Below are 144,179 nucleotides of genomic sequence, written 5' to 3' on the forward strand. Positions count from 1 at the left end.
TTACACTCCAGAATAATCTGGAAACCAGCTTAATAATGCTAATAACAGGATATTCATTACGCACCAAATTTTGTTTGATCTCAACACGAAACATTCGTCGTTTTCTCGGTGCAACTTTAGTTTCATGAATCAGGGGAGGCTCTGGTGTTGGTGGAAGATCTTGGGCTACTAATGCCTCAGCTGATCAGCTCATTTTGACTCGGTCCCTATATACCTAGGGAACATGGTGTTTCTTTGCATCGAACACCAATCTTACACTGATAATATTAATTGGCGCGACTTACCTGACATAAAATCCCATTTTTCATGCTCATACGAAGCATATATAAATAGATTACCATTTTGTTACAGACAAAGTTGCAGGTAAAGCATATTAGATGTGATTTCCTGTGTAGCAAGGATTAGCTTACTGACATTCGATATTCTCACTAAGCCTCTTCATATCCCAACTTTTTCATTCCTCAAAGCAAACCTCAACGTCCGATAATTGCAAACAGTCGAGTTTATAATTAAGGTCATACAATTACAATACAAGCACTGCTCTACACATTGGGTAGGCAGAATCATACACAAACACTGCCTAATTATTATAATACAAAATACACTACTTACATATTGAGAGAGCATGAAAATAAAAAGATTATTTCAGAATATTTATATGAGGGATTTGATATATATCATCAGCTATATTCTGTGCATCCGTGCTAGCTCCATAAAACCCTCTTCTTGATATAGTCCAACGCAGTATAACCCAATATTTCCAGTGGTTAGGTAACTTGGCTTTAGAAGCCCATAATCGTTCAAAACTTCAAAAGATAATCATCCCCTTGCTCCAAAACAATACAACAGTTAATTCAGGACTTCAACTTCTTTATAACATCTTTTTTTTTCAAAGATATATATACACACACACTTGCAGGACCAGTCATCAAGCATTCCATAAAAGGAAAGATCGAAGAGCTTCAAGAAAATATTAAATGGTACATCAAATGCACGTGCTAATGCTGCCACTATTGTTTTCCTAAATTTTACCTTGAAGACAACCACTTACATGTTTTGTCAGGATGCTGTCTGAATTTTACAAAAAATTAACAGACAATCTAAGATGAACGAAATTACGTACCCAAATAAATACATTAATTGAAGTAAAATCCTTTTTATTCCGCCATCAACAGCTTGGTCACCACTAGACTCATAGTCTATTTATAAATAGAAAGTTATGTACGTAATAGAGTCAAGATGTAGCTTATTACTGTCTCTCTACTTTCGCTCTCTCTAGCTTCTCCGTTTCTCTCCTCATATATTTATACAATTAAACTATTACCTGAATTTCTCTGGACTTGATCTTTTTAAATTGTAAAAGATGATGTAAAACGCGCCCAGATCCTGTTTGTAAGTGCATAACCAATATAGACGGTAATTGCACCTTGTAGTATTCATCAAAGGCGGGGTTTGTGTGGCGAAGGGCTGCCAATTGGGCTTGTCATTTTCGTTGTAGTTGTTGTTGTCGTCGGAGGAGGAAATTAAGGTCGGACTTGGGGCGCTTCCAAACGTTCTCTCTGCTCTGCTTGAAGTGCCTTCTCTGAGTGCGAGATCTTCCTCTACCTCCCATATTTCGGACTCTGTGTAACAACTGAGTTGTGGTCGTACACGGGGCACTGGGTTTTGGAGTAAGAGTCAGACCTTGTGCTTGCGGTTTGGGTTTTAGGTTAGGGTTGGATCAAGAACCCTAACCCAATTCATTTTAGTCCTTTGGGACTTTTTCCCTTAATTTATCTTCTTATATACATTAATTATATCGTCTCCATTTTATTTGAAACGGAGACGATTTGTTTCCCTTTCTTATACCCACTTCTTTACACATATAGATAACTTTTAAAATTAAATTTAAATGTTGGATCTTTATTAAATTTAAGGGAAAAATTATATTTAGTCCTTAAGTTTTTATCTAATTTAAATTTAACCCTTAAGTTTTCAATTTTAAGAAAAATGTCATTAAGTTTAAAATAGGGCACTATATGACTTTACCATTAAAATTAAGGGTTAAATATTATTCCAGTACATGTAGTTTGCACCAAAATCAAATAGTCTTCTAAATTTTCAAAAATATCGCAAATGGTACATGTGGTAAGTCAATAAACCCACTTAGTACTTTTATCAAGATTCCATTAAGTTTTTTAACGGAATGTCACGTCACCCTTACACGTCGATGCCACGTGACGTGGTATTTGAGTTTTTGGGTACCACGTCATATTTTATTATTTTAAAAAAAAAAATCCAAAAACAAAAAAACAAATTTGATTTAAAAAAAAAAAAAAAAAAACACTAGGGTGGCTGAACCACCCCATAGGGGGTGGCCAGCCACCCCGTTTAGCCTCGGGGTGGTTCGACCACCCCCAGGCCGGTCATCTAGTGGTGGCCGAACCACCCCCTTGGGCCAGACGACTGGTCTGGGGGTGGCCGAACCACCCCCAGGGCCCAAGGGGGTGGTTCAGCCACCCCCAGGCCAAACAAGGTGGCCGGCCAACCCAGCATTTTTCTTTTTTTCTTTTTTTTTTTTTTCTTTTGGATTTTTTTAAAAAAATAAAATATGTTTTTCTGGTTTTTTTTTAAAAATAAAATATGACGTGGCACCCAAAAACCCAGGTACCACGCCACGTGGCGCCCATGTGTAAGGGTGACGTGACATTCCGTTAAAAAATTTAACAAAATCTTGACAGAAGTACCAAGTGGATTTATTGACTTACCACATGTACTATTTGCGATATTTTTGAAAATGCAGGTGGCTATTTGATTTTGGTGCAAACCACAGGTATTGAAATAGTATTTAACCCTAAAATTATGGGTTGGATAAATAATGGGCTTGACAGATCGGGCTGAGGCATTGGATCTCAATCTTGTGTTTTTTTTTTTTTTTTTTTGTGTGAGCATTCAGGTTAGGTTTCTAAGTTTGTGCTGGATCAAGAACCCTAAGCCGAACCACTTTACGATGTAGCCCAGCATGTGCTGTTTTTTTTTTTTTTTTTTTTTTTTTTTTTTTTTTTTTTTAGAGTGAAAGATGTTCTGTTTATACGATATTAAACTATACTTGATAGGCTGATATTTAACATGTTTTTTTCGTTACCATTTACTAAACATTTAAAAAAAATGTTTGATGATATTAAAATTTGTACGGCCAATTATATGCTAAGGAAAACTTGAAATTTCTAGAAGAAATGACTGGGAGGCTGACACTGTCTAATCCTCTGACCACTTTGCATCTTCTACCAATAAGATGCAAGAACCAACCAAGGCTTTTCTTGGGGTTTTTTTCTTTTAATTTTTATGCATGAATAATCTTTACTAAGGTAAAATCAGTAGTGTTTACAGACACTCAAGATTAATCTGGAAACCAGCTGCATAACAGCAATTAACTAACCAACAGAAACCAAAAACACTCAGAAAGAACAACCTATTACCTATATCAATCACAGTATACAATTGACTATGTATATATTCTCAGATGCACAGACCGGAAAGAACTGCTAATCACCAAAAACTGTGTCCGACAAACCCCAACTACAGCATAGCTCTTCATTTTCTCTGCTTCTACTTAGTTTGTATAATGATTTGGAGGCACAAAAATTAATTTTAAAGATCTATTTAAAATATATATATATATATATATTAAAAATATTTTTTTTTTTTTTGGAATCACCAAACCCTTTCAAGCCATAAGATGGTTCTGACTCTGGCCCCATTGTTGCTCGTCAGCCTGAGTGCCTGTTGCATGGCGCTCTTTTTTTCTTTTTTCTTTTTTAGGAAAAAAATCAAGCGAATTTATATATGATAACACTTCAAAAACACCGCTCAATGAAAATAATACCGACATACAATTGAAAAATTCCTCTATAAGAACATAAGGCTAATGCTTCCCTAGCAAGCAAGTGAGACGGCATGGCCCTCATTTTAGACCTGTTCAGACTCTGACCAAACATTGCATTGGAGAGTGGTCTATGTACTCATTTGCGTAATTATTTTTATATAACTTTGAATTTTTTATATATCTGAATCCTAAATTTGTACAAAACGCAAAAGAACAAATTCATAATAATAAAAAAAAAAAAATTAAAAAAAAAAAAGCATGCATGCTCAAAGGCATATGACTTTTTTCTAACGGATTAATTATTAGAGCATGATAAGATAGAATAATTACCTAACAGGCTTTATTGCCTCGATCTCCTCCTTATTGAATAAATCTTCCAATAATGGTGGAATATGAAATTACTGAAATTTACCAGTTATCCCAAAAGCTTAAGCTTATAAAAAGATATAAATTTAATCACTTAATCAATACTTTAACAGAAACTTCATCAGCATATTAATAACACATAACGAAAATAATAAATACCCCTCCCCCTCTTATGCCGACATGTCAAAAATAATAATAATATATGTATATATATATATTAGTATGACCAAGTGACATTTCCTTACTTTTCTTTCCTGTCAAATTTTTCTTTTGGTCTTCTAATGCTGCCATCTAGTTCTTAAAATAATCTTGCTCTTGAAATCTCATATGCATATTAATAACATATAACAAAAATAATAAATAATAAAATATTAGTATGACTAAGCAGTGACAATGTGACCTTTCTTACTTTTCCTTCCTGTCGCAAATTTTTCTTTTGGCTTTCAGATGCTGCCATAAAATAATAGTCATTAGGTAGGGCCTTGCTAATTATAATCTTGCTCTTGAAATCTCGTACGCATAACAAAAATAATAAATAATAAAATATTAGTATGACCGTACGTGACCTTTTCTTACTCTACTTTACTGTCAAATTTTTCTTTTGTTTTTATCTTCTACTTTGCGTTGAGTGGGATATAAAGTTGAAAAACAGTCATTTGCCATAGACTGCCATAGACAGTTCTATGGCAAATGGGCTCCCTGCTGCTGCCATAAGATAAAATAGCCTAACTGGAAAATAGTCACTTTGTGGGCCATTATAAAGTTTTAGAATTAGGGAAGTTAGATCTTTTTCGACTTTATAAATTCCCTTTGGACAACATAAGCAGGACACTCGCAAATCGAAATCCCCAGAGGTCATACCTCACCGAGAAATGACTATTTTCGCACTTTTGTCCCAACTTATTCAGAAATTTCTTCCCCGGCCACCTCAAGACGTAGAAGCAGGCGCCCAACCACTAGATTTGGAAGTGGTGCATAACTATATGGTCACCTTTTGCTTGGCATCGGCAACTGCAATAGCTCTAACATATGCCCAAATTCACTCCAAATTCTCTCCAACCTTTCACGTGGTCTCTTTCAAATCCTTATTATGCTTTACTTCCTTCTTTGTCAGCAAATTCATGAAGCCTAAGTTTCTTGTTATAGTCCGAGTGCTCGACCTTGTTAGTCTCTTCTTTGCGGTGACAGCTTTCGTCACCGTCATTACAATTTCATTTCTTATGTGCCTCCAAATTATCATTTGGGTGGTCTATGCCATTTCCTTCCTCGCTATTTTAGTTTCCATTCTTTCCAAGGTAGAATAGTAGTAGTTTGCTGGTTATGGGAATCTCCCATGGATTTCGATCTGGGTGTTCTTTAGTTCTTCCCTTCTAACTGTGTTGATTCGCAGGTCTCATGGGTCATCAGGCTGGATCGAAAATGGGCTGGGGCAGATCGGGTTGAACCGCTGGATTTTGGGTTTTCATGTCTGGTCTTTCAATTTGTGAATAAGTGTGATGCTTTTTAGGCAAAACGATGTAACCATTATGTTTATGTTCAACAATTTGTTTTATATATGTTTCAACGAATAGAAGCCTGTTAAAGTGACCTTTCTTACTTTTCAACGAGTAGAAGCCTGTTAAAGATCGTTCTTTTTAAATTTAAAATTTTCATTTAAAAAAATAAATTTTTGTTAATTTTTTTTAATTTATAGGGGTATTTTTGTTTTATTAAGAAATATATTGGGGCATTTTTATCTTTTTGCTAACCTTTAGGTGATATTGACAATGTTTTTGTAGTTTGGGGGACATTGTCAATTTAGGAAAATGTTAGGTGTTCTTCTAGTCCTGATGTCCTCACAACTGTGATGTGACTTTTAAAATCACCAATAGATTAAAAGTCAATAATAATAATCTTAAATTCAACGATAATTTTAAAAGTCACATCACAATTGAAAGGACAGCAAAAGAAGACTAGAATAACACCTAACATTTCCCGTTAATAAAGCTCAAATGGATCTCAATTTGGGTAAATTACCCTTTTCTTTTTTTTCATAATAAAGCTCAAATGGATCTCAATTTGGGTGTTATTCCTTTCTAACCGGGTTTTCATTTGGGGTTTCATGGGCTATTGGGTTGGATCGAACCCAGGGGCGGGGCACCTTTTTATTTTTTGAATTAGATTTTACAATTTTTTTGTCTAAGCAAACGAGGGAAAAGGGAAGGGGCAAACAGGAGTTCAAAATAGAGCACAAATTACAAGTAGAAGGAACAAAGCCGAAAACTTTGTGACAAAAAAAAAGCACATTTAGTAGCCATATGGATATGGGCTCTTCTATTTAGCCTTCCTGTTAACATTTAAAGCCTTCCATAAGGGAATTAGATACTCTTCATTTCAAATAAAATAAATAATATCCAGTTGATTATCATGGATGGATATTTTTGTTCACTCAAAAAGTGAAAAGACAAAAATACTTATCCACTATAACGATGGAAAGGATCATGTTCCTCCATGAGGGGGACTGGTGGTGGATAAAGGGACGGAATTTGAAATGCTTGACAAAGGCGCGAGATAGAGTAATGATGTACTCTTATTTTTTGTTTTATATTTACATGTAATTTTTAAAATCATCACTAAATTTTGAATGAATGTTTATTAGATTTTAATTGAATGGTTATTTTAAAAGTAACCTATATTTTATGGGTATAAAGAAGTAATGCCTCGTTTGGTTTGCGGAATAGACCAGTGGAATTGAATGATTATTTCTATGGAATAATAATTTTTTTTGTTTAGGAAGAGTCTATTACTATGAATAGTTATTCTCGTGTGAATCACTAATTTTATATATTTATGAATAGAATACATTTTACACAAACACCTATATATATATATATATGGGTAAATTACACTTTACCCCCAAAGTTTGGAGCGATTTTCAACTCGACCTCTAATGTTTCAATTTTTGCAATGCATCCCCCTCCCAACTTCTAAATTTTTGCAATTCGACCATTCGGACTTTTTTTTTTTTTTTCCAAAATGTCATAATCCCAAGTTAAAAAAAATAAATAAATAATTAAGGGGTGACCGGCCACCACAACTGGGCTTGGGAGCCACCCCTTAATTTTTTAATTTTTTCTCTTTTTTTTTTTAAATTGGGATGGTGGCATTTTGGGAAGAAAAAAAAATTAGAATGGTCGAATTGCAAAAATTTGAAAATTTGGGGATGCATTGCAAAAATTGAAACATTGGGGGTCGAATCGAAAATTGCTCCAAACTTTGGGGGGTAAAATGTAGTTTTCCCTATATATATTAAAGTGGGTGGCCGACCACTCCACCCACCCACCCAAAGTCGACCACACCCTCAGAAGCCTCACTGGACTACCCTAAGGCGTCCACACCACCCCCATGGCATCTCGGGGCGGTCGTAAAAAACCTCAATGGGTGGTCGGCCACCCACAAAGGTGGTCGGGGGTGGTCACACCACCCTCGGAGCGCCTCGTGATGGACCCGCGAGGCATTCCGGGGGTGGTCATTGGGGTTTTTTTGGGTTTGGCCACTCACTATCTTTTAGGGTTTTTTTTTTTTAATTTTTAATTTTTTAATATGAATTGAAAAAAATAATAATAATAAAGGGAAGGTTTTTAGTAATTTTGATTCAATTTCGGTTAGATCATGTATATTAATTCCATACTAAATAATATGAATAACTATTTTATTCTACTATTTCTATTCTCGGTAATAGTTATTCTCTTTCATGAAAACAAAACAAATCTTAAGGGTAAAAAAATAAAAATATTACATATTACTGCTAGTAATTCCTTTCTCTAACATTACTCCCTCACTTATTGCGGTGTGCAAAGTTGTCATAGTTATGTGGAGTTGTTAGTTACATGAGGTGGGGGCTGGTAGGCCCACCTCATAGCATTTTAAATTGGAATACTTTCGAAGAGTTGCACTGAAATTGACATCACGTGCTTCTAGTGCAAGTCCGAAGAGGATTTTTGTCCCCGTGGCAACGTAGGAAAAAACGAAAAAGTTACGGAACTTTTGTTGTTCTGTAGCATTACTCTTAATTATTAGAGCATGATAAGATAAAGTAATTACCTGACAGGTTTTTTTTTTTTTTTTAATTGAAAATGGCTTTCAACAGGCTTCAATTCGTTAAAACATAAAACAAATTGTTGAACATAACATAATGGCTCACTTTGCTTCAAATTTTTATTTTCTAAAATAAAAATATTAACAATAACTCAATAACAAATTATTGAACATAATGGTTACATCGTTTTGCCTAAACAACATCTCTTATACACAAATTGAAAGACCCGGACATGAAAACCTAATGCCCAGTGGCTCAACCCGGTCTGCCCCCAGCCCATTTGAGATCCAACCCGATGACCAATGAAACTTGCGAGTCAACCCCGTTAGAAGGGAGGAACTAAAAAAACTCGAGAACGTTTTCACAAACACATAACCGGATAGGTTTTGAGATAACCTAAAACATTTTCAAACACAATGTTTGAAATAATTTTCTTATTAGCTTTTCATTATTTCATCACACTTATGTTCAATTTGTTTCACCGGAAAATGTTTTTCGTATTTTCGGGTGTTTGGTGCGATGTAAAATAATAGTCAACGGAAAATAATTTTCGTTTGGCCGAAAATTCTTCTTTAATTTTCAGAAAATGAATTCTATTTTTAAAAATCTTAAACCATTTTTTGAGTTTGAGCATCACATTCTCAAATCGACGAACCTCGCCTAGACCCACCCAAGACCCCTTGGGAGTTGACTGGGACCCGACCGGACCTACCAGGGACTCGACCAGACCTGCCTGGGACTTCGTTGGGACTCGCTTGGGACCCCATCGAGACTCGCCCAAGACCCGACATGACCTGCCTAGAACCCGACGTCAGAAAATATTTTCGACGAAAAACATTTTCCTGCATTTTTCGGTATTTGGTATATACAAAAAATCAGGCGGTGTCCTGATCGGGTCCTGGCAAGGACCCGATGTCGAAAAATGTTTTCGACCAAAAACATTTTCCTGAAAAATGATTTCCTTAAAAAACATTTTCTAAATTATGAAAATGTCCCTAGCTAATCCTTGAGGGATCCCAATAGGGTTTAGGCGAGACTTGATTAGGACACCTTTAAGACTTGGTCAGGATATTTTCGTTATTCAGAGTTATATATATATATATATATATATATATATATATATATATATATTTGTGATTTTCCGTACATGCCAAACACCATAAACATGTTTTCCAGGGAATTATTTTTCAAGAAAATATTTTATACTTAAAATACTTTCCGACGGAAAGCATTTTACATTGAAATAAACGGAGCTTAAATAGAAAATATTACAACCCTAGAAGTGGAAGTAAAAATAAGTATTGTAATCAAATTATAAGATTATTATATAACGTAAATATCCTATCTTAATATATATTCTAACATAAATAAAATATCATACCATAATATATATTCTAATATTAATGATTGTTCCGCATAAAACTCAATTCTTGTAAAATTTCTTTCTCCTTGAAAAGGACCTTGTCCTCAATATCCTAAAATCTTGTTCTTAAAATAATCTTGCTCTTGAAATTCCATTTGCATATTAATAACACATAACAAAAATCAATATATATATATATATATATATATATATATATATATATATATAGTGAACTAAATAATAAAATATTACTGTCAAATTTTTCTTTTGTTTTTATCTTCTACTTTGCGTTGAGTGGGATATAAAGTTGAAAAATAGTCATTTGCGATAGAACGGTGACAACTGTCTTTGGCAAATGGGCCACCTTCTGCTGCCATAAAACAATAGCCGAACTGGAAAATAGTCACTTTGTGGAAGTCGAAAATAGTCACTTTGTGGGCCTATAGTCACTTTGTGGAAGTCGAAAATAGTCACTTTGTGGGCCTATAGTCACTTTGTGGAAGATGTAGCTGAAAATAAAGTCGAAAATAGTCACTTTTTCGACTTTATAAATTCCCTTTGGACAACATAAGCAGGACACTCGCAAATCGAAATCCCCATAGGCCATAGCTCACCGAGAAATGACTATTTTCGCACTTTTGTCCCAACTTATTCAAAAATTTCTTCCCCGGCCACCTCAAGGCGTAGAAGCAGGCGCCCAACCACTAGATTTGGAAGTGGTGCATAACTATATGGTCACCTTTTGCTTGGCATCGGCAACTGCAATAGCTCTAACATATGCCCAAATTCACTCCAAATTCTCTCCAACCTTTCACGTGGTCTCTTTCGAATCCTTATTATGCTTTGCTTCTTTCCTTGTCAGCAAATTCATGAAGCCTAAGTTTCTTGTTATAGTCCGAGTGCTCGACCTTGTTAGTCTCTTCTTTGCGGTGACAGCTTTTGTCACCGTCATTACAATTTCATTTCCTATGTACCTCCAAATTATCACTTGGGTGATCTATGCCATTTCCTTCCTCGCTATTTTAGTTTCCATTCTTTCCAAGGTAGAATAGTAGTAGTTGACTGGTTGTGGGAATCTCCCATGGATTTCGATCTAGGTGTTCTTTAGTTCCTCCCTTGTAACTGGGTTGACTCGCAGGTCTCATGGGTCATCAGGCTGGATCGAAAATGGGCTGGGGCATATTGGGTTGAGCCACTGGGATTTGGGTTTTCATGTCTGGGCCTTTCAATTTATGAATAAGTGTGATGCTTTTTAGGCAAAACGATGTAACCATTATGTTATGTTCAACAATTTGTTTTATGTTTCAACGAATAGAAGTTTGTTAAAAGCCAGAGGAGTAATGCTACAATGCCACTTAAAAAATAATAATAATAATAATAATAATAATAATAATAAAACCTGTTTGGTAATTATTCTATCTTATCATGCTCTAATAATTAATCCGTTAGAAAAAAGTTACGGCAAATGGAAATATCCAAAATTTCCAAAAATTACGGCAAATCAGCATGTATGCTTTTTTTTTTTTTTTTTTTTTAGAATTTGGTTTTTTGTTTTTTTGTACAAATTCAGGATATATATATATATAAAATCAAAAAATCAAAAAATCAAAGTTATACAAAAATAATTACGCAACTGAGTACCTAGATAGACCATTCTCTAATGTCAATGTTTGGTCGGAGTCTAAACAGGTCTAACATGATGGCCATGCAACGGGCACTCGGGCAGCAATGTGTTGTGGGTTTAATGACAGGATTTAAAGATTAGAATAACTTAAAAGAGAATAAGTTAACATTACTGATAACATGAAGCTTATATTAGGATTTAAATATTAGAGATAATAGATAATGTGATTTATTTTTGGGTAGCAAGGATCAACTTACTGAATTCTCGATCACCAGGCCTCTTCGTATCCCAACTTTTTCATTCCCCAAAGCAAACATCAACGTCTGTTAATTCCTCACAGTCGTGTTTATAATTAAGGTTTCCTAAATTTTACCTTGAAGACAACCACTTATATGTTTTGTCAGGATGCTGTCTGACTTTTACAAAAAATTGACAGACAATCTAAGATTAACGTAATTAATTACCCAAATAGATAGCTAGATTGACGTAAAATCCTTTTTATTCAACCATCAACAGCTTGGTCACCAAACTTCACAGAACACTCGGATCGAAATCCATGGGAGATTCCCATAACCAGTAAACTAGTACTATTCTACTTTGGAAAGAATGGGAACTAAAATAGCAAGGAAGGAAATGGCATAGACCACCCAAGTGAAATGTTCCACGAATTTCGATCCGGGTGTTCTTTAGTTCCTCCCTTCTAACCGGGTTGACTTGCAGGTATCATGGGTCATCAGGTTGGATCGAAAATGGGCTGGGGCGATGGGGTTGAGCCACTGGGCTTTGGGTTTTCATGTCCGGGTCTTTCAATTTGTGAATAAGAGTTGCTGTTTAGGCTAGACAAAAATTAGCTAATTCATACAAATCAATTTAATAAAGTGACATGTGTCCATTAGCACGTGAGAACACATATTTTTTTGAAAGAAATGCTTGTGTCAATAATTTGCCCATATTCTTATACAAATTAAATAGATCAATCATTAAATTTTCAGGGTCTACCATGGACTTGTGTGAAGTTCACGTAAGTCCACAAATCTAATGGGTTTTAGTAATATGAGAAGGAAAAAATATTAGCACCAAGCATTTCTCATTTTTTAATAAATGTGTTTTCACATATTTTTTTAATAGCTATAGGACGCATGTCACTTTATTAGATTAATTTATATGAATTAGCTACAATTTTGTCAATTAGGCAATATGATGTAACCATATATATGTTTTCATAGACATATCTATGAAATGTTACTGTCACAATCAGTTTTCAAATTTACAGCAAATAGTTTGGGATGGCCGAACTACCCCTAAAGCTTTGGGGAAAGTTCGGCCACCCCCAATTGCCAAAATGGGGCCACCCCATAATTTTTCAATTTTTTTTAGGGTTTAGTTCTTTTAATTTATTTAATTATTTTTATTTTTTAAAGACACATGGCATTTGTATGTGATGACACGTGGCGTCCCAATAGTTTGAGCTAACAGAATGTGACGCAAGGCCGGCTCAACCCTTAGGCGGATTAGACCACCACCTCGGGCCCCAATTTAGTAAGGCACCCTACTTAATTATTTTTTTAAAAATGCATTAATATTATTTGATTCTCCAACATTCTAAAATAAATAGGACTTAAAAAATAGTTAAATAGCTTATTCACCATTGGGGTTTCATAACTTTATTTTTTGACCTCTAGGGTTTACTTTTGATCACAGGAGATCCCTGTGGTTTGCTTAAAGACCAAGATGGTCCTTCCATCCATCTGCCGTTAGTAGACTTAATGGAAATCCACATTACTGACTTGATGATCAATTACATTTCGACACGTGTCATAATTGCCAAATCATCAAATATAACTGGATTTACACCATTGCCACGTAATAAATTTTTTTTTTTTACAAGTAATACATTAAAATACTGGAATTTTTTTTTTGACAACTAAACCCTTCAAGCCTCCGCCACTCCTTCCTTCCTCAAAGGCGTTCCACCTCCTTCCCCAACCCACTATTCTTCCCCAATCCGACCAACCCACTCTCAGACCAACCCACCAATCTTCCCCAAGCCGAAGAACCGACGTCTCCACCTCCTTCTCCTTCATCAACGGCTGCCAATAATCTGTTGAGGGGAGTACAATAACAGTAATGAAGAATCTTCGTGTATGTGGCGACTGCCATTCTGCTGTTAAGCTTATAGCAAAGATTGTTGGGTGGGAGATCACTGTCAGAGATTCTAGCCACTTTCATCACTTCAGGGATAGCATTTATTTTTGTGGGGATTATTGGTAGTGCTACTTATGGGTTTGTGGGACAAACTATATGAAATTGTTTGGCTACTTATGGGTTTGTGGGACAAACTATGTGAAATTGTTTGGGGGGGGGGGGGGGGGGGGGGGTGGTGCATTCATGAATTGGTGTCCTTGGGGAACTGAAGCAATGGCTTGATGAGAGTCTCCGAGACCCGGGGGGCGAAACTCGGCGGCTGAGGGGGGAAACGACGTCGTGACGAGATTGATGAAGGAGAAGGAGGTGGAGACGTGGGTTCTTCGGCTTGGGGAATATCGATGGGTTGGCCGGAGAGTGGGTTGGTCGGATTGGGGAAGAACGGTGGGTTGGGGAAGAAGGAGGTGGAACGCTGTTGAGGAACGAGGGAGTACTGGTAGAGGCTTGAAGGGTTTAGTTATGTAAAAAAAAAAATTCCCAATATTTTAATCTATTACTTGTAAAAAAAAAATTATTATGTAGCAAGAGTGTAAATCTAGTCCTATTTGATGATTTGGTAATTAGGACACGTGTCAAAATGTAATTGGTCCCCAAGTCAGTGACGTGAATTTCCGTTAAGTCTACTAATGGCAGATGGATGGAAAGACCATCTCGGTCTTTAGGCAAACTACAAAGAGCTCCTCTTGTGATCAAAAGTAAACCTTAGTTAAATTCCTTTATGCAAAAATTTTGGTGGGGCCATCAAGCAAATGAGTCTCGAATTCACTGGATGCGATGGGAAAAATTGGGGTTATCAAAGATGCAAGGGGGAATGGGATTTTGGGATCTTCACTGTTTCAACCAAGCTCTACTTGCTAAACAGTGTTGGAGGTTATTACAGAATGGGGATAGCCTTGTTTCAAGAATTATGAAAGCAAAGTATTATCCGAGGAGTTCGGTTCTTGAGGCCAAAAGTGGGAATTGCCAATCCTATGCTTGGCGGAGTATACAACGGTCTTGTAGTCTTCTCAAAGAAGGATTAATATGGAGAATTGGCAATGGAAGAAGTGTTAAAATTTGGGGTGAGAAGTGGATCCCAAAACCAACCACCTATTCCGTACAATCTCATCCCCATACACTCGATCGAGATTCAATGATTAGCGCCCTCATTGATTCCAATACTCGATGGTGGAACCCAATTTTACTCCAAGAAAATTTCACACAAGAGGAGGTAAATTTAATTCAAACTATTCCAATTGGGGGTATTTCTCAACAAGATGTGTTAATTTGGAGGGGTACGACATCGGGAATTTTCTCAGTTAGGAGTGCCTACCACCTGGCAAAGGAGATTACTACGGGATCTAGGGCGGAGAGTTCTAGCCGGCATCGAGATAGTACCATTTGGCAAGGTATATGGGGTTCAAAACTTGCTAATGCGAGTAAGAATTTCATGTGGTGTGCCTGTCACGACCTATTGCCGACGCGAGACAATCTAGTTCGAAAAAAGATTGCTATTGACCCCATGTGTCCAATCTGTGGGCATGAAGCTGAAACTACTTTTCATATCCTATGGGCCTGTTCATCTGCAATGGATGTCTGGAGTGGGGGATTACGGATTTTTCAAAAATTTATTCCACAAGCGGATGATTTTATGCTATTGGCGGAAGGGATATATCATAAAAGTGAGCAAGAAGAATTTTCTATTTTTGTGGAAACCGCGAGGAAAATTTGGTTTCGCAGAAATAGGTGGATCCATGAAGGTCTTTTCACTCCCCCAAATGAAGTGGGCAAGATGGCAATGATTGCTGTGGAGGAGTTTACGTGGCATAATACAAAACAGCCTGCGGATGAAACCCACAGTGAAGTGGTGATTCAGAAGTGGACGAGGCCCCCCCAAGGATGGTACAAAATCAATTTTGATGCAGCCATTGATGCAAAAAATGGTATGAAGGGAGGAGGTTTAATCCTTCGAGATTTTGAGGGCAAGGCAATTGCAGCACAGAGCTTCACGCAAAAGGGACAATTAGACCCGACTACTACTGAGGCGATGGTCATGGTCCATACAACCCAATTCTGCAACGACCTTGAAGTTAGCAATGTCATTATAGAAGGCGATGCACAAACAATTATCATGGCGCTACACAATGAGGAGCGGAATGGGAGTAGGTATGGTCAACTTATTGAGGATGCTAAATTAATTTTGAATTCTCTATCCAATTGGAAGCCTAACCATGTACGACGGAATATAAATGGTGTAGCCCATATTTTAGCAAAGTTAGTTACTAGAAGTGTCATAGATTACATATGGAGAGATGAGATACCTGATTGTATCTGTGATATTGTTCGAGCTGAGCAAATTGCTTCAGCTTGATCGTGATTAATGAAGACAAGAGGTTTATTTAAAAAGTAAACCTTAGAGGTCAAAAAATAAAATTGTGAAACCCTAAGGGTGAATAAGGTATTTAACCCCTTAAATAATTGATAGCAATAAATAAGGAAATCAAATAATAAAAAAGGCATTATTAAATAAAATCTAATCTTAAACATTCCATTCTTCAAGGTTGTGGGTAGATATTTTTGTGGCCCTATGAGGAGTATTGAGTTGCCAAAATTTCGAATGACAATAAATTTTGTTTTTATGAAGATTGATTTTTAAATAAAAATATAATATTAGCGGCAGGGGAGGAGGGAACCTTCCTCCTCCCCCTCTCTTTCTTTCTCTTCCCCTCTCTTCTTTCTCCATTTGCTTAGATTTGCCCTCTAGACTCTCTACTGGCCTGTCATGTTCTGCTCACCACCATCCCACCGGATCTGATGGGGTTACTAAATCTATTTTCTTCATAATTAGATATGGCTTTCTCCATCAGTTCTGTGATCTGTCCATCCATGCAACCACTCATAATGCTCGTCGACCACCCTTTTTCGAATTATCATCCTTCATTTTGCAGGCCACATACAGGCGCGTGGGTCCCAAGTGCTGACATGTCAGCAATGTCGTCACTGAGATTGTCGTCAGTTAAATAAGATAAGTATCACAATTTTATTAGATCTAACGTTTCATGCTATTAGAATCTGTTCAGTTAGTGAACAAAATTGAACTGTAAGAACTAAATTGTTTTTGTGACATATATACCTCAAGGACTTTTGAGTTTATTTTAGTATAACATATAATTAATTGCAAATCAAGTAAATCATATGGACTAATTTTACATTTTTCCATAAAGTAAACTACATGGACTGATTTTACAATTTTTTTTTTTTTCCCTAAAAATAGGTTGTGGGTTAAGAAGGTCCAGACCTTAGAACAAAAAAAAGGAGGTCCAAACATTTGCAAAAAAATAAAAAGAAAAAAAAGGACCAAACCGGTTAACCCCTTTATAAGTACAAAATGAAAAGCGAAAGGCACTCAGAGAAGAACAAAGGATGGAGGTCCAAACGTTTGCGCAAAAAAATAAATAAAATAAAATAAAAGAAGAAGAATAAGAAGGGGTTACAAAAAAAAAAAAAAAATACCAAACCGGTTAATCCCTTTATAAGTACAAAAGAGAAGAAGAAAAAAAGGGCATACAAACATTTGCACAAAAAAACAAAAGAAAAGAGAAGAAGAAATAAATTATAATTTATTTATAATTTATAAATTATAAGTAAAAGAGAAGAAGAAATAAAGGAGGACCAAACCGGTTAATACCTTTATAAGTACACGAGATAAGAAGAAATAAAAGGAGGTCCAAACCTTTGCGCCAAAAAAAAAAAAAAAAAAAAAAAAAGAGGTACAAATATTTGCACAAAAAAAAAAGGAAAAATGTAAATTCAGTCCTTGTGGTTTACCTGATTTGCAATTAACTCCTTGTAGTATCAAAATGAATTCAAAGGTCCATGAAGTATGCGAAAAAACTAATTTAGTCCCTACAGTTAAATTCTGTTCACTGACTTAACAGATTCTAATAGCGTAAAACATTAGAGTCAATATAATTGTGATACTTGTCCTATTTAAGTAAGTGTCATACTAAGAGAATTTGTTAAATTAGTGGACGGAATTTAATTGTAGAGACTAAATTATATTTCTAGCATACCTCAGGGACCTTTAAGTTCATTTTGAGACCATAGGGAGTTGATTGTAAATCAGGTAAATCACAAGGACTAATTTTACATTTTTTCTAAAAAAACAAAAAAAAAAAGGTTTAAAAATAAAAAGAAAAAAGAAAACTTGGAAAAGAGGAGGACCAAACCGGTTAACCCCTTTATATATATATATATATATAACAATTTGTTCCATCAAAACATCCCAATGCCTTTGGGCCAAGAGCAACCAAGATTTGCTCTTGGTTGCTCTTGGCCCAAAGGCATGTAGAAGTTGATTGGAATGTTTTGCTCTTGGTTGCTCTTAGCCCGAAGGCATGTAGAAGTTGATTGGGATGTTTGATGGAACAAATTGTTTCCGTTTGAATTTTCTTCTCAATGAGAATTTATATATATAACAATTTGTTTTATCAAAACATCCCAATCAACTTCTACATGCCTTTTAGCCAAGAGCAGTTTGGTTGACTCAAAACATCCCAATCAACTTCTACATGCCTTTTGGTCAAGAGCAGTTTTTACTACATGCCTTTTGGCCAAGAGCAGCTTTTTAAAACTGCTCTTGGCCCAAAGGCATGTAGAAGTTGATTGGGATGTTTTGATAAAACAAATTGTTTACGTTTGAATTTTCTTCTCAATGAAAATTTATATATATATATATATATATATATATATATATATAACAATTTGTTCCATCAAAACATCCTAATCAACTTCTACATGCCTTTGGGCCAAATATATATATATATATAACAATTTGTTCCATCAAAACATTCCAATCAACTTTTACATGCCTTTGGGCCAAGAGCAGTTTGGTCTCATCTAAACTGCTCTTGGCCCAAAGGCATGTAGAAGTTGATTGGGATGTTTTGATAAAACAAATTGTTTCCGTTTGAATTTTCTTCTCAATGAAAATTTATATATATATATATATATATATATATATATATATATATATATATAACAATTTGTTCCATCAAAACATCCCAATCAACTTCTACATGCCTTTGGGCCAAAACTGCCCAAATGACTTCCCTGATTTCCAAAAAGAACGGCACTTTCTTTTTAACGTCGCTATCTTTAGATTAAAAAATACCTCGTCATCACGTCATCACTTCACCCCGGATGGGCGGATATAGTCCCTTTATAAGTACAAAGAGAAACAGCAAAAGGTGCTCAGAGAATTGGCGCAGTCTGTCACGAAAAATGACTATGAGCTTCACACATTGGGCTCAAAGTTTTTCAGAGACAGCCACCAACCGACCTAGAAGCACCCGCTGATGAACCACTTGGTTTGGAAGTGGATAACCATAATATAGATTGGGCTACTGTAATGGTAAGCTTTTGCTTAGCATCGGCACTCGCAATAGCTCTCACATACGCCCACGTTCACTCCAAATTCTCGCCAATCTTTTATCTGCTTGCTTTCGAATTCTTGTTATGCGTTGCTACATTCTTTGTTAGCAAATTCATGAAGAATTCCAAGTTTCCAGTGATATCTCGAGTGCTCGATCGAGTGGGTGTCTTCTTTGGAGTGACAGCTTTCTTCACCGCCATTACAATTCCGTTACCTTTGTGGCTCCAAATCATCGCTTGGGTGGTCTATGCCATTTCCTTCTTTGCAGTTTTGCTTTTCGTTCTCTTCCAGTAGTTGAATTTTTGTGTTTTGTAATAAAGCTCGTAAGGACCTCAATCCGGGTGGTGTCATTCTCTTCTAACCAGGTTGACCTGCGGGTCTCACAACTCATCTGGTTGGATCGAACACGGGCTGAGGCGAGGCGGGCCGAATCTGTTGATTATACTTGTTGGCCCAAATTCATTTTGGTCAACAATTTGTTTTATGTTTAACTATGAGCGTGTTTGATGTAATTTTTCTTCTTTTCCCTTTTTCATATTGAATAATAATAAAAACTGTGTGTGTTACTGTATTATAATTTTTATTATAAACTCCTTTAAATCAGTAGTTTTAATTATCAAGTCATTTACAAATTAAGGGATAAATTAATAATTAAGTAACAAATTTAATAATTAACTTATTAATCATACACTCTCTCAAACAAATATAAGCCTGTTAAAATCTGTTCTGTCGTATCATGCTCTAACGATAAATCGGTTTGAACAATTACGACAAACGGAAATTATCCAAAATTCCCAAAATAAGTATAGACAGGATCTAAAATCATTCTGACTAATTTCCATATTTCAACTTACATACGTCATAAATACAAGCACAGTACTACCATTGCTAAAGTAAGCAGGCCAATCAGAACCTTGGCTTGGCAGTCAAGCTTCCAGCCAACCAATAAGATTCAAGAACCAAGCAAAGTACGCCGACACACACAAGCAAACACAGTTTCTCCTGTCCCCAATAGGTAGTTTAATGCGCAATAGCTAGTTTAATCGGCTAAGATCACGCATAATAAAGTGAAGTTCCTCTTCCATATTAAAAAAAAAAAAAAAAAAAAAAAAAAAAATTACCAGTCTCTCCTTGCTCGCTCACATCTCGCACGAACGAACCCACCTCCCATTTCTCAAATTACATGCCATTTTCGCTCTCTCTTTCTCTCTCTTTCTACTCTGTGGTCTCCCTAGCTTCAGGTACGGTCTTTGGGGTTTCTCTCTTTGAATCATTTGTATTATTTGCTTTTGATTTCGATAGGCTTAGGGTGTTTGTTTTCATGTCTATTGTTTTCTCTAGGGATTTTGGTTTCTCCTGTTTGAGGTTAGTGTGTGATCTTCATCTTGCTTCGCATGCCACTATGCCAGGGTTTTCTTAGGTTTTCTCCTTTTCCTTTTTGTGTTTGGGCTGATTGTTTGTCATCTTATTTCTCATGCTAGAGTTGTCTTTGGATTTTGTTTTCTCCGTTTTGTTTTTAGTCTTTTTGGGTTTATGTGATTGAAAGTAAGGTGATTTTGATTGTTTTAAATCTGGGTTTGCTTCGTTTTGAACTGAAATTGGGAAGTGTTTTTTTATTTCTACTACTTGGTTTGGAGGTTTAATTATAGGCGATTTGGATTTTGGGCTGTTCCTGAGAAATTATCTGATTTATATGCCTCGTCCGTGTTAATAGTCAGTTAGTGAAATATGTATTGCTTCGTTCCTAATTTTACTGAATGATTGTTATTTAGGGGTATTAGGCGTTATTGTGAGAATCTACTATAGTTCTATGTCCCTTTGGTGTTAGCCCTATCAGGGGTTTCTTCGCTTGAAAAAAAGAAAAAGAAAAAAGAAAAAATCATATTTTGATTTGTTGGTTGGTTTTCGGTCATATTTAGTCCCTGGTGTCTGTTTTTGGGGGTCCTTTTGGGTTGCGTGCTTAATAATGCTGATAACAGGATATTTGCGCACCAAATGTCTTTGGATCTCTACAACAAAGATTTGTCTACTTTTCGGTGCAATTTTAGTTTCATGAATAGGGGGAGGCTCTGGTGTTGGTGGAAGGTCTTGTTTCGACATTGGAGATGACAGTTTGCTTTTCTTTTCTGGGAAGTATCATTTTAATTGCAGTCTAAAGTAGAGTTAGTTCATCGTTTCTGTGGAAGGGAGTTTGGTTACTTGTTGGTTAAGGTACAGGGTATTACGCATTGTTATCTCCACTGCTCTGAGGAATTTGTATACTTGGTTTCTGAAGTTATGGTATTGTGGGATGTTATTTTGAATTTCTTGATGGGGGAAAGATCCCTGCTGCCTCCTGGGATTCGATTTCATCCAACGGATATTGAGCTGGTTTTGTACTATCTAAAGAAGAAAGTCATGGGTAAAAGGCTCCGTTTTGAAGCGATGCCAGAGGTTGATATATACAAATTTCCCCCTTGGGTTCTTCCAGGTACATGGGAAGATTCTTATATATACTGTTTTGCTTACTTTATTAGAATAATGATAGTGAAAATCATGGAGTAATTCCTAGAAGGGCATGCATCAAGGAAGTGGGGGGTAGTAGCTTAGTGGGTAGTTATTATCCTTGTTTATGTTAGTGCTACATGGGTAGTTAGTATTCAGCTGTTATGTTATGTTAGTGGGTAGTTATGTGTTATGGGCTAGTGGGTATCATGGGTGGTTACTAAATGTGTTGTGAGTAGTGGGTTGTAAGCCTAGTATAAATCAAGAGTCTAGAGATTGGTTGGGGTATTGAACTGTAATCTGACTTGTGTCTTGTGGTTTGTCTCCAACCCTTAAGTGGAGTTCATTATCTATCACTTATCTACATATTTCTGTTCAATTTATCGTGGGTTCCTATCAACTTGGTATCAAAGCATGGCTACCAATAAGGATCGTATCGAGAAATTGGAGATGGAAATACAAGGGATGAAAGAAGGAGTGCAGAAGATGAGTGTGGAGTCGCAGTCTAATTTTCGCGAACTTAGAGAATTATTCTCAAAGTCTCTCGAGAAGTGTGAGTCTTCTCTAACAAAGGATAAGGGGTCATTTCAAATGGTCGGGGAAAATTCCTCCGGACATTCGAACGGATCCAAGGGGTCGGGTGGTTTTGCGAAGCTGGATTTTCCACGCTATTCGGGAGATGATCCAACAGTATGGTTGGATAGGGTAGTTCAATATTTTGACTACAAACAAACGCCGGAAGATCAAAGGGTGTCGTTGGCTGCCTTTCATTTAGAAAGTGAAGCCAATCAATGGTGGCAATGGATGAAAAAAGTGTATAAGGAGGAACGGTTGCCCATTATGTGGGAGGTGTTTGAAAGAGAGCTATTGATCCGATTCGGTCCTACCGAAGTCGAGGATTATGATGAGGCACTCTCAAGGATACAACAAGATGGGACGTTGCGAGAGTATCAACAAGAATTTGAGCGTTTGGCAAACCGAGTGGAGGGATGGCCTCAAAAGGCACTCGTGGGAACATTCCTTGGAGGGTTAAAACAAGAAATTGTGTCTGCCCTTAGAATGTTCAAGCCGAAGACCCTTCGTGATGCCATTGAGCTAGCACGGATGAGAGATGATAATCTCTCTAAAGACCGGAGGACTTTACGAGATGAAGGGACGAAGCAACAACAAGCTAACACCATGCAACAACCGACGTCCAACACACCTGCTGCACGGACGTATTCCTATGGGGATGCTAAGAAGCTCTCATGGGAAGAGATGCAGAAACGAAGAGAGAAAGGCTTGTGTTTCGGGTGTAATGAGAGGTTTACGCCGGGACACCGGTGCCAAAAACCCCAAGTGCTTTTCATTGAAGCTCGTACAAAGAACGAGATGCATGATGATTTCGAAGAAAGTGATGCAGAAATGGTGAGAGGCAAAAAATGGTATAAAGAGGAAGAGCCGCTCATCTCATTGAACTAACAACAACAGTTTTTCAACCAACAACCTTGCGGACAAGGTTCCTCTTCAAGGGGAGGCAAATGATAGTGAAAATCATGGAGTAATTCCTAGAAGGGCATGCATCAAGGAAGTGGGGGGTAGTAGCTTAGTGGGTAGTTATTATCCTTGTTTATGTTAGTGCTACATGGGTAGTTAGTATTCAGCTGTTATGTTATGTTAGTGGGTAGTTATGTGTTATGGGCTAGTGGGTATCATGGGTGGTTACTAAATGTGTTGTGAGTAGTGGGTTGTAAGCCTAGTATAAATCAAGAGTCTAGAGATTGGTTGGGGTATTGAACTGTAATCTGACTTGTGTCTTGTGGTTTGTCTCCAACCCTTAAGTGGAGTTCATTATCTATCACTTATCTACATATTTCTGTTCAATTTATCGTGGGTTCCTATCAAATAATATGCTTTTTCTGTGTGATTTTTACTAAAATGCACTTTTTTCCTTCATCAGAGAAATCTATTTTGGGAAATGGGGATTTGAAATGGTATTCTTTTGTCCATTGGAGAAAAAATATTCAAGGGGGGCTAGAATGAATCGCACTGCTTAAGGTGGGTTCTGGAAAGTCACCGGAAATGATAGACCTGTTCTTCACAATGAAGACTCGGTGGGGTCTATAAAAACGTTGATTTTCCATGAAGGAAAAGCACCAGGGGCACGAACGGATTGGATCATGCATAAGTAGAGACTTGAAGATAAGAATTTGGCCGAGAGAGAAGTTGTTCAGGTAATGTTTGTGTCTCATTTCTTTATGATCGGTAAAAGGCCGTTATATATGTTGACAGGATTCCGAGTATGGCATGTATCCGTGAGGCGTCTTTAAGAGCAGGATCGTAACCGCCCCGGTAATCTTGCTACGTGTGAGCTGTCTATGTAGCTGAGCCTTTTTCCTGATATGATAGATGTATTTGAATGTTAAGTACGGGAGGTTCATTGTGGCCCAATATTTGAACTTCTGGCCGTCCGAGAGTGTAGGGGACGACGTCGTATCCATTGCTTTGTGTCGAGCGCATTTGGTAAGCCCATTTGGAGGCACCGGGCTTTCTTGGGCCCACGAGCCTTTGACCCGGGTGATGGGTTTATGTGTAACAGTAACCACTAGGTAGTTTTTAGCAATTGATAGGGCAGATTTCTACAGATATGGAGGAAGAATGTGAAGCATTTCTGCCTCTTTTTTTTTTTTTCTCGTTTTTTACAGATATGGAGACCCACTAGCGATTTTTTTTTTTTTTTCTTTTAAACTTTTTTTCCGAAGAGGGTTTTTTTTTTTTTTTTTTTTCTCTTACCAAAGAGGCCTTTTTTGAGCTTAAACTTGTTTCCAACGAGGCTTAACAAATTGGCAAACCAATAGAAGCTCCGCATTTATCTGCAGAAAGAAAAAGAAGCTCTGCAAATGCAGAGCTTCTATTGGTTTCTCAATTTGTTAACCCAACTAAGCAAAGTCTTAGACCATCTACTTTGAGTCTCTGTAAGTTCAGTAGAATTGATTCCATCTTAACTTCTTTGCAAATAAGTGTGCTGGGCGGAAGCACGATGTTGATGACAAGAGATCCACATCTTCCTTGAAATCTGCCTTTTCCACCTTAAATTGTTCATTTGATGTGTATCATGGAAATTTCAGCTTTTTTATAAATTAATTTGTCAGATCAGCACTAAAAGAACCCAGCTTGGAGTTTGAGTTATTACATCATGTAGTTGCCAAACGAAGGGTGGTCCCTCATTTTTCAGCTGCAGGGAAGACTGCTGCAGCATTAGATGATCCCAGCTATGGGTGCCCTCCAAACTTATTAAGTTCGAACTCGAGCTGAAATTTGTAGACTTGAGAAATTGATGTAAACTAAACTTAGTTCATACATGGGTTTGTTCTACTCTTTCTCATGAATTGTTCCCCTTAATGACATTGAAGTTTGCTGCGGCATTCTCTTGAATTGTAATTTTTTTGGTTGTTTGTATTTTCTACCTTTGAGGATGACAGAAGAACAATTTATATACATTTTATGGTTGCATTATACAAGTTTGTTTTGCATTTTATTCACAAACCTCATAGACCTAATTGCAAAAAATATTTGCTTAAAGCTTTGTTCTTTCTATTGAAAGAATTTCATCCATATATAGAGTGAGATATGCTCTTGTTGAAATAAGAACCTAATTTCTTGATGTCTTTGCTCATTTAGGTTTTTTTCCATTTTGTGTATACGACATAAGAGAATCTGAAATTGTGCGATCATGTGGTCAGAATAGATGAAATACACCAACGACCCATAAGCTTTGAAACAAGACAAATTCTAGAATGAAAATGATTACAAAAAAAATGTGAAAATTGTCAGGTTTACAAAAATTTTCTCACTAACATCTAGCTAAACCAATCAATCACATCAACATGGCACCGAATTATCCCAGCTATTACATCTTTTTACTTCTTGATCTTGCTAACATCAAATCTTTGGTATGCTGGTGGTTGTGAGGAGCTTAGGGGCTGCATGTTGCCTTTGAAGAACCTGCATGTTCCACTATCCTACATCAACATCATGAAAAAAAAAAAAAAAAAAAAAAAAAATCTATATTTGAACCAAAATAGCATATCACCCATATGTTATATCTGTTTGTGTCATGAAGAATGCTCAAGATTTTTTGTTCATTCTATCCTTGAAACAATCGAATCGACACCAAAAACCAACCACCAAATAGAAAACACTTAAAAAAAAAAAAAAAACCCGAAAATAGAAACATCTCCACAAACTGATCTGGTAAAAAAAACCTCTTTGGAAACAAGTTTAAAATGAATATATATATATATATATATATATATATATATATATATATATATATATATATTCGCTAGTGGGTCTCTTTGAGAACAAGTTGAAGTAAAAAAAAAAAAAAAAAGGCAGAAATGCTTCACATTCTTTCTCCATATCTGTAGAACTCTGCCCTTTCAACTGTTGAAAAACAAAACCAAATTTTGTTTCAAACCAAATTTCGTCTCTCCGAAAACAAAACAAAACCAAATTTCGTTTCAAATTCATAACTTCAAAGCCCTAAAATTTTACCCATTTTGGAAATCAAACAAAACAACCACCACTATATCTTAAAAATACACAGATTAAATAGATCTCATCATCTAAGAAATTTGAGCACGCAATGGGCAAAAAATCAAAGATTGGAAAAAAGGGAAAATGCAAACCGTGTCGTTTAGCGAGTGTCGCCGAGAGAGAGAGAGAGGAGCGTAGGGAGAGCAGCACCAGATGGTGGACGGCGGCTCCGATCTGGTGCAGTGGGTGGGCATGGGCGTTGCCGGAAGCCAAAGGCGTGGGTGGGGGAGAAAGAGCAGAGGTGTTGGGGTTAGAGATTTTTTTCATTTGAGGCAGAAGGGATACTACAGCCACGTAGGCAACTCTGGATTTCCATCCGATCCTTCCTTGCGCCCCTCAGGCCTAGATTCACATCTTGAAGGTGAATTTGAGAAAAATTGAAAAAAAGGCCCACCACGGTTACCGGTTAACCCACCATGGTTACCGGTTAACCCAACCCCTTTATACTACAGCCACGTAGGCAACTCCCGATTTCCATCCGATCCTTCCGTGCGCCCCCCAGGCCTAGATTTGCGTCTTGAATGTGAATTCGCGAAAAATTGAAAAAGAGGCCCACCACAGTTACCGGTTAACCCAACCCCTTTATACTACAACCACGTAGGCAACTCCGGATTTCCATCCGATCCTTCCTTGCGCCCCCCAGGCCTAGATTCGCATCATGAATGTGAATTCACGAAAAATTGAAAAAGAGGCCCACCACAGTTACCGGTTAACCCACCACGGTTACCGGTTAACGGTTAACCCAACCCCTTTAGACTACAGCCACGTAGGCAACCCCGGATTTCCATACGATCCTTCCTTGCAACCCCCAAGCCTAGATTCGCATCTTGAAGTTGAATTCGCCTAACCTCACCGCTGGTTAACCCCTTTATAAGCACAACATGAAAAGCAAAAGGCACTCAGAGAATTGGCCCAGTCTAAGACATCCCCGTTTTAGCTGTCGCAAAAAAAGCCAATACCAACCTAGAAGCCACCGCTGAACCACTTGATTTGGAAGGGGATAACCATAATATAGATTGGGCTACTGTAATGCTAAGCTTTTGCTTATCATCAGCACTCGCAACGGCTCTCGCATACGCCAACGTTCACTCCAACTTCTCGTCAATCTTTCACCTGCTCTCTTTCGAAATCTTATTATGCTTTGTTACGTTCTTCGTCAGCAAATTCATGATGAATTCCAAGTTTTCGGTGATAGCCCGATTGCTCGATCATGCGGGTGTCTTCTTTGGAGTGACAGCTTTCTTCACCGCTATTACAACTCAATTTCCTTTGTGGCTCCAAATCATCGCTTGGTTGGTCTATGCCATGACCTTCGTTGCGGTTTTAGTTTCCGTTCTCTTCTGGTAGTTGAATTTTTGTGTTTTGTAATAAGGCTCGTAAGGATCTCAATCCGGGTGATGTTATTCCCTTCTACCCAGGTTGACCCACGGGTCTCATGGGTCATCTGGTTGGATTGAACATGGGCTGAGGCGAGTCGGGCTGAATCTGTTGATTAAACTCGTGTGTCCAAATTCATTTTGGTCAACAATTTGTTTTATGTTTAACCATGAGCGTGTTTGATGTAATTTTTCTTCTTTTTTCCCTTTTTCATATTGAATTAAAAAAAAAAAAAAAAAAAACTGTGTGTGTTACTGTATTATACTTTTTATTATAAACCCATTTAAATCAATAGTTTTAATTATCAAGTCATTTACAAATTAAGGTATTATTTAATAATTAAGTAACAAATTTAGTAATTAACTTATTGTTTAATCATACACTCTCACACAAATATAAGCCTGTTAAAATCTGTTCTGTCGTATCATGCTCTAACGATAAATCGGTTTGAACAATTACGGCAAATGGAAATTATCCAAAATTCCCAAAATAAGTGTAGACAGGATCTAAAATCCTCTGACTAATTTCCAGATTTCAACTTACATACGTCATAAATACAAGCACAGTAAGCATGCCAATCAGAACCTTGGCTTGGCATTCAAGCTTCCAGCCAACCAATAAGATTCAAGAACCAACCAAAGTACGCCAACACACACAAGCAAACACAGTCTCTCCTTGCTCGCTCGCAACTCGCACGAACGAACCCACCTCCCATTTCTCAAATTACATGCCATTTTCGCTCTCTCTCTTTCTCTCTCTTTCTACTCTGTGGTCTCCATAGCTTCAGGTACGGTCTTTGGGGTTTCTCTCTTTGAATCGTTTGTATTATTTGCTTTTGATTTCGATAGGCTTAGGGTTTTTGTTTTCATGTCTATTGTTTTCTCTAGGGATTTTGGTTTCTTCTGTTTGAGGTTAGCGTGTGATCTTCATCTTGCTTCGCATGCCACTATGCCAGGGTTTTCATAGGTTTTCTCCTTTTCCTTTTTGTGTTTGGGCTGATTGTTTGTCATCTTATTTCTCATGCTAGAGTTGTCTTTGGATTTTGCTTTCTCCGTTTTGTTTTTAGTCTTTTTGGGTTTATGTGATTGAAAGTAAGGTGATTTTGATTGTTTTAAATCTGGGTTTGCTTCGTTTTGAACTGAAATTGGGAAGTTTTTTTTTTTTTTTTTTTTTTTTTTTTTTCCTACTACTTGGTTTGGAGGTTTAATTATAGGCGATTTGTATTTTGGGCTGTTCCTGAGAAATTATCTGATTTATATGCCTCTTCCGTGTTAATAGTCAGGGTTTTCTTTCATTTAGTGAAATATGTATTGCTTCGTTCCTATTTTTACTGAATGATTGTTATTTAGGGGTATTAGGCGTTATTGTGAGAATCTACTATAGTTCTATGTCCCTTTGGTGTTAGCCCTGTCAGGGGTTTCTTCGCTTGAAAAAAAGAAAAAAAATCATATTTTGATTTGTCGGTTGGTTTTCGGTCATATTTAGTCCCTGGTGTCTGTTTTTGGGGGTCCTTTTGGGTTGCGTGCTTAATAATGCTGATAACAGGATATTTGCGCACCAAATGTCTTTGGATCTCTACAACAAAGATTTGTCTACTTTTCGGTGCAATTTTAGTTTCATGATTAGGGGGAGGCTCTGGTGTTGGCGGAAGGTCTTGTTTCGACATTGGAGATGACAGTTTGCTTTTCTTTTCTGGGAAGTATCATTTTAATTGCAGTCTAAAGTAGAGTTAGTTCATCGTTTCTGTGGAAGGGAGTTTGGTTACTTGTTGGTTAAGGTACAGGGTATTACGCATTGTTATCTCCACTGCTCTGAGGAATTTGTATACTTGGTTTCTGAAGTTATGGTATTGTGGGATATTATTTTGACTTCCTTGATGGGGGAGAGATCCCTGCTGCCTCCTGGGATTCGATTTCATCCAACGGATGTTGAGCTGGTTTTGTACTATCTAAAGAAGAAAGTCATGAGTAAAAGGCTCCGTTTTGAAGCGATTCCAGAGGTTGATATATACAAATTTCCCCCTTCGGTTCTTCCAGGTACATGGGAAGATTCTTATATATACTGTTTTGCTTACTTGATTAGCATAATATGCTTTTTCTGTGTTATTTTTACTAAAATGCACTTTTTTTCTTCATCAGAGAAATCTATTTTGGGAAATGGGGATTTGAAATGGTACTTCTTTTGTCCATTGGAGAAAAAATATTCAAGGGGGGCTAGAATGAATCGCATTGCTGAAGGTGGGTTCTGGAAAGTCACCGGAAATGATAGACCTGTTCTTCACAATGAAGACTCGGTGGGGTTTATAAAAACGTTGATTTTCCATGAAGGAAAAGCACCAGGGGCTCGAACGGATTGGGTCATGCATGAGTACAGACTTGAAGATAAGAATTTGGCCGAGAGAGAAGTTGTTCAGGTAATGCTTGGTTATTTATCATTCTATGAGGCTTGGGCGAGAGAGCAGGTTTATATAACCCTGTGAATTGACATATGCATTTCTGGCCATTCTATCCAAACTTCTTTCATTTATAAGCATCTATGTTTAGGCTTTGTTACACCTCAGAAGCATGTTGACAATCCAAAGTTGATTACATCCAACTTCAATGAGCAATTATTTAGTCATACTTACTGGATTTTTGTTATTCCTTGTTAAAATTGTTCTCAAGGGGCTCAAATTGCTTTTGAAAGTTTCTATCCTACTTATTAGTTTTTAGGCATGTTCAGAAGTTGTAGTTTTATCTTATTTTTGGTTAAGAGGGCTATTGCTTTTCAGTTCAACCCAAAAATTCTTGAATTATTTCATTTGAGTTGGATTTTTCTTTTGTCTTTGAATTTATCGGGAACAACCTCAAAATTGATTAAATACCACCTGAAAGTTTTTTTTTTTTTTTTAAATTAATTTAATTTTTTATTAGTGCGTCAGTAGTGTACTATAATGTGGTCCACATTTGTTTGGGCTGCTGCAAATATAGATAATAAAGTTTGTCTTTTTTCCTCTATATTAACAAATTGCAATAGTCTTTTACCTGCATCATCTGGCTAATACATTACGAATGGTTGAGGAATATAGGACAACTACTCAGCAACCATAACTACTTAATAGGGTTCTTGTTGATTAAAATTTATGTTCTGCCAGACTCAGCATAGGTTTGTTATGCAGTGATTCCCTCCGTCCCATATTATTTGTCAATCTATCCATTTTGTAGATGTTATTTTTTTCCCCTTCCTAAAATGAATGTATACAATTATATCACTTTCAAAATTTCACTTGAACGGTTGCGTTCTTCGAAATTTGGAAACTTCATTAGTGTAATCTTTAAAACTTTTTTTTTTTTTTGGGATTCAAGAGACCTAGCAATAATGTCTTACCCCTTCCCATTAAAAAAAAGGGAGAAAAAGATCAAAACAATTGCATCTCCTTAAAAGCTTGGGTTTACAAAGATGGAAGAATAAAATGGGACAGATGGGAGTAATATGTATTAGTTATGTTTTAAACTTCTTGATTTTCATTTTGGTTCCAATATATATATATATATATATATAATCGGGGTATCCGGGGCTTTGCTGTGACTAGATTCCCGGGACACTGTGGAAGTTCCTGCATATATAAAACTGGTTGATGTTATTCTGTTGGCTTACTTGAATTCTTTCTCATGATGTTTTTGTCTTGCAGAACGACAAATATGTGCTTTGTGTGATTTTCCAAAAGGAGGGCCGAGGCCCAAGAAATGGTGCCCAATACGGAAAACCATTTAAGGAGGAAGATTATAACGATGATGAGGAAGTTGGCGGTGTAGAATCTGGCCCTTCTGCTGGTTTGCCTACCCCAGCCTATATGCTGCCCAGTAACTATAACAGTTCAGTTGCTACTGGCACCTCGCAATTGGGGGGTACAGTTACCGTGTCATGTTTGTCTGAAACCATGCCATCCCACTGTGAGGGGCTCCCAGCAGTTGGCTGTGTAGAATCTGGCCCTTCTACTGGTTTGTCTACCCCAGCCTATCTGCTGTCTAGTCACTGTAAGAGTTCAGTTGCGACTGGCACCCCACAATTCGATGGCACAGTTTCCAAGTCCTGTTTGTCTGAAACCATGCCATCCCAATGTGAGGGGCTTCCATCAGTTCGTGCCAACAATGTTGTTTTAAAGGAATTGGGTGATGGTGATATCCTTTCAACGGTTCTCGGTAATAATGTTGTTTCAGAGGAGCTCCATCAAGATGATGATATTCGTTCAATGATGGATCGCTTTATAGAGGACAACCCTTTGGTTTCAAATGAAGATGACAAATATAAGGTGTGTAACCTTCTTTGCCATTTTTTTCTTACTAATATGTTCCTGATATAGTAGCAGCAGGAATTTTAAGTATGGCATATTTTCTAATATTCTTTGTTCGTCTCAGACTTACCGAGAGTTTTGCTCATTGTTGACTTATCTCAACTAGTACATTTATGTTTTTCAATGTGATAGTTACAATAAGTATCAGTCATTTCCCATTATAGAGTTTCTAAAATTCACTAGTGAATTGCGATTTGGGTAGCTAGATGTAACGAGTTACATTTGCGCTATCACTTCGAAATGACTAGTTTTAATAAGATTGGTTATATTACTTATAAAAATAAAATCAAAATCAAAAGGACTAGTCAAGTTATATTTGAATTTTTGTAGAATCGCTTATAATGCCCAATCTCACATAGTAAGGAACCAAAGTGGGACTTAGGATTCATGAGCTTCTTTAAGACTAACTTTCTGGAGTATCACAATCTCCCCCACTCAAATTCCTGACGTCCTCATCATGGCCCATGTCATAGTGCTTCAATGTCAAATGGTGTTATTACTAATCTGGCTTTGTTACCATTTGTAACGACCGAGGAAGAGTGTCTACATCTACACTTTCACTCTAAAAGGAATTGTGATACTCTAGAAAGTTAGTCTTAAAACAGTTCATAGGCGTTAAGTCCTACATTTATTCCTTATTAGGTGAAACTGAGCTTATGAGCAATTCTAGAGAGCTTCAAATGTAATTTGACTAGCCCTTTTAGAGTGATAGCGCATACGTGATTAGCGCTTTTTGGAACATTGTATGACGTGGCCCTTCAAGGATTCAAGGAGAGGAGATTGCAACACTCTAGTCCCACATTAGGAATATGAATAGCTCAACATAGAGTTAGTAGATTATAAAGACACTCATAGTCTCTAAGTTTAACATAGGTTCCTTACTAGGCGAGGCTAGGCTTTATAAGTTATTTTAAAAAACTCCCAATTGACTAGTCATTTAGGAGTGAGAGCGCAGATGTGGCTAGCGCTTTTCCTTAATTGTTACATTAGATCAAAAATGCTGCACACTATGTTATAATAAAGTAATTTTGGCCATCCAAATTTTTCCTTTTCATTCTTAGTCCTCTTTGAAAGGTGATTTGGAAAGTAATCTTGAAGCAAATCTTAAGTAGAGCACCAATTTTTTAGGTAACCTTAGCACAGCTAGCTTATAACAGCACAGTCTATATAATTAGTTACTTATATTTGCATTCTCCCTTCCATGTTTTAGGGTAAGAGCCATACCACCCCATTCAGCTTTTCACAATGATTTGTATTGTTGGTTTAACTTATAATCCCTCTGTCACAAATCACTTTTTTTTTCTTTTTTGGGAATATTTGTGGAAAAATATTGTTTAGTATCTTATTGGGGAATGTCCAGTGTACTTGCACTGATATTTGTTTTGGGAATGTGGTCCAACTAGGATCTGGATTCCCTAGAAATTCTAGGGTATTCTAGTTTGTAGATTTCTTCAAATTCCAACCATTGTTTTTAAATTAAATGATTGAGATTTCGCTATATCAGCGTGTATCACTTTATTATTTATCATTACAGCCTTTGTTCGCTGTTGGTGTTTGAATTTTGGTTTATGTTCATGTTCTATTTTCAGCATAAATTCAAATTTTAATATATTTGTTAATTTTGGAAAGTGAATGTTCTATGTACAAAAAGTATTCAATATCATTTTTGAAAGAAAATATTTTGAACTGGATGGCATAGCTTCTCAAGCTTTGGTTAAATATTAGGATTAATTACCTTTTTAGTATCTAGGTTTGCACATTTTTTTTTTTTTTTTTTTTTTTTTTTCGCCTGGGGTTCAAATCCTAGAACAAATGGTACTTGACTTACGGGAAAAGACCAACTTAGTACCTCCATCACATTCCGTCATACGTGTCATCACATACAAATGACACGTGTCCTAAGAAAATTAAAAATAATAATAATAAAAAACTAAACCCTAAAAAAAAAAAATTTGAAAAATTATGGGCCACCCCATTTTGAGGCCATCCCAAGGGTCTTGGGGGTGGTTTGGCCACCTCCAATGGCCAAAAAGGGGGTGGTTGAAGCCACCTTCAGCCACCCCCAAGAGCCACTCCATAATTTTCAAATTTTTTTTTTTTTAGGGTTTACTTTTTTAATTGTTTATTTTATTAATTATTATTTTATGATTTTTTATTTTTTTATGACACGTAGCATTCCATTAGTTTGGGCTAACGGATCCTAAGAGAGGTACTAAGTTGGTCTTTTCTTGTAAGTCATATACCATTTGTGATAGGATTTGAACCCTAAGTGGGAAAAAAATAAAAATGTGCAAGCGTAGGTACTAAAAGGGTAATTAACCCTAAATATTATAATGACACGTTGTTAGTATTACAAATATAACACTACTAAAACGACTCTGTTGTTAGTATTACCAATATAAGGCTACCAATATAAGTTTACTTTCTTTCTTTTTTTGTGATAAGAAAGAGATTATTGACAATGCTTACTTTTTAACATGCTTTATCAGATTTGTTATTTATCTTATAAGAACTGCTAGGTTTTTCAAGACTTTTCCCAGAAGTCTGTAGAAATCTAGCATTTCTCTTATCTGGCCTGCATGAATATTTCTAGAATAAACAGTAGTAATAACTTTTAATAATAAACATCTAGAAATACGAAACAGGAAAGAGCAAAATACAGTGAGATTCAACTAGTAATTCCTTTTTATTAATCCAAATAAACTCAATTTTTTTTTTTTATTAAGTTAAAACCACTAAAAGCAAGAAACGTACATAGCCTATATTTTTCCCATCTGAAAATTTGAATTTCTTCACCCGCTCTGTGTGTCATATCATAGACTTAAAAATTTCAGAGAGTTTTCTCTTGATTATTGTACTATTCGCTTTTGCCTGCAGATGTTCTTTGAAGTTCTAATCGATACTAATGCATCATTTGTTTACATTTTTGCAGAATCCCGGTCATGATGGAAATGATATTTTCGATGGCTTGGGAGATCTGCTTCATTCAGACTATTATCTTGATATGACTGATCTCGATGAGCCGCTGAATAATTCTGATGTTCTTCCACAATAAAATTCTGTTAGGAAGTGTTCTTGAAAACAATCGTATTGTGTGATGGATTTAATTTTCAAGCATTTGAAATCTGTTCATTTTCTATAAATCACATGTAAGAATCTATCAGATTTGCCTTGGCTTATTTGCTCTCTATTAATTTACCAGATTTTCTTATCTTATTTGTTTTCACACGAACTGTTCGTATTACACTGTAAATAGGTAAATTTTGTACAAAATTTCACTATGATTTTCTTCAGGTTTGTGCTTCTCTTATATTTATCTCTTTTAAGCCTTTTTGCTACATGGTCATCTGCATCACATGCATTTTGTTCAGATCTTGCCTTATTTGGTATGCATCACATGTTAGAATCCATCAAATCGTCTTATAGCTTATTTGCTCCATATTAATTTACCAAATTGTCTAGTTTGTTTTGTCCTATACGTTGCATTATCATATTGTATTGCACCGTAAATAGATGGTTCAATGGCCCAAAAAAGTTCCTAAGTAGTCAAGGCATGGGTTCGAATATCCGCAATAGAGAATTTTCACATAAGTCTGATTAGTATTAGCCACATTAGATTCCCATTGATGCCTTGGTTGAGCTATGTCAGGCTATGGCTAAGTCGGACTTGAGAGAGCGTCTACGGTTCTCACCATCTAGGCCCTTCCTGTGCGGCTCCCAATAGGTAGGTGTTACTATGATCACGCTCAAATAGGATAGTCACAATTAGTCTCCATGGCCTACCCTTTTGCTCAAAAGAAGAAGAAAAAAAAAAAAAGAAAAAAAAAGAAGGTCTTCTCACCATAGAAGTACAGTACATGTTTAGCAAACTTTTTAAAAATTATTTTCAATATTTAAACACCGAAAAACATTTTTTAGACAATATTTGTTCAATTCAAACAGATTTTCAAATGTGGTCCTTACGTAGGGCTGGGAGTCAGAAAATACAGTATCGAAAGAGGGGTTTTCACCTATTGCACGCCCATTGTCAGTAAGTCAATAATTTCACCGACTTTTTTCAACAATAGGTTATACCATTGCCGTCCGTCACTACCATGTTGGTAGAAGACTTCCTTTTTAGGGACATCGACGCAGGTGAAGTGCGAGGACTGAGGAGCCTTATTAGTCGTTGAGTTGTTGCCTCTCTTTCCTCTTCTTCAAAAGTATGCTTGAATTTTAAATATACATAAAATGATATCGTTTTGTGTAAGTGTATATTCTTATTTCCTTAACACTTCTCTCACTTTTTTCTCCTCTCTAGCTCTCAAAGTCGTAGCCCCAACCCAAATTCTCATTTTTCTCATTTTCTTCTTCTCCTCTTAAGATTTGTTCTAATATCTTCTTCAATATTCATACTTGGATCCATTTTTCGTCCATCTTCAGTTGAAGACGTTCATCTCAGCCTATAATCTCTATTTTCTCTACTTTTTCTTCTCTTAAATCTATTTGTAGGTCTTCAATCTTCATGCTTAGATATGTTTCGTTTGAAGACAAATAGAAGATCTGTTTATTTGTGAACAACATATATGTTGTGTTCTTGCTTGCCTAGGAGGCAATTTTCAACTCTTCCACCTGAATCTGACGTCAAAATTGTTCTTCCCTTTTTTTCTTTTTCTTTTTTTTTGTTTAATCTGGGGTAAAATTATAATTTTACAATAGATTGAGTCGTCATCTATGCCACATATTAATTAACGATTAGTTGTGACGTAAATTTATGTGTGCATTAAATAATTAACAAGATTAATCATTTTGTACAAGTAGATTACACCAAGAAAATATTTTTATTACTCAAAAAATCAATTCGGTACAGCTAGAAACCACATGTAAAAATTTCTATAATAATAATAATAATAGCATATTGTATTCTAGTGTGGGCAAACTGACTATAGAAAGTCCTCCAACTACTTGGACACCATTGTGACGGTAAGAGAAGTGTTTTTGTGGTCGTGAAACGTGGGCTTTCTCTTTTGGGTTTTAGGTTCGGGTTAGGGTATGGGCTGGATCAAGAACCCTTAGCCAATCCAATTTAGTAAATTGCACGCTGCTCTCAAGAGGATATATAGTCTTGGGCCATCTTAATGCCACTATCGAAGTCCAACAACTACTTTTGGTAGGACGTTAAACAATGGAATGCAATAATACACAAGTGAAGCTTAGATAGAGAAGTTGTGCTTGTACTAATTTACTTTTGATTAGGTTTTATAATTTTTGATACAATTCTCGAATTCTCTAACATGCAAAAATTAGCATATTAGAGCATTCCTTGACATATCCGCACAAGAAGGGAGAGGGAGATTCGAACTAGTAATCTCCGCTTTATTAGGCGTGGTCCCAGCTGATTGAGCTAGCTCTTGGGGACACAAAAATAGTCATTTAACAAGCTCTCTATTCTATTTCAAATTTAACTTTGATCAAGAAGGCTCTCCAAATATCAAGAGCCAAAAAGTGAAAGCTATTTAGTTTTTTAAGCTTACATATTCATTTATATTCTCTCTCTTCTCTACCAAAAACAAAGAAAAAATTAAGAAAGAACAAAAAAGAATATTTAACCAAAAGTAGAGAAAGATGCAGAGAATTTGATATTTAATTCATTTTAAAAGTGACTTTACAAATTAGAAAAAATTGGTTTTGCTCTTTAAATTTAACTTTTATTTAAAGAGTTCAATAAGAACGTTCTTAGGATTGAAGGCTTGATCCATTTAGTTAAATAAATTGGATTAAAATTTACTTATATAATCTTATACTTATACCTCAACACGATTCACACTCAGCATGATACACAAATTGACGGTCCTACTTTCAATGAAGCTAAGATGAGCTTAAACAAGTCTGCACTCAGTTGGGTGGACTAGATTTTTGCCCTAAAATATTAATTAAAAAGAAGATAAAAAGGCAATCTTGCCTCTACTCCAATTTGGGTAATCGGAAATGCTATTGGAGAGGAGGTCTAATCCGATCTTAATGTCAAATGAATATATACTATTGTCCAAAGTAAAAGAGAATGCAGAATGCGATACCCACTACTGTTTCGACAACCTTGCTTTCATACCATTACTTTTTTTTCGGATTGGATTAAGTCAAGTTTCGCCGACTTGGAATTTTTGTCATCCAAAAAGGTAGGGGCAATTTGACGGATTTGAATTCAGAATTTGGAATATTTATTTAAAACGGATTGTCCAAATTGTGACAACATAAGAGAGAGAAAAAAATGTAATATACTAGTAGCTAGGGTGGAAATTGGGAGAAGGGGAGAACCACCCATTGTGCCAAATAAGTGGTTTGACCACTTAAAAATTGACCAGTAAAAATGGTTGAACTACTCATTTAACCACAAAGTGGTGTGGCCATACCTAAATCGGCCATTGAAGTGGCCAAACCATCTCAATTGGTCGTCCAGTGGTTTGGTTTTCCTAAACTAACTTTTAGGATAGAGATAATTCGACCATCCTCAAATTGGTTATTGACTAGTGAGAATAGTCTACTATTCATTTGTAGCCACACCTAAATCAGCCATGGAAGTATTGAAGTGGCCAAACCACTCTTATTGGCCATAAATAAGCCAACTTTTTGAAGTGATTGAACAACTCTCTTTTTCTATGAGAATAATTCGACCACTTTCAAATTGGCCATTAGGGGCCGACAAACCACTCTTTTAACTTCCAAATCAGTTATTGGGAGTTGCAAAACCATTTTCTTTGGACGAAAGAGACCATTCGACCCCTCCCAATATCAACTTTCGGTAGCTTGGAAGGTATATATACATATATAAATATGTATATATTCCTGGAATGCTGCTGCGAATTTGAGCTATTAAAATCGAATAAACAATCCAAGTCAAAGGGATTGCACCGAATTTCAGTCACTAATCGTGGGCTGAACCAATGAATCACGTGGTGAACTACTTTTTGCCTTTTAGCAGAGGATTCCGCGTGCAGGCTGCAGAGATAGTGGCATACGCCAAGTTCTGCATGAAGCAATACAAGGGAGACGTGTGTTTTCCATTTTGCTCAAAGGTCAAACAATATCTTCCGCGATAAAGACAATATTGGGAGACTATAAATTGAGATAGCATTTACACACTGCACAATAACATAAAACCAGTGGCCATCTGATGAAAGTTGTACATTTGGAAGCTGTTTCTGCAATATTGAGAAATTATTCCCAATGAATAATTTGCAGAGAACCAATGAATATTCCCATCCTTTACACAGAAGGGTCGTCTTCATTGCAATTTGCAAGTGCTTTTGAATGTGTAGTACGTAGGACGAGTAACAGAAGCCGACCTCTACGTGAATCAGGGGGACCTCCCTAGCTCCGGCCACCTCTCTATGCGAATATATTAAATAAATAAATAAAACTATTATTATCTTTTTTGGGCACATGAAATAAGTATGAAATATGTTTTAAATCTAAAAGTATTATGTGCATTTAATTGGAAGATTCAAATATTTCATGTCAATCTAAAATTCTGGAGGAAAAACTAAAATTTTGAGTTAGCCGTCTAAGAGCAGTTTTATTGAGCTCTTTCAATTTGGCTTTCTTTTCAAATATTTGATAAAAAAAAAACTCACAAAATAATCATTATCTACTTTATTTCAAATTTAACTTTGATTAACAAAGCTCTCTAAATATTAAAAGCCAAAAAGTGAAAGTCATTTAGTTTTGTAAGCTTATATATTCATTTTCCTTATCAAAAAATAATAATAATATTTAACTAAAGTAGAGGAAAATAGAGTGAGTTTGATGTTTGGCTCATTTCAAAAGTGCCTCTAAAAATTTTAAAAAGTGAGTTGTTCTTTTTAAATTTATTTATTTATTTTTTTTGACATGTCCAATACAAGAGAAGGGGAAGGAGGGATTCAAACTAGTGACCTCCGCTTCATAAGGCGTGATCCATAGCCCGATTGAGTTACTCCTTGAAAACAAATTTAACTTCTACTTGAAAAGCCTATGCTCTAACAACAGCAACACCACTCACGTCACACGCACATATGGGTAAGTAATATTTTTGGATCAGCACGCATGAAATATTATAATTGAAATTGAAATAAATTTGAAAGTAAGGTTCGAACTTAAAAAAAAAAAAAAAAAAAATCTAGAATACCCACTTTTGACTTGCCCTAAATATATACAAATTCATTTCTCTTGCATCAAAATCTCTTGGTAGGTTAACGTATGGAGTGTACCTCGGTTCTCTTATTCTCTAATCTTTATTTCTTTGTCATTACCAACAAATGGGGTCGGTGATCGAGGAGGTATTTTGATATTTTTCTTGGTAAGTAGGTCTAGAGATCTTGAATTATTACATCGTTTTTGTCCTTAAATAACATCATTAGATCCTTATCCCCATTTACTAATCACATGAGATGCAAGTACCATAAAACAAGCTATAATGTTTCCGGCCATGTTTTAAGGGGAAACAACGACAGGGTAGGAAACATGATTTTTCCTTCATTGAATTAACTTTTGAATGTTTAATAAAGAGAAAAAGAAAAAATATCACCGCGTCAAATATGATTAAGAAAATTGGCAATTAATCATGATGGGATGGAGAAGTCCGAATCATATCATTTGAGGTACACAAAAACGGAGAAGAAAAAAGGTTCAATAATTCAAATTAAAAAACACCAGAACGGTCAAGTTTGGAGTAAACGATTTAATGATGAGCTATGCCGACCGACAAAGAGACATTAATTATCAACTTAGAGACCAATCTTTCAATTGGTTGAGCTCTATGATATATATATATATATATATATATATATATATATATATATATATATATAGGTCGGTCTTGCATAGTTGCATTGTTACTGAATGGTCCACTGAACCCAGTCACATATATATATATACACATATACCCCTTCTTGATATTCGAAACTTTGGCTTTGACTTATCATTTGGAGAGGTAATGGTAAGTTTAAAGCAAATGAAAAAAAAAAAAAAAAAAACTATAACTTAGTTTGCAAGATTCTTCTCAATCTTTTAATTAATTAATGTATTCTTAATTTGAACGAGCAATTGTGAGAGGGCACTTGTGAAGCCTACATGTTCAAATACGTGTTTAGACAATCTAAAATCTGTTCAGTTAGATAGGCGCCATAAATGTTCCTCTCACAATTGCTTGATTGGGCCAACCGAAAATATTCTTGAGCTAATAAATATTTGATGCAGCATCAAATCTTAAAGAAAAAAATAAATAAATAAATAAACTTTTTTTTTTTTTGAAAAAAAGGAAAAATATTTTAGGCAGAAACAAAATGGCCTAATTAAATTGCATATACACGAACATATTGAAACTGATCATACACAGTGGAGAAGGATCCTCTACAATGGCCTCACTAGTACTGCACTGTACTGTAATAGTATAATGCATCATTCAACGCTGGTTCTTCATGAAGTCCTAGCTGAATACCCTCAACAGTGGCCTCACCAGTACAGTACTGTATTATAATAGTATAATGCATCATTCAACGCTGGTTGTTCATGAAGTCCTAGCTGAATACTTTATTTACCAAAAGAAGAAGAAAAGTAAAATCGTCTTTCTTGACTAGCTCATGGTTTTAATTAAAATCTTATGATTAATAAGACCAACAACAAATCAGAAGTTATTTTCACAAATAGTGATCTTAGGCTCTAATGGAAAATGAACATTAATTTCTCCCATGATCATTAATGCAAAGGGAATATCTTCAAATTAATGGATGTAAGAAATGAGTGGTGGAAGATGATCCATAAATTAATATTTTTTTTAAAAAAAAAAAAATACACTTGCTCCACTCATACCTTATATATATATTTTAAAAAAAATATCAACGTAAGATCAAGAAATTAAAAAACACAAAGAAAAACGGTAACATTTATTTTTAAAAAATGTTATATATATATTTTGCATTTTCAATTAAGTTGGCATGTTACATCTATCATTTCTCTTATATTTATATGGTAATTACTTCACCATAATATTTTTAAATTAAATGGGTAACAATCCTTTCAACATTTACTACTCTTAGAAGATAATTAATTTTCCTTCACTGTATCCACTTAATAGTGACTAGGATTTTAAGAATTGCTCAGGAGAGTAATTATTATGAGAAATCTGGAATATATTAAATGTTCAAAACCTCTTAATTACAAAAGAAATGTGGAGAGGCCAAAACCTCTTAATCACAGAAATCAATATTCTAGAGACTAGTACTCCACGTTTATAACATTCCAATAAAAAAAAACCCATGATTCTCACTTTTTTCACTACAATAGATTAAAAGTTAAAAAAAAAAAAAAAAAAAAAAAAAAAGGTATTCTTCCCGTCCTTCTCCTATCACCAATGGTCAACATTTCTCTTGTTAAAAACTTTCATAATTTTTGTTGTATTTAATCTTAACTTATATATATATATATATATATAAAAAAACTTTTTTCACCAACTGGGTTATTTTAACGTGCTATTTTTTTCTAGTTATTTTAATTTCTTGTGCAGTGACGCACAGTTGGTTTATATGCAGAATCGCTGTGGCTTCCATCCAAAATTCAGATTCCACTTGCAAAAACTTGTTGGAACTCAGCAGCCTGTCCAGTGTCCATGATGCAACAAAGTGCATGCAGCAGGGTCTCCAAATGGTCGATGTGCTCTGTCTCATCTTAGTTTATAGAAAAATTCAGTTCATTTTAAAAAACGCATGATTTTATATTTAAATTTTTTAGAAAAAATTCGTTCATTTTTAAAAGTGCACGATTTTATATTTAAAAAATTTAGAAAAAAATCAGTTCATTTTTAAAAACACATGATTTTATATTTAGAAATTTTAAAAAAATTCAGTTTATTTTTAAAAACGCACGATTTTATATTTAAAAATTTTAGAGACAGGCTAAATAGATGGGATCCTAAATATACCCATCAACTTGAAGGTAAAAAAGAAAAAAGAGGAGGGACCCATGAGCAAATTGCCCATAGTTTTCAACTTTTCATACATGCATCCAAGAAGGCTATAAAAAGCCAATTCAAGTCACTAAATTGGACCATTCAAACACCCACCCACAACTGAACCCAAGAGTTAAAAAAAAAAAATGCATCCTCTATTTGCATTCCTTCTCTTGCATATAATAACCACGGCCAGCGCAGCCCAACTCCGGCCTGGCTTCTACCGGGAAACATGCCCGGATGCAGAATTCGTCGTCCGGGAAGTCCTGCACAAGGCCATGATTCGAGAACCCAGAAGCGTCGCCTCCGTCATGCGCTTCCAATTCCACGATTGCCTTGTTAATGTAACCGTTGCAAAGCTATAGCAAACTTCAATATTAATTTTCCTTTATTATTAATTAGCTTATAATGAAATTAAGATTTTTCTTTTTTTATATATGCATAAAAGGGTTGCGATGCTTCTATGCTGCTGGATGATACACCAACCATGCTGGGAGAAAAAGAAGCCCTGTCGAACATAAATTCGCTGAGATCTTTCGAAGTGATCGATGAGGTGAAGGAGGCGGTAGAGAGAATCTGCCCAGGAGTTGTTTCATGCGCAGATATCATAATTATGGCTGCCAGAGATGCGGTGGCTCTGGTATGTATATATATTTTTATGATTGATTTTGTGGGTGTTTAGGCAAAATAGGCACTGAGTTTTGTCGCCGGATTGAGGGCCAAATAGTCCCTTTTTGTCTAACTTTTTTTGTCAAAGTTGCTTGGTCCATTGGTGGCCGCAGAGTATAGTATTCACCTACATCATTTCAAGCCTATCCAAAGCTAGAAGACAGCGACATAATCAGATACTCCCGAAGGAAATCAGTGTACTTTATTTTAGCTAGCGGATGGGGCACACGCTTTGGGTCTGATGATGCCCTTGTTTTGCCTTTATAGTCAAGTGGGGGCAAAATATCGCCGGAGATTTTTATGTTGAATGTGGCAATTCGGTTTCCCGTTCACATATGAGTAATATTACACTCTCACATACGAGTAATATTACACATACTCTAACTCTAACATGATTTTTAAAAATCACAACTATCGAATTTTAACTTTTAATAGTGATTTTAATAACATTATTTTAACTCGATTAGTTTAATTAAATAAATTAGACTTATAAACCCTAACCTATTAATTTCGTGTTGTGTTCACAAATCGTATTAATTTTAGAGTCGTGTGTCAGATTCGAGTTATGTCAAGTTCTAACTTGACTCATTTAATTAAAGCGATTATACTTTTCAACCTTAATATGCTAATTTCATGTTGAATTTGTGTTGGAGTCGCAAGTTGTGTCAAAAATTGTCAGTTCTACAAAAACTAACTATGAAAATTACAAGATTGGAGTACTGTTATTTTTTTTGCTGGAGGTAAGCTAAACTCTTTCTTTTATGATGGTATCAACTGTTTAATTTCAAAGTTTTTCTGTTAATATTTTTACTTTTATATATACTGCCCCATTTTTTCCTTTTAGACTGCTTATTTTTAATGGAGGACCCCTTGAGAGATTTGTGTAAAAGTTATACAAGGGACTAGCCTTGTGAAAATTTTGGTGATAAATTTTACTATAGGGTTGAAGTTTAGACATACTTTCATAGTATTAAAGTAGTTTCATATTACCGTTAGTTATTTAAAACACGTTATACAAAATTTAGTGTGAAGAATAGTATTACGGATACTTTAATTCCACTCAAATATACATTTGTTTTTATAATGTTTTTGTCAAAGTGAAATGATTGCATAATGTTTTGTGAAACTAGACTGGAGGGCCTTATTGGGAGGTGAGGCTAGGAAGATTGGACAGCTTAACTGCAAGGCAAGAGGACTCGAATGAAATCATGCCCAGCCCAAGATCCAACGCCAGTTCCCTCATCGACCTCTTCAGCAAATACAATCTCTCTGTCAAAGACCTTGTAGCCCTTTCTGGGACTCATTCTATTGGCCAAGCACGCTGCTTTTCCATTATGTTCCGCCTGTATAACCAATCCGGTACCGGCCGGCCGGACCCTGCCATTGAGCCGAAGTACAGAGAAAATCTCTACAAGCTCTGCCCGCCTAATGTAGACCAAAACGTCACCGGAGACCTCGATGCAACGCCCCGTTTATTCGATAACCAATACTTCAAGGACTTGGTTGCCGGGAGAGGGTTTCTGAATTCTGATCAAACACTTTTCACGTTCACAAAGACTAGGAAGTTTGTGGAGCTGTTTAGCAAAGACCAATCTGAGTTTTTCATGGCCTTGGTGGAGGGAATGCTCAAGTTGGGTGACTTGCAATCTAACCAGCCGGGAGAGATTAGGAGGAATTGTAGGGTGGTTAATGGCCGACATGTTAACACTTTCTGGGAGTCTTGACATGGAGAGGGGCCATTGACTGATTATTAAAGCCAACATTATAAATTAAGAGCCACTAATATAATCTAATTATGTTCAAAAATGATGTGATGGTTTTGGTTGAAGCCTATTGGAAATTAAACAAATACATGCAGTGATATAAACATAATTAAAAAGACTTTGTTTCTCTCTTTGTATCCCTTTTCTTCTTCTTTAGCATCTTTGGATGCCTGATTAATATATATGGTAAACTGAGATAACACAACACCAATATATTGTCTACACACTATTATTTTGTTTCTTTAAATTGTATTCCAAAAACCCTTTCGAAAAAATCATTCAATGCCATATTTTGATTCCCTTTTTTACATTTCTCATACTTATCCGTTCTAGGCTTTATTTCGTAAAATTTAGGCAGGTAACGAGAGAGACAGAATACACGGTCGAGGTGCCCTATACCGGCCGAAACATCCCGGCCCCACACCCTCCTCTCTTATTTCATTATTCGAAGATAATTCATTACAATAGAAAGGCAATGTAATGGAAAGAAGAATATACTTTTGGATTAGGAAGTATAACAAAACCCCATATTGATAAAAAGTATATGCGCCGTATAAAATAGTTTTGCGTCATCCATTGTCCCAATGAAAAGACGTGGTTGCAGTTGGCTTGCTTTTTACTCGTCCATCAAGATCAGATATTGAAAAATGCCTAGATTCAAGAGGCAGAAACCACGACGGGGGACCATTCAAAGCATCTTTGGATGTCTCAAATAATTATGCTGCCCAACTTATAAGGAGAGAGACAGAGACAGTGAGAGAGAGAGAGATTGTATATATATATATATATATATATATGTATATGGTGGTCCTGGTCCACTCGTTACTCTTATTGAGTATTTGACTGCTCGAAGAAGATGAGCTAAGACTATGACAGATGCCATGCCACTGATCTGGTCTATGGCCCCTGAGCCCCGACTCTACGACAATACCATGCCACTTGTATGAGTGTGACCTTAGCGTACTGCATCCACTTTCAACTTTATCCGTTTAGTTCAGATGATATTTTAGTATACTATACAACAGGATGATGTACCTGGAAAAATTAGTATTTGGATCGGTAATTGTTTAAAAAACACATTATTCAAAATATTTTTTAAATTGAACTGGCGAAATTTTTTCTAATTTAATCTATAAAACTTACATATATTCTTCAAACATGTAAGAGTTTTTTTGAAAAAAAAAAAAAAATTCTAATTTATTCTTAAAACACGTGATTTTCGCCTGCCACTTTAATATGATTAGCATATTACGTCAAAATATATGTAGCAAGACTCAAGTGTTCTAACTTTAAGAGCATGTTTAGAATTATGCTTGAGAAATAAAAATTTTTAAGTAAAAAAAATGTTTTTTGACAAAGCTTTATTTTTAAGTTTTTGTCAAAAGTGCGTTTTAACAATTTTTAAACTTTTTGGACTTTTTTTTTTTTTTGTTTTAGAGCCCCTACTATCAGGTCCATCCTGATAACACCCATTTTACAGCCTCCAATTATTATGTGACACATCATCAATTTAAGAAAAATGCAAAAAATAAAAGTGAGAACAATCACACCAAATCAGAGAAAGAAAAAAACCCGTAGCCGGCAAGACCCAGGCCAAACCCACGCTGTGGGTCTCGCCGGACCCACGGGTCTGGCCGATGGTGAACGCCTCAAGCCCTGCCAGCCGTGACCCGCCTCAAAACCTATTTATAATGCTTAAAAACCCGTTTCTAATGCCTTAAAACCCGTTTCTAATGCCTCAAAACCCGTTTCTAATGCTTCAAAACCCATTCCTAATACCTAAAAACTCATTTTTGAATTCAAAACTAAAACCTAGAGTTGGAAGATTAATCCTTTAGGGATTTTATCATCCTAAAATCTAGTGTATTTTTGTCCAACTTATTTTTGTACACTTTTTATGTTTTTGCTTATATGTCGGTCGGTTATTGATTGGGAGCTATAAAAATGATGTTATCATGATGATCCTGCTAAAAGGTTCTCTTTTTTTTTTATTCAAATATGGGAAAACGAGTTACAAGAGATCGTATAACAATAAAGGGGTGGGCACCTCCAACAACTTTTTAGATCCTTAAAAAAGCAGTTTCAATTTTTTTACTAAACAGTTACTTTTTTTTTTAAACAAACATTTTGAGTGTTAACCGCACTTTTAAACCCCTGAAAATCACAATCAAATAGGCCCTCATCCCCTCTCTCATATTTTGAATAAAAGAAAAAAAAAAAAAAAAGAAAAAAAAAATGTTCTAAGTACAAATATCTCCTAGGGAATGAGTTTCGTGAGGGAGATTGCTATTGCATCTAGTGATGCACCAAAGCTTTCGGCCCTAAAAGATGAGATATTTGGGTCTTTCAAACGGTTGAAAGTGAAGGCTGATGTAGATTGCATTTGGCCCGCGATTTTGCAGCTTGAACACGTACTTCTAAACAAAATTGTAAAAAGTATTTTGTTTGGAAGTACATTAATTTAAAATTTTAAAAACATGGATATAGCCGTGCTTTTTAAAGGCCGAACTATATTTTTAAATAATAAAAATAATATTTTTTTTTACAAATTTTATCAAACACTTCACCACGTTGCTAATCTGACTGGCCTGCAACCTCAATGGTTGCTTACTGAAAATCAAAGAATTTGAACAACCTTTTATCGAAGAAAAAAGGAAAAGAAATGGCAAAAGGCGAATGGGTTCCAAAGGATTACATGCATCATAGATAATAGATTACATCCTATTTTCCTCAGAGTTTGGTTCGTCGGCATTGCCCAAATAAGGCAGCTGCATGTGGAAGCATCGACTCATATCTTCGTTGGAAATGAGAGTGATCGTAATGGAAATCCAGGGAGGAATTCCAGTTTAGAGTCGATGTGGTGAGCACTTGTTGAAAATGCAGAACTGTAAGGATGACACCAATTACTTCATATATATATATATATATCAGAAACTTCCACTTTCTGAAAATGGTCTCGGCGTCGTATTGCACTACAATCTGACTTCAAAAAAGTAGATTCTGAGACGGCGTAGACGCTCTAAAGCAATGTCTTTATCATATTTTCATTGTAAAAAGCTCCTACCGGCGACAGATGCTTTAGCTTGTTTTCATTGAAAATTTCATGTTACATTAGCTTACTCCTCCAAACTAACGTCAAAACTAGCATTCTCTATATCATCGCATGCAGATTATCTCCCAGGATCCTTCTTTAGTAGAGATCTATTTGTAGTGACCCAAATAATTAATTAGACTTAGGACATTAGAGGGTTAATTGGATGTGCTAAAACTAGTTTGATTAAATGGTTAATTGAACTTTGGGTCACTAAAGACACCTGGAAGGACATTTTTTTTTTACATTTTAAAAATTTCAGAACTACAATGGACGAATGCTCACGTGGGGACCACACGAGCACTCACCTGGCAACTACAGAGTTAATTACCAATTAATTGATTTTCAGGGCGTTATACTACTAAAGTTTAATTCCTTTTGCACTACCAAAAATGATTTATGAGCCATTTATTTATTATTTTGGACGGAATCAATATGCATGCGCGGAACCAAAGTTTTTTGTGTGAAGGTTTTGAAGTGCATAAATCTATAGTCCTTTTAAGTGTGAATTTGGATGGGATAGTTGGCATAGCAAGCTTTTGAAAGATAGTAACTCTAAATTCATACATTTTAAGGATATAATTGAAAGTAAAAAAAAAGAAAAAAAAGAAGAAGAAACAGAAGAAGAAAAAAAAAAAGGGGGTGGGGGGGGGGGGGAGGGGGTTAAATATCTTGAACCCCTCAACTACAATTTAATGTCACCCCCGTAAACTACAAGTACAACTTGTTACACACTCAGCATTTGCAAACTTGTTTCTTCTCTTCCTTTTTTTTTAAAAAAAAATAAAAAATAAAAAAAAACGCAGGGTGCATGGCACTTGATCAATATTCTGTCCATTTTAATGATCTTGACTAATAGAAGAGAGTTGAATGTAATAAGTGGACCGGTGGTAGTCCATAAAAACATGTAAATAAGTGACACTCGACAACGGGGTTAAAAATAAAATTCAAGCAGGAATGGACCTTTGGATGAGGGGGGAGGTCACCCCTTAAAGGGGATTGCACCTAGTTTTTTAAGGCAGCGCACTTAACTGAAGTCTTGAACTTCTGTGGCCTTTTACCACAATCCGAACCCAAAAAGAAACACAGGCAGCCAGAGAGGGGTTGTTAATGGACTGGGAGCCTTGCCCAAACACGACCTCTAACTGATGTGCCAAGAAAAGGGCCGGAAAATGCAATTTCTCCTCCTCCCGAAGGTGGCAAAGGTGGAAGAGGACCTCCGAGAAGCGGAGCGGGTAGGTGTGCTCTGTATATAGATAGGTCATGTTTGGACGAAATCCAGACACAGCTGGGAATAAACCGGGCCCACAAAAGGCCAAGCAATTTTACATATTTTATTTGTAAGAGTAAATGTAAAACAGAGGCCAGGTTCTTAACGGATCTAGGCAGAGGCAAGTTTCAAAAAGAGAGATCTTTGCTCGATCAGAGAGTCGATCGTAAATATACGTAGATCTAAGCAAGCATCTCATGATATTATTACATAAGCATCCTTTCCAAGGAGAAATGCATACGCACCAAAAGCTGCTTAAACAGAAATTTTTCCTCCGGACGATTGGAAGAATTCCTCAACTATAATATTGTTCAACGACACGGAGAAGGAAAGAATTTTTCAAGCAAACACACCACCAAGGAGAGAAACAAAATTAAAAGCAAACAAATAACTAGAAGAAAGTATCATTTTTAACTAAAAGCACTACAAACAAACATTTGAAAGCCAAAGTTTAGAACTCCCAAGCTCGATCAAAAAACATTAATTCTCACATTAAAAGATACCCAGATCCGCAAGTTATAATAGAAAACATTTAAAAGTTATAAGCAAACAAAACCTCAAAGGTGTTTCATACTCGGAACAATGGAACACCCAAATGAAGTCTTGAAATCTAAAGAACAATTAAAAAGCCCTTAACCTATCTATTATGATCCACAAAAAACTCACTCATCGACCAAAGGCTCATACTGCATCTCAGAGACCTAAGCAGCAACAGATGGCTTAGAAGCTCCAGAGAGCCTGGATCTCCTTTTTGCTAAGCTCTCACTACGGCGGTCACGCTGCTCCTTCAAGCGAGTGGCAAGAAGCTTCTGATAGTCTGCTGCCTCAGACTTGGCCTTTGCAATTCTCTTTTTCTTGTCTGCAATCCTTGCTCTCTTCCTTTGTAAAGTCAAAGGAGTCACTAGCCTCTGAATCTTGGGAGCTTTGCTGCACTTCTTGCCTGAATTTTTTTTAAAAAAATAAAGGATACATTTTTTAATAGCTGATAACCAACCAATAAAATTGAGAATGCTAATTCTATAAATAAATTATCATCTTGACCTCAGTTTGACTAGAAGGACAATTAATAGACTAATTGGTTATAAGCACTCACCGGACTTGGTTGTGAAGGTTCTACGGTATGTGTTGACATACTTCCTAACGTCATCATCTTTGGAGAGGTTGAACAGCTTCCGGATCTTTGAAGCCCTCTTTGGACCCCTCATTCTTGGCTTCTCAACATCAGTTAGTCCAGGGAGGTCATTGTCACCTTTCTTAACAATAACCAAGTTCAGAACTGAGAGGTCTGGACTAACAATGCATCCACGAACAGACTTCCTTCGGCGCTCTCCATTCCTCCTGCCATAACCACGGAAGCAAGCAGTTCCTGTTCAAACAAACTCTACGCCAATCAGCATCACTATCAAAAAGACGCACCAAAAATGAAGTTTGCGGACCAGGCTACTTCGCAAAATGACAACAAAAGAAATCCAAAATTTTGCTGGCAATGTGCTAATATACTCGAAAGCAACAAGTACACTCAAATAATGCACAATAAACAAACCTCTGTGGAGCAACAGACGAACACGGCCTGGAGTCAAAACTCCTTGCTTCATTGGAAAACCCTGCTTGTCACAGCCTCCCATTATTTTAAATACATAGCCCCTGAACTCCTGCATAAAAAAAAGTATAGAAAATACTTCAATACCACATAACTAGAAACAAAACATAGCAAAATACCAGAAAGAAAACTTGTAAGAACATACGTCACCCAATGCATCTCCATGGACTTCTTGTGAGATCCTCTTGTCCCAAAATGCTCGGCTGCAATAATAATTTACAAGTACAGAATTTTTGGTTACTTCTCAATTACAACATAAAAAGAGGTCAAACTAAACAGACATACAACTGTTGCAATCAACAGTACAACCTCTGTTCCATACCCTACACAAACAAACACAGCCGTATACATATATGCCTATGAAGAACCATATACACGCATGCATACATGCTCAATCAGTCCAGTCACCTCAATATATTCAATCCCAGGAACTATGAATTATTCACATGCCGAATCCATCTATCATTAACTTATAAGACACGATCACAAAATTGAAATGTATATGGATGATATCAAATGCCCAATTTCATGGCTTTACATATTATATTCATATTTTTCACTCCAGTCTCACACAAACCAAACAAACCCTCGCTTTTGAATCCAAATTTAAACACATTCGCAGTCACGTTCAAGTTAAAAGAGATTTAAATCCCATGCAACCATTTTATCACCAAAGCTAAGATTTAAGTGCATAGGCTCCATAAATTAGTCAGCCTAAAACTATTTGATGAAGATTATCAAAAATAAGGAACTGAATTAGAACACACCATTCTACTTAGAGGTAGCAATGCATGTTCGTGTGTCAGATTTTAGTCATATCGAGACATGTATATAAAAATACATAGGCCAACCCTAATCCAACTCACTTAATTAAAGGGCCACGCCACTCAACCCTAATTCTTCAAAAGTTGATGGTCCTAAATGGATATAAAAATACATAGGTCAACCCTAATCCAACCCACTTAATTAAAGGGTCACGCGCCACTGAACCCGAATCCATCAAAAGTTGATGGTCCTAAATATCATGTGTCAGATTCAAGTTGTATCAAAGGTCAACCTTAAGCCGACCCATTTAATTAAACTTTTCAAGCCCCTCAATCCTAACTCGCTACTTTCATGTTAGGGCTGTGCCAAGTTTGCAAGTCGTATCAAAAATTGTCATTGCCAGCCCTAATTCTACTGATTAATTATCACTAAATCACACTCTCGTTCTAGCATAATAAAAATAAAAATAAAAATAAAAAAAAAATTATGACAGAACACCCCAAGGTAGGAACACTTCAAGTAACCACCCCATGAAGGATAAACCCCAGACACGTAACACACGCCCACCAAAAATATGTTAAATCTGGCTTTCACCAGGGGTGTAGCCCCAAGGAGTTGTTTGTTATGCCACCAAGGTCCAAAGCCTTTGCCAACCCCTTGAGGTTTCATTCTAGCATAATAATTAACAGGTTGTGTTAAGAGTTGTGGACCCCCGAAATAGTTGGAATCTATTTGTTACAGTACTACCAATGTGTTTCTTTCAGAATTTGGCTTTCATGGACCACAGTGATACAATTAGTCAAAGCAAAAGCTTAACTAGAAACCAGTGTCTCAAATTAAACCCCCAAAAACAATCGATGCATGTGGTTTCCAAGTGATTGCCTGCGTAGTTTGATAGGGGATTAGGGGGGGGAGCGTTTCTGCATTCTTATTTATTGTTTTAAGATCCATCTATTGTTCTACCACTCTCTAGAATTTGTAAGGCAATCCGTCTAGATCATACTCGCAATGTTGTATCAAATAAGATCACAAAAACAAGCACAACACCAAGAAAACACAAAACGGAATGAAAATCAAAAAGAGAGACAGATTGAGAGCTAGAACGAGGGTGGGTGTCGTACAGTTTGGTATCGTCATCGATTTCGAGCTTCTTCTGGCACCCAGTGGTGGGGTTTGCGATGTTGAACTGAAACAAAACGTAAACAATAAGCGATTACAAAAGAAGTGGTGAGAGAGAGAGCTTAGGAATTCAATGGAAGATAGAAGGATTGGGAATTCATAGATAAGAACCTTCATTTTCGACGGACTCGCTCGCTACGGCCGCAGATAGATGAAAAAATGCCGCCTCTGGCTCGTGCTCGTGCTCTTGCTCCTCCGGGCGCTCCTGCTTGCGATTCTAGGGTTTTTGGTTGCGGCTTAGAGGCATTATAATGAACGAATAGAGAGGTGAGACGTACGAGTGAATTTAGACCGTACACGTGGATGGGTATGTAAGCGTACATCACGTCTTAAAGTAGGGTTTGCGGGTATTTATCAAATGGACCCTATTGGGCCTTTAATTCAAATTTGAGCGGGTGTGCAGAGTCCAGATCCAAAATTTATTGGATATTTACTAATTTAATCTATTAAATATATATTTATCTTTATAGCATGCGATTTTTACATGCACTTTATATCTTTTTTTAATTTTATTAAAAATACATATAAGAATCACATTCTAGAAACATACTTCAATTTGAAGAAAAACTTCGTCAATAAATTAATTATTAAAAAAAAAAAAGTAAATTTAGTTCAGTCATACAATTTTCTGATTATCTTTTGCGCCAATAGACCCGAAAATTCTGTACCTTGTTAAAGTCTTAGTTAAATTTTTTTTTTTTCTTATCGGTTTAAAATTTTGAGACAAGGAAAAGGGGAGACAATGAATGATTTAACATGATATAATAAGTCTTAAGTTTGAACCCTAATTTTACAGTTAAATTGTTGACTAAGTTTTTCGAATAAGTAATTATTTTACATGGTATCCATCATTTAACCTCTATTTTAATTAAAATAGTCTACTTATTGTCTATATCCACACGTGAAGGGATTCTTTTAGTTAAAGCTTTTGGGACAATATGTGATTTAACATGGTTTCAAAGAATTTGAACTCTAACTCTACAATCGACTCTCTATTTCAATTAAATATTGCATATGTGAGCTAAAAAGAGTGTTAAAATATTTAATTGAAACTTTTAAAATAAATAATTATTAAACCCTCATGTACTAACAAGAGTAGGTGCATGAATTATGGGTGTGTGCATAAATAATAGAGTAATGCTAGGAACCATTTTTTTATCCTCATAAAGCTGATATGGCTTTTAAAATCACCATTGAATTAAAATTCAAGTATGATTCATCTAAAATTTAATGGTGATTTTAAAAGCCACATCAACTTTAGGAGGACAAAAAGAAAATAAAACGATAGTCCCTAGCATTACTCTAAATTTTCTTAAACAATAACCTTCTAAAACTAAGCAAAATTAATGTCTATGAAATTGGTGTGGATTTAATTAATTAGGCACAGCCAATCAGCTTCTCCAGACAAGCAGCTAAAGTATTGGACTAGGAAGTATTTTATGAGCATATAACAATATCCCCTTAGAAGTTTATCTTCTTTTCTTTTTTTTTGACATGTTCACACAAGGGAAAGGGGAAGAGAATTCGAACTAGTAACCTTCGCTTCATTAGGCGTGGTTCACAGCCGATTGAGCTACCCCTTGGAGACACCTTAGAAGCTTATCTTAACTTTGACAACATTAAAAAGTTTATATTATATGGTTTCTTTTGTTGCCTGTGAAATAATACGTGTTCCAATCATCTTATGATGTTTCAATCATGCTGATATAATGAAACTCAGATATATCCTTCTTATCCTCTTTATAAATACATATTCCAATGATTTTGTTAAGAAGTTTTGTTTCAAAGTAGGTGGGAGGAGAAGAAATTCCTCTAATATTCAGTCTATTAATTAAACTAATATTTTGTAGTTAGAGCATATAATTTTTATATGTACTCTGAAAAATGTACATTAAAATCACATGTCTTTTTTAAAATGCATATGAGAATTAAAAATGTATGTAAAAAAAATCACATGCTCAAAAGTGTAAATTAAATAAATTGAAATGAAAGAAATTCCTTCAACCAGGAGAAAAACTTTATCTTTTTTTTTTTTTGGAAAAATTCACTTTACCCCCTAAAGTTTCAGAAATTTTTTAATTTGAATCTCAAAGTTTGAAAATTGGCAATGTACCCCCCCTAATGTTTCAAAAATTTTCAATTTAAATCTTCCGTTACTAATTTCCGTCAAATTGGATGGAAATCTATAAAATTACATAATTACCCTCAGGCTTTTTTTAAAAAAAAATTCCATCCAATTTAATGGAAATTAGTAATGGAAGGTTTAAATTGAAAATTTTTGAAACATTAGGGGAGTACATTGCTAATTTTTTAACTTTGGGGTTCAAATTGACAAACTCCTGAAACTTCAAGGGGTAAAGTGGATTTTCCATTTTTTTTTTTTTTTTAAAGCAATTTACAAGGTATTAAGTAGGGCTTGGCCCCAAAATCTTACTCTCCATATTATTATTATTATTATTTGACCATTTCCTTGTTGAATTAGGATTTTCAGCAATTTGTTATTCAAATTACTTGCAATTCAGACAATAAATGTGACGAAGCTTCTATATGATCTACCTATCCAAATAAGAGGCAGGTTGATGGGGATTCGGATCCCCTAGAATACATAGGGAAATTTTAGTTTATGAAATTTCAGATTGAAGCAATTCATTTTCATCCAAGAGCCATTATTCAGCCACGTGTCCCATTACTAATAAAATAATAAAATAATGATGATCATTAATATCATTAAAATTTTATTATTATTTTATTAGTAGTGAGACACGTGACAAGATAATGACTTTTGGATGAAAATAAATGATCTGAATCTAAAATTTCAGAAACTAAAATTCTCTTAAGAATTCTAGGGGATCCGGATCTGGTTCCAGTTGATGGGTCCCATGAAAGATCTATCACATTTCTTGCTTAAATTGTTAGCAATTCGAACAGCAAAATTATTGAAAATCTCTATCATTCGACTTTTATTAGTAGAGATCAGCAAGTGCCATTTAAATTAGAACTCTCAGCCCTCAGGTCAACAAGTATTCTCTTAAGCACAACTCAAGATTACAAGAGATGGAAGAACTAAAATTTTTACAAGTTTTTATTTTTTATTTTTTTTAAAAAAGCAAACATGCATAACCTTAACCTGATTCTCTTTACACACAGACCAAGCCAGCCAGCTTCCAAAGAAGGCAATCAGCATCACCCCACTAAACAATAATTTGATTCCCTTTGACCATGAAAAGTGTGCCTTATCTCAAACCAGCACTCAATAAATTTCATAATGCACAGACATAATCCCCGCTTGTCTCAATGTCATCTATGTCACAATCTGCTTCAATCTCATCAAGATCCATGCTGCCACCAACAACAATCGCACCAACTTTGACCCCCTCACCTGCTTTCCCAGCCTCTTGAATTATGGACAGTATTTCTTCAATACTTTGGGGGGATTCACTTTCATCCTCATTCTGCATGCCACCTTCACTTTCATCCATGAACTCTATGGGCAAGTTTTTTAAGAACCAGGGATGCTTCTTTATTTCTGGGATACTTATTCTCTATACAAAAAGCAAATAATTACATGAATCATAGAGAATAATTAAAGAGGTCTAAAACATTTGAATCAAAATCAGTAAACTTTTACTACCTTTTCAGGGTTTGCTACAAAAATTCGAGATAAAAGATGTCTACATTCCATGGAGATACGAACGTAGGCTGGAATTGAGTAGTGGACACTAAGAATCCTCTGCCACAAGCAATCAGCATGTTTATTAAACCGCGATAAAAAATGTTTTTCAGCTTTTGGGATAAATAATGATTTAACATGATATCAGAACATAAATTATGAGATAAGTTCGAATCCTAATCAACTAAAATTGTTATCATAATTCATAACTAACCTGAAGTGTTTTTCTAAAATTTTTTGGATCTTGTGTGTCTTCAAAGGGATAAGCTCCAACCAGCATCACATATAAGGTAACCCCACAAGACCAAACATCTGCAATCTGCATAATTTTCAATGGTAAAAGAGTTATCATGCTTACTTAGTGACCATAGTTGGTCCTAAATAAGAAGATAGAAGAATAGAACTTACTTTCCCATCATATTCTTTCTTTGACAAGACCTCTGGTGCAATATAAGCTGGTGTTCCTACAGTTGATTTGGGCTGGGAATGTAACACCGATGACTGTAAAATGAGGCAGAATAATTAGTATTTCGATTTATATTTGCTGCAGAATTTATTAAAGATTGAATATATAATTAGTAAGTTCACTGCCTTGGAATAGCCAAAGTCACATATTTTGAGACGTGGAGCCGAGCTTCCATCTAGAAGTGTGTTTTCCAGCTTCAGATCTCTGTGACAAATTTGCTGGGAAAATTTAAAGGAAAAAAAAAAAAAAAAATTATCTTCTATTCACAAAGAGGTGCAAGGCCCCAATTTAATCAAAGACCAATTATCCCATTTTTATGGATAAATTTTTTCCCAAATTGGGTTAAGAGTAATTTTCTTTACTTTAGTCAATTAAATCGACATATATTCAAAATGCATATAATTCTCACATATATTTTTAATAAGGTACGTAATTTTCGCATTATTTTAAACACATGCCAATTTAATAAACTCCTAATTTGGGAAAAAAAAATTTGTACATTTATAATTTAGATGGTTAAGAATGATACCGCGGAATGGCAGTAACTAACTCCAGAAATAAGTTGTTGAAAGAAATATCTTGCCTGATGCAAACATAAAAAATATGAAAGAAGAAGAGAATTTATAAATACCATATATAAAAAAGAAAAAAAAAATCCAAAATTACATATTGCATATTGAGAAAAAAAAAATTAATGAACCTTGAGCTGTCGATAAGGAAAAGGTAATATAGCTTTTACTATAATTTTTTTAAATTCAGTGATAATCTATATGAGTGTCATATGAACTATTACATCAACTTATAAGGAATTTATAATAAAAATCATAGTACCCCATTAGAAATGGCATTGGTTGCTGTCAAATTGAAAAATCTGCAAGAAATATGTGTGCAATAATAGGCATTTCTGTTGAGTGAAAAAATCATTAAGATGAATATCATGCCCTGTTGATAATGTCAATTTTCTCTTAACCATAATTTACCTCATCCTCGCTGAATCTACCAGCATTGCATATTCTTCCAAATAGTTCTCCTTCAGCAGCATATTCCATGACTATGGCTAGATGAGTTGGTGTTAGCAGCACCTGCAACAAAAAGGCCTCTTTGCTCTCAATCTGTCATACACTTTTAATGTATGTGTGGCTTCATAACTCATCAATGACATCAATTTGAAAAATCATTAATTAAAGTAGAAAAAAAGTAACTTTTATTTACCAATTTTAGATAGAAATGTAAAGAATCATGGAAAAGGGGAAGAGAGTCCAGAAACAAGTGGAATGATAAAGCATATTCTATTAAGAGCAAAAGTAGTCCTATCTTTTTGAAGTTCTTTCGAGTTGGGAAAGAATAATAAATATCCTAAAGGACCTCTTTTCATTTACCTACAACAAGGCTTAATCACAAGAAGTCCAGAGGTGCATTTTGAAGGAAAAATGGAGATTATAAAACAGCAATATACCTCCTTAAATCTGATTATATTAGGATGCTTCAGAGACCTGTGATTCACTATCTCCCTCCGCACATGTTCATCAATCTGCCCAACCAATAGAAAAGATGCCAATCAAATATCCATGAAATCAAAAACCCACTTGGAAAAACACACACAACCCAGATGGAAAAATGAATAAACAAATACAACCCAGATTGATTAAAGAGAAGTTTATGAATAAAAGCCTAGTTTTTTTTTATTATTATTTATACAAAAATCACAGAGAAGTGTGAAATGAAAGCTAACAAAGATAGCACCTTTTGGCCTCTCTCTATATACTTGACAGCGTAGAGCTCACCACTCCATTTATCTCTTACCAGCTTTGCCACCCCAAAGTTCCCTGACCCAATATCTTTCAGTATCTCATAGCGCTCCATTATTTGCTCCTTGCTTCTCAAACTAGCATAAAGAACTCTCTCTCTCTCTCTCTGTGTTCTCTTTCTCTCTCTATTTGTTTGCTTCAAGTATCTACATGGTTTTCAAGGCCTCCAATGCAAAAAGGCTGTAGGGCTGACTGTGGTAGCCCCAAATTCCAAGCGGACTTTCTTCAAATAAAAGTCTTCAGAAGCGAGGGAGAGGGGAGGGGGGGGACATAAATGAACAGAGGATACACGTGGAGTAATGATAGTGGTTAGAATTTCGAGAAGAATTCGACCAGCTGTGACCAAGTGGTGCTGTCGCATCACACTCGCTAGCGTCTGCCAAAACCTCCCCATAATCGCTACACAAGATTGCAACTTTGGTATCGTCTGTTAAAGTTTGATTGATAGATTAAATTTACCCTTTTTATAACTTTATTTTATGTCACTTAAATTTCTCCATTTTTACAAAGATTATGTTTTTAAAATAAATTATAATTATGATCGTGAAGAGAAGTTTGAGCGAGTATCCATATAAACATTAGTCCCGTAGAATGATAGAATACGGGGAACGTTTGGGCAATAAAAGTTTGAGGATTACGAGGAGATGAGAGAAAGTGACGGAGGGTGGAACAGAAAGGTGCCGTGGACAGTGGAGAAGGAAGAACAGTGAGAAGTGTGCGGCATGCATTTGATGGTGGGCCAAACCTCGATTGTGATTTTTCAATATTTCATCCATCATCCTTCTCCGGAGTGCACGAAAGGATGTTGTCGTTGTCGATTACACCACACGTTATATATCAACAAGCATGGTTCTTTTGGAAACGATCTACTTTCTGGAATTTCATATATCCTTTTTTTTTTTTTTTTTTTTTTGGTAAATATATAATAAGTACTTAAGTTAATCCGTTAAAACTAAAAAATTCTTAATTTTTTTTTTTTTTTTTCGAATTTTTACTCCCTAGGTTAATCGAAATGCTAATAAAATTTTTACCGTTAGATTTTTGTAACGCCCCTTAATTCCAATTAAAATGCACCGTTTTGCTACATCAGTATAATAATTTTTTATTAATTTAATTTAAAAATTAAATTTAAAAATAAAAAATAAAAATAAAAAACATCTATTTTTTATGTCAATTAATTTACATTTAAATTGTTTGGATAAATGGATTGCATCAAAAGCCTCTCAAGTCTCAAAATTAATTTTAAAAAATTAAGAATTTTTTTTTTATTCGAATTTTTACTCCTTAGGTTAATCGAAATGTCAATAAAATTTTTACCGTTAGATTTTTGTAACGCCCCTTAATTCCAATCAAAATGCACCATTTTGCCACGTCAGTATAATAATTTTTTTATTAATTTATTAATTAATTAATTTATTTTTTTTAAAAAAAAACATCTATTTTTTATGTCAATTAATTCACATTTAAATTGTTTGGATAAATGGATTGCATCAAAAGCCTCTCAAGTCTCAAAATTAATTTTAAGATTTTTTTTTTTTTTTCCCTTCTTAGCAAAAAATCAAAAGCTTTTTTTTTTTTTTTTTTTTTTTTTTGACATGTCCACACAAGGGAAGGGGGAGGGGGGATTCGAACTAGTGACCTCCACTTCATGAGGCGTGGTTCACAGCCGATTGAGCTACTCCTTGAGGACAAAAGCAAAAGCATTTTAATAAACAACTCAATACACGAAACACTCAAAACTACTTTTATCTTTGTTATGAGTTGTGCATACATAAAAACTCATCTCACTTCACATAATTAACTCAAGGTTCTTAGGTCCAATAAAACTCAGAAAGAGATATACCAATCCGATTTCAGCGCCAAGCAAAGCAGGGGAGGTAGCAAATCATAATCAAACAATGATCTTGGGATATTGCCAACATCCCATATTATAGGTGTTGAAACAGTTTCTAGTATGGTGAGTACGAGGACAACTCCGTAAATTCCTTATGCGCTTCTCTTCTGGTCTGCAAAACAAAGGTTGAAAGAATTCACCGGGGAATGTTTTGGTGGATCCTCCTCTGATGTTAAAGTCAGTTCCTTCTTTGCTGGTTCTAGGACTAGATAGAAAATAAATCGCATAACTTCGACTCACTATGTGAGTATATTTATAGGCTATGTTGTCAGACACAGAAGATGGAAATTGGGCTAGAGATCCGGGATCTGAGAGTAAGTTAAGGATTTGATCTTCCAGCTGTTATGGATAGATTGTAACCGCCTTGATATTTATTGCGTATCCTGTGAATAGCTTGTAATCGTCCTGATAGTTAATATGTATCCCGTAGCTGGCGTTTTGCGCATTTTGTGAGCAATAAATGTGTTGCTCTCACCTATATGCTATATTGGCTCAGTCATTTCCACAAGCTCGGTAGGAAACTTGTCCCGAGCCTTCATTATACATTCCCCATCTGTTGCACCCATGAGCTGTGAGCTCCCACTATATATTCGACTACGCTTTCCCGAGGCAATGCGAGTTTTTGTTAGTGCCGACCCCCCTAAAGATTATGGGCTTCTGGCAATATCTATGCCCGTGTTCATAGATCTTTATGACCCCGGCACATGGGCTTAGGTCCTATAAAATATGTGTAACAATAGGGAATAATAACCAATAATTGAGTCTCATTTCCACTAATCATTGAGGCCAAAATAAAATTCTCAACGGTAACATGAAAAACACTAAAAAGGGAAAGCTACAATAAAGTAAAAAACTTTTAGCCCTCGGCTCAAAACTCATAATTAATTACATTTTATTTGTCTTTCTAAATACCACTCTACTTAAGCATAGAAGTTATCTTTAGCCGGCACACACCGATAAGCTCTCGTGGAAAGCTACAATAAAGTAAAAAACTTTTAGCCCTCGGCTCAAAACTCATAATTAATTACATTTTATTTGTCTTTCTAAATACCACTCTACTTAAGCATAGAAGTTATCTTTAGCCGGCACACACCGACAAGCTCTCATGCTTATAATTTTCATTATTTACATGTGCAAATTGATTCAATGCTCATCGCATTCAGAACCTGCTCTAACAACCTTTATATTACTTCACAATTTATTTTATTTTATTTTTTAAAAAAAAACAATTCAATTATTCAATAACGATGTGTTTGTTGCATCCGTTAAAGCAATAGCACTTTCTATGCCAAAGCTCATAACATGCTCCGCCATGGTGTGCCTGCTCCTGATGAATGCAATGCTTATTACAGTGTCTTGTAGACCAACATCTCCCATGCCAAGTTTTGCTTAACCTTGCACAAGCTGACCCTGTGGCTTCTGCATATTATTATCACATAAACACAAAATGAAGGGAAAACAAAAGGAGAAAGAGATTAGAATGCCTATATATATACAAACATGAAAGTGAAAATTAAAGAAACATTTACCTGGAGGAGGAGGAGGAACAGGAATTGGATACTCAATATAAGCAAGCGAAACAATAGAAAAGAGTAGAGCAAAGAATGCCAAAACCCCAAAAAAAGCCATGGAAGAAAAGGAAGAAACTGTCATTTTCTTTTCCAGTTATATGAAGGAGAGATACTTTCTTTATATAGAGGGTTGTAGTGGGAGAAGAAAGAAACTAAGGAAGCCGGTTGTCCTTTGCAGACAAGAAAATTCATGAGAGAAAATGTTATAGTTTATTTACAAAGACTCTTTTCAGGATCTTCAAGAAATCTAAATTATTGGTCTATAATTGATTTCCACTATTTGGCACATCACCCTCCCTGCTTCACTTTTTGAAATTCCTATGAACATAAATTGAGAGAAATATATTGAACTTTGAGAACTCTAGAGGGCTACCGAAGGGCTAGTAGATGCAAAAGCCAATTCAAAAAAAAAAAAAAAAAAAAAAAGGCAAGAATTTTTTACTTCATGTCCAAAAATATTATATATAAAAAAAAAAAATGTAATTGTTAGTGTGTCACAAGAACAAAGAGCTAGGTACCCCTTTATTGGTTTAGAGGCCAAATCACTGCTCCTCTAGATTAATTTACATTTTTCGCTTTTTATTGGCAACTTCCCCATAAAAAAATTTTAGAAAAAAAAAACAAAGATGGAAATAGAACAAACAGTGGCATAGTCAAAGACAATATTAATACTAGCTATTGTTTTTTTTAGTAATGCTATTTATTAGACTGCTATACGATTCTCAGGATGACACAGTAGTAAAAATTAGTCTTTGAACCAATAGGAGTTTTGTAAAAAGAAAATTCAATTGTTAATTTTCGAAGTTTGATTTGGATTCTTCAATTGATGCTCTCAACATATCTCAAAATAGTTTTTAAATCCCTAATTGTGTTGCTAAAAAGTGTTGGTTAAATGATTAAATTTACCTCTTTCTATTAGCTTAAGTTTTTAAGACAAGCAATGATTTAATATGGTATAAGAGCCAAAGGTCTTGGGATCAAATCTTGATTCCGTCAATTTATCCCCTCCCCCCAATTTAAATTAAATATTTCACATGTTGAGTCACACCCATTAAAAGGGAGTTTAAGCCCATACGTGATGGTGAATGTTAAACTGTTGATTAAATGATTAAATTTACTTATTTCTATTAGTTTAAACTTTGAGGACAAGTGGTGATTTAATAATGTTAAGTCATCCGAGAGATTTTTTTAAAAAACTTCAACTTTCTAACATTTATATATTGATATACTACTAAAAGGTTAGTCATAGCTTTCCAAAAGCTATGCGATTATATACTACTTTAAGGAACCGTAAAATTCCAAGATCCATATACTTGCATATTACTAAAAATGGGTCTCCCATAAAGTTGACATTATACATGAAAACATATCAATCAACTTGATGAAACAGTACTATCCTCATATCATATATCAAGATAGTATATAGGACAAGGTCCTACAATCCTTGGATACATTAGAGCATTATGGGAAGATTTAGTATGCATTCGTATGTACATGTTAGATTACATTTCAAGCTCATAAAGGAGATATTAGCTTAATTTGCACAATTTAACCTACACTTCATATCCTGGGAACCTAGAGTTTTCAGGTGCTAGCAGATCAAACCAGAGACAAGCAGTTCCAGCGAGTCCTTGGAAAAGAGAGTAAGCATAGTCAGCCCCAGGAGCATGTCCCACTGTACTCACAAGCTCTCTAGCATGATGATACAAGAAGCTTGCAAATGCCTTTGCTCTCTCTTCATATATGCTCTCTCCTGTCAGTCGATAGAGGGACAAGAAGGCGTAAGCGTTCCCGGCCACACCATCTGCAAGTCCCACCTTCTTCACCAGACCATTTTTCCACACAACTTCCCCAGCTTCTATTGCAGCATCACGGAATTCTCTATCACTTGGAAACACCTGATTAAAAGATAGAACAAGTTCCCATCAATTCATTTATTTTTGCCAAATGCAAATATCTGTGTCCTCAATATATTATTTCTAATGGCACTCCTATGCAGGTCTCCAAAATCTAGAAGTGTATGCATTGATATATGTAAATTTAGTGTTGTTGCCGTGCACCACAATGATAAACAATATAGAATTGAAAAGAGAAAGATTAAGTGAGAGTCAAGACACAGATTTAACGTGGTTCGGCAATATGTCTATGTCCACAGAGAGTGCGGTTGTATTTTGCTATTAATTATATATAAAAAAACCTTAAACCCTAATTGTACGGACATATTTTGAAAATCCCCAAAATACCCCGTACTGTACCGTAGGGTCGTTACCCCCGTACCCCCACAACCTAGTTGTTCCCCCCGCAAACTTAATTACGCTCATGGGCCAGTAGACTCCCGCTTTGTGAATGTCGCAATCGCGACGTTCACTTCGCTCCCGTCTATTTGGCCTTCCACTGATGTTCTAATATGAGCCACTAGTTCCAACAATTAATGTAAAGAAACTGATTTTGGGATTAAGGATTAGTGATTTGGCTTATTATAACATTTTCTTTTACTGATAATTCTGTTTTGCATATATATCATGAGTGCTTAAACTTTATGTAAATCGTCAACCTTACGGAGAATTCCATCATATTGAACAGATCCTGATGCCTAATAGTTCTCATACTGATGTTTATGTATTACCATTGGTATGAATAGGCTTGCTACTTAACCGAAAAATAAAAAGAATGGGTCTGAAGGAATGCAATTATGGTATTGAAGTTACTAACCTTTGATGCCTTGCACAGAGTAAGGGCCACACCAGTGGCACCATGAGACCATTGCACCAACTTGTCCCTTGGGTTTCCTTCGCTTGCAGGGTAATTTCCACTATGAGGAAACCTATTACTCATCATATACCTCAAAGTCCCCTTGACATCATCAGCATCCTCTTTGGAGAGAGGGAAGTGGAGCAGCACTTGCAAGATTCCGGCTAGGCCGTTGGCTGCGCCCCAGTACCTTGTTCCATGCCATCTGTACATCAGTGGGCAGGCTGTGTTATCAGATGCCCCTGCCCTGCCCCCGGCTAGTACTGCATCAACGACAGGCATGAGAAGATCACTGGGCAATGTTTCTTGTCCAAGATGCTTGTTTATGAACAATGCAGCCCATAAAAAGCCAGCTCGCCCATAGAGAAGATCATATGACATTCCAAAACCACCCTCCTCAGGTCCAACTGGGAGAGCTTTCTCCTGTGCCAGCTGTACATTGATTAAGTTTAGACAAATATTAGACATGCTTGTTGCTTCCAGAAGACATGACATCTCTTGATAGAGAGCTCCATGACATTTCCACTTATATGTGTAAATGAAAACTTAGGCTGTCTTTGTGAGGCCATTGCAGAATACACCGAACATTTACATTTATGGCATTTCTGGATTTTTAAGAAGTACCACCTAATATGAAAGGATAGATCCTCCACCACAATGATAACTAACTAATCTAAACAGCTGGGACACATCTCTGTCCCAAGTTTTTTTTCTTGCAACTGGCTTTTAAGAGACTAAGATACTTATAAGGACTAGATGGCAAAGAAATAAAAGGGTAATCATCACTAAAAATTGTATTTCAATCTAAATCAGATCCACCAAATGATGCTATTCTTTCTCATTATTCACTGGCTAATTTTGACAATGAAAAGTATAGAAAAATAGAGTAAATGAATTACCCCAAAAAAAGGCAGATCCACAAAATGCACAGAACCACTTGTCCTCTTATAATTATTACCAAAATACACTGTAGATTCAATAGACGCAATGAAATGAGTGTCTTGGTTTGACTCTGGTAAAACGAGTGTCGTTTCTATTAGAGTATGCGTGACACTATTGTGTGAGGGGGAGTTTGGTCAATGTGGTAGAGACTCACAAGTAAGGAGAGATTTGTTGTGCATACACTTGTGAAGTTTGTATCCCATATTGAAGAACTATAAAGAACAATAGTACTTAATATACATAAGTGGATTTAAGCCATTAGCTTAGGCTTTTGGGCTAGAAATAGCGTTATAATATGTATATTAACTTACTCTTATTTGGCTCCCTTGGTGTTTCTCTCCCCAACAAAAATAATGTGAACAACTACCTCCACAAACAATAAAGATAAGTTACAAGACCACATCTTAACAAAACAAAGAGAGGGTTTTGTAAAGTCAAAATAATGATGTTAGGTTTTGTGAAGTCAAAACCATGCTTCCTTATTTCTTAGCCAGAAAGAGGGTTTTATTAAGTGCATTTATCTCTTCCCAAGAAACAAGTTAATTGGTTACTCCTGGAAAAACTGTGCTTGGTTGCACATGTTGCAATTCTGCCAAAATCTACTCTTTAGTTGGGGACCAGAAATAGCAATGATTAGATTTTTTTGAGAAGCATGCATTGGATTTTGGTTAGATAATTGGTAGACAAGTGCATTCAATAATACAAGAAGAGCGTCCTTTTCAATTAATAATTATGGATGTACTTGGGTATATGTGGCAATGGAGAAAACAATAGGGCAAGGATTTTTTTGTGACAATCCATGGCCCCAAACAGATATTATTTCCAAGATATGAAAAAACCATGTGACAGGGACAACATTTTCAATACATAAATGGATTAAAGAGATTCCAAAACAGGACATATATAATCCAAGAAAGATTTATATCACCTCAAGAAAGAGACTCAAGAACAAGTCTCGCCTCTCTTGGTCCCCTCTGCAATTAGCCACCACAGCCCCAAGTGCGTAAACCCCACCTCTTCCACACAAAAATGTCACGTGCCTGTCATACCAATATATCACCAAAATTTACTTCACCCCACAACAAGGAAAAGCTTTGACTATATAGAAGATTACGAATTAAAGACAAACTACAAATAGCAAATATCTTTGGTATTTGCCAAATTCTCCTCGTATCTTCCAAATATCAAACATTAGATATATGGGTTATGACGTGTGAAATGATGGTTGGCTTGATTAGGGTCCAAAAACCATATACCGAGTTCAAACTCATAGATGAGCCCACAAGGTTGCTTCACGGGTTAAACTTGTTAGTGGCCGGCACTTGCAGTAGAATATTCCTTGTGTTCTTGTTGATTAAGATGCTCCCACAAAGGTACAAACAATACATCCTTAAGCGTCAAGTTTCACATATATGATATATCCCCACTGATTAATTCTCTTCCAAACTGGAAATCGACATATCTTCTTACACCACCTTATTAAAATCAGAATGTTTATCATATTAAAATAAGCATAGGATGATTTCTTAATGTTTACTTATTAAACGCCGTAGTTTCAGACATTTTCTCGGACCCAGCAAAGTCCGTGTGAGGTTCACGCCCACCTATTTTCCGCCACTTTCCTAAAACCGATTAGACAAGATAATAACCACCCACTGAACCTCTTTTTTTTTTTAAATAAATAAATTTTTTTAAAAAAAAAAACCTGGTGGAGGCACGTGCGACGACGGCACACGTGTCGACGATCTCAGCCGACAACAGCAAGTCCTGCTGGTTACCGGTGGCCTCGTACGACCGTAAGCAGGTGAAAGCCGTCCCGAGCAGACCCGTATACACAGCGGGGTCCATAGCCGCTTGTCCTCTCCACGTCAATTGCACCACCTGAACACAACAATTACAAAAGCGTCAAGCGCTTCAGCTAACGTGCTCACTCATGGTGACACACCTTAACCTACAACCCCTCCCCGGCTCCCCCGTAAATCACGTACCTGGTCCTTAAGCGACACTGCCGCTCTCAAAAAAATCTCCCTGGGGAGGGACAGGCTCCAGGCCTTTGGATCATCCATATTGTGAATCATCTCCAGCCGCTCGTTCTCGCTCTCCTCGTGGCCCTCCTGGGACGACGCGAACTCCATCACCTCCGACATACTACGAACCCTCTCCGAGCGGTTCTTCTGTCTCCGTTTGTGTTAGTGCGCGTGCGTGTGTGTTGCTCTGACAGTGGGACAAGAAAAGCATAAAGGAATGAAATATGTAGAGGGTGAGAGCAGCTTGTGTGTGAAAATGTGGACACCTGTGGTTGTACGAAAGGGTCGGTGAAGCGCGGAGATGCTGTGAACGCGTGCCACGTTTCCAACTTTTGGAGAATTAAATAAGACCGTTAGATACATGAGGATCATGTGCTTCCGCAAATTGGGCTGGTAACCAGATATGTGGGACCGGGGGCTTTGGATAATATAACAGAAATGTGGGACCGGGCTTACTGATAATCATGGTGTTTAGGACGATGATGATTTAGACAAAACTGGTATCAACTGATTTTAAGAATTTTTAGTTGTGAAATGGTCCCCGTTAGGCGGGCTGTCGTCGTACTCATCGATGATGATTTGCACGTCAAAGTATGGTAGAAAGAGTAATGATATTTTTCTTTTCAAAAAAAAAAAAAAAAAAAAAAGAGTAATGATATTTTTTTTACATTTATTTATTAAATTAATTGATATAACTTAATTTAAGCAATTAATATTTTTTTGGGTTAAATTTATTTTACTCTTGAAACTTCAGAAACTTTTCAATTCGAACTCCAATGTTTAAAAATTGACAATGTATACTCAATGTTTCAAACATTTTCAATTCAGATTTTTCGTTACTAATTTTCGTCTAATTGAAGAGAAATTAAAAAAAAAAAAAACCATTAAAGATAATTACTTAATTTTATAGATTATCGTTAAATTTGACAAAAATTAATAACGAAATGTCTGAATTGAAATTTTTTGAAATATTAAGAGAATACATTGTCAATTTTTAAATATTATGATTCAAATTAAAAAACTTGTGATACTTCGTGAGGGTAAAGTAAATTTAACACATTTTTTCTTTTTCTTTTTTTTTCTTTCAAAAGACTAATAATAAACACTATTTAAAAATGTGTAGGGTCAAACGGTGTGAATAGAATAGCATTACTGTAGTGGAATTGGTCGGGTGTTTCACGTGTCTTGATAGAATTGGTCTGTTTCATTTGTGTTCATCCAAATATTTTCATATAATTTTATAGAAGGTAAAAAAAAAAAAAAAAACATTTCTTTTGATAATAAGGTACCCCACTTATCTGAAAAGTTTTAAATTATTAGCAAACGTTAAGAGAAAAAAGTGGGTCGTGCTTTTGGAGATTGATGGTAGGGGTGTAAATGAGCCGAGCTTGAGCGAGCTTCCCTTGTTCAAGCTTGGCTCGTTTAAATTTTACTCGAGCTCGAGCTCAAGTGCGAGCCAAAAAAATTGAGCTCGAGCTAATAATAAGTCGAGCCGAGCCAGCTCGCGAGCTGGCTCTTATTTTTAATGTTTTTGTTTTAATTTTTTTTTTTAACTTCAAGTACTCTTAAACGGCTTAAGAAGTTAGTTTGCATATGAGTATTTGCTTAGTCTGGCTAGTCGAGTATGGAGCCTGAGTCAATACAGTAAAGACATTTGGTTTCAAAGAAAAAGGATATGCATCCTTTTATAGATAAGCAAACTTGGAGATTGATGTTTTCTTAACAATGTGGGACAAGTTAACAGGTTACATTCAGACTGCATTGGGACAACACCCCCTACGAAAAAATATTTTTTTAACTTCTCTCTCTCAATCTCCCTCACCAATCACAACGGATCTTTCACCTGAACTCTCATTTCCCACTCTCTCACTCTCACTCACCAGACATGTAGTGATAGTGTTTGGGTCTATTTGATTCATCAATAGTTTATGCCTTTCGCAATCTCCCTCAATAGTTTCTACTTGATTCTTCTTCCTTTCGTTTGGATCTGCTCTAATTGAATCGAGGTTTTTTTAATGATTGCTCTCTCTCTCTTTCATCACGAATGGTCTAGAATTTTTCATTCTCTAACGCTTAAATATAAATGCAATTTTAAGGTTTTAATAATTATGAGATTTATAATTAATTATCTATTACTTAGTATATATATATATACACACACTCGAGCTTATACGAGCTGTTCACGAGCTTAGCCGAGTCGAGCCGAGCTTGCTTCGTTTAATATTCGAGCCAGGATTTGTGTTCATGAAGTGCTTCATTTAATATTCGAGCCGAGCCCGAGCTTGCTCGCGAGACGCTTCACTCACTTAACAGCCCTAATTGATGGTGTATAGTGTATTTTTAATAATAAATGTTACACATGTCAAAAAATAATAATAATAATAATAATAAATGTTACATATATCTTTTAAAAGTTAAGGTAAAGTTCACTTAATCCCCTTAAACTATTACTCCAATGATAATTTATCTCCAAACTATCAATTGCAATAATTTACCTCCTAAACTACAAAAACAATGACAATATACCCCTAATTTTAACAAAATGACGAAATTACCCTTACTAAAATAAAAACAAAAATATTAATTTTTTTTTTCAAAATTTTAAGGATATTTTTGTCTTATTGAAAGTTCTATATGGGTAATTTCGTTATTTTAATAGCATTGGGGGTACATTGTCATTGTTTTGATAGTTTGGAAGGTAAATTGTCGCAATTGATAGTTTGATGGGTAAATTATCATTGGAGTTATAATTTGAGAAGGTTAAGTGGACTTTCATTAAAATATCATGTGAAACAAATTCTAATGAAAATCTCATTCTTTCATCAAAGTATGAGCCATTTTTTGTTCTTAAATTTCAGCATTTTTATTTTGTACAAGAAGATTTCATCAAATATTTTGAAACATTTTGAATTGATTTTTCAGTTGCAAGATTGGTTTCATAGACCCTTAACTGGTTCTAAGGCGCCCTGTATTTTATAGTGTTTCTCATTATTAATGCATTTCAAAGGTTCCTTTTTTTTATTTTTAGTTTGAAGAAAGTGTTTTGATATATATATATATATATATATATATATATATATATATATATTGTGTTTGAATTATTTATTAATAATTTTAATTTAAAAAATAAAAAAGTTAACAAAGCTGTAGTCTCATCAAAGACAATAGTGGCCTTCTTTTGTCCAGTAACTCCTGGTGGCAGACAATGGATAAGCCTATATTAGTTTGCTATAAATTTTGTGGATATCAAATATTTAATTGGCATGGTCCCTTCTAAAGGAAGGTGGGGTACCCTCATAAAGGACAGTGGACACCTTGTCTCCACTACCAAATCATGGCCACCCACTGTCCCTGGTTAATTAATCCCTTTCATTCACATGAATCACATCTTCAATAATTTTGAAAATTACAGTTTATATTTGTTCCTCACATGCCAATTTCCTACTACCACAAAATTAATAATAAAAAATAAAAGAGAGAGAGAGAGAGAAGGATTTACAATCCAATACTTCTCAAATACACGTGAAAAATTTAAAAATATTTTAAATAAAATATGCCAATTAATTCCTCATGCTACCTCAGGTTGATCTTGGAGTAAAGAAACAAGGGGCAGTGTGGCATTATAAGAGCATTGAGTTTGGGTGGTCATGTGAAAAAGTTTTGTAATTAAATAGAAAATGGGAGAGGAAGAGGAAGAAATAAACAAAATGAGAAAAAAAATTGACGGGTGGTTTGATGTTAGATAGTTATGTTTATCACTAGGAAAGAGCCTGATAGGACTATATTGTAATCTTATTAATTAATTTGACTATCTACAATACTCTATTTATAAAGCTTACAAATTATTTGAATGATTTCAAATGTAATTAAATCCCTTCACTTAGGATAAATAAATCTTCATTTAGCACAAAGAATTTCTGTCATTATCATATACTCTAACATCCTCCCTCAATCTAGCGATGGCGGTTGGAGATGGGCTAAAACTGTACCAACAACAATAGGCTAAACAACTTGGGTCAAAATAAAGCCAACCATGGGCCAAGAATATGGCCAACATGGGTTGATAAATGGGCTAACAATGGGCTGAAAATTAGCTTGGGTTAACAACAAGATCAACAATAAGTCAAATAACTAGGCCAACAAAAGGCTATATAAATGGGCCAAATAGGGCAAAAAGATGGGACACATGAGCCTAATATAGGCCATTTGGACCTTCTTTCCATCATTTTTTTTTTTTTTTGGGGTTATAGGAGTTAAACGATCTGTCTTATGTCATTTTAAGGTCAAATTTGCTTAACCACTTAAACCGCTTATCATTTACAACAAAGAAGGATGGAGGTTATCAACGCATGGCGGAGCATAGAGGTGCGTGGTATAACTGGCAGAAGCCTTTGGTGGCGCATAAAACGTCAGATTTGGTTGATTTTTGTGGTGTTGTGTATATCGACTAATGAGTTTTCGATTGATGTGGTCAAAAACTTGACAGGATTCTCATATGACAATGATTCAAGACAAAAGGTTATTGAACAACGATGGGAGTTCCAGGAGGGAGGCACAACCATGAGAAGGGAAGTCCACAAGACTATTTGAGATCAAAGAGTGGCGTTAGTCAATGGCTCTGATACAATAAAGAAGATTGTAATTAAATAGAAAACGAAAGAGGGAGAGGAAGAAATAAAGAAATTAGAGATAAAAGATTTACGAGTGGTTCCATATTAAACATTTATATCCACCACTAGAAAAGAGCCCGACAAGGCTACATTGTAGTCTTATTAATTAATATTATTTTTTACAATGCTCTATTTTACGGAGCTTACAAATTATTTGAATAATTTCAAAACAAATCTAATCTTAATCAAATCACTTCATAAAGGATAAACAAATCCTCAAAGGGTTTTTATCCTTATCATATAGCGTAATACCATGAAAATCACTTGCTTAAAGAATAAAAAAAAGGGCAACATAAAGAAGATAAATTGGTAACTTCAAGCTTCCTATTATATCTTTGCTGTAAGACTGACTGTACATAACCATAGATCAATGGGAGCATGTTCACTATAACTCTCTGGTGGCAAGTCTCATTTTCCAAGAATCAAAATAAGTGGATAATCTGTTCCAAGAATCAAAACTAAGTGGTAGGAAAAACTTGTTTACTGCAAAAGGTTTATTCCATCAACTCTGAAGACGACTTCTCCTAATAAGATCTCCAAATCTTCGTAGTAGTGCTCTCTTTTTTCTTGAGCCTTTATCATAATTGTCTGGGTCCTCAAAATGGGTTCCATCAAGATGATCAAAATCATCTGAATGTAGTGTTTCTCCATCATCTGTGAATACAGGAGACGGCTTTTTCCTCTGATGGGCTGCTGAATCTGATGAAGCTAAACTGTCAAATATTGAGCCCCTAAGATCCTCATCATTGTGGGGGTCCTCGTCCACGTCCCTGTGCTTATTGGGAAGTTTCGACTCCTTGAGCCGAAAACTGAAAGCTTTGACCAGCTTGTTGCCATCTTTGTGCTCCTTATCTTCTTTCTTGGACTCCTTTGTTGGCGATTTCTCCTTGTCTTCTTTCTTTAACTCCTTTGTTAGTGCCTCAGAAAGCAACCGCTTCAACTCTTTGATGTTCTCAAAAGCAGCAGCTTCATTAAACCTAAGGTGTTCATTTTCTATGGCAAGGAATTTCAAAGCATCCTCCTTTTCAACCAGGCTATCCTTGAGTTGGGAATTTTCAGCCCGAGCAATCCCTGCAGCTTCTTTTGCAACATTAGCTTCATTCAGGGCCTGTTTGAGTATGTCACGCAACTTCTGATTTTCTTCCTTTGAGGCAATACCCTTTTTCTCTGCTGCTGTAAGCAACTCAAGCAGCCTACTGGTCTCTTCTTGTGCAGCAAACCTCTCCTCCTCAGCCTTTTTGATACAATCAACAAAGCCAGTTTCTTTCCCATTCCATGCCAAGAGGGACTCTTCAGCCTCTAATCTCAACCTTTCTGCAGTATTCTTATATCGATCAGCTTCTTTCCTTGCTTCATCCAAGAGTGCTTTGTACATTTCCTCCTTGCTCTTCAACATCACCTTCAAATTCTCTCCCTCCTCTTTCGCCTGCTCTAGCTCTGCTTGGCTTACGCTGAGTTTCTCCTTTGCCTGGCTAGCTTCTGTTGCCACTTCCTTTAGTGCTAGTGCCAAATCATCCATTGCCTTCTTCCCATGCTCTTCCGCCTCTGTTACCAACTTCAGTTCATTTTTAACCATTTCCATTTCCTCACTGAGTGTCTTTGCCTTCAAGGAAGCTGTTTTCTCACCCTCCAATTTCTTCACCCTCTCATGAAGAGAAGCAATCTCAAGCTTTTCCTCTTCAAGCAAAATCTTGGTTTGCTCAACCTGCTTTGTCTGAGCAACCAATGAATCAAACGTTTTTGTATTCAATTCCTTCCCTTTTTTGATTTCCACCTCCAATTCCTGAATTCTAATCTGACTGTCAGACAATAAAACAATCACCTTAGCCTCAGAGGTTTTCACACTACTCAACTCCCCTTTCAATTTACCCAATGAGGCATCTCTTTCTGCCAGTTTAAGCTCCAATTTTTTTGCCTTCTCTAGTTCAAGTTTCAAAGAGTTCATATTCTTTTCTTTGATGTTCAGTTCCTGGCTTGCAATCGACAATGCATCCTTCACTGAATTCAGCTCCATTTGCATCTCTCTGACCTTTTGCCTCATGTTGGCATCCCCAGCCACCTTTTTCATCTCTTTCACCTCATTAACTGCTCGATCCCTTTCTTTCTCGATTACATATAATTGCTCCTTCGTCTTCTTCAGCTCCTCCTCAACATGCCCTATATGCTGCTGCATCTTCGAAACAACGAACAATTCTTTTCTACCAAAAATTAACACAAAACCAATCATTCATGTCTAATCAAAATCCAACTAAATTTTTTTTCCCCTGTTTGCTCCAACTATTCAATTCCCATTGCTTATCAAAGAAAATCTTAGACAATAATTCAATTAACCAAGAATTCATAAAATCCCATCCTAAATCAAATAGAAAAACACCAAAAACAAATAAATAAATACCTCGGGCAGATTTGCAACCTCCACGGGTTTTTGGATACACTCGAAGATTAATTTCCGGTGTCAAAGAGCTTCCTTTGATACGTTTTGATACATGGAAGAATTCTTCTGAGAAAAAAGAAAAGACCCAGATCTAGAAACCAAGAATATTTGCCAAATTCGATGCGAAATGTATGAAAGAAATGGTAAGCAACGAAAGCGTGAAGGAAAGAAAATATAGAACCCACCAAAGCTAGCTAAAGGCCCAATACGAGCAAAAGCATAATAATAAAAAAATATCAAGACAGAGACAAATCTACGCAAGACGAAAGCATGAAATATCCTTGAAAGATTCAGGTAACAGAATGGAAGGAATCAAAGTGTGTGCTTTGAAGGCAACGCGCGTTTTGAATTGGTGATGCTTTTATTTGTATTTTCTATATATATAGAAAGAGACAGAGACAGAGATAATGGTCGTGGAGAAAAATCCGACGAGGTTGGCGGGTGATCCACTAAAGGAATCTACGGCTTGAATGTTTGACGTAGCGGCAAATATGAGAAAGTGAGGGGTGGGTGCTTAGAAATTTGGACACAATAGTTTGGCGAATGTTATTCGGATTGTACGCGCATTGTTTCTCATTGGGTGTGCTTTAGCCGGCTGAGCTGACGTGGTCTTAGGAGACTGTTCCAACAAATACCAACTAAATAAGTTAATTAGATTATTCGTTAGGATAATACATAAATGCGCGTAACGGTGTTGCAAGACTTACCTGTCTTAAATCCTTGCCTTTAAGTTATTCAGAATAATTAAGTTTCTGCATTAGTCGCACAACTTAACAACACTGGAATATAGGATTACAATTCCATAAATCCATAATGAGACTAGGTTTAGACTTTTAAGATCAAGAGCATTAAATGCTTTATTGATGTTTTTTTTTTTTTTTTTTTATTGGGATTGTTTCTTATTAAACTGTATGAATTTTTATTAAAAATGGGATTGTGAGATCCATCTATTTCAAGTATAGTAAATATCACATTCAAGGCTGTTGAAGACAGGTTGGCTTCATAACCCCTCTCTTAAACTATTCGCCCCCCCCCCCCCTAAAAAAAAACTAAGGGATCGTCGTCTTTTTTCTCATGCCAAGCGCTACCAATTTTTTCTCACAGGAAAAATGAAAATGGAGTCTTTTTTAAATATCTGTTTAGTTCTACTAGTGGTGAAAGAAAGCATCATCTATTCATCGTAGCTTATGTAGGAAGGTTTGAAGGATCACCAAGGTCAGCCTTTGATACCTTTCTCAAAACTTTGTAGTTTATTTTAATAACAAAAATAGAAATATAATAAAGTAAAAAGTTGGTGATGCGTGCATAACAAGTAGCAAATTAGCTTTTTGTACAAACAAAACAAATAAAGTAGTAAATTAATTAGCTAAGGAAAGAATATAACTCGACCTTGGTCAATGGTCACCACTGTTCCTGGAGATGTAAGGCAAACCAAATCCTGTAATGCCCCGATCAATGTCAATTGGGACAGGCAATTGAAAAAAGTTTTTTTGATGGGACTCGCATGTTGTAGTGTTGAGCATGTAACTTCATAGAGACCTCTCGTCTTTACCGTTAGACAAGTTGCAATTCGAATAAAAAATTGTAGCCAATCCTAATCCGAATGCAAATCAATATTGGACGGGTTCTTAGACAGTTGACTGTGCATATCCTAATCAGGTGACATCATCAATATCATGGACTCTTTGTACTTCTTTGTAACATGTGCTCCAAGCCATTGATTTGGAAATAAATGACCAATAATCCTTTCAATTAAATGTCCATAAACTCTTGAGATTCCTGGCAATTAGACAACAGTTACAAAGCTAAGTGTCCATTATGAGGCTGATAAATCAAGAAAGGCCATCTCCAAAATCCCCAAAAATCAAAGAATGTAAGACAGGGATACACTTCCAAAATCATGTAGGAAGGGTAAATAAGACTAATGATGTACGGCATAAAAACATTGGAGGCTTCCCGACATGACTCTAGTCGTCTTTTCAATTTTGCAGTTACCCATCGTTTAGTCCGATTGTGCGAAAATCCGTATCAACATGTTCCTTAGTTCTTGATTTGAAGCTCTCCCCCCTCCTTTGGATCCCTAGCAATTTTTTTAATCAAAATTGTTAGCAATTTAATCAGCAAAATGGGAGAGAGCTTTTATAGGGCTCACCTGCCTGAGCAAGTCTCAACAACTCGCTCCTTGTTTGGGCGAGTAACCCCAATAAAAAGCTCTCATATTTCTTAAACAACAACCCCCAATCTTTTGTTAAAACTAAAGTTTTTTCTTTCACCCATTTATCTCAATTAAGGTCGAACTCTATATACCTCTTCGAGAGAGCAAATGCAATGAGTCACATAGATGCTATTGGAAATAAGGATGCTTCTCAACAACCCTTGATGAGATTCAACAAGCACCATTAAAGGATCCATTGCATGTTTCAGTTGGGCCTATTACTAGAGCAAGATCCAAGAAGATCAAAGAAGCACTTAATGGGCTGATTGAAGAGATTTGGGCTGATTCTAAAATGGGGCATTCCAAGCTTGGCCCAAAGGGAGATGAAGGCGTAATAAATTTGATCCAAGCTATTCATGGAGCAGATTGCACAAAATTTCCTTAGCAATGGCATGGATTAATGGTTGATTATGGCTGATTGACTATCCAATTACATATCAATTAATTGGATGATTGACTTGCCAAATTACATGCCAATTAGTTGGTTGATTGGCTTACCTATTTCAAGACCTTCCTTAAGCGTGATTTAATTGCCAATCTCAGTCTATTTTTGGCATGGAGGAGCTGCAAATTTCAGACCAAATCAACCTTAATTTTAGACTTTTATTAGTTAGTCCTTTTTTACTTGATTTACTTTCCAATGTTGGAACCAATTTAATTTCCTTTCCATAGCAAGTAGGTAGTCATATTTTCAGCCATGCTTATAAATAGCATGCACTCATTGTAATGGGGATCATCAATGAAAAATACAAAAAGTGAGCTTTGCTTCTTCTATTAGTTCTTCAGAGAACTTGTGAACTTATCAAGGATTCTTCCTTGTGGCGTTCAAACCTATACCTTCGGTTTGCGTTTCGTTTATAAACGTTGGGTCGAAGGTTCTTACTTTTTATACCTTTGGTTCGCGTTTCATATATAAACGTTGGGTCGGGGTTTTCTATCTAAAAATCTGATTTTTAGCTTTCTTGGGTTAATTTCCAATATTGTTTGTTGGGTCTCAAAGCGTGTCGATTGAGGTTCGCATCATTTGGTATCAGAGCACAGGCTCTAAAATCAGGTTTACTATCCTTTTTATCTTTTGTTTATCATTATCATCCTATCTTCTTCTTTTTTTTCTTTTTTTTTTCTGTTTGTATTCATTATTCCTTCTTGTTGTTTTGCGTCGTATACCAAGTACAAAAAAAAAAAAAAAAAAAAAAAAAAAACAATTGTCCTCTTTCTTTTGATGTAGCTGATGATTCGAGGACGAATCCTTTGAAGAGAGGGGGAATGATGAGAATCAACAAGCACCATTAAAGGATCCATTGCATGTTCCAGTTGGGCCTATTACTAGAGCAAGATCCAAGAAGATCAAAGAAGCACTTAATGGGTTGATTCAAGAGATTTGGGCTGGTTCTAAAATTGGGCATTCCAAGCTTGGCCCAAAGGGAGATGAAGGCGTAATAAATTTGATCAAAGCTATTGATGGAGTTGATTGCGCATAATTTCCTTAGCAATGACATGAATTAGTGGTTGATTATGGCTGATTGACTTTCCAATTACATACCAATTAATTGGATGATTGACTTGCCAAATTACATGCCAATTAATTGGTTGATTGACTTAAATCAACCTTAATTTTAGGCTTTTATTAGTTAGCCTTTTTTTTACTTTATTTAGTTTCCAATGTTGTAAACCAATTTAATTTCCTTTCCATACTAGGCAGGTACTCTTATTTTCAGCCATGCTCTATAAATAGCATGCACTCATTGTAATGAGAAGATCATGAATGAAAATTAGAAAAAATGTGAGACTTGCGCCTTCTTTTGGTTCTGCAAAGAACTTGTGAACTTATCAAGGATTCTTCCTTGTGGCGTTCAAATTTATATACCTTCGGTTCGCGTTTCATTCATAAACGTTGGGTCGATGGTTGTTTCCTTATATCTTCGGTTCGCGTTTCATTTATAAACGTTGGGTCGATGGTTGTTTCCTTATACCTTCAGTTCGCGTTTCATTTATAAACGTTGGGTCGATGGTTGTTACTTATACCTTTGGTTCGCGTTTCATTTGTAAACGTTGGGTCAAGGTTTTCTTTGACCCAACGTTTACAATAAAGTAAACGTTGGAAAGTGAATAAAGTAAAAAAGGACTAACTCATAAAAGCCTAAAATTAAGGTTGATTTAAGTCAATCAACCAATTAATTGGCATGTAATTTGGCAAGTCAATCATCCAATTAATTGGTATGTAATTGGAAAGTCAATCAGCCATAATCAACCATTAATTCATGCCATTGCTAAGGAAATTATGCACAATTAGCTCCATCAATAGCTTTGATCAAATTTATATGCCTTCGGTTCGCGTTTCATGTATAAACGTTGGGTCGATGGTTGTTTCTTTATACCTTTGGTTCGCGTTTCATTTATAAACGTTGGGTCGAGGGTTGTTTCATTATACCTTTGGTTCGTGTTTCATTTGTAAACGTTGGGTCAAGGTTTTTTATCAAAATCTGCATTTTAGCTTTCTTGGGTCCGTATTCCAATATTGTTGTTGGGTCTCAAAGCAAGTCGATTGAGGTTCGCATCAACCCTATGATCCTATCCACGAGTCAAACTCAAATATATTGAAGATAAGGAGATATTTGAAGAATCAAATTTTGCCTTATATTTTGCTAAAGTTGTTAGAACCGTAAACTCACAGTTCAAGTGGCGGAAACGATCCAGGAAAAATTCACTAACAAAAGAGTAGAGTACAAAGAGTAGTACAAACAAAACCACTCAAACCCAAAAACCCCAATACACCCCAATCTCACTCAAAAGAGAATTAGATACAAAAGAGAAAATATTCTCTAAGTATTTCAACACTCCAAAAGTGAGATCAAAATAAAGAAAAATTGGTGTATTTCTTCTTCTCTTTGCAACACAAGTCTCTCTCTCTCGGCAACTCTTTCTTTTCTTCTTTCTCTCTTTTTCTTGCTTACAACCAAATCATTCAGTTATTATTTTCTATTTAGATGCCTCCTTAAAAAAATTAAAAAAATTTTTTTAAAAAAAAGACTCTTTGTTTAGGTTATTAGTATTTATTTTATATTTTAAGTTATTTTGTAATTTAATAATAGATTTGACCCAAAGTCAATAAAAATTAGGGTTAGAGAGTGTTCTTTTTTAACAATTTAAAAGAAATGAATGGAGATTATATTATCTCATTGAGATACTCTAGTTAGATATAAGGTTTCTCTTTGTGAGGTGTGACTCTTTTTCTGTTTGGCGGTGAGACTTTGTCAAACTCTATTGTCGGCCATTGGCAGGCCGGTGAGCCCCATAACTATGAGAATCCAAATCCCTAATTTTCTTAGCCGCTATCTCCCCTAATTCCGCGTTTGAGTAGACACAGCACGCAGCCAGCGGAAAATAATCCAAGAAATGCTACGGCTACCCCATCTGGTTCAAAGCCATTCAAAATCAGTTGATGGAAAAGGGCTAGAGCTTTCTCGTAGAGGCCACGCTGTTCAAGTGCAGCAATAATGGTGTTTCAGGAAACAATGTCAGGACTCTGAATTCTCCAGTTCTGCTTCTACAATTCCCTCGCTTCATCGATTCCTCCATTTTCCACGTACCCACTAATCATAACCGTCCAAGAAACAGCATTCTTACGCATAAATTAACGCATTGCTTGGAAATACTTCAAAGCCTCTTCGACCCTCTCGTGCTCTACAAGCCCAGATATCTTGGAATTGCAAGACACCAAATTCCTCACAGAGTCACAGGCACGAAACTGAACAACGTCGTCGACCCTTCAAGAAACCCTTTTGCCAATACCCGCTAACGATAACATTCCAAGTAACTATGTCATTCGTTAGCATTTTGTCGAACAGTCGGCGTGCCGCATCAATTTGGCCGGCTATGGCCCTCAAGTGAGAGGGCACTAAACTTGACGCTAGAAGCATACACTTCATGGATTATCAGTGTGGTGGTGTTTTAAAGTGTCCTCTTTTTAGTGACCTCAAAAAAAATTTTTATAGTATTAGAGGTGAACTAAGATGAGAGTTCGACTCTCAAAATAAGATTAATCAATCTTATTAATATTAGTCGCCTTATGTTATACTAATGCTATGATAGAGTTAGGTTATGCTATAGTTAAGTCGGATTGGATGAAGAGCATTTCATCTCTACTGCCTAAGCCCTATGCGCTAAAGTAAAATAGCTACAGACTAGAGTTGATCTCTCCTTATTAAAAAAATAAAAGGTATACTGTGACTCTGTGAGTAGGGTGTAAACCCGGTTTCAGTTGGAGGTTGTAGGGTATAACCGCTAACCGTAGCCAGTTGGTTATATAATAACAACCAATTGGTCAATTTTAACAACCAAAACCGGTAACCAATTACCTGGTTATATAAAAACAACTAGTTACCATTAGCTAGCAAGATATACAGACCAGTAACCAGGTTTTTAAAAAAGGTTAAATACCAAATACCCTCCTAGGGTTTGGTAACTTTATTTTTACCCCCCTGGGGTTTTGATAAATGATCAAATTAGTCCATCCGTTAGTTGACCGTTAGGACTGACACGTGGATCAATCAGATGTTGACATGTGGCACCTAATTAATTTTTTCTAAATTAAAAAAAAATGTTTTTTTTTTTTTTAAAGAAAAAAAAAATTGGGGGTGGCCGAAACCACCCCCAATGGTGATTGGGGGTGGTTTCGGCCACCCCTGGTACCCAGGGGGTGGCTCGGCCACCCCCATCCGGCCAGATGGGGGTGGCCCCAATTTTTTTTTTTCTTTTTTTTTTTTTTTAAAAAAAATATATTAAATAGGTGCCACGTGTCAACATCTGATTGGTCCACGTGTCAGTCCTAACGGTCAACTAACGGATGGACTAACTTGGTCCTTTTTCAAAACCCCATGGAGGTCCTGTGATAAAAATGAAACCCTAGGAGGGTAAAAATAAAGTTACCAAACCCCATGGGGGTATTTGATATTTAACCCTTTTAAAAAATTGAGTATTTTGGGCCTATGCCTATTTTTTGAGCTTAATTTAAGCCTTTTTTTTTTTTTGGGTCCTTTTTTAAAAACAATTTGAACTTCTTTAGCCCAATAAATTAAGCTTTGTTGCGGTTGTCATAAAAAAATAAAAACATTACATTTACATTTTTAAAAATAACAATAACTTATATAGGGTGGTTGCACAACCTCCCTTTTGTGCCCACCAATGAAGAGTTGTCACCTTGGAGCATAATAACAAAATAAAATCAAACCATTATCAGGTTTTATCAATTTTTTCTTAAAAAAAAAAAATTAAAAATTAAAAATGCTAATAAGAGATCAGCCACCCAGTAGTGGCTGGCCACCACCCCCAACCCATGGGGGTGGCCGCCCAACCACCCCATGGCCTAGGGATGGCTGGGCGGCCACCCCCAAGACCAGGGGGTGTCCCGCCCGGCCACCACAATGGCCTATGGGGTGGCTAGGCCTAGGGGTGGCCCACGCGACCACCCCATGGCCTGGATGGGGTGGACGCGCCACCTCCCTAGCCCATGGGGGTGGCCGCGCAAGCCACCGCTAGGCCATGGGGTGGCTCGCCAACCACCCCATAGGCCATGGGAGTGGCCGACGAGCCACCCTAATTCTGATTCCCATAGGCCATGCGTGGCCACCCTAACCGGATCTAGGGTGGCTCGCCGGCCACCCCAATCGGATCTGGGGTGGCTCGCCAGCCACTCACATGGCCTATGGGGTGGCCGACGGCCCACCCCAAGTGGGTTTGCCACCCCTTCAAATCTATTTTTTTAAAAAAAATAATAATAAATTTTTATTTTATATGAAGTATAATTTGATGTGGTTGTATCTTTGTTTTAAGTATAAACTTACTGAAATTAGCTGATGTGTCAGCGTTTAATTGGTAACACAAAAAAAGACTTGTGCAATAAGTAGACCTAAGTCGCTCTCTTTAAAAATATATACACCCTATTAAATCCAGGCTGATTTACACCCGTACTCGTGGGTTGAAAAAAGTTATGGGAGGTAGAGGGAGGACGTGGCACGAAAAGCAGAGCATGTGCTAGCGGAATGGGATGCAGAAAAGGAGATTCCAAGAGTGGAATCTGAGTTTTGCAGGGACATCGGTTTGAGAAAGCGGAGGACAAGCCATCTTTTATTATTTATTTTGTAGTTACGGATAAGTGATAAATGAAGGAAGCATTTACATAATAAAAGCAATAGTATTTAAAATTACATATGATGAGCTTTTCTGCTTGTTTTAACAAGGTGATGTACAACTTTTTAAAGTTCAAAAGAACATTGTAATTTGGGCTATAACATAAAATGGTAATTTGTTACGAACAACTTGACAGGGTCACCCAACCAATACACCCACGATCATACCCATTACGCAGCAATAAACAGAACCCCCACTCCTCCCCAGCAATAGGGCAAGAGGAACCAAACACCTAAAACCAGGGACGCATTTGCCCCCCACGAATGAATCATTAAAGAGTATATATAGACGGCTTTTATGAAGTGTGTGGTATACATTCAACCCAGAGTACAAACAAAACAACTGGTACGCGACTTCAAAAAAACCAACTTCATTGTCATCATCTTCCACCACACCGCAACACACAATTGTTTATTCACTTTTCACCAACCAGGTATCAAACGCGGCATATAATCAGACAAACACAAATTAAAGAGCCCCAATTCTAAGAATAACAAACTAAACTAGATTAGATGCAATAGAGGTTGTCCAACACATAATTGTGGCTGCACACATCCACAGAAAACAAAATTAACAGCAATACACACCCATTAAAGATCCACCATTCCCAGAAACAAAACACCCCATTAACATCACACCACCAATCCCAGCCAGGCATCATTACACAAAAGTCTTTGGCCTGTTAACAAATATTCCTTCCATATCAACTACAGCTCAATACTAGACCTACATCAAGCTACCTAACAGAATTTTAATAGAGAGAGAGAACAAAACAAAGACACCACCAAAGCATATTCCACATCAACCAAAGCATATTCAATTTCCTCCACCGTGCGCAGCCAGTCTTCCCCATTTGAGGCGCATCGCTTAGGCACGCTCGCCCCTGATCCTCCTAGCCAGCTGGATATCCTTAGGCATGATGGTAACCCGCTTGGCATGGATGGCACAGAGGTTGGTGTCCTCGAACAGACCTACCAGGTAGGCCTCGGCCGCCTCCTGAAGAGCCAAGACAGCATGGCTCTGGAAACGCAGATCAGTCTGCAACCAAAACGTCCAAAATCATTAGCAAAAAGAGATTTAACCAAAAACCCATCTACATATCAACGCACAAAAAGAAAAGAGAAAAGATCACCTTGAAGTCCTGGGCAATTTCACGAACAAGCCTCTGGAAGGGAAGCTTCCTGATCAAGAGCTCGGTACTCTTCTGATACTTACGGATTTCACTACATAACATAGAAAGAAAATTACATGTTAGACAAAACCAATCATATACCCATAATCAAATGACTAAAAAAGGCAGATTTAACAGAGGAAAAAACGACTCACCGAAGAGCAACAGTACCAGGACGGTAGCGATGGGGCTTCTTGACCCCACCGGTGGTGGGAGCAGACTTACGGGCAGCCTGTGTGTAAACAACGAACAAAATTAAGACTAGCAAAAGAGAACTAACACGTTTATTTTCAAACAAAGCTGCGAGAGAATACGAGTTTTATTGAATATCACAAACCTTGGTAGCGAGTTGCTTCCTGGGAGCCTTTCCTCCGGTGGACTTGCGAGCAGTTTGCTTCGTACGGGCCATCTGCGAGAAATACCAGAATTAACATCATTCACAATCTTATTCCCTATATAATTGAACGTTGACTTTCTGTTTGATTACCAAAAAAAAAAAAACCAAAGAAACAAAGAAAATCCAAATACTTCTCGTGTCCTCCAAAATTTTCCCAAAATTCAGAATTTAAATCTTTAAAACCCGCTAATTGAGTAGAAGCCAGAGAATGATAGATCTAAAATTTTCTCGGCAACCAACCAAACATTCGCAAAACAGGAGAGGACCTCTCAGAAAAATCAACCACATCAAACAACAAAAGTCCAATAAAATCTCACAATACTAATCCTTGCTTATCAACTAATTAACGAAAGCATACATACACCTTCTGAAGCAAGAAAGTTTCAAAACCCTAACTTTCAATTGAAACCATTTCAATTTCAATCTACAACCGAAATAGAAAACCCTAAGTTTCAAAAATAGAGGTAGGAAAAAAGTAAAACTTACCTCTGAACAATTCTGTCGCTAACTCTCTCGACGAACCAAAGATTTGTAAAGGCCAGAGGTTGAGGTCTATATATAGCGCGTGAGTCGGGATCGGACGGATATAATTCACTATCTGTGTGTTTTCTCTGTACAAGATCGGACGGCGAATGAGGTTATGATTTGTGTTTTCTCGACTGAAGTGGACGGCGAAGATGAGGTTTTGAGGGGTGACGCGGATCGTGATTCCTGAATCTTAGATTTCTATTGGCTGAAGTTAATTGAACTTTTTCTCGTTTTCGGATGTTATTTTGGTTGCGTAGTAGTTTGGATTTAGGAAGGTTTGCATTTGTTGCACGGAAGTTAACGTGGCATTTAATTTGCGACAAGGTTTTTTTTTCTTTTTTTGGTCCAAATTCAATCCACTATTTTTAGTAAAATTAACAAAATATGTGACCTCTATCATTAGAGTCACGTTTATTTTTAAAATATACATGGAAATTATGTGATCTATAACTAGGTGTTAATGTCATAACGAAAAAAAATAATAAAATACACACAAATTTTTTAAAATTTTTTAGAAATGTTATTTTGTAAAGTAGTGATTTAGGAAACATTAGCGTTAATGAACAGTGTACACGCCAGTGTTCATATATTATATTATTAAATAAGATTTTATAATATATGAACACTGGCGTGCACACTGTTCATACACGCTGGTGTTCCCTAAATCACTACTCTATTTTGTATTATTTTAATATTTTTCTTACATACTCTCAATCTACCCTTATTTTAAAATATATATATATATATTAAGATTGATTTACAAGTGGATTAAACATGATCTCTCTTACATAATTTGAATTACACCACCAAAAGCGACAATAAAATATAAAGGTGGTCCAACACATCCCTCTTTTATAAAGTAATGTTATTTAGTAGACTGTTTCATGTTTCATACAAGATAATATGACAATAAAAATTAATATTTGTAAAAGAAACTTAAACTTAATTTTTAAAGAAATACTAGGGATCAATATTTTCTTCATATTTGGTCCATCTCATTTTACAAATCAAGTATTAGATTTATAAACTTATGTGAAACCTACATAAGTCAATGGTAAACTTTACAAATCTAATGGTTGATTTATTGAATTTATAGGAAAATATAGACAAATTATAAAAAATTTATTGACCCATAGCATTTCTCGAATTTTCATTGTCACGTCATTTTTATTATATGAGTATAACATATTTAGTTACTAAATAGAATTACTCTTTTTTTTGAATTAAACTTATATCAGGATGAGCCTTAAAACCCCATTTTTACAATCCCCAATCAATAACTGACACATAAGCAAAAACATAAAAAGTGCACAAAAATAACTTGAATCAAAATACACTAGATTTGAGCTCATTTGAACTCAAAGAGAGAAGAACTTCAGAGAATACACCCAACCACCCAGTCGTGGGTGACTCACGGTTGGTCACAGCTGTGACCCAGCCAGGAGTTACCTTCTCCGGCGCCGTGAGTCACTTTTTTCGGCTTTTAGGGTGATAAAATTCTTAAAAGGTTAACATTTCACCTATAAATTTTAGTTTTGAATACAAAACCGAGTTTTGAGGCATTATAAATTGGTTTTGAAGCGGATCACAGAGGGTTTTGAGGCGAGTCACAGCCGGCTAGACCCATGGGTCACACCAGCCACGCCATACTCAGGCATCTTGAGTTTGGCCTGGGTCTTGCTAGCTACGAGATTTTTGTTTTCTCTTTCTCATTTTGATTTGGTGTAATTGTTCTCGCTTTTTTTTTTGCATTTTTTTTAAATTAATGATGTGTCACATGGTGATTGGATGTTGTAAAAATAGCTAGTTTACACCAAGAACTAATAGTAAGAGCATTCCCAATGAAAGAGTCAAATATTACTTTTATCTAAAATAGCTATTCAAATGTTTAAAAAAGCTCCTACATTGGATTAGAAAAAAAAAAAAAAAAAAAAAAGTAAAATAGATATTTGATAGCACTACAAAAAACACATTTTTTGCTGACCCATGATTACTGACGTGTCAGGTCGTCTGACACGTCAGTAAATCTTGCTGACGGGGCTTTCCTGACGTGTTTCGGTCGTGAAGAATGTGGGTGTCAGGAAATCGGAATTCCTGACGTGTCGAAATTGACACGTCAGGAATTACTGACGTGCTGAATTTTCACACGTGAGTAAATCTTCTGACGTGTGAAAATTGACACGTCAGGAAATTCCTCACGTGTCAAAAACTGACACGTCAAGAAATTACTGACGTGTCAAAATTGACACGTCAGGAAATTGCTGACGTGTCAGTTTTTGACACGTCAGTAATTTATTGACGTGCCAAAAATGACACGTCAGGAAATTACTGACGTGTCAAAAACTGACACGTCAGCAATTTGGTTCAAAACGAACCAAATTTGCCGACGTGTCAAAATTGACACGTCAGTAATTACTGACGTGTCAATTTTTGACACGTCGGCAAATTTGGTTCGTTTTGAACCAGATTTTTTCCCTCCCCCCTATATTTTTTGTGATTTATTTCAGGACTATACCCGAATTTTGTGTTACGGTTCACCTGATATTCAATCTATCCATCAAAACCATGTAAATAATATACAATTTTTCCATCAAATAACATACATCATATCCATTAACATCAATCACAAACTACCCATCAAAACTAACTTCAACACACCATAATAACACAAATAACATAATATATATACACCAATCACAAATATATATATAAACTAACTTCAACACACCAAAAATGTCACATACTAACATAATATACACAAATACAATTACATCAACTTATACACAACTGTGAATAGCCTCAAATTCTCGACCAGACTAGCGATCATTGACATCCATAGCATCCTCTCGACGATGTCCATTACCTGCAAATGATAAAACAAACAATATTCACCAATAAAACAACCACCAAACAAATAAAATCCACTAACGGTAGATGATAATACAAACAATCATTGAGCCCGAATACAAACAATCACGTCGGTAAAGTGAAAGAAAAATGCTCGAATATTCACCTAACTCAGTTGTTAATTATTACACAGTAAATGATATAACTAAAATAGGTAAAACGTTGAAGTTAGCAGAACTTTGATATAAAAAAAAAATTAGAAAAAAAATTAAGTCAATATATATATGCATGGTCACATAGCAATCAATAATATATAGACATGAGACAATGAACTTCGTTTTTCCCATGGCAATTATGTGAGACATATGATCTTCTTCTTTTTTCCATTGCAATTATAGAACTTCCATATAGGTTATTAATGTTGGGGGTTCAATGGAAGATATGATAAACACAAAGGGAAAGCGCCCTCCCTAGCATTGAGTGCATTTATATCTATTTATATTTAGAGTTACAAAATTAAGTTTATGAAGAACTGGTCTTGATGATATTGATATGCATGTATTGCTTCGTGCCATGCAGTTATATCCATTTATACGTGCATGAATAACTCTAAATAATTATCTCAACCAGCAAAACTCTAACCCACATCCATCACCAAACCAACCATGATATATAAACCAAATTTAAGCAAGATTTACAACATCATTAATTATTTAGAATGACTACAACATATCCAAATTCTAAATATATATATATAGGGACAGTTATAAAACTAACTTGACTATTAAAAAAAGTCAGTACCTGATCCACTGTCGACCGACGATCGCACCATCGCAAAGGGTGGGGAAGCATTGTCTGGTGGGGTGTGAAACCGGATCATTTCCTCAAGTTGGCGAAAACGGGCGTCAAACCTTGCCTGACGTTCAGCCTCCTGTTCAGCTGCCTGTCGCGCTACCCGGGCATTGTTCTCAGCCATCTGCTCCGCCACTTGCTGGGCTACCCGCGCATTGTTCTCGGCCAACAACGCATCCATCTCTTCCTTGTGCTTCGCCCTCTCCGCGTCAAGCGCTCTATCAAGTGTGTCTTGTGATATCGTGGAATACCTGACGTTTCCTGACCGTGCCTGTGACGGTGTATAGTATGAGTGTATGGTCCCCCGCACAGGCAGAATATTTGGTCCGGCCATCCGAACCCTACCGGCATACTCAGGCTTATTTCCCATTGCCTGGGCGAATGCGTCGTTTGGCGCCCACCTGACCGTTCCCTCTGTGATGCTAGACGATGCTGCAGGGTCGGTGGGTATAAGCTCATTCATCTTTTCCTGAATGTCACATTAATTATTGAGTCAGTGGGTCGCACAACTGTTAATCGCAAATAATTTATCAAATATACAAGCAAAACAACATATGAAAAGTGAATATCATACACATCTCTCCTTCACAATATCATTCGGATATCCACCGCCCTTCTTCGTGTGTGACTTGACATAATTGTGTGCACGAGTGGGTTGATGGCCCAAACGTTCGGCCTGCATTTAAAATAGGTAATTCATTTATTTTTAAATATATCAATACGATATAATGTTAGATATATATAGGATAAATTACACACGTACCTCCTCATGTGTCAACCTGGCATAGCTCATTGATCCGGTGCAATGTGGTGAATCATTTAATGCTCGCAAGCTTTTCATTTTCGCCGCATACTCCTACACAGTTAACACTTTTAATATGTTAATACCAATACAATTACAATAAATGACAGTACACAACACTAAGAATTTAACTCATGACCTACCCTATTCTCCTGGGTACACCATCTCTCCAATAAGATATCCAGATCGACGGGATTGTACTCGCCTAGCGTCTGTCCCCCCAGTCTTGCCCGTATAGTGTCCGGCGTATCTTCCTCCGTAATGGCACATATTTTTTTGAGCTCGTGCCTCCAAGTCCGCAGCTTGGAACCCATATCCTTAAATGCTTCATTTTTTACTGCTTCCAAGTTGTACTCGGGTGGAACGAAAAAGTATGCATGCACAAGTTCAACATTGATAAATTAAAAAATAAAATAAAATATGTGTATATGCATTTACTTACTAAACACACATATATATAGCGTACTTAGAGTGTATATATACATATATACATTACTAGTGTTTAACTTATTATTAAAAAACATACCATCAAGGCGTCCCAAATATCCTCCTTGGTACGGTCCGGTACCTTCGACCAATCGTCCGGTATTCGGACGAAATTTCCGCTCCTAACTATGTCTCCGGTCATCCGTCTGAACCGCACGGCACTAAATCCAACGGGCTGGCATGATGCATTGTACTCCAAAATGATCCGTTTGCCGGGGGGGACTCCCGGCCGCCTGTGCGAATCAAGAATGGTAAACACCTCAATAACGGTGTTTCCTTCAGAATCAGTACCTAACAAATTAAAAATTAGTTAGGTAAGTTATTTCGAATTCAATACTAGGTAACAAGTAAATTAAAACCAAATCAACAACGACATTAAAGTATATACACTTACTTATGATCCGGACCTGCCGAGAGCTTAACCGAGCGTCGGGAGCAGGGTTGGTGGGCTGCGGGTCATCTGTGGCCTGTGCCCCACCTGCCATGTGTTCCTGGGCCTCTGTCTCAGTGTCCTCCAGACCTGCTTTGTAGTTTTTAATAATGTTTAGAATTCTATGAAATTGTAGTTGTAGTTGTAGTTAAATATAATTGATATTGCACCAATATAGTTAGAAACTTTCAATCTTTTGAATCTTTTAAAAAACAGTCGGGCGTACCTGCGCTATGCTGGGTGTAAAGCCGCTCGACATCGCCCTCATAACTCTGTCGTAACTCGCTGTACGGGTACGAATCAACCCGAAACCCGGTTTGGGCCATGCCTGCCCGAGTGTATGTAGCATGGACAGGGGTCTCCCCTTCCATCGTACCTGGAAGAACTGGTCGATATCCTTCCTGTATCCCAAGAAGCTGAGCAACGTCTTGTTGCTCGCTGTCATCAAGTTGGACTGCCGGAGACCCAGGCGACGTAGACTGCCGCACTGCGGACGAGCCCCTGCGTGCTTTCCTCTTCCCCTTTGTACTCATGGTACCCTGTAAAAAACACCACAAACCCAATTAATTTCTTAAACAATGTATGAAATGTTTACTACATTAAGTATGCATGAATAATAGTGCACAGCTCAATTAAGTGTGTTGATGTAATGTGCATGTAGTGAACAACTACCAATCAAAACATAAATATAAAATTAATTATACTAATATACATACGCTTCGGTTGGATCTAAGTCGTGTCTGACGTATTCGATATGATCTTCTAGATCGTGATCAACATTTCTGGGCAAAATAAGAGGCTCACACTCGTGGTAATTGGCACATGAATCTTGATGTCCTTCAACCTGACCAACGTCGTATATGTTTCTAGGCTTGGTCCTTACTGCGCAAGCCCAATCTGGGCACCTATCATCTTATACGTAAAATACCTGGTCAACTTGTGAAGTTAGCACATACGGCTCATCAGAAACCAGGTCTCCCGTGTGGACAAGGTTTTTGAAGTTGACAAGTACTATACCATACTCATCCACCTTGTACCCCTTGTCCCTCGTATTGTCTGCCCAATCACACCTAAACAGAACGTACTTAGTCTTGTCGAAATACTCAACCTCAATTATTTCCGTTAACTTCCCGTAGTACGTGTCGCCATCAAGAGTCGGCACACACACCCCGCTGTTCTGAGTCCTCTTTCCGGCATCAGATGCAATAGTGCGAAACAGCTTGCCGTTAACCACATATCTATTGTATCTGACTGCTGCCTCCCTCGGCCCTTTACAATGCATTACCAATTTGTCACCAAGTTCATTCCTGGATCGCTCGTCCAATCGATCGACCTGTGAATATATTACGTACAATGGAAACGCACGGTTACTAGCTTTAGTTGATTTTAAAAATAGCACGCAAATAACTCCGACAATTGTGATAAGGTAAACATCACATCATTCTTACGTAGTTACGGTACCACTCGCAGAACAAGTCATAATGTTGGGTTTCCAACTGAGCCTCTGTTGTTCGTCCCCTATTGCATGATCGCCTAAGCGTATCTATGTGCATCCTACAATTCGAAATTATGTTAATTATAATTCAATACGAGCAATATTGTCACAACTTCATTGAGCATGCAATGTGCCAACAAAAGATCTCTACTTACGTCCGCAATTGATGAAACTCGTCCAAGTTGAACATAATATACCGGTGTATCTGTGTCATTGTGATTCGGTCGAGTCGGACTCGTGTTCCATTTCCCTTTGAACCATCCAGATTTCTTTGTATCCTATTGTGAAAGGTTGGTGTATTCTCTAAATATCTCGAACAAAACGTCACCAACTCAGTTGCTATGTAGCCCTCCGCAATGCAGCCCTCAGGAGCCGCTTTGTTGCGCACATTAGATTTGAATACTCCAAGGCTCCTAAATATGAACCAATACATATTTTCAGTTTAGTTAGTACTTGTCATGTATTGGCACCTGAAACCAAAAAATAGAAGAATATCCGTAAACAAATTTTACCTCTCTGCCGGATACATCCATCTATACTGTACAGGTCCACCGAGTCGGCATTCACGGATAAGATGCACGACCACATGAACCATGCTCGTAAAGAAGCTGGGGGGGAAAACTTGTTCCATCTTGCACAACGTGATACAGATGTCACACTGTAGTCGGTCAATATCCTGTTCGGTCAATGTTGTTGAACATAGGCACCTGAAGAATGTGGACATCTCAACAAGAGGTCTAACCACATTGCTTGGAAGTGAACCACGCAATGCAATAGGTAGAAGCTGCTGCATCAGTACATGACTGTCATGACTCTTTAACCCCGATATCGTACGGTCCTTCAGTCGTATACAACGAGAAATGTTCGAGGCATATCCGTCGGGCACCCTTACATTTCGTAGCACTTTCAAAAAATGTGTTTTATCATCCTTGGACATCGTGTGGGTAGCTTGTTGATAATAGGTCTTACCATCCTGTAGGTCCACAAATGTATGAAGTGTACGTCTCAAGCCCATTTCTTGCAAATCTAAGCGGGCGGCGTGGTTATCCTTCGTTTTCCCTGGAATGTCCAGTATTGTACCAAGTATGTTGTCCATGACGTTTTTCTCTATGTGCATAACATCAAGATTATGCCGCAATAAATTATCTTTCCAATACGGCAACCTAAAGAAAATACTTTTCTTCTTCCACACTACATGGCCATTATTCGTCTTCTGTTTTTTTCTTTCTTTTTTCTCAGCCTCCCTTGCCTGACCGGCGTTCTCATCCCCAAACACCATCCCTTCTAATTGGCTTATGACTTCATCTCCACTTGGCACATCAGGGGCACATTCTAGTTCTACGTTGCCGTCAAATGTGCTTTTGTTTCGTCTCCATGGATGATCCATGGGCAAGTATCGTCTGTGCCCCATATAACACCATTTATGGCCATGTTTTAACCATTTTGACCATGTCGAGTTCATACAACACGGACATGCCTTCTCACCCTTGGTAGACCATCCAGACAAATCTGCATATGCTGGGAAGTCATTAATTGTCCACATCAACTGCGCTCGCATAACAAAATTATTTTTCTTTGAGGCGTCATATGTGCGAACCCCTACATTCCATAGATCTTGTAACTCTTCAATTAAGGGTTGAAGGTAGACATCTATATCCATTCCAGGTGAACTTGGGCCCGGAATAATCAATGATAGTATAAAAGATGTGTGTTTCATGCACATCCAAGGAGGCAAGTTGTAGGGTACAACCATTACAGGCCAAGTGCTGTGCGATGTAGTCATATTCCCAAATGGATTAAATCCATCAGAGGTTAGTCCGAGCCTTACATTCCTGCTGTCCGCTGAAAACTCCTGATGTAAATTGTCAAATGACTTCCATGCTAAGCCGTCGGCTGGATGCCTCAATACGCCATCCTTAGTGCGGCCTTCTGCATGCCACCTCATAAAGCGTGCTGTATGTTCTGACATAAACAACCTCTGTAGTCGTGGTATGAGTGGAAACCACCGCAACACCTTCACCGGACGTTTCTTGCCCGATGATATGGGTTGACCGTCCTCATCTAAATTGATTGCTTCCGTCCATTTAGATTCTCCACATACGGTACATGAATCCAACTCTTTATTGCCCTTCCAGAATAGCATACAGTCATTACGGCACGCTGGAATCTTCTCATAGCCTAGTCCCATGTCTCGCAAAAACTTTTTCGCCTCATATGTATTAACTGGCAGAGTTTCACTAGTCTCGGGTAGCAACTGATTGATGAACTCTAGGAAAGCCGAGAAAATCGAGTTACTAACTCCACCAACACACTTCAAGTTGTACAGGTGAACAGTGGCACTTAATTTGCTATGTTTTGTCCCAGTATGAAGTGGCTTCTCCGCCTTTTTTAGAAGGGCATAGTACTTTAGTGCATCGCCTTCAGCGGCTTCTTCGGTCACAATTTCCTCACCCCCTTGCACTACGGCCTGAGGCTCACAATTGTCTTCCCTAACTACTTCGTGCATGCCGAATAAATCACGCAACATTCCGTGCATGTCTCCACCCTGATTTGCGGATGCACCCGCATCTGAGGCCGGGCGATTGGAATTAGACCCGGTATCAGGACCCTGTACATGCTTCTCACCGTGATAGAACCAAAGTGTGTATTCCGGCATCATTCCTTTTCCCCCTGTCAAGTGGTCGAATACGAAACCCGGCGGGTGGCGCCGGTTATTTCGACAAACCTTACAAGGGCAATAGATGAATCCATCAAGGGTTCTACAGTTACTAACTGCAAACTCCACAAACATTCTACACCCGTCTCTGTATTCCGTCGTACCCCTAGACTTTGTCATCCAACTCTTGTCCATTTTTATCTACGTACATGAGTTAGGAATAAATACATAAGACTTACAAATTGTATACATACTTTCAAGCACATGCATGTATATAAACATAAACCGATACCTAAATATTTGAACCACATTAGAAATATAAACCTATACATTCTCGTATAGGGTTAAATTGTTTATGTCCAAAAATATATACATATTCATGCGTATCTACATTCAACCGTACTGAAGGGTGTATTTATAACCCTTATCTATTATAATTAATCTACAAAAACCAAATAAAAAAAAAAATACTTGATCCAAAATTTAAGCATTTTCTTTGGTGGGGACCCTAAACAAATTAATTATAGCTAGCTTATAACTTATAAGGTTGTTCTAGTACATCTACCGAGCTAGGTTCGTTACGAGGACCCTAAATACAATAAATATAGCTTAAATGTCGTTAGCCTTTGGCATTAATTAGTAGGTGATGACATGCATGGGTCATACAACTCTTTTGTTTGGTGTATTTATTTATTTTGTATATGATATATATAAAGGTTAAAGGAATTTTGAGTGTATTGCAAATATGGCAAATGTTTTGGTAATATATATTTTTGGTTCGGACGTTTCTTGGGTTATTGACACATTAGATTAATTTCTTTCATATTAATCACAATTTTAACAAAATTCCAACTAGTTTTTAGGTAATATAAATTTTAATGCGTTATATTTCAACAAGAACAAGCTATATAAGTTCCTCAAATTAACCAAAATTTTATCCGTTTTGTATGGTTTTTTTTTTTGTTTGAAAAAATAATATATGTGGGATAGAATAAAGTAAGAATCAAATTGAATATATTTTGCAAGTGTTTTAGGTTATGTGTTTAATTATGATTAGATTTGTTAAAAAAACTCAAAACAAAAGTGCGAAAAAAAATAGTCTAAAAAACAAAGTCATGACTTTTTACTTATTCAATATAGCACGTCTATTTAAGTTTGACAAGGTTTGCACTTTTGCCAACTCTTTTTCCCGTTAAATCCATGTAATTCGGATTGAATCCTCGCGTTGTGTGACTTTATAACTTACAAATTAATCCATAACGTTTATAGTTAAAAGAATATTAAAAAACTCATTAACGTTGAATATTAATTAAACAAAGTCTTAAACTAAATCTCTATAAATATTATATCACCACGCACTACACGTACTAATTAATTAGAAGGTCAAACGATATTGAAATGAATGATAGATTAAAATTCATATAATGTTTTATAAATTCTTTACTAATAAGCCAACCTTTAGCAATTATATTTTCAAACAAAAACCTAGCTAGCATGAGAAACATCATTTTGCATGCATGTGCATATCCAACGTACAATAAGTAATTAATTATTAGATATTCCTAAAAAGAAAAAAAATTTCAGCTCAATTAGATGCTCACAAATACTCAATCCAGTGCATTATTGAAATATATGACAGAATAAAACATCAAATTTATAAAACAACACAATATTATGCAATAAAACAATATTCTGCAATATTAAAACAAAATTATATATAAAATAAATCAATATTTATAGTTATAAAATAAAACAATATATATATATACATATATATATATATATACCTGCAGGAGAGATGGTGGAGATTGGCCGGAGAATCGCCGGAGACGGCAACGGCGAAGTGGACGTGGCCGCCGGAGAGAGCTAGCCCAGAGAGAGTCAAACGTTGCTGCTGCGAAGAAAATGAAAATGAAGAAAATGAGAAAATGAAGGAGGAGCTAGAAGAAAATGAGGAAGAGTGAGGGAGGAGATAGAAGAAAATGAAGAAGAACCATACCTGCAGGGATGGCGCGCGGGAGAAGAGAAGTGTGCGTGCCTGCGTGCGTGCGTGCGTGCGTGCGATAATGGAATAGCAGGGGAAAGAGAGAAAATATCAGGGAAAATCAAAAAAACAAAAGAAAAAAAAATGATGATTAAAAAGTAAGAAGCTGCGTGCGATGGGACGGCCAGCAGGCGCTGGCCTTCCCAACGCACGTTCCTGACGTGCCTAAGTGGCCCGTCAGGAATATATTTATATATGTATATATATAAATATGTTTATATATATGTTATAGTATTAATTATATATATTAATACTAATATAACTAATATTTGTCTGTTTTGTATGTATATATATACATGTACGTTTATATGTTTATAATTAATATAGCATTAATTATATTAATACTAATATAATTTATGTTTTCCTCTTTTGTATTTTATTTGAGTTCTCATGTATTTGGTTTTATTTTATGTACGTGAATAGTGCAGTTACTCTTACAAATTAACAACAATTTCATTTTAACGTGTATGGCTCAAACCTAAATAATATATAGCGTGCATGATTTATATATATATATATATATATATATATGTGTGTGTGTGTGTGTTTGTCAAAACTTTAATATCATCTATCACCAATATTGTTACTTTAATTATTTTAATTAATGAAATACCAAATTTGGTATCTCATAATTAAATGAATGAGATCGAGAAAAATGCATGTTATATATATATATCCTTTAGTCTAATTTGAACCATGCATGCACGTTAAATAGCCATGTTATATATTTATCCTTTTGCATGGTTTTGCTATATATATATATATATATACGGTATCTCGAGTAAAACATGGCTAACAGTTGGGAATTTTCTTATTTTTTTTTTTAATTTTGAATGTTCAAATGGCATGGGTTACGGTACGTGTTATAAAAGAGAAGTATATATATATATTAAAGTACTGGCCGGTGTTTGTTTTCTAAAAATTAATTTTATTGAATGTTAATTGGAATTCAATCATATTGTACAATATTAAATTAATCTGATAATGTTGGGATCAATCCTATAGATATATATATATATATTATATTTACTGACGTGTCAAATTGACACGTCAGCAATTATTGACGTGTCAAATTGACACGTCAAGATTTATTGACGTGTCAAATTGACACGTCAATAAATTTATTGACGTGTCAATTTGACACGTCAATAAATCTTGACGTGTCAATTTGACACGTCAATAAATATTGACGTGTCAATTTGACACGTCAACAATTGCTGACGTGTCAATTTGACACGTCAATATTTATTGACGTGTCAGTATTTGACACGTCAGTAAATAATCAGCCAATTATTTATTAATTTTAAAATGATGTCACATTTAAATTTGGTTCAAATTTACTGACGTGCCAAAGTGACACGTCAGTAAATACTGACGTGTTGTTTTCAACACGTCAGTAAATATTGACGTGTACCTTTTAACACGTCAGTAAATAATTTGCTGACGTGCTACTTTTAACACGTCAGCATTTACTGACGTGCCAAAAAAATGTTACTGTTTGACACGTGAAGAAATGACCTTTTTTTTGTAGTGTAGGAAGAGCAAAAAAAAAAAAGGCTAAATGTGGCAACACTTTTCAAGGGAGTTATTTTATTTTTCATTGTTTCTCTCACATGTTTTATCTTTTTTCCAAATCTTTTCCTACTTTTTCTCTGCATATTCTTTTTTTTCCAAAAATTTTCCCATTTTTCCTCTCACATGTTCTCTTTTTCTCAAAACTTTTCTTACTTTTAATAATATTTTAATAGAATAGATAGAAATATAACTAATCGGATGTAGAGACATTTAAAAATGGTTTAGCTAAATTAGATAAAAGTGAGTTTTGAAAAGTCATTTTACATAAAAATATAGCTCCTCCATTAGGAATGCTATAAGGGCTTCGTTTGATAAGCGATTTTGTTTTAATTTTGGTTCGATACTGTAGCAGGAAGTGATTGATGTGAAAAAAAAAAAAGTAAGAATATTTTTTTTAAAAAAATGAAAAAGTAAGAATGTTTGATATGAAAAAATGAAAAATTTTTGTTTTGTAATAATTTTTTATATGAAAAATAATAAAAAATGATTGATATGATGTAAAAAGTAAGAAAACATTAAAAAATAAAAAAGTGTGATGAATAGTATAGAGCCAAAAATAGGCAAAATCGTTTATCAAACGATGCCAAGGTCTCTCCTCTTTTTTATAAGCATCACCAAGTTAACCACGGGTCCAACGTAAAGCGGGTAAACTAAGGCCCCATCCGCATACTATGGGCCAAAATGATCAGCCCGCTACAAATGGCCACGAGATTGCCCTTCTTGGCTAGCTTAGAAACTTTTGTATGGCCTTTCTTAGGCTCAAAGTTTTTTCATTTGGCATTTAAATTTATTCACAGCCTCGACCTGCCCAGATTTCACTACTTGAGATTTGATTATCCTAATCGGACCACTTTATTTTTCTTAAACAATCAATTTTCTAGTTACAACTTTGTCCCATTTACTCGAGGTTACACTCAAAGTCAGTGGTGAAAACATTCCTTTGATTCATCAAGTCGAAATATATGTAAACAATCCTTCGATTCTGGGAACATGGCCAAAAGAGGGAGAGCAAGTTAGAGCAAACCAAACCAATTTCCACCCCCTCAATCTTAGGCTTACTTGCCCTTATATCATCAAGTTTAGCATATCAAGGAAGTTACCAGAATCATATATAACACAAAAGCCACTGTTTTTTCCACCAAATTAACATCTCCCACCAAGAACCGAATGATATTTTTTTTTTGGCAACATCCATGCTCTTCAAAATCTTCATCAAAACACCAAGAACAACTTTTGGATTTCGCACTCACCAAATTAACATCTAACCCAAGCCACCCACAAAATATGGTTTTAAACCCATAATTACACATAAGCATACTCTTGCCATTCTTCTTCTTCTTGCTCCCGTTGGGCGTGGAGTCAAAATTTTTTTAAAACATTATACACGTAAAGAACTCAGAAATGGGCAGGAAAAGTGTTTCAATTCATACCAAAGACGCAGAATAAGTAGAGAAGGACAAAATCATGGCTGGGGGGAGATGGCCGGCGAGTCACATGAAACTTGGTTTGCAGAAGGAAGATGTTTCAAGGCTTCGGGCGGCATGGGAAAGTCGTGTACCTCAAAATTGGATACGTCAATCTCTGGGTGATTCTCTTTAAGGATCCTCTTGAGCTTGTCAAACCCAGCACGGTAGCCCTCCATAAAGGTGGCCTCTAACATCAAGTTAATATTCCCAAACTGGGTCTTAAGGATGGACGACATGGCTCTATAACCCTCCAAGTCATCCTTAAAAGCAGCCTGTGTGTAAACAATGAACAACAAAGAACTAACACGTTTATTTTGGCACAAAGCTGCTGGAGAATACGAGTTTGATCGAAAATTACAAACCTTGGTTGCGAGTTGCTTCCTGCGAGGCTTTTTGTTTCTGCGAGCAGTTTGCTTCGTACGGGTCATCTGCGAGAAAATACCAGAATTAAAATCATCCACAATCTCATTCTCTATGCTTCGGTCTTGCACTCTATATAATTGAACGTTGACTTTCTGTTTGATTGCCAAGAAAAAAAATGAAAGAACCAAAGAAAATCCAAATTTTACGAAATTTCAGAATTTAAATCTTTAAAACCCGCTCCGCTAAGAGCATTCCTATTGAGCTCTTCAAATTCTGCTTTCCTTCAAACATTTGAAAAAACTAATAAAAAGAACAAACTACTACTCTATTTCAAATTTAACTTTAATTAACCAGGCTCTCCAAATAACAAGAGCCAAAAAGTCATTCCCAAGCAGGTGCATTGATCATTGATGTTAGAAGAGTTCCGAGACTTCACTACATGCACGAGGGACTCCCACCTATGAGAGATATCAAGCATTGCATTGACTTAGTGCCTAGAGTTAGCCTCCCTAAACTTTCACACTACCGGATGAGCTCCAAGGAGAATGAAATTTTGCAAGAGCAAGTTAGAGGGGCTAATGCAGAGGAGACAGTGGCGGGAGAGTATGAGCTCATGTGTCGTGCTAGCCTTGCTTGTACCAAAGAAGGATGGTAGTTGGCGGATGTGTTGTGGACAATCGACCTATCAACAAGATCACGATGAAGTATCGGCATCCTATCCATCGGATAGGCAATATGTTTGATATACTGTCAGGAGCTAAGATCTTTTCGAAGATCGATTTAAGAAACGGATATCATCAAATCCGTAACCAACCAAGAGATGAATGGAAGATTGCATTCAAGATTAAAGAAGGACACTACGAGTCAATGATTATGCCATTCGGATTGTCAAATGCATCGAGCATATTCATGCAACTCATGCACCAAGTATTGAAACCTATCATCAGTAAATTCATTGTAGTTTTATTTCGATGATATTCTTATTTACAGTCGCAACACGGGAGAACACATGGATCATGTAAGGAATGTAATGGAGACCCTCCATTATAACAAATTGTTCGTCAACTTGAAGAAGTGCAACTTCATGATGGACCAACTACTTTTCCACGAATTTATAATTAGTTCAGATGGGATTCAAGTTGATGAAGAACAGGTGATAGCAATCCAAAAATGGCATACACCCAAGATAGTGAGAGAAGTGAGGAGTTTTCATGGGTTAGCAACCTTCTATCGAAGCTTTGTTCGAAATTTTAGCAATATTGTAGTCCCTATCACCAAGTGTATGAAGAAAGGGAAGTTCAATTGGGATGAAAAAGCCGAGCGGAGTTTCAAACTCATCAAAGAGAAGCTATGTACAGCAACGGTACTAGTTTTACCGTATTCGACAAATTGTTCGAGGTTGAGTGACGTAAGCCGGTCGAGTTTTTCAGTGAGGAGCTCCGAAAGACAAGGCAGAAGTGGTCAAGATATGAACAAGAACTCGATGCTATTCTGAGAGCATTGAAGGTATGGGAGCACAACTTTATTCAATGAGACTTCACCCTCTACACGAACCATCAAGCTCTGAAGTTTATCAACAGCCAGAGGAACCTTAACCAAGTAGGTAGCTGACGCTATGAGCCGCCTAGCTATGCTGTTAAGAGCCATGAAGGCTGAGGTGAAAGGATTTGAGTGCCTCAATGAGCTATTGTTAGGCTATGTGGAGTACTCTGGCAACCAAACATGCGTAAAACAAGAGAGGTCCTCTCAGAAAACTCAACCACATCAAACAACAAAAGTCCAATAAAATCTCATAATAGTAATCCTTACTTATCAACTAATTAACGAAAGACTACACCTTCTGAAGCAAGAAAGTTCCAAAACCCTAACTTTCAATTGAAACCATTTCAATTTCAATATACAACCGAAATAGAAAACCCTGAGTTTCAAAAATATAGAAAGGAAAAAAGAAAACTTACCTCTCTAAGCTTCTGCCTCTCTCTCTCTGAACCAAAGATTTGTAAAAGCCTGAGGTTGAGGTCTATATATAGCGTGGAGTCGGGATCGGACGAATATAATTGACTATCTGTGTGATTTCTCTGTAAGAGATCGGACGGCGGATGAATTGTGTTTTCTATACTGAAGTGGACGGCGTGGATGAGGTTTTAGGTGGTGACGCCTGAATCTTAGATTTCCATTGGCTGAAGTTAATTGAACTTTGAGAGACGCTTTGTTTTACTATGAAGAATTAAGATTTTTTCAAGTTTATTTGAACTGAATAAACTAAAAAGGATTTAATTTGGGACAAGTTTTTTTTTTTTTTTTTTTCAAATTAAATTCACTATTTTATTAAAATTAACAAAATATGGTACAACATACCTGCTTTTGTACAACGTAATATTATTTATTAGATTATTATACTAATATTATATAACTTAATGATATAATAATAAAAATCAGTACTTAAAAAAAGTAAATAAAAATTAATTTTTATTAACAGTAGCATAATATATTACTAAATGGAACTTCTCTTTTTTATATGCACCACGCTGGTACCTGCGAGTGCAATGTACGGTGGGGGAAATAAGGCCCCATCCTCTTAACAATGGGCCGAAATGATCGGCCCACTATAAACGGCCTAAAAATGGAAAGCGTTAAGTTGAGTTCAAAAATCACTCAAATATTAATTCAGAAAAGGGGTTGAGTTGAGTTGGGAAAAATGTAGTTCTCAAACAAGCCCCAAACTCTGGGATTGTCATTAATATATATATATATATATATATATATATATATATATATATCCATTGATTCTGGGATTCAATGTTCCATGAGGGAACAAACCCACATTGTAGATCCAAAATAAGTACCAAGTAGATCTCGAACTACTGCTATAGTTGTGGAAGGCTAGGCCACTAAAGAGGAACATAGCCTGATGAACAGCCTTTTTTTCTGTTCTTTTTTTATGAATGAAATTCCATTGTCCTCTAACAATCAGCTACAAACTCCAGGAAGCAGCTTAGCCTTTCTTAGCAACCAAAGATGATATACAGCTGCACTAAATAAAACTCAGCTTGGAGAGGCTAATATGTTTGGTAAAAAAATTTAAAAATATTTTTGAACTTTTTTGGAAAAATATGAGATGATACATATTTTGATTGAATGTAATCAGTATTGCTTAATTATTAGCCTGCAATCCCAGGGTCCAAAGCCCCAACGAAAGAAAATATGCCTATTAACAGTGTCAACACAATCACAGCAAAAGGAGCAACAAGAAGTATCACCAATATTATAGCCCCAACCCAGCAATGGGTCACCAGTGGAAAGTGCTTTATGAAAAACAAGCCAAAAAAAGAAGAAAGCTCGATCTTGTTTAGGGATGGCTAGAGCAAAACCATACGTTACCATATATCCAGATGGGTGTGCGGGACATGGGAGTAAAAAATCCAATAAAGACAATACACAAGATAAAGAAGTCAGAAAGGGCAGGGAAAATGTTTGATCGACAATCAAAAGTGTTTCATTTCATACAAAAGTACTGAATGTACACCCACCAAAAGACGCAGAATAAGTAGAAAAAGACACAAAATCATGGGCGGGGGGGAGACGACTTGGATCCTTAATCTGTCAAATGAAACTTGGTCTCAGTAGAAGGAAGACCAGCTCAACCGACACAGCTCCTTGAGATCATCAAGATCTTTCAAGGCTCCTGGCGGCATGGGAAAGTCATGTACCTCAAAATGCGAGACATCAATCTCTGGGTGATTCTCTTTAAGGAACCTCTTGCCCTCCGCAAACCCAACACAGTAGCCATCCATAAAAGTGGCCTCTACGATCACGCTAATAATCTCGTTAGCAAGCTCAAACATGGCTCTGAACTCTGCCTCCAACTCATCCATAACGCCGAGAGACTTCCTCAGCAGCTCCTGCTACTTTCCGATGAGGCCAGAGGTTGGGAGTGTATATATATACATATAGAGAGCGTGTGAGGGATACGCGCATCTTGTCCCAAAGCACTTTGGAAGCTGAAATGGGAAACCTGGTCATAATGTGGTGTCAGTTAAGTTCACGAGAAGCCTTAAGCATTTAATATTTGTCAGTTAGTTGGTCGATTGTTTTGATTTCAAGTGTCTTTTGAAATCCTTCTTGTATGTTTTAGAATGCTTGGAAGAACTTGGGTCCAAATTAAGATTTGGGAACGAACGTAAAATCAATTAGCTCTAAACGTTGAATCAACTTTTTGTTATTTTACCTAACTACTTGTTACGAGCACTAAACGTCAAGCTTTACTAATATTTCTCTATTATTTTTTATGAAAAGGGAAAAAAAAAAAAAAAAAAAAAATCCAAGTTCACATTTGAAAAGAGAAAATAATGAAAGTAAATAAATAATAAATGGTTAAAGAAAAACTAGCACCAAATATGGTCAGAAATTCTGACAAATGCGAGACATCAATCTCTGGGTGATTTCTCATTAAGGATCCTCTTGCCCTCCTCAAACCCATCACGGTAGACCTCCATGAAAGTGGCCTCGACGATGACGCTAATAATAATCTCGTTAGCAAGCTCAAACATGGCTCTCTCAGCCTCCAACTCATTATATATATATATATATATATATATATATATATATATATATAGAGAGAGAGAGAGAGAGAGAGAGAGAGAGAGCTTGCGAGGGATACGAGCATCTTTGTCCCAAAGCACTTTGGAAGCTGAAATGGGAAACCTGGCGTTCATGCGCAGGTTCACGAGAAGCCTTTTGACATTCTTTCGCGTTAAGCTTTTTGTTGATGCACGATTTTCATGTACAACAGCTCTGAATGGTGTGATCTGAATGGTGTGATCTTCGTTCTTTGTGGCGTCTCTGATCTTCAGCTCCTATAAAATAATAAGAGCGTCAAAGGGTCTTCGGGCTGGGTGCCGCGAAGGCTCTCTAATACTTAAGTCAGTGATATGTTTGAACAATAAGAGTTTAAGTAAGAAATAAATTTAGAGATTAAAGAGTCAGCCCTCTAGAATAGTTGGGAGACCCCCTTTTTATAGGGGTTTAGTAGCAACTTGTTAACTGAGAATCCACGTGTCCACTTTAGTGGAAGGTGATATGGTGCTGTTTTATGATATGGATTGCTGAGGATCCATGATGTATCATATGGGCAAAGTGATTAAGTGGTAATGACACTTGGTGTTTGGTGTTAGCATAGTTGGTTAATTTATTTTAGTGAAGTCATGTATTTATATTATTTGTTAAATAAATAAACTATTGATTTGTTGACTCATTGGCGATAAGTGTTGAGGTCTTGTATTATTGTTTATTTGTTGGGAAAATATGACCCAACACTTTTAAAGGTTGTCAGTTAGTTGGTCGATTGTTTTGATTTTAAGTGTCTTTTGAAATTCTTTCAAAAAAAAGAAAAAAAAAAAAAAAAAAAGTATCTTTTGAAATCCTTCTTGTATCTAGTCAAGTTGTTAGAGCATTTGTATTGTTTTAGTATATTTTTAATGAAAAATGGTTAATTAACACACATTTTATTTAGTTTAGTTAACAAGTTTTAAAAGACATCATATATTCGATTATCTTTTTTTTTTTATCTATATAATTTTTTTTTTTTATAAGGATTATATTTTTGTCTAAAGATTCTACGGAGTGAGAAATAGTAAGAGCAAATTTTGAGAAATTAGAGATGTAGAAGATAAATAATATGAGCAAATTTTGGGAAAAGAGAGATGGGAAGAGAGAAATAGTATATTAATGAGATAGATATGTGAACAACATGTAGCGGTGAATGCAACAAAATTGTATTTTGCATTTAAAATACGTAATCCAATGTATAAGGTTTTTTAGTGTTTTACTTATCTATTTTAGATAAAAGTAAAAAATGGCTAAGCCATTGTGAATGCTCTAAAAGACGCTATATATCTGATATCTATTTTTTTTTTTTTATCTATATCATTTAATTTTTTTTTATAAAGAACGTATTTTTTTGAAAAGATCCTATTTATCAACTTTTGGAAAAAAATGAATGCGGAGAGATAAATAGTATGAGAAAATTTTGAGAAAATAAAGATGTGAAGAGATCAATAGTAATGAATGTGTAAACAGTGCCCGCTACATGTGACGGTGCACTGTTTACAATTGCAAAAAAAAAAAAAAAAAGTATTTTATATTTAAGATGTATAATCCAATGTAAATAATTTTTTAGTGTTTAAATAAAATGAGAAATGACAAAGCGATTGTGATATGTGAGTGCTCTTAAAGAATGTTGTTAGATAATGGGTTAATGGGTCCAAACAGTCGGTAGTTTATTTTCTTCAGGCAAGATTACGTGTACGTGAAAATAGAAAATAAAGGAGGGGCAACTCAAACACAGCAAGAATTCTCTTTAGTGCCAACACCTAAAACTATTGGAAGAACTTGGGCCGAAATTAAGATTTTGGAAAAAATGTTAAAATTATTTTGTTTGATTTACCTAATTTGTAATTAGCTTTATATAGTATTAAAATGAATTCAGATGTTCTTAAAGTATACTAAAAAAATAATTTACTTCTTACAATCAAATTTCGTCTATCAACTTATCAGATTTTGATACTGTGACACGTGAGATCCAAAAAAATTGTGACATGTATTCTACTTAAATTAGTATTACTCGAACATATTTTTCAAAACAAATTTTAGTTTTTGAAATTCCAATATCATCATATGGGTGAAGTAAAAGAGCACACAGCGTGCAAATTTTTTTTTTCTTTTAATTAAAAAAAAAAAAATTGTACAAGCGTGCACGGCACGCCGTGTGCTGTGTATTAAGGTCCTACGCACTCTAGTAACCAGAGATGCTCACGTAGTCACATGCTGGGCCTAAACTAAGATTTCTTTTTCGGACCCTTCTACTGGTGTTGATGGCATTTATTGATGTTCCAACTTTCTATCTTTGATCCATTTTCATTAAAGAGAGAAAAAGAAAAGGCTTGAAATTTTTTTTTTAAGATTTAGTGAGAGTGTATGATTAATTAATAAGTTAAGTATTAATTAAGGATTCGGATCCTCTCCAGTCCTTAAAGGACTGGAGAGTATCCAGTTAACGGCTTGGATTTCATAAAAGAAATCCAAGCGTTAAAAATGAGGCACGTCGGATCTGAAATAAAAGAAGGAAAAAAAAAGGTAAGTTAACGTTAACTTCTCCGTTAGATAGTCTTTAGAGAATAAAAAAGTCAGTAAATAAAATAAAAAAAGAAAGCAAAGAACGATGAAGGCAAAGGCGTGAAGAAAGAGTTGCAGGGACGGATTCGGGAGGTTCTTCATTTTTTTTTTTTTTTTTTTTTTTCCTTTAGTAGTTCATGAGTCGTTCTAATTTTCTTCATTTCGAAATCATTGTGTTGATTTTGTTTATTTTCTCCTCTATTTGGTGCCAGATTTTTCATTTATGTTTTCTGGGTTCTTCATTTTTCTTTCATTTTTTGTGGGTTCTTCGTTTTTTGACTTTTATAGTTCATGGGTCGATCTAATTTTCTCCTCATTTCGGAATCATTGTGGTGCTTTGTTTATTTTCTCCTCTTTTCGGTGCTGGATTTTTCATTTATTTTTAAGGCTTTTTTTTTTTTTTTTTTTTTTTTGGGGTTCTTCATTTTTTTGACTTTTGTAGTTGGGGTCGTTCTAATTTGATCCGGCTTAAGGCTTAAGCCAGATCCCTAGTTTTCTCCTCATTTCGAAATCATTGTGTTGCTTGTGTTTATTTTTTCCTCTGTTTGGTAGCGGTGAAACTTCTATTTTTTGGGTTCTTTATATTTTTTCCACCCAAAAAACATTTGTTGCTAATGGACGATTATTGCTCGAATGATTTGCTCTTCCAATTTGCTCCTACTCCAAAATCCGTGCTAGATCATGTATTCTGGCAATAGTTGTGGTTGCATCATTTGAATTCAAGGGACTCGGCACTCATTTGAATGAGTCAATCTTGTAGAACAACCTTATCTTCTACTCCATTCACCCACTGCAAATGCTCAATCCCCACCAACCCAAAACAAAAATCCTCCAAAAACAAAAAAGAAAACCCAACAAAACTTCAACAAAACTCACTTGGGAACTTTCTCAGCTGAGGAAAGTCTCTCTGGACTGGGTTCCTGCAAAATCAGAAGAATCTGAAATAACAAATTGCGTGCATCCAAAAATGGTGAAAATTTTCCAAGATAGATGCTTTTCAGTAGTGTGAGAGTTGGAATTTACGCAGTGGGGAAGCTGGAAAACTCCGAGGCAGCGATGGGTCGATGCTTTGAGTACTATTCGTGGGGTCTGAGGAAAAAGAAAGCAAAGAAAAAAAAATAGATTTGAGATATTAACTTCTCCGTTGGACAGAAGTTAACTTTTCCGTTTATTCTTTTATTCTAGGTCCGACGTGTCTCATTTTTAGCGCTTGGATTTCTTTTAAGAAATCCAAGCCGTTAACTGGATACTCTCCAGTCCTTTAAGGACTGGAGAGGATCCGGATCCATTAATTAATACCTTAATTTGTAAATGACTTGATCGATAATTAAAACTACTGATTTAAATGAGCCTATCAGGTACATCCATAGTTTAATATCGTATAAACAGAACATCTTTCACTCTTAAAAAAAAAAAAAAAAAAAAAAACAGCACATACCCAAAGACCACGAGACTAGCGGGTCAAAGGAAACTGGAAGAACAAAAAAAGAAAAAAGAAATTGCAAGATAAGCTGAAAACTTCATTCTTTCTTAGTCTATTAACTCGAACTCTGATTTCATTTCTTCTGCTAAAAGCTTTCTTTGGTAACCAAAAACAGAGCCGTCAAATATTACCAGCGAACTTGTAATATTCTAGTTAGAAGAGAATGGAAACAAAAACTGAGAGGAGGGTAAAAGCATACACGACTCAAGTGATAATTTGGAGGTACAAAGGAAATGGTATTGTAATGGCTATGAAAAAAGCTGTCACTCCCAAAAAGGCACCAACAAGATCGAGCACTTGGACTATCACAGGAAATTTGAAAGTTATGAATTTGCTAACCAATAAAAAAGCAAAGCATAATAAGAATAAGAAAGAGATCACGTGAAAGGTTGGAGAGTACTTGAAGTTAATTTGAGCATATGTGAGAGCCATTGCATATGCTAATGCCAAGCCACGGTTAGCCAAATCTATAACATGGTTATGCAACACTTCCAATTCCAAACCACGTGGTTGAGGGCCAGCTTCTACGTCGGGTGGTGGCTGCGGCTGCGGCTGCAGCTGCGTCCTTTGGCGGCGAAATCTCTGAAAAATTTGGAAAAAACATACGAAAATGTTCATAGCTAGGATCTCTCTATAGAACTGAGTGCCTAGTGCACGTTCATAGCTAGGATCTCTCTATAGAATGCCCCTAGTGGCCTCTTTTATGAGGGCCAAGTGCAACAAAGATGCCTAAATACTAGCACGAAAAAATTGGAATGGGCCATAGACACTGTTGTCTTTGACAAATGCCATAGACACAACAGTGTCTTAATATTATTTAATCTTTTTGAGTCTTTGACAAATACCATAGACACAACAGTGTCTTAATATTATTTAATCTTTCTTTTTGAGTCTTTCACAAATACCATAGACACAACAGTGTCTTAATATTATTTAATCTTTTTGAGTCTTCCACAAATACCATAGACACAACAGTGTCTTAATATTATTTAATCTTTCTTTTTGAGTCTGACAAATACCATAGACGAGTAATGATGGAAAGCACGCCTGGCGTGCATCAACAGTGATGCACGCCAGGCACAAAATTTTTTTTTTTAATTATTTAATTATTATTTTATTATTTTTTTTTAAAAAAAAAAAAAAAAAAAAAAATTTTTGCACTGGCGTGCGTGGGCGTGTGCTTTGCATCATTACTTACCATAGACACAACAGTGTCTTAATATTTAATCTTTTTGAGTCTTTGACAAATACCATCGACACAACAGTGTCTTAATATTATTTAATCTTTCTTTTTGAGTCTTTGACAAATACCATCGACACAACATTATTTAATCTTTCTTTTTGAGTCTTCGACAAATACCATCGACACAATAGTGTCTTAATATTATTTAATCTTTTTGAGTCTTTGACAAATACCATAGACACAACAGTGTCTTAATATTATTTAATCTTTCTTTTTGAGTCTTTGACAAATACCATAGACACTGTTGTGCCTTAATATTATTTAATGTACAAAAGCAATCTTTGGAAAGAAAAAAAACAAAAACGCCCCTATGAGCAAAACGCTATCTTCTCTCTCCTCCAGAAATCTCCCTATAGCTTGGCAGCAGGGCTGACTCAAGCCCTAGGCCTAGGGCGTCCAATTTAATGCCCCGTTTGCCAACCGTGCGGAACGGCACTGTAGCTGAAACGGTATTGTTCCAGCTATAGTACCTTCCTTTAAAAAATAATTTTTTTTTCTTTAAAAAAAAAAAATATATTAAAAAAAAAAAAAAAAAACACTCTAATCGTTTTGGGCATTAAAATTATTATTATTATTTTTTCTTAAAAAAAGAAAAAAAAAAAATTGAGAAAGAGATCGGGGTGGCTCCAGCCACCCCTTGACCAAAATGGGGTGGCCGGTATGAGGTGGCCGAAACCACCCCCAACCCCCTGGGGTTGGTCTGGCCACCCCCAAATGCACCCAGTCCCCCTTTTTTTTTTCTTTTTTTTTTTTGGCCAAGGGGGTGGCCGGGCCACCCCCTTGGCCATGGGGGTGGTTCGAACCACCCCCATACCGGCCATGGGGGTGGCTCCGATCTCTTTCTCTATTTTTTTTTTACGAAAAAATAATAATAATAATTTTAATGCCCAAAACGACACCATTTTGGGCTGGGGTGTTTTTTTTTTTTTTTTGTCTTTTAATAATTTTCTTTTTAAAAAAAAAAAGAAAAAAAAATCATTTTTTAAAGGATGGTACTGTAGCTAGAACAGTACTGTTCCAGCTACAGTGTCGTTCCGCACTGTTGGCAAACGGGGCCAATAAATCCCAAAAAAAAAAAAAAAATTGAGCCCTAGACAAGTTAGCCACTCGCCTAAGGCTCCCAATTTAATAAGGCCTAAAAAAAAAAAATTGGGCAAAAAAAAAAAAAATTTAAGGCCCAATTTTTTATTTTTTTTTTTCATTAAAACTTAAGGCCTCTAATCATGATAAGTAAGTAATATAAATAAGGCCTCAATTTAAAAAGGGCTAAAAAACAAAAATTTAAAAAAATTTAAGGCCCAAATTTTTTTCAATAAGACCCAAAAAAAATTTTCATCAAAATTTAAGGCCCCAATTATTAAGTCCATTATAAATTCTAGAAATAATTCAAGAAAAAAAGAAGAAAAAAAAAACGATTTATTATAAATGATGAGAATTTGGTGAGAAATTCTTATCATTACAAATAAAATATTATTGATTTATTTCCTATTATATTATCTAGGGATTGGCAACGGCCAATAAAATCGACTCCATAGAGTATAATGCCGGCTACTTGGGGCATTTTAAATACCACTTTTTGTCTGTCTGCCTCTCCTCCTTGCTCGCCCTTTTTCTGAGTTTCTCTTCTATGCCTATCTGCTAAATGATAAACTGGTAATTTTCTCTTCCTCTCCGAGTCTTCAAGAACTGCTTTATAATTCCTTTGCCAAATCAGGTTTTATTGTTCTATTTTTGTGATTTATTTTATTATAGTCATAATTTTTTTTGATAAATCGTGTTTGTTTAATTTGTTAATATTTTAATTAAACATGTCTACTAGAAAATATGCATCTGGATATGAAAAACTAAAAAGAAAAAGAAAAGAAAAGTAGACAAATTCATTGAATCTCAAAGAGGAGCTCTAAATAAATTTATTATTAGTAATAAACAAAATATTGAGGATAATTTAGGTGAAAAACTCATAAATGAACAAGAAATTCATCAAAATATTGATGAGAATGCTAATGACAAGACAACACAATCTGCTGAAGAATCTTTTAGAATTGATAACTTCTTATGTATAGTAGATCAAGCTATTTCTTCAATTCAAAGTAGGTTTAAACAATTTGAAATATACGAAAATATTTTTGTTTTTTTATTTAATTTTAAGAAATTAAAATCACTAGATGATATGATGGTTTGCAAAATAAATGTCTTAATCTATAAGGTTTCCTAAAACATGATCATGATGGTTTAGATTTATTTTCAGAACTAAAAGTTTTACAAGAAATTTTACAAATAGAAGAAAGTGCTCCAATTGACATATTAAAATACATAAAAAGACTTTTTTTTTTTCAAATGCATGTATCGCTTATAAAATTTTATTAACAATACCTGTTACAGTTGCTTGTGCAGAAAGAAATTTTTCAAAATAAAAATTGATAAAATCCTACCTAGGATCAACAATGTCACAAGAGAGATTAAATGGATTAGCCATATTATCAATTGAAAAAGATGTTAGAAAATCTTGAATATAAAAACTTAATCAGTAATTTTGCATCTCAAAAAGCGAGAAGAATGATTTTTAATAAAAATAAAAAATAAAAAAAAATAAGGCCCAATTTCAAAGTTTCGCTTAAGGCACCAAAATACATTGAGCCGGCCCTGCTCGGTAGCCTTGGAGGAGGAAGCCGCTGGTTTCCTCCTCCCCTATTTTCCCTCTATTTCCCTTTTCCTCCCTCCCCTCCTTTTCTTGCCTCTTCAGAGGCCACAAACGTCTCTTTGGAGACACTTCCTGCCTCTTCGAAGGCCTTATCTAACGCTTTAGGCGTTTTATCTCTGCCCAAAAATAGCAACGCCCCATCCTCCACCGCAAAACCTCCGACCACTACCATTGTTAGCTGCTCCAAGTCTGGGTTTCGCACTCTTCTTGAAATTTTTGGATATGCTTTTTTCAAATTTTGTTCTCTTCATTTCAGGAAGTCTCAGATGCTCACAAGCCACTCCACTAGGTTCCTGGCCGTCTCCGCCATCGTCTGCCACCAGCGTCTCCCCCATCTGGCCACCACGCACCTTTGTATGTTCAACACGCACAGGCGAGTGAAGGCTTTTTCAAGCCGCTCCACCTCCATCCACCACCTACCACCTACGCTGGTCTTCTGGTTCCCCCATCGGATTGTGGCCCCTTGCGTCTCCGACTACTCCGACGTTGCTATTTTTTAGGCATTTAACTCTATTTTTTATTTTGTATTTTTGTTATGTAACGTTGTTGTGTTTATATTCTAAAACGTTGTTTTGTTGCTTTCAGATTAATCCAATCCGGTTATGCTTCAGTCTCTTCGTAAGTGAAGTGATTTTTTTTTTCTTTTTATTTTTGGTTTTTTTTTTGAAACCTTTTTTCCGCTCTTACTGTGCATCTAAATCACCATAGCTTTTTCAAAAGCCTGTTTAGATGCTTGTTTGGGTCTGTTCGTATTCCCGATGGTAGTATCCATCAAATTGCGCCACAACAAGAGTTTTCTCGAACTGTATTCGCAGATGACTTCTATCTTCGCCTGCTTTGAGGAGTTTGTAGTTTGTTTGGATTGGATTAATCTGTCTAAGCTTGTTAGCTTTATGTGTTTGTCTTGTAACTTTTTTCTTCTTTATGTGTCTATCTTGTAACCTTCTTCTGCTTTAATAGATATTAGTTATTATTATTATTTATTTTAAATAAAAAACAATCTTAGGAATCTTCATTTTAAGAGACCAGAACAACATGGTGACAAAGCCAACACCTTACGTCATAGACTTAACGATGAAAAAAAATACTAATGAAAAAAAAAAAAAAAACTATTTATGGATCTTTCATTTTTTAGACCACAAGCAGTTGAAAATAAGACCTTGTTTGATATTGCATTTGAGAAATAGATCTTTTGGGTAAAAGCTTTATTTTAAGCTTTTGTCAAAAGTACGTTTTGGTCATTTTTAGGCTTTTTGGACTCTTAAAAGCGCTTCTAATTTTTTTTACCAAACAAACATTTTTGTTCTTCAAACAAATTTTTTGAGTGTTAAAAGTACTTTTAAACTCATCAAATACAAACCCAAGGAAGCCCTAAGAAGCACATTATGTTTTGAGACCTTAGGATGCCTTTTTACGATGAAAAATATTATTTAATGTGGCTTACAATTTTATTATTTTGGAATCATAGATATTTTTTGAGATCCCACCTTATCTCATAGACTTATGATGAAAAATACTATTTAGAGTCTGTTCGGGATTGCGTTTGAGAAATAAAGTTTTTAAGTTAAAAAAAGTTTTTGGGTAAAAGCTTCATTTTTAAGCTTTTGCCAAAAGTAATTTTTGGCAATTTTTAGGTTTTTTGGACCATTAAAAGCGCTTTTAATTTTTTTACCAAAAGTTTTTTTTTTTTTTTTTTTTTTTTTTTTTTTTTTTTTTCAAACGGATTTTTTTAGTGTTAAAAACACTTTTAAGCCCATGAAATGCAATCTCAAACAAACCCTTAGGGATCTTATTCTTTGGGACCAGAGCCGTTGAAAATAAGACACAAAGGAAGAAAATAATATTCAAGCACATTACGTTTTTACGATGAAAAATATTATTTAGGCTCCGAAAAATTGTTTTTGTCGAAAAATATTTTTAATAGAAAATAATTTCCTGAAAAACAATTTACGCTGTTTAGCGCGTACGGAAAATCACAATTTTATATATATTTTGATTAAATCATATTAAACTCTAAATTTATGGGTAGGTCTCGGGACCCCGCTGAAACCCGCTCGGGACTTGACCTGGATCCACCCTAGAATTGATCAGGACCCGCTTGAGATATACCTGGGACCCGTCCAGGACATGACAAAGACCTGCCCGGGACATGACCGGGACCAGCCAGAGACTGCACCGGGACTTGCCTGGGACATGATTAGGACCAGCATGGGACCCCACCGGTCAAGTCCCGAGCGGGTCCAGAGTAGAATTACTCTTAATAAGCATCAGACAATTAACCACGGGTGCAATGTAAAGTGGGGAAATTAAGGCCTCCCATCCGCTTACCATGGGCCAAAATGATCGGCCCACTACAAATGGCCACAAGTTGGTCCTTCACGGCTAGCTCATAACCTTTTGCATGGCCTTTTTTTAGGCTCAAAGTTTTTTTATTGGGCCCATAACCATCTCCCACCAAGAATCGAATGAATTTTTTTGGCAACATACATGCTCTTCAAAACACCAAGAACAACTTTTGGACTTTGCCCTAAACAAATTAACATCTAACTCAAACCGCCGACAAAATATGGTTTTAAACCCATAATTACACATTAGCATATGTGGGAGTAAAAAATCTAATAAAATATCATACAAGTAAAGAACTCAGAAATGGGCAGGAAAGTGTTTCATTTCATACAAAAGACGCAAAATAAGTACAGAAGAACAAAATCATGGCTGGGGGGAGATGGCCGGCGAGTCACATGAAACTTGGTTTGCAGACGGAAGATATTTCAAGGCTTCGGGCGGCATGGGAAAGTCATGTACCTCAAAATTGGAGACATCAATCTCTGGGTGATTCTCTTTAAGGATCCTCTTGAACTTGTCAAACCCAGCACGGTAGCCCTCCATAAAGGTGGCGGAAGAGAGCGGAAGCATAAACACACAAAAGACTACATTGTATTGATGTAGTATAAGAGTGTGGAGAGGTGTAGAGAAATGGTTACAAGAGGCCTCCTCATATAGGAGGCTAGAGGGAGTAAGGCTCCCTCACCTAAGCAATGTGGGACTAAAGTCCCATATACATTAACATCCCCCCTCAAACTCAATGTATTTATATATTGAGGTTGGGCAAAATACTGGGAAATAAATACATTAAAAAAAAAATACATGATTTTTTTTTGGTCACCAAAAAAGTCGCCGGAGTTGGGCCGCTGGAGGCGGAGGACGGCAACTGGCGGCAGAGCATAAGGTGGTAGAACCCAGTTCTAACCGGTTAGGTTGAAAATCCTGGATCTGGGTGATTTCTCAAATACTCCAAATATACCCTCTAAAACTCAAGCAATTGAGTTTGAGAAAAAGAAGAGAAAAATATATATTTTTCTTGGAGGTCCGCCGGAAAAGCACTAGAGGTGGCCGGAGTTTGGCAGCCATTGGCGGTGGATGGTGGCTAGTAGCAGCAGCTGGTGGCTGAAGGTGGCTGCTGGTTGGGCTGAAGCCTTAGATCCATTGGGTTGGATTCCAAAATTTGGGCTTGAGCTTGGATGAGACTTGAGTCTATTGGGCCGGTTTAATTTGGCCAACATTTTAGGCCAAAACCCATGGACCAATATATGGTCTGACCCGAAATTATAAGAACCGAGTCAAACCCGATGAATCGAGTTGACAAATTTGAACCAGTTTGGAGAGCTTGACTCGGTGACCTGGTTTAGGAACTGGTATTGGACCGGGTTGGGGAGATCCGATTTGAGCCCAATGACCCGGTTGGAACCTGTTTTGGATCGAGTCGGATGCGGAAACCTAGTGGGCCAAACTGGATTTGAGACTTGGTGGGTCGGGTTGAAGAGTGGGCCGGATTGAATTGGGCCAAAAAGCCCAAAAACCCATGGACCGATTGAGAAAGGTCTAACTCGAACTAGATGATTCGGTTCGAACCATTGGCCAAAACCCATGGACCAATATATGGTCTGACTCGAAATTATAAGAACCGGGTCAAACCCGATGAATCGAGCTGACAAATTTGAACCAGTTTGGAGAGCTTGACTCGGTGACTTGGTTTAGGAACCGGTATTGGACCAGGTTGGGGAGATCCGATTTGAGCCCAATGACCCGGTTGGAACCGGTTGTGGATCGAGTCGGATGCGGAAACCCAGTGGGCCAAACTGGATTTGAGACTTGGTGGGTCGGGTTGAAGAGTGGGCCGGATTGAATTGGGCCAAAAAGCCCAAAAACCCATGGACCGATTGAGAAAGGTCTGACTCGAACTAGATGATTCGGTTCGAACCCGTTGGATCGGGTTGAAAAAAAATAATAAATATATATATATATATATATATATATATATATATATATATATATATATATATATATATATATATATATATATATATATATTTTCTGGAGCTGACACATGGCAAAGAGACTAGGGCTGACATGGTGGGCTCTTAGGAGGACACGTGGTAGCTGATAAGGGGAAGAGAAGCGCCTGGCGCGTGTGGTGCACGCGCCAGAGGCTAGCGGCTACTCGCCGCCTGTGCATCTCACGCGCCAATAGAGTTCCTAGCGCGTGAAGGGCGTGGGCGAGTGTGGCCCACGCACAGACCTGTTGGTCGGAGCGTGGCGGCACGTACGGGCTCCAATGGCAGTGATCTCGACGGATTTAAGATAATCGGCAACGAATCTACCGAATCGAGTGAAAGCCACGATGATCCGACATAGGTGGAGGCAAGTGGCGGAGCGGCAGCCGCGCATGGAGGCGAGTTGATTGATGGGCAAAACCTTCTGGGTGCACGTGGCGGCACATGGAAGCTTGGACGCTCTAGATATTTTCGAATCTGGACTTGGAGGCGTCTGATCTATCGTCAGCAGTGGAGCGTGTTGCTCTAGCAAGGGTAGAGGCGGCGCTTGTGGTTAGTGGCTGGCAGAGGCAATTTCTGTGGGAGGCGCGTGCAATGCCGAAATGGGCTGAAATTGCACAGATCTACCAATCTGGGGCCGAGACACCATTTTTTGTGGTTATTTAGGCGAGAGGGGTCACGGTGGCGGCGCGATTGGCTCGAGCAGAAACTGCAGGAGGAGAGTGGAGGAGCTCGGAGGGTCTGTAGATCTAAAGGAGTGGAAGAGATTTTGAGCAAAAAACCGCTTGGCAGCGCGCCAACGACCTGATTGGGGAGGCTGCCAGAGGGAGCGTCGGAATGTGAGCTGAAAACCGCTTGGCGGCGCGCCGACGACCTGATTTGGGAGGTAGCCAGAGGGAGCGCCGGATTGTGAGCGAAAAACCGCTTGACAGCGCGCTGACGACCGGAGTTGGGAGGTCACCGAAAAGAGCGCCGAAAAACGTCAAAGACATTTATTGGAGGCTATATGAAAATGGCTCTGATACCATATTAGAATAATGGAGAGAAGAGATAAGCGGAAGAGAGCAGAAGCATAAACACACAAGAGACTACATTGTATTGATGTAGTATAAGAGTGTGGAGAGGTGTAGAGAAATGGTTGAGTTATATATGTAGCGTGGAGTCGGGATCAGACGAATATAATTCACTATCTGTGTGTTTTCTTTGTAAGAGATCAGACGGCGGATGAGTTTTGTTTTCACGACTGAAGTGGACGGCGAGGATGAGGTTTTGGGTGGTGACGCCTAAATCTTAGATTTCTGTTGGCTAAAGTTTTTTTTTTTTTTTTGAAAATAATTATCAGGACTTCTCATTCAAATCAAACAGAAAATAGAACTTAAGAAAGTTCCATCAACCATCAGATAGATGAAGTTAAACGCTCCATTGAAACATCACAAATACAATTTGGAGTTTGGGCTCTCGATATCCTTGCTATGACATCTTTTGTCGACGCTTGGTTTTAATATTTGGCCCATATTTTCTCTCGAACTTTTTCTCGTTCTGTATGTTATTTTGGTTCTATAGTAATTAAAGCAAAAATTTGCTACAAAGTGATTATAAAGAATTAAGATCTTCTCCGATTCAAATAAACTGGAAATGATCCTGTTTCGATTATGAAGTTTGTGTATCGTTGCACGGAAGTTAACATGACATTTAATTTGGGACACGTGTTTTTTTTTTTTTTTTTAAATTAAATTCACTATCTTTAGTAAAATTAACAAAATAACAAAATATGTGACCTCTATCATTAGAGTCACGTGTAATTTTTAAATATATGTGAAAATTATATGATCTATAAATAGGTGTTAATGTAAAAAAAAAAAAAAAATGCAAATTAATTACGAAACATTTAAATATTTTGAGAAATGTTGTTTTGCTTTCTTTTAGTATTCTTCAAGCATACGTGGTTAACGTAATACTAAATTCACTTTTAAAATATCTTTTTTAATTAAAATTGATCTCTTAAGAGTGAATTAGGTATGATATCCCTTACATAATTTGATTTACACCATGAAATGAATTACACCATGAAAGGCCACGATAAAATAAGTTGGTGGTACAACATAAACGTAATATTATTTATTATATTATTATACAATTATTATATAAGGTAATGATATGATAATGAAAATCAATACTTTTAAAAAGATCAAAAATTAATTTTTATTATTAAATCATTTCAATTATATACCAAAAACATATTACTAAATAGAACTACTATTTTTTATATGCACCACGTGGGTAACTGCGGGTGCATTGAAAGGTGGGGGAAAAAATGCCCCACCCTCTCACAATGGGCCAAAATGATCGGCCCACTAAAAACGGCCTAGAAATGGAAAGCGTTAAGTTGGGTTCAAACATCACTCAAATATTAATTCAGAAAAGGGAGTTGAGTTGAGTTGAGTTGGGAAAAATGTAGTTCTCAAACAAGCCCCAAACTCTGGGATTGTCATAAAAAAAAAAATCCTTTGATTCTGGGATTCAATGTTACTTGAGGGAACAAACCCACATTGTAGATCCAAAATAAGTACCAAGTAGATCTCGAACTACTGCTATAGTTGTGGAAGGCTAGGCCACTGAAGAGGAACATAGCCTCATGAACAGTCTTCTTTTATGAATGAAATTCCATTGCCCTCTAACAATCAGCTAGAAACGCCAGGAAGCAGCTTAGCATTTCTCAGCAACCAAAGAAGATATACAGCTGCACTAAAACTCAGGTTCCGCCCGAATCATACTCTTCCACAGATGAGCACTAAAGGTTTGTTTGGAATTACATTACGGAGCTTAAAAAGTAGTGAAAATTTTAAAAAATATTTTTGAACTTTTTTGGAAAAATATGAGATGAAACCCAGCTATTTTGATTGAATGTAATCAATATTGCTTAATTATTAGCCTGCAATCCCAGGGTCCAAAGCCCCAACGAAAGAAAATATGCCTACGAACAGTGTCAACACAATCACAGCAAAAGGAGCAACAAGTATCACCATTATAGCCCCAACCCAACAATGGGTCACCAGTAGAAAGTGCTTTATGAAAAACAAGCCAAAGAAAGAAAGCTCGATCTTGTTCAGGGATGGCTAGAGCAAAACCATATTTTAAGGTAACCATATATGATATATCCAACTCACAAAATATATATATATATATTCCAGATGGGTGTGCGGGACATGGAGTCAAAAATCTAATAAAGACAATACACAAGATAAAGAAGTCAAAAAGGGCAGGGAAAATGTTTGATCGACAATCGAAAGTGTTTCATTTCATACAAAAGACAGGGTCCCCAACAATTACTGCATGTACACCAAAAGACGCAGAAAAAGTAGAAAAAGACACAAAATCATGGGCGGGGGGAGACGTCTTGGATCCTTAATTTGTCAAATGAAACTTGGTCTCAGGAGAAGGAAGACCAGCTCAACCGACACAGCTCCTTGAGATCATCAAGATCTTTCAAGGCTCCTGGCAACTTGGTACCAAGGTTTGTGCTTTTCTATCCAACTCCTCTGCTCTCGTATAAATGTTATCATTCCTCCAGTGGACTTGTGAGCAGTTTGCTTCTTCCGCTCCATCTGCGACAAAACACCAGGAGATTCTGTCTCTGTCTAAAGGGAATCAACCACATCAAACAAGAAAAATCCAATAAAATCTCACATCACATACCTCTCGTAGATTCTGTCTCTGTTTCTCTTTCCACGAACTAAAATTTGGGAAAGGCTTGAGGCTGGGGTGTATATATATCGTGTGAGTGATACGCGCATCTTCTCCCAATGCACTTCGGAAGCTGGAATGGGAAACGGCCCTTCAGGCGGCATAGTATGGAAGTAGCAGCGTGTTGTCATTTTGTTCTTAACGTCTTGTCAGTTAAGCTTAAGTTCATGAGCAGCCTTTGACCATTTGGATTTTGGACAAGGAATTTCTTTGTTGGGCAAAGCTTATTCACATTAAAAAGTGAATAATAGGATATAAAAAATAAATAAAAAATTAGAATATTTTGATATTATTTTTTTAGAAAATTGTGATTAACAATAACAAAGAAAAAAAAAAATCTTTTTTGTTCCTCTAATGATTTAACAAACTGAAGATTTTATATTTTTTAAAAAATGTTATTCTCATTTAAATCTTATGAATTATATTAAAAAAATTACTCCAATTCAATTTGAAATAAATCCGGCTTAACTTAAGATTTTTTTTTTTTTAAGGCGGCTACTGGTGTAGTGGTGTTGATGGCATTGATGTTCCGACTTTCGGGCATTGTTTGGTAAACACTATACCATGCTCAAATACTATTCATTTGTTGGTGAAACAAAAATTAGAGTAATGATTGACATAGAAAAGTAAAAAAATTGTATTGAAAACTGAAAAAATTTTATTTTGTAATTATTTTTATATTTAAATAATAATAAAAAGTAAAATGATCTAATATAAAAATTGAATGATGTGATATAAAAAGTGAGAATGTTTTTACGTTGTAATTATTTTTATATTTAAATAATAGTAAAATAGTAAAAAATAAAATGATCTGATATAAAAATTGAGTAATGTGATATAAAAAAATGAGAATACTTTTACATTGATTTTTTCTTTTTTTTAAAGGAGGTGAATAGTATTTAGGGGAGGGAGGGTGTTATCTTTGATCCAAAACATTTTGTTTATAAAACTTTTCTACCGAAGGGAGAAAACAAAAAGAGTTCAAAACTTCTTTTGTGAAGATTTATATGTTTATCAAAGTTAAATTCCGTGTCCCCATTCACATAGGGGAATAGATGGGGTAATAAAGGGAGCCCAAATGAATGCTTTCTGCAATCTTGCTTGTGCATGATCTCTTACCTATTCTACTCCCTCTGTAGACAAGTTGTTCTCCGGTTAAAATATTTCAATAAAGGAGTAATCCAGCTCACTAAATCAAGAAGTGAAAAAGATGAATGCCAAGCCCATAAAATAGGACACAAAAGAAGGTCAAATTCTGAAGAAGCTAATTTTCAAGGCATCCATACATTTCTAGAAACGTTAACATGCTTTTTATGAGCAAGTTCTCCAAGAATATTTGTAACAATTCCTCTGAAAAAGGGTAAAATTATACCATTTGACTACCTGATTTTCTTTTACAGTGGTATAAACAATTAGCACTAAATTGAAATCCTGTAACAATTAACTTGCAATGCTCACACACACCCTACAAATCATCAAACACCCATCTGCCCTGAACACCGAACCACCATACAAATTCAGCATACGGACTGACGAAGCAACGGGGTTGCAAGTAGACAATAAAACCAGTAGAAGCAACCACACTCGAACATATACTCTTTAAATTGCCAGCTGAAGAAGCCACCACCCCCCATTGATCAATTATATTCCTCCTAAAGTACCCTGAAAAGCCCCTGGTATGATTCTAATACTCACTGCCCCATTAAATTGATGAACCTAATACCGGCCGATGTAATTTACAAGCTTGCTTTAACATTTCTGGTCCTAGTTATGTGTCATTGAAGTGGAAACAGTCAGCAACTCTGAAGTGCTTTGCAAGCCGGAGGACAGAAGAACGCACAACGTCAGAATTCGGAGAGACGGAACTAGGTAGATGAGGTAGGCAAACAGGCAGATATTGATCACTATCTTCTGAAGGGCAGAATAGGGAAAGCACGGATCTGCAGAATATGAATCTGGAGAGAACCAACATCATATAACTATTCACTAAGTTAACTTAAAAAATAAAATAAAAAATAAAAATGATTCAAGCTCGAAGACATCTGTCATTGTTTTTCTTTTCATTATGGAAAATTTTGTAAAATATATATATAAGCTAAAGTTCAGTTTGGTCCGGTTGTATGACCAATTGAACCAATATTTAAGCATAAAAGACAATTAACAGAGCAAAGTGCTACTCTGCTTAAAATGAAAGACAAAAATACCTTAGAATAAGCCGCCTAATAAATGGATCTTTTAACACTTGTGCCCAAACTATATCCATGCTAGTTGGTGTACAGAGTATGACTTCCCACTCAGAGAAGGCAGTCGAGAGTATGTTCTCGGCATCATTGTAAACATCCTAAAAATATAACCTCATGAACACATTGGAACAACTAGAATATAATGAACTTCAAGAATTTAAAAAGGTCTAGCAATTTACTTACTGCATCAGTATCAGAAGGGGAGAGGCCAACCATTTGGCAAAATGCTGGTAGAGGAGCAGTCAAGAAAAATGTAAACTGACTTCCATTCGTTAATATATCAACATTAGATGGGTTCTTGAATGCTGGCCGTAGAGGTGAAAGAAGTAGAGTAGCAGGCTCTCCCCTCTCCGCACCATGTAAAACCTGAAAATCATTCATCATTCATATGTAAGCCACTTGACAGAGAAATGAGAATCAAATGCAATCATGCACTCGGTAAATCTTGTCATGGAAGAACACCACATATCGGGTACAGCTTGATTCTAATATCATCAAAAGGGCCAAAGACGCCTTAAAACACCTGCCTTGTTACAATTAATCTTTTTCACATAATGAATTTAGGGCTAAATAATGTAATACTTGAAGATATGGTTTGTAAGTGAATTAAACAGTACAGACACTCAAGCGGCGTTGGAATTTCTTTTTCCTTAAAGTTTATCCCCAAACACAACCTCAAGTGAAATGTGTTCTACAATGTCATTGATGTAGTTATATCAAGAACCTCCTTCAACAACATTTCCTAAAATATGTTACATTTATTTGGACATTGATTGGATTAAGGCAGCAAAAATTTACACCGATATCTTGGTGGGGTTTATAACCAGGAGAGGGAGGGGGGAAGTTAAACATATGAACCCAGCAGACTTTCCTTTACTTAATATCCAAATTCCATTACTGTGTCAAAACTTACTCCACTATTACTGTATTACATATCTATTGTACACATGACAATAACCACAAAACATCATCGTGTCTTTAAAGCAGTAAAATATGATTAGAAGCTATACACTGCTCTTGAATAAAGCATGTAACCCAGTAGGTCATACGCAAGTTTTGACAAACCTGCCTTGAATGCATGGCTGTTGTCACTATCAATTATCAAGAAAAGAGGCCTACGGGTAAAAGGAATTATATCACCAGGGTAGAGGTTGTTTGAACCTGAAAAATCCAAAAAGAAGATATGTTATGCAGATGGTATGGGGACTTCTTCAGATTATAAATGGCATAGAAACTAAATAATACTTAAATAAACAAGTATCTGTGCACAAATGCTCTTAATAAGAACAGGACAGAGCATGGTTTCAATATTGATGCCTACCACCATTTCCTCTTGAACCAAACCACAGATAACCATCATCATAGCTACTTGACTCTCCCTTATGATTAGTACCCAATTCAGGCATAGAGCTCTTCCGCTCCTGTGAGTACTGAGAAGTGATTTTGTTTTTTGAAGATTTCCGTGATACTCCAAGGGTTTCCATCTGAGTAACATGACTATGACCAGCCTTCCCTGCATGTTTAATCACTAGGGTCAATAATCTAGGATGACAAGAGCTGTTCAGTTAATTACTATTCAGGCAATATAGGAGTGATATAAACCTGACGCTGATAGATATACTAGCATAACACTATCTGGAGGGAGCTCCTCACAAATTGTAGCCATAACCTGCCCATGCACCATGAAGTTAAAAGTCAGCCCCACTAATTACAAAGCCATGATTTTTTTTTTTGGATGAATACAAACACAAAGAAACAACGAAAAATAAAACACAAAGGCAAACGTTGTGTTTAAGGGCACACCGTCTTTAATTTATGCCTCAAGTTGAGGGTGAAATCATGTTATCAATTTATCATGGAAAAAAATAAAAGGAAATTATATAATCACATACATTCTTCTTCTTTTTTTTGATAGGTATAATCACATGCATTCTTCTTCCATGGAAAGATATGATATCCAGATTAACTTAGCAACTAAAAGAGACTATAAATGCAACCACATAGGCCACAGAATAAACAAGTAATAACTTTAGAACTCACCGCTAGCAAATGTGTTACTGATGGACGGTAGAGAATAGCTTTCCTTGGATTAGGAGGTAAGGTTGGATCAGTCATGTCTGCAGCCAAATTTATATCTATCAGTCCAGAAGCTCCAGAATGATCGATTGAAGTGCCATTCCCATTTGATTCAACTAGCCGTTTTTGGTAGAAAGATCCACTTGGCTCCCATTCTAAACATTGCAGCATTCTAAAAGTGTCCAAAGTAAATTCTGCAAATTTTACCTGAAAGTGACAGTACAAAAACCTTTGTAAAAATTCTATGCAGGGGTTCATTCATTAATGATTCTTGTACTCCAGATGATCTTAACTCACGAACAAGCCATTTAAAGCATAAAAACTAACCTCATTCCGGTGATAGCTTGTCAGCAGTGCATCTTGAAACTTTAGAACCTTCTTTGCATGGAACCGAGCCACATATGGAAGAGAAGCTTGATGGGAATCAAACACAGAACAATAACGCAAAGGCCTGACATTCATAAAGGCTGTATCAACTTTCATAAAGCGGACAATTTCTTGCACCACTTGCCTCCATTCTTTAAAGTTAGTTTCCTGACAAGAGATGGTATAGATGTCCTAAATCATGTCAGTTTACCACTGAAAGTAGTATAAGTTAATGGCTTATTAGAGAGAGCAAAATTATAATGAATGTTAAACAGTCAAATTTAAGGCAATGATATCCATGCAAATAATCATGTAAATAACCTGCCGAGAGATGTACATTCATAAAGAACACATTTTAAACTGATCCTCTTAATTCATAATTGATAAATCCCTCAATTGGCATGTATCCAAATAGCATATTTTACACCATCAAAGTTTTGATTATTTTCAAAAAAATAAATTCTAATAGCTCGATTTATGAAGGTCTGTCAATAAGTTACTAAGAAGGTATATGGTATTTAGTAAGATGAGCAAATATTAAACAGTTATATTTTCCCCTAATTATTAAATTTTCAATTTAGAGTGACTCATGGAGCACAACATTGAGATAGCACTCAAGATCTCACTTCACAAAATTCTAAGCCCAAATGTTGGGCCAAGTAAATGATCAGTTAAAGTACATAGATACTAAGTGAATCAGTCCGACCAATTAAGCAGTCCTGGATTAGACATGATGTTGGTGCTCCATTGCTCTTTAAAGAAGAAAAAGACAGACAAAAAGAACCAATAGAACCCATAAGCCCAAAGAATGTTTTGGCCTTTCAGGTTTTAAGTCTTAAAGATTATAAATTTTCCATTCCAACTCTTAATTTTTCATACAATAGCATTTGACCAATTGTTTTCGTATCACCAAAAGGACTGACAAATTGGTGGCACACACAGACATGATGAACGATTTAAGACCTTTTTTATTTCATTTGTACATAAACATTAGTTTCACACCGTTGGACTGACCGTTTTCTGGAATCTCTGATCTTTATCCAGAACCTCATTTACCACCTTGCTTCAACTAAAGCACTACTTTACAGCTCAGAATTTAGTCATTATGAAATGGAATATTTATTGGAAATACACCTTCAGAAAGTAAATCACAAACTGAGCATGCTAAATCTACTGTCTCTCAACACTCCCAGATTGTATAAATCCTGATCTTCTATCAATTCAAATAACATCGTGGTACCTCTATCCGAATCTAAAGTTCTACCGGAAAGAAAAACCTCGAAGATTTGGATAAAATAACTTATATTATTTAAACAATTTCTAAAAACATCCTTTCACATTCAAATCGATCTCCTTCTCTGGGAATTAAAATATTAAGCCTCCTTCGTGCTCCTAAGGCATTGTTTGGTTGTTGCGAAAAGAGGAAAAGAAAAGGAAAACTTCAAACCATACATTTCTTGCACCATCTTAATTAACAAAGGGAAATGGAAAAGAAATCAATAAAACGTGGCATGCCTTGCACGATTATCGCTATATTAAGTCCAAAATTTTGATAGTAGAAATTAGACAGCGAGGGAACTCGAATAATTCCCATGTTTTTTTCCTAAATTTTCTCAGCAACCAAACAAAGCCTCATGCGAGTAAATAAAACCGAATCCTTCATAGTTAAGCTCCAAATATTCACAATTTTTCCTCGTAGAGCTAATAGAAACGAAAAAAAATTACCCGAAAAGCAGCTTTACTATCATCAACCAGAGCCTTGAACCGGTCGACGAGAGCCTTCACCATCTCGGTCCGGTTCAAGATCACCGAGACTAGCAAGAACCTCGCGTAGAACCTCAATTCCTTGAACCTCACCCCGAGATCCTTCCCGGCGCCTTTGGATCCCTCGAAATACCTCCTGTTGAGAATCGCCTCGTAGAAAACGTACGCCTCGACCAGGAACCTGGCCTCGCTGGTCCGCATGTACTGGCCGAAGTAGAGCTGGCCGATCCGGCTAGCGATCTCGCCGATTTCCCAGCGGTTGAGCCCTGACCTCACCAACTCCGCCCGGTGCTCCTGCTGGAACTTCCAGAGGCGCGTGTACGCCTTGAACACCTTCTGGAAGTAGTGGTGGCTCGTCACGCGTCCGTACGCAGGCACGTCCCGTACCCGAGCAAACTTCCGGTCCGCGCCGTCCACCAGCGCCCGGAAAGTCTGACCAACGACGTCGTTATCGGCAGCCATATCATCCAAAAAAAAAAGCCCAATCAATTAACCACCCTAAAATCGTTCCCTTTCGCGCCCATCGGCAAACGAGAAAGTGTCAGAAAACCAAAGGGAAGAAAAGTAGAGTTGGACTCTTTATAAAACTGAGGCTTTAGAAATGGGAATGGCGTCACTGCTTTTACTCTCTGTTTTTTTTTTTTTTTTTCTTAATTTTTTTAACTATTTAGTTACCGAATTGCAGTGGCGGCGTCAGAGGGAGAGGAGCGAAGGAGTGAAGGGGGTGTGGCATGAGATTTTGGATGATTTGACGGTGTGACATTTCCTGTGGCGAGAACGGAAAAAAGTAGTTTTGGACATAGGACGGAGTAGTGATGCTGGGGAGTAATGCGGGTGTGATTCAAGGGAGTACGTCGTTCTCTGTATTTTTGGACCGTTGGATGTGTTTCATGGTCTGTGTGGTCCATTGGGGAATGTGGGTTTGGATTATTGCAGCTGTGACTATGTGACCACTATGTCTATTTCTATTGGATATAGATTTTAACACTTGTCCGAATATTGTTGTTTTATGAGTTTGGATATTACGGTTGTGATCATTTTTTTTTTTTTTACATGTTCCTATAAAATAAAAAATAAAAATAAAAAAATAAGTAAATTTGAATTAGTGATCTCCGTTTTATAATGCGTAGTCTTTAGCCGATTAGATTAATTTTAGAAGTCATTCTTGTGTTCCTCTTGCGTCACTTTAAGAATTAGGTAGCTTTTAAAATTATCATTTGATCAAAATTCAATAATAATCAATCATAAGGCCAATAATAATATTACTCAGCCGATTGAGCTACTCATTAGAAACGGATCAATGTATAAATAGAGATTTTTAGTAATTTTAGTCTGGTTTTTAAGATTTTAATTTCACATATTCCAACTCTCTCATACGTTGAATATTTTACATTTGCTTATTTTATGGTGAAACTATTATATTTAAGAAACCACACGGACGTGCCCAAATAAAATCATATATATCCGAGTTTTGAGGATCCTTCTTGTACAAGACACGACCACATGTACAGGTTCATGTAATCATGTCGCACAAAAAAGTCAGGCTGAGGCTGAGAAGTTACACCAAAATAAATCAGACAACGTACCAAAAAAAAAAGGTAGATATGATTTGTTTGAGAATTTTACTTGTCAGCATGTAATTAAGATAAACAACTTAAACAAAGCGTGCACGTTTATGATGTTCTTTGAGAAGTTGTAATCAATGAAGTTTCTGAGAAGATGATGAATGAGTTTAGAATAGTAATGTCCTTAAAAATTATTTTATATAAAAAAAAAATGAAAATATAAAGAGTAGCCAAATCATAGCCATAAGAGCATTTCCAAATGGAGAAATCAAGTTGTACTTTTATCTAAAATGGCTAATCAGATTTGTAAAAAATCTCACATTAAATTAGCAAAAAAAAAATGCAAAATAGATATTTTATTAGATTAGCCAAAAAAATGTTACATGTAGCGGCACTTTTCTTAAGTGTCATTTCATTTTTTTTTATTGTTTCTCTCACATGTTTTCTCTTTTCCCAAAATTTTCTCGTGCTATTTCTCTTCCACATTTTTCTTTTTCCAAAATTTTCTCCAACTCTTTCTCTCTCCACATCTCTTTTTTTCCAAAAGTTGAAAAATAGGATATTTAGGAAAGAGTAATGCTAGATATCATCTTTTTATCCTCCTAAAATCCTCATAAAGCTGATGTGACTTTCAAAATCACCATTATATCAAAATTCAAGTATAATTCATCTAAAATTTAATGGTAATTTTAAAAGCCACATAAGCTTTAGGAAGACTTTAGGAAGATAAAAGATGGTACTTAGCATTACTCTTTAGGAAAAGAGGTGTGATACAAACAACCACAACTTTGGCCCAACTTGTAGACCAAATTTCTCTCTTTCTCTATAGTTTAAGGCTCTCTCTCTCCTCCACAAGCAATTAAATACAACCTTTATATATATATATATATATATATATATATATATATGAGGCATTTAAAAATTCATTAGCTAAACTAGATAAAATGAGTTTTGAAGAATTATTTTGCATAAAAATTTGGCTTATCCATTGAAAATGCTCTAAGGGAGTGGCTTGGCTGGTTGAAAAGTGGTCAAACCATCCCCATAAGTTGTGGGGTTGATAGGCCACCCCCTCTTTATGTTTTTCATGTAAACAATAGTTTTTTTTTTTTTTTTTTAAATGGTTTTTAAGAATAGAAAACTATATATATATATAAAACAAGAACAAAAGCAAAAGAACAAAAACAACCTCAATTCTCTCATCTTTTCGACCCATTTTAGTTTTTTTTTGGAATTCAATAGTAGGAACTGTCATTGTTAGCACAAACTACCAACAATTAAAAAATAAAATAAAATAATTTCACGTTATCCTCCACGCCAAACCAATAGAAGATTTTAACAACACCAAACCAAATAAAAAAAGACCAGAAGCAAATTAAGACAACAAGGCACTGAGCCACTGAGGCAGACAGGTAGAAAACAAAACCAACCCCAAACTAAAATTACATGAACAAATGATCATATATATAGATATATATGTAGAATTCCCATCTGGCAAATGCATCACAATCATGTGATCATGATCAAAGAATTTTGCACCAACTTATAAACATTCATGATCTATTCTTGAGATAAGCAGAGAGAGAGAGTAAAACATATAGAAATGAGCTGTTCGATCTGTACTTGTGTTCTACTTAATCAATATACAATTATTAACACACTTTTCTTTCCAGATAAATGTATCAATAATTGTGCATGATGTGCGCATAATCATATGAATGATATATAATTTTTATTCTAATAAAAGGAGACGGTCTAAAATGCGAGACCTATATATTTAATTCTCATTTAATTTGTAAGACTGCTCCAATTACGTATAATTCGTACGATTAATTGTAAAGATCCCGTCCGCTCAATGGGGTATAAGTTAATTATTCAATTTTTGATAAATGTTTTTGTGTTTATATGGAATTCACCTGTTCAGATAGGTAATCGAATATCTCAAAATTTATTTGGTAGGCGAGACCTATATAGTGTCTCTCATATTAATTGCCCAAATTGTTGTAAATCACCATCAATTCACCGCCAAAGGCCTGTTTGGGTGTGCATTTGAGGGGCTTAAAAGTGCGTTTAACACTCAAAAAGTTTGTTTTAAAAAAAAGTACTGATTTGGTAAAAAAAATTAAAAGCGCTTTTAATGGTACAAAAAACCTAAAAATGACAAAAACACACTTTTTAAAGCTTTTGCCCAAGCGTTTTTGACTTAAAAGCATTATTTATGAAACATAGTCTTAAACATGCTCTAAGTAGCTATAGAATAAGAGAAATGTTATGGTTTCTCCTGACGTTCTCTTGATCTTATATGGATATTGTTTTCTAAAAAAACACGAGGGACCAATGAAAAATGTTTTTTTATTTTTTAGAAAACAATATTCACGAAAAAAAAAAAAAAAAAAAACCATTATTTTTCTGTACTTTGATTAATGTATTACTTATGAAACTTGTATTTTAATCGGTATAACAGGCTGTTCTCTGGTTGATTACAACAAAATGCAAGCTCAAATACTAGTATAATAATATAGGAAGAAAAAGTATATTTGGTAGTCCATTATTATAATTATTATTTTGTTTTTCTTGGAGGAGATCGAGAATCACCAATTCCTGTCACGATGACATATGATTCCTAGAATTGACTATTCTTGTTGATGTCTTTCATGGTACGATGGGCATGCAAGACTTGAGTTTGATTGCCACTTCCTCTTAAAATATGAGTGTAAACTCTAACCAGTAACCACCATGTGATCTGTGAGCATCATTCTTTCCTCTGTGTTTACCCAAAAGGTTATTGGAACCCTAGGACAACCACCCATGTGACCTAAAAGTACTTTGGAATTTTACATATTAGTCTCCTCTCCCGTTTGAAAATTATTTTGTATAAACAATCAATATTTCGGCATGTGTTTATGCCATTGCACCTTTGAAGATGGGATCCAAAAAAATTCTTCCAATTTAGGTTTCATTCTTTTTGGATATAAAATATTTTTTTGATGTTTGGCTTGTATAGAAAATAAGCGCGACGACAAATAACGGTTGGCGACTTTTAACAACTTTCGGCAGAGGTCCGGGCTAGCATCCGGCTGTTTAAGAATAAGAAACTTGAACTCAAAAAATGATTTACTAAACTTAAAAACATAAACAATCATGTGATTGAAATGTAATAAAAAAAAAATTAGTGGTTAACCGTTAACGACTTGATCTGACTTTAATTTAATGTTAATAGGTGTTAGTAAATTATAAAAGAATTATAGGTGTTACATTACTCTAAATAGTAGAGTGCTTATCAGTAGTTTTACCTAATTGGTTGAGAAAAACTTTGGTGGCAAATGGCAATGAGAAAGAAAAGATTTTGACTTGGTTAATTACCAAAAGACCTACACGACAAATCTGGTAAAAAACAGCATGAAGGTTTTGTTATGGACATTGTATTCATGTAAGAGCCTCTTTATAATTATGTTTGAAAAATATAGCTTTTAAGTTAAAAAGCGCTTTTGGGCAAAATCTTCATTTTTAAGCTTTTGCAAAAAGTGTGTTTTTGTTATTTTTAACCTTTTTGGACCATTAAAAGCGTTTTTAATTTTTTTACCAAACGAGTTTTTTTTTTCTTCAAACGAATTTGTAAGTGTTAAACGTATTTTTAGGCTCCTCAAACACAGTCACAAACAGGTCCCAAATAATGTTAAATTTAAACTTTTAGGATAACTGATAATTTAACATGGTATCAAAGCCAAAGATCCTGAAATTGAACTTTGAGTCCGTCAATTCACTCCATTTAAATTAAATATTTCACGTGATAGGTCTCACATATTAAATGGGAGTTTGACCTCACACGTAAAGATGTATGTTAAAGTATTGATTAAGTGATTAAATTTACCTCTTTCTATTAGCTTAAACTTTTAAGATAACCGGTGATTTAACAAATAAAATCTCTCAAATTACTTATATAAAAAAAAAAAAATCTCTCAAACAAAATCACATGATTTAGTACTATACATTTGTGTGATGTCTTCTGCACATGTGGCCCTTGGGTTAGGGTTGACCTTAGTAAAGGCGAAAAGAGCCTGAAATCTATGAAGCTGACAGACATGAGGGTGTCACACACTAGATCCAAACACCCATGCATGATTGTCCCTCACAAAAATAATTCACCTCTTCCCATCGCGATCAATGCAAAATTTTTATTTTTAAATAGTGTTTGTGAGGGACATATTTAATTTAATAAAACATATGATTCTCATATATATTTTGAATACTTTATTAATTTAATAGTAAGAAAAAAAAATACTTCAACTTAATTGTGAAGCAAAACTTTATATCCTTTCTTGAATATGAATTATTTATGGGGTTGATGTGCAATTAATTAAAACATGGCGAGGAAGGAATAGAACCATGGTTGGGTCATGTCTTGACTTTGTTGGACCGGGAAAAAGTTATATGTTTGCCATGCATTGTTGCTATGAATTGATTCAACCGTTTGAATTGGACCCGTAATTTGAAATATCAATTATCATGTGAAATGCACGAAAGTCAATTATAAAAATAAATAAATTACTAATTATCTAAAAAAAAAAAAAATTGATAAAAAATATAAATTTAATTATTTAATTAATATTTTTACCACTCTTTCAATAAATAAGGTCTAACACAACTTATAATTTAATTAAGGGTAAAGTTCACATACTCCCATCAAATTACCACCTAATTGACAATATCTCTTCAAATTTTCAATTGTGACAATGTCCCCCCAAACTACTAAAATATTGTCAATGTCCCTCCTAAGACTAGCAATAAGATACAAATGCTCCTATAAAATTCTCAATAAGACAAAAATACCCCTATAAATTCAAAAAAAAAAGGAAAAAATTTTAATTTAAATATAATATTTTTTTTCAAAAACAACTTTTTTTAAATGAAATTTTTAATTTTTTTAAACAGAAATTTTTATTTTTAAAAAAATGATTTTTTTTTATTTAGTTTTAAAAAACGAAAATTTTTATTTTTTTAAACAAAGATTTTTATGTTTAAAAAATTATAAAACAAAAAAAAAAGATATTTTCAATTTTTATAAAAAAATCGATTTTTTTTTTTGTAAAAAATAAAAAATTTGGCTGCTGTTTGGAATTTTTTTTTTTGGTTAGTTTTAGGTTTTTTTCTAGAAGTTTTAGTATTTTTGTTTTTATCTTATTAAGGGTAATTTCGTTATTGGGGGAACATTAACAATTTTTAGTAGTTTGGAGAGACATTGTCACAATTAAAAATTTAGAAGAGATATTGTCAATTGAATTTTTGACTGTGGACTATAACCATTCTTTCATTTTATAACATGTTGACTCCACTCAAGGTGCATTTGGCATTGCGATCATAACAAAATGAAACAAGTTTAAAATATTCTCCACGCTCCATCAGTTCTAGAACTTTGTAGCATGTCAATATGTTACCTACCATTTTATATATTTTCAGAAGAGTTATATGATATTTTTATTTTTCGGTTACCTTTCTTTTTCTTTTGGGTGACCCTCTCACAGCAAGCAACAAAAGAATACTTCTTGATTGGACCAATTAATGGAGTAGTTGGATGTTAATTATCAGAAATATATATTATTTATAGCAAATAAGAAATGCAAAAAGATAAAGTTTGATCTTTAATATAAGGCTCCCAGCTTCGCTTTATCTCCTTTTCCAATTTTCAATGGACGTCATTTTCTTTTGCTTTATTAGGTAGAAGCTTTCCCTATTTACTAATATTGCATCCTTTTTCCTGGGGGACATGTCCTGTCTCACGACAAGGCAAAGCTTTTAACGGAAGATCGTTGGGTATTAAACTGATTTTCAAACCTCAATTTCAGCTATTTCCACTCCATACTTCACCAAAATTTCTTGTTATTTATTATGCTGTAATGTGCTTTACAAAAAAATTTGGAAAATTTAAGAGAAGGGCTACTGGCGGTTTTGCGCTACCGCGTTCGGCCCTTGCATGCGAAATTCATTTGCTTTAAATTTTACAAAATTTATATAACATAACGGATAATTCACCCTATCGATATTATCATTTAAATGATGAGTAATGGTATAAGGAGAATTAGAGTTTTTTTAAATATGATGTGACTTTTAAAATTATTATTAAATTTGAGATGATCATTATTGAATTTTGATAACACGTGCCGTATTTAAGTTTGTGTCACACTAATAGAATTTATTGAATCGGTGTCGTATTTAAATTAGTATCATACTAACAAAAACTATTTGTTAAACATCTTAATTCACCCTGTCGAAACGTCATCCATGAATCACGAGATGTTTACATAAAACCACCCATAAAAAACACACAGAGACAGGTTACTGTCATTGTCTTTGTCTATTTATGAGGGGTTTTATCCGTTCTCATGCTCCAACTCCGGTTGTTTGTGGTCCTTGAAATCCATTAATTTTTTTTATTTTTGGTGTTTGGTTGGATGCAGAGAGAAACAAAGTGAGCAGTGGTCATCATTGTGTCAGAATATCCAAAGTACAGTAAATAGCAAGAGAAGGAGATGAACTTTGATCTGGACATGAAAATGTGGAAATCAACACCTATTTTTCTTTTTAAATTATTCGAATTTATCAATTTCAACAATTTTGACTCGGGATGATTGGCATTAATCCTTGTTAAATGATTCCAAAGTTTGACATTACAATGTATTTTGTGTATTATTTAGAGCTCAAAATTAGGGTTTATTTGAAACTAGGGGTAACTTTATTTTAAACTCCTAAATTATCACGCAATTTGAAAAGCTCTCAAAACTTCAAAACCTCTCAATTTGGACCAATAAAATTTCAATTGCAATCAATTAGAACCCCTCCGTCAGATTTAGCCGTTTACTTCCCTATTTACCCCTAAAATGACCAAAATATCCATGATTTTTTTAAATAACTTTATTTTTTAAAAAAATAATAATTTAGGATAAAGGGTAAATTTGAAATTTTATAAAAAAGTCAAGAGTATAAACGTTATTGTCTAACTTTTAACTTTAAAATCTGATAAAGATGTTCAAATTGATTGCAATTGAAAGTTCAGAGGTCTAAATTGAGAGGTTTTGAAATTTTGGGAGGATGAGTTTCTCAAATCGCGTGATAATTCAAGTGTTTAAAGTGAAGTTACCCTTGAAACTATTTTCTTTCTTTTTTTCTATATTTTTAAACATTATAAAATGTGTCTTTAAAAATTATTTTCAAGTAATTATTCAACAAAAAAAAAATGTCATCCTTTAAGAGACCACTAATTTGTTTTATTTTTTATTTAAAAAAAAAAAGGAAAATAAAAGATGTGAAAACATTTTGTTTGTTTACAAAAAATAGTTTTATGAAGACATAAGTAAACAAGCCAAATATTCTTTTCTTTTCCTTTAAAAAAGGGTTTTGATTAAAGTTGGGGAAAGTGAGTGATATTCTTGTCTTTTCCTTTAAAAAGGGTTGATTACAGTTTGAGGAGAGCGAGTTGATTTTTGCACTTGAACTCAGTGACAAAATAAAGGCTTATATTAATCCGAATCTGGTAATTAACCATCGACTGTTCACTCCAATCACTATCTCAGTAGTATATTGCGGCCTGCCCAGTCAAAGCAAAGTTAATTAGCCCTAATTGAAGGTTGAATTTTGATTATGAATAAAGGCCATGATACCTCTGCACCTATAAAATGCTATATAAGAGGAGAATAATAAAGATAAGATTTGAATTGAAGAACTTTATTTTTATATAATATTAAATTACTATTTATTTTAAAATATGAATGCTATTTTTCACACATATTTCACATTTACGTACGTGACATATTTTAAATTATTTTTTTATATTTTTTAAGTGACTTACAAGGAAAATAACTTAAAATACGTCACGTCAAGCAATGTAAAAAGTAGTACCAATTCCAAAAGTTTAAGTCAATAAAAAAATGACCTTAATAATTTAATTACTATTCTCACATCAAATGGATCCTTATATAATGATTTGGTCCATATAACTTCTTAGGTTCAGTTTGTTTTGACGTAAAATATTTTTCGTCGAAAAATACTTTCAATAAAATGATTTTTTAAAAAGAAAAAAAAGAGACTTTTTATAGAATATTTGTCGACGTTTGGCTTGTACGAAAAATGAACAACGGCAGAAATGGTTGGTGTGAATTCCGGCGACATCCAACAGAGGTCCGGCTATTTGCGAAGAAAATACTCAAATTCGAAAAATAATTTGCAAAATTAATAAACGAAAAGCCATTTTTCAAAAACTAAGAAAGCTTTTTTGGTGAAACCGAAAGTAGTATAATTTTTTGTCACGCCAAACACAATAGAAGACAAAGTATTAAAAAGAAAAATTACGTGGAAACAAATAAAAGTATTTAAAGGCTTCTACACATAGTTTTCTTCTTGATCAGGTGCCGAAAGGACCAAAAAGAAAAGAGGAATAAATCTTTTTATATTCTTTAGTAAATAAGTAATGATACATTGATGACTCTTGATTATCTAGTAATTAATGGCCAAAAGTCAGGGGGAAGGCAATTATTTCTTGGATTAAGTAATTGCCACGTGTGGCGTGACAGCCACCAAAGGAAAAATAGTTGCGGGTCATCGAGTAGAGCTTTGGAAAAGAGGTAAAGGCAAAGGTCATCCATCCATGTCATGAAAAAGAAACAAAACGAATCCAATGGCCACCGAAGCTTTCCTATTCTCGTATGAGAATCTTCTAAAGCTACCCATCTCCGGTCTCCCCCCACCCCCATTTGCTGTTTTGAGAGGGTCAAAAGAGGGAAGAGGAAGTGATCAAAAGGGAGTGCGAAAAAAGAAGAAAAAAAAAAGTTAAAAAAAAGAGTAAACCCTAATGATGAATAGAGGGAAGGAAGCTTCAAACTTTGACAGTTTGTGTGAATGTGAGTGAGTGAGTGAGTTAGTGGTGCACCTTGGACTTTCATGGGTGTGGCCCAACCTCTGCACTCGGGGTAATATATGCATTTGTTCTTTTTGTGCTATATATTGATGCTTGATTTCAACATGGCAATTATCATCTATTGTCACAAGTTGAGATTCTACTTGAAATAATGCCCATTTTTCTTCTTTTTCTACCCAATAACTACGGGAGTGGGAAGGACGGAAGTTGGATGTGTATATAAGATTCATGGGTCTTCTTTCGGTCAACAATTGCTAGATGGAGTGCTTTTGTGAGTCCGGCTTATAATCTGTTACGATCCTTGTGTCCAGTGGCGGAGCCACTTAATGCTTCGAGGGTGCTGTGAGCTTTTTTTTAAAAAAAATTTATGCTATTTTTTTTCCAAGTTCAATACTCCCAACAAAAAAGGGAAAAAAAAAAACAATTATTCTCTCCTATTTACGCAAGTTACCATTCGATACCTTCAAAAAAAATTTAGTAGCACCCTCAATATAAATTGTCTGGCTCTGCCACTGCTTGTGTCCTACATAAACTAAGTCTAATCTTAACCATGTGTGTATAAGCTCTTTTTAGGGGTGCAAAGGCGGGCGGTTTTTAACCGCCCACTAACCGCTAACCGCTATAACCGCCAACCGCCTAACCGCCTAACCGTCTAACCGCATTAACCGCTAACCGCCTAACCGCCATAACCGCCTAGCGGTTAGCGGTTAGCGGTTATTGGGTCTACTAACCGTAACCGCTAACCGCTAACCGCCTTTTTATATAATATATTTTTATAATTATAATTATAAAAATATTTATACATATAACATAATCACTTGATCATTAAATCACAATTTTTTTAAAAAATAATTAAATCACAATTTTTTTAAAAAAATAATTAAATCACAATTTGAGTATTAATATATTATCACTATAATTTATATGATTATATCACATGAGATTGATTATTAAATCATTTGATTATATAATAACAAATTATACATATATAATATAACATAACTCATAAGTATACTAATTCATACTAATACAACAATTAAATATCTAGAGACTTATTTCCAATGTATGTTATAAACCTATAAGTCTATATAAGTCTACATATGTATATGAATAATATAAATGTATAATATCAATAGTTAATCATATGATTTAATGACAATTCAAATACTTTATTCAAGACTTCAAGTGAATCATATTATTAATGTACAATGATGATATGATTCGTATAATATCAAATTAAGTAATTGACATTGGATTAAACAATGACCAATGTGTTACTTATAAACATAATTTAAGTACTAATGTATTATCATTATAATTTTAGTAATTTATATATTATCACTATAATTGATATGATTATATCACATGATGATTTGATCATTAAATCATATGATTATATAATAATAAATAATACATATATAATATGACATAACTCATAAGTCATAAGTCTACAAGTTAATCATATGATTCATGTACAATGATAATCACAATTGATTCAATTGAATTAAACAATATGTTACTTATAACTACAAGTCTACAATTTAATTAAAGCATTATTAGATACTTTAGGAATATAGGATTTAGAAGTTTGAACATTGCCATTTACCATTAGATATTAAGTTCAATTCAAAGAAAAAAGATTATAAGTAAATATGATAAGAATTTAAATAATTAATCATATGAATCATATGATATAATTTAATGAGACTATATGATTATATAATATCAAATTAAGTAATTGACATTAGATTCAACAATGTGTTACTTATAATCACAATTGAAGTATTAATGTATTTTTTGAACATTTTTTAGAAAAAGAAATTTAACCATTTTTTGAAAGAAAAAAAAAAAAGAAAATTAACAATTTTGAACAATTTTGAATTTTTTATATATATATATATAATTGCTTATAGTTATATTATATGCATATTGAATAATATAAATGTATAAGATAAATATTTAACTATATGATCCAATTACAATTCTAATACTTAATCAATTATTCATGTACAATGACAATGACAATGTGATTCATATAATATCAAATTAAGTAATTGACATTGGATTAAACAATGTGTTACTTATAACTACAATTGAAGTATTTTTGTTTGTTTGTAAGTTTATAAGATCAACACTTAATCATATGATCCAATGACAATTCAAATATTTATAGCAATTGGGCCCAAGAAGATATTAAAAATACAAGAAAAAAAATGAGGGTAAAAAAAAGCCCAAAAAAATAAGCCCAAAAAGCCAAAAAAAAAAAGCTCAATTTTAAAAAAGCGGCGGTTATCTATTTCACTAACCGCTAACCGGCCACTAACCGCTAACCGCTAACCGCCTAGCGGTTAGCGGTTGCGGTTAGTGAAATTTATTAACCGCTAGGGCGGTTACGGTTAGCGGTTATTGCCACTAACCGCTAACCGTAACCGCCTTTGCACCCCTAGCTCTTTTACACCATCTTTTTGCAAGTCGATTTTCAATGGTGAATTATATCGATTTTCAATGGTGAATTATATCCAAAGTTTTATATCACAATCATCCTCTCCTATTCGGCTATAGTGTCACTTTCTCTCTCATTTTCCATTATGCCCGTTTGTGCTCCAATGCAGCTGAATATTTTTTTTTTTTTTTTTTTCAGCGAGTTAAACCGTCAACTAATTAAAACCCACATAAATAAAGCTTTCAAATAGTAGCTGTATTAGGTCTAAAAAAAAAAAAAAAATTTGATTGATGTAACAAACATACGCTAAGTTTAATTTCACTAAATTAGATTAATTGTAATATTTTTTTGAAGGCTTCCAAAATCCGTATATGAACTGGCTTTATAAAATTGAACAAAATGAGTTTAAGAAGTCAAATCGATCATTTCATTATTTTTCTATTAAATTACAACAACATTTTAAACTATATATGCATTTGAGTAGCATTTTTAATATTTAAGTGCCAATTTTTCTCCCTCTAATAGGCAATTGAGACCCTTGACACACTCTATTGATCATTAAACATATGTAAAATCTCGTCACATAAGAATTAGATAATTATAGAGACAAAACCACTAAAGGTGACGATTAAAGGGATCAAAAGATAAGATTTACATATCATGGTATTGAGAGGTTAAATCTGATTTTATATATTTAATTTAATTTTTATTATCCAGTCGACTGGGTTTAGAAAAACTAATCCATTCTGTTTCAATTAAAAAAAAAAAAAAATTGGAGAAACTATAATAAAACGTATATGATCAGACTCATTTGTCTAATAAATTTTAGACTATCCAACCACCTACCAGGTAGTCCTAAACAAATTATCTGACAATTATTGCTCAAGTTGCTAGACATCCTAATTTAAACAATAAATTGTTTGAGATTTGTATCCAAATGAGATTGTCGTGGTCATACGCCCATTTCCAATGGCAATCGATCTCTGATGAATGATTCTCTGAGGCAGGCATGGAAGACTGAAACTTTACGGTACTGAAGTGACATGTACGTTCTGGGTGTTGAGCTGATGATGTACTGAGCCAGCTCAAGGCTAGGCTGTTGCAGAAGGGAAGCGAAAAGAAGCAGAGAAAAATGAATGGGACAAAGGGGTAGATATGCATCCAACCCCACCGCCACTAATATTATATCGATTTATTCACCAACTTATCGGATCTTAGATTCATTGATGTTGTGGGTGCTATTCATTCCCAATTAAATTACAAATTTGTGGGTCCTTTCCTTCCATCCACCACACCAGAATTTGCAGACCAATTTCTCCCTTAAATTCATTTTTATCTTCTCGCATTCATTTTTAGCTCTAATATTTGTTCTTAAAATGTGTGATTTTTGGTATATTTTAATCTGTTAAACATATAGCTTTGATATCTTGTTAAAATAATGATGAAGCGGGAATAATAGCGGAAGCAATATAGAAAATAAACACAAAGAATTTTACGAGTGGTTTGGTGTTAAACACCTACGTCCACCACTCGAAATATCCTAAGGGTTACATTGAGTTCATTAACTTGATTTGTCTACAATACAAAAGTTCATATTTATATGATAATGTCTAAATATAAGAATCGTACATTCAACCCATAAATAAATAATATTTTAATATTAACCTAACTATAAAATATACGAAAAAATTATATATTTTTCAAGTCCCCTTAATTTGACGAACAAAAATTCTCCTTTAATATTCTTCAAAGAAGTTGAAATGCAGACAATGTACAAAAATTTCAACAAACTTTGACTTTCGTTGGCTTATGGCCCTTCACCTCGTTTTTTTAGTGCATTATTTTCCCATATGTTAGGCCCCCCGTTGTTGACCAAATGGAGAATTTGTCATTAGCCGAAGTCCACGCCAAAGATGCCTCCTATTCATCCTTTTCTCACTTTAATCATAATTTTCTTTAGAAAATATTATATTTAATTATTTAAATTAATGTTTGAACACATTTTTTTATTTTTAAAATGAGTAAGTTCAAACGTTTTTCTTCAATATTCAACTAAAATGGAAGATAAATGGTGAAAGCTTAAGTTAACTTTCCTTGTTAGTTGTTAACAATAGACCACTGTAATACTAATGACGATCTTCAAAAGGTTAGTATCCAATGATAATAACATGAACTGTGTTGAATGTTTCGTTGCAATGATGCATTTATCAGTTCTGATGGAATTCCCTCATAGTGACGAAGATAATGAGCATGCATACGCATCATTGCCTCATTGGTACAAGCCATTTCAAAGGCTTATGTTGATAGAAAAGGAGTCGGGTTTGGGATCGTAACTTTATTTTAATGCCATATTAAATTATCAGTTACTTTTAAAATTGAAGTCGATAAAAAAGTGAAACCTTAATAATTTAATTAATACTTTAATATAAAGTTTGCATTTATGTAATTTGATAATCCTGGATTACTTGATCCTAATTGAACAGTTGTTTTCGTGCCACATTGGACCCATGTAAGAGAACTATACCCTTAAAATAAATAAATAAAAATTTATCGATAAAATTTTTTGATCGGGGTGCCACAATCCCTACTCTCAATGTCAATTTTGTTTTCATACAGAAGCTTGGGTTACTTCCAAAATCTAGCCAAACCTTGAGATGGACCATCACAGTTCACAGAGGACACTAAATTCTAGCCCAGCCCATTGGCCCGATCTCCAATGGGCAAAGATTCTAAAATCCCCCAAAAGAAAAGACACCTTCTCGATGACATAACAAGAACTACAAACAAGAAAAAAACAAGAACTACAACCAATTCTTGGGTAGCTAAAAGTCCAATTCATATAAAGAAATACCAAAAGAAATGCCCATTTGGCAATGGGCTCGCATGACGCATCTATCTGCCACTAGGCCCAGTTACGAGCCCTACGGGGCAGAAATATGCCCATTTGGCAATCAACTCGCATGATGCATCTATCTGCCACTAGGCCCAGTTACAAGCCCTTCGGGGCAGAAATATGCTCTTTCGAATTCCGACCCATGGGGATAGAAAATGGAATACTATTACCGTTCTCGAGCCAAATTTTGGGCTTTACTCATTTGCGGTGTCGAAATTTTTGGGTCGGCTCAGAATCGGGTTTGTTGTTGGAATCTACATTCAACACTCGTTGTAAAATCTCTTTCACTGCACCGAGCACCTCCACCCACACCGCCCCGTCTTCCCTGCTCTTCATGAATACTCTTCATGAATACTGAATTCCACTCCAACCTAAGCAAAATTCAAAAAATGGTTATCAATCACGAGCCAAGCCCAATCGGGAGCCCCATGTGACTTGGGTTGGCTCAGATTCGGGCAGTTTAGCCCAACCCTAGTAAGAGATCAAAATGATATACTCAAAAGTATATTCT

The 144,179-nt window shown here is 35.7% G+C and overlaps 9 protein-coding genes, 1 long non-coding RNA gene and 1 pseudogene across 12 annotated transcripts; 2 read left to right on the forward strand and 9 right to left on the reverse strand.

Moving 5' to 3' along the window:
* Positions 1-28,018: 28,018 nt before the first annotated feature.
* LOC132165705 (uncharacterized) lies at positions 28,019-34,897 on the forward strand. The gene is made up of 5 exons (XM_059576371.2): positions 28,019-28,140; positions 28,899-29,389; positions 29,492-29,766; positions 31,024-31,644; positions 34,619-34,897. The coding sequence occupies exons 2-5, from the start codon at positions 29,197-29,199 to the stop codon at positions 34,739-34,741; spliced, it is 1,212 nt and encodes a 403-aa protein (XP_059432354.2). The 5' UTR covers positions 28,019-28,140; positions 28,899-29,196; the 3' UTR covers positions 34,742-34,897.
* Positions 34,898-42,765: 7,868 nt separating this feature from the next.
* Positions 42,766-45,201, forward strand: LOC132165779 (Peroxidase superfamily protein). Its single transcript, XM_059576463.2, has 3 exons — positions 42,766-42,990; positions 43,095-43,286; positions 44,446-45,201. Exons 1-3 carry the CDS (start codon positions 42,793-42,795, stop codon positions 45,037-45,039), a joined length of 984 nt encoding a protein of 327 aa, XP_059432446.1. The 5' UTR covers positions 42,766-42,792; the 3' UTR covers positions 45,040-45,201.
* A 4,704-nt stretch (positions 45,202-49,905) lies between these two features.
* LOC132166637 (small ribosomal subunit protein eS6) lies at positions 49,906-53,219 on the reverse strand. Its single transcript, XM_059577484.2, has 6 exons — positions 53,095-53,219; positions 52,926-52,990; positions 51,185-51,242; positions 50,983-51,091; positions 50,533-50,805; positions 49,906-50,379 (listed from the first exon to the last, which is right to left on the reverse strand). The coding sequence occupies exons 1-6, from the start codon at positions 53,098-53,100 to the stop codon at positions 50,141-50,143; spliced, it is 750 nt and encodes a 249-aa protein (XP_059433467.1). The 5' UTR covers positions 53,101-53,219; the 3' UTR covers positions 49,906-50,140.
* Positions 53,220-55,991: 2,772 nt separating this feature from the next.
* SNRK2.7 (SNF1-related protein kinase 2.7) lies at positions 55,992-59,178 on the reverse strand. 2 transcript variants are annotated; one of them, XM_059576054.2, is made up of 9 exons: positions 58,863-59,178; positions 58,576-58,650; positions 58,100-58,201; positions 57,649-57,702; positions 57,245-57,337; positions 57,062-57,154; positions 56,868-56,972; positions 56,615-56,713; positions 55,992-56,525 (listed from the first exon to the last, which is right to left on the reverse strand). In XM_059576054.2, exons 1-9 carry the CDS (start codon positions 58,980-58,982, stop codon positions 56,244-56,246), a joined length of 1,023 nt encoding a protein of 340 aa, XP_059432037.2. In that variant the 5' UTR covers positions 58,983-59,178; the 3' UTR covers positions 55,992-56,243. The 2 variants fall into 2 exon arrangements, with proteins under 2 accessions (XP_059432037.2, XP_059432038.2); XM_059576055.2 differs by lacking the exon at positions 57,649-57,702.
* Positions 59,179-63,770: 4,592 nt separating this feature from the next.
* Positions 63,771-68,323, reverse strand: GCL1 (GCR2-like 1). Its single transcript, XM_059577109.2, has 5 exons — positions 68,074-68,323; positions 67,791-67,966; positions 67,014-67,125; positions 65,105-65,575; positions 63,771-64,290 (listed from the first exon to the last, which is right to left on the reverse strand). The coding sequence occupies exons 1-5, from the start codon at positions 68,230-68,232 to the stop codon at positions 63,946-63,948; spliced, it is 1,263 nt and encodes a 420-aa protein (XP_059433092.2). The 5' UTR covers positions 68,233-68,323; the 3' UTR covers positions 63,771-63,945.
* A 4,757-nt stretch (positions 68,324-73,080) lies between these two features.
* On the reverse strand, positions 73,081-75,640 carry LOC132166235 (Myosin heavy chain-related protein). 2 transcript variants are annotated; one of them, XM_088511876.1, is made up of 2 exons: positions 75,178-75,640; positions 73,081-74,980 (listed from the first exon to the last, which is right to left on the reverse strand). In XM_088511876.1, the coding sequence occupies exon 2, from the start codon at positions 74,953-74,955 to the stop codon at positions 73,285-73,287; it is 1,671 nt and encodes a 556-aa protein (XP_088368002.1). In that variant the 5' UTR covers positions 74,956-74,980; positions 75,178-75,640; the 3' UTR covers positions 73,081-73,284. The 2 variants fall into 2 exon arrangements, with proteins under 2 accessions (XP_088368002.1, XP_059432996.2); XM_059577013.2 differs by having other exon boundaries at positions 73,081-74,955; positions 75,178-75,187.
* An 8,462-nt stretch (positions 75,641-84,102) lies between these two features.
* LOC132165382 (Histone superfamily protein) lies at positions 84,103-85,774 on the reverse strand. Its single transcript, XM_059575916.2, has 5 exons — positions 85,675-85,774; positions 85,129-85,200; positions 84,947-85,023; positions 84,753-84,843; positions 84,103-84,658 (listed from the first exon to the last, which is right to left on the reverse strand). Exons 2-5 carry the CDS (start codon positions 85,198-85,200, stop codon positions 84,488-84,490), a joined length of 411 nt encoding a protein of 136 aa, XP_059431899.1. The 5' UTR covers positions 85,675-85,774; the 3' UTR covers positions 84,103-84,487.
* Positions 85,775-88,417: 2,643 nt separating this feature from the next.
* On the reverse strand, positions 88,418-89,809 carry LOC148583174 (uncharacterized). The gene is made up of 2 exons (XM_088511498.1): positions 89,365-89,809; positions 88,418-88,579 (listed from the first exon to the last, which is right to left on the reverse strand). The coding sequence occupies exons 1-2, from the start codon at positions 89,783-89,785 to the stop codon at positions 88,533-88,535; spliced, it is 468 nt and encodes a 155-aa protein (XP_088367624.1). The 5' UTR covers positions 89,786-89,809; the 3' UTR covers positions 88,418-88,532.
* A 2,027-nt stretch (positions 89,810-91,836) lies between these two features.
* LOC148583175 (uncharacterized) lies at positions 91,837-92,427 on the reverse strand (annotated as a pseudogene).
* Positions 92,428-100,117: 7,690 nt separating this feature from the next.
* Positions 100,118-102,889, reverse strand: LOC132166392 (uncharacterized). Its single transcript, XR_015909490.1, has 3 exons — positions 102,691-102,889; positions 100,732-100,797; positions 100,118-100,641 (listed from the first exon to the last, which is right to left on the reverse strand). It is a non-coding gene; the product is annotated as an uncharacterized LOC132166392 (long non-coding RNA).
* A 19,769-nt stretch (positions 102,890-122,658) lies between these two features.
* Positions 122,659-128,648, reverse strand: LOC132166390 (signal transducer, putative (DUF3550/UPF0682)). Its single transcript, XM_059577192.2, has 9 exons — positions 127,821-128,648; positions 126,057-126,263; positions 125,694-125,936; positions 125,256-125,322; positions 124,975-125,166; positions 124,723-124,814; positions 123,837-124,019; positions 123,615-123,751; positions 122,659-123,365 (listed from the first exon to the last, which is right to left on the reverse strand). The coding sequence occupies exons 1-9, from the start codon at positions 128,319-128,321 to the stop codon at positions 123,179-123,181; spliced, it is 1,809 nt and encodes a 602-aa protein (XP_059433175.2). The 5' UTR covers positions 128,322-128,648; the 3' UTR covers positions 122,659-123,178.
* Positions 128,649-144,179: the final 15,531 nt, after the last annotated feature.

Source organism: Corylus avellana, chromosome 11, assembly GCF_965113065.1.
Source record: "Corylus avellana chromosome 11, dhCorAvel1.hap1.2, whole genome shotgun sequence".
Classification (NCBI taxonomy): Eukaryota; Viridiplantae; Streptophyta; class Magnoliopsida; order Fagales; family Betulaceae; genus Corylus; species Corylus avellana.

Coding starts and splice junctions, on each gene's coding strand:
- LOC148583174 (XM_088511498.1), bottom strand. CDS start 89,785: ATGGGAAATAAGCCTGAGTATGCCGGTAGGGTTCGGATGGCCGGACCA. Junction 88,580..89,364: donor GTCGGTCGACAGTGGATCAG/GTACTGACTTTT, acceptor TATCATTTGCAG/GTAATGGACATCGTCGAGAG.
- LOC132165705 (XM_059576371.2), top strand. CDS start 29,197: ATGGTATTGTGGGATATTATTTTGACTTCCTTGATGGGGGAGAGATCC. Junction 29,390..29,491: donor TCCCCCTTCGGTTCTTCCAG/GTACATGGGAAG, acceptor TTTCTTCATCAG/AGAAATCTATTTTGGGAAAT. Junction 29,767..31,023: donor CCGAGAGAGAAGTTGTTCAG/GTAATGCTTGGT, acceptor TTTGTCTTGCAG/AACGACAAATATGTGCTTTG.
- GCL1 (XM_059577109.2), bottom strand. CDS start 68,232: ATGTCGGAGGTGATGGAGTTCGCGTCGTCCCAGGAGGGCCACGAGGAG. Junction 67,967..68,073: donor CAGTGTCGCTTAAGGACCAG/GTACGTGATTTA, acceptor TGTTGTGTTCAG/GTGGTGCAATTGACGTGGAG. Junction 67,126..67,790: donor GTCGCACGTGCCTCCACCAG/GTTTTTTTTTTT, acceptor TTGGTATGACAG/GCACGTGACATTTTTGTGTG.
- LOC132165382 (XM_059575916.2), bottom strand. CDS start 85,200: ATGGCCCGTACGAAGCAAACTGCTCGCAAGTCCACCGGAGGAAAGGCT. Junction 85,024..85,128: donor GGAAGCAACTCGCTACCAAG/GTTTGTGATATT, acceptor GTTTACACACAG/GCTGCCCGTAAGTCTGCTCC. Junction 84,659..84,752: donor AAATTGCCCAGGACTTCAAG/GTGATCTTTTCT, acceptor TTTTGGTTGCAG/ACTGATCTGCGTTTCCAGAG.
- SNRK2.7 (XM_059576054.2), bottom strand. CDS start 58,982: ATGGAGCGCTATGAGATACTGAAAGATATTGGGTCAGGGAACTTTGGG. Junction 57,155..57,244: donor GTGACTTTGGCTATTCCAAG/GCAGTGAACTTA, acceptor CTCATTTTACAG/TCATCGGTGTTACATTCCCA. Junction 56,973..57,061: donor AGAAAGAATATGATGGGAAA/GTAAGTTCTATT, acceptor AAAATTATGCAG/ATTGCAGATGTTTGGTCTTG.
- LOC132165779 (XM_059576463.2), top strand. CDS start 42,793: ATGCATCCTCTATTTGCATTCCTTCTCTTGCATATAATAACCACGGCC. Junction 42,991..43,094: donor TCCACGATTGCCTTGTTAAT/GTAACCGTTGCA, acceptor TATGCATAAAAG/GGTTGCGATGCTTCTATGCT. Junction 43,287..44,445: donor CCAGAGATGCGGTGGCTCTG/GTATGTATATAT, acceptor TTGTGAAACTAG/ACTGGAGGGCCTTATTGGGA.
- LOC132166390 (XM_059577192.2), bottom strand. CDS start 128,321: ATGGCTGCCGATAACGACGTCGTTGGTCAGACTTTCCGGGCGCTGGTG. Junction 126,264..127,820: donor ATAGTAAAGCTGCTTTTCGG/GTAATTTTTTTT, acceptor ATCTCTTGTCAG/GAAACTAACTTTAAAGAATG. Junction 124,020..124,722: donor ACAACAGCCATGCATTCAAG/GCAGGTTTGTCA, acceptor AATGATTTTCAG/GTTTTACATGGTGCGGAGAG.
- LOC132166235 (XM_088511876.1), bottom strand. CDS start 74,955: ATGCAGCAGCATATAGGGCATGTTGAGGAGGAGCTGAAGAAGACGAAG.
- LOC132166637 (XM_059577484.2), bottom strand. Junction 51,092..51,184: donor ATGGAGATGCATTGGGTGAC/GTATGTTCTTAC, acceptor TTTTTTATGCAG/GAGTTCAGGGGCTATGTATT. Junction 50,806..50,982: donor TCGTCTGTTGCTCCACAGAG/GTTTGTTTATTG, acceptor TTGTTTGAACAG/GAACTGCTTGCTTCCGTGGT.